This window comes from Seriola dumerili, unplaced genomic scaffold (genome assembly GCF_002260705.1).
Source record: "Seriola dumerili isolate Sdu_G_001 unplaced genomic scaffold, Sdu_1.0 BDQW01000189.1, whole genome shotgun sequence".
Lineage (NCBI taxonomy): Eukaryota > Metazoa > Chordata > Actinopteri > Carangiformes > Carangidae > Seriola > Seriola dumerili.
In genome coordinates this window covers 2,618,118-2,721,850 of record NW_019174444.1, presented here as the reverse complement: position 1 = coordinate 2,721,850, position 103,733 = coordinate 2,618,118, and the positions used below count along the sequence as shown (strand labels likewise).

Here is a 103,733-nt window from a genome sequence, read left to right as displayed (position 1 = left end):
TGCCTGAAGTTTTATACAGTCCACCAGCCTTTATCAAAATGGAGACAGGGATTACAGGTCTGACCAAACAAATATTGATACTCAATAACTGGAATAAACTGGCAAACTAAAAACAAACAATGAAACTTATTCAAGAAGCACAAGAAGTTATGAGGTATCCTGGACACACAAACTTCAAACATGTCCCATCTTTATGTCCCTTCCAAGGCTCCGTACTACTCAGGCATCAATGGTTAGATTAAATAAAGACAACAAAGAGCAAGAATGAGGAAATACGGGCGCAGAAAAGCACAGAGAACAAAGCAGACATGCGTGAGGTGGTGAAAGCAGGTACTTACTGAGCACGTAGAGGGAGAGAGCGAGGCCCGCCAAGCAGAAACCCTCAAAGAAGCGCAAGGTGCTGAACATGGTGACGTTTACAGAGAAGGCAACACTCAGACCAAACACCAGCATGAAAAGCACCGAGAGAATCAACACTGGGTGTCGACCAAACCTTAGGAACAGGAGGGAAAAGACAGAAAGAGAAAGATGCAGCACAGTGTTTAGAAACTGTCACAAACTGTAGAAAAGAAGCTTTTGATGTGCAGTCGGGTGAAAGGGATCATTCCACTCATTGTTTCCCTCAGACTCTGTGGACTGTGAACTTCCTGGTTTAAGGGGGGTCAGTAGATCAGTGGGTCAGGTCAGAGCTGAGGCCTCTGTGCCCTGCACATTTCTTTACATTGTTTCCATGGTCACTGATCCCAAACACAATGCTGGGACTTTTTTTCCCACGAGGCAGCTCAGGTGGTTCGCAGGCTACAGACGTGACCACAATGAATTCAATGGACAACAGCGTGGTTTAAAGGGTCATTTCACCAAATTACAAAAAGACATTTTCTCACTTAGCAGATAATTTTGGTTTGAATTGTCCATAATTTGAGAATTAAGTTTTTTGAGTTAAGTTTTAAAAAAACTTAAAGAAAAGAATTTATGAGCAACATTGGATAACTCACAAACTGAAATAATACTGAAGAAATTATCTGTACTAAAACTGCTAACAGTGTGATCTGTGGATTATAAGGGAGTGACGGGGACATTGTTTCTAGAAGAGGATGTTATTGCTGAATTTTTAGCAATGCTAGCACAGGGCTCTGTCCAGTAGCTCAGTATAGACTCAAATATTTTAGAAAGTATCAGCTGGATTGCCTTGAGATTTGGTACAGATATGTATGATTCCTACAGGATGAATCTTAATGATTTTGGCGATACTCTGACATTTAATCTAGCACCACCAGCAGGTTGAAGCTCTCACTTATCTTGTGAAATACCTCATTATCTACTAGATGGATTGGCAGAGTGAAATATCTCGACAAATACTGGGTTGATTTCCATGAAATTTGGTTCAGACATTCATTCATAAAAGTCAGCGGGTCACTAACAATCCCTACTGGTCAAAGCTGAAGCAGGAAATAATTCTTTGAACTGTGGTGAACATGTACAATGGATAGTTCAGGGAATAATTCTACTGTTTGCCTTTGTTTTCTCTTCCAGATGTGTTTGGCTGTCCTGGAGGTTTGTTTTCAATCTGATCATCTGACTTCTTGTGTTTCTTGCCACATTGGACGTCTTTGTAGCAATGCTGAAAGATCTCGGCTATTGGTTTGGTGAGTACGACATCATCATATCCTTTTTTGATTATAGATCAGGTCTAGGTTCTATATTAATACTGTGAAAGTATCAAAGCGCTCAGTCCACAGAGAAATGCACACATCTTGTATTCAGAAACTGAGCCTTAAAACCAGCCGTCAGGACTTCTGTAACTTTGTGATGTCACAACAAAGCAGTCACCGCTCTCAGCCATGCCTCATGCCCACCTGGACCCACCATCCAACCTTGCAGGATTTGGTTTCTCTTAGTGTTTTTACCTGAAATCTGCTATATTTTTATTGGATCGCTCAGAAAACAGTCAGCCAATCAGAAGGGAGGCTCGGAGCCTCCTCTCTTCTGATTGGCTCACCAACCTGTTGTTACTAGAGCTCCAGAGGGAAGCCTGAGAGAGGAGATGTAAAACTACATTGAGATGGTTTTTGGTTCTTAGAACCACAAATATATCTTCTAATGGATCAACACTTCAAATAAAACACAGGAGAAGAGGAAAATATGGAGCTTTAAACTAACACACTCTAGAAAGGCACAAAACAGAAATGAAGGAGGCAGCATACCAGTCGGCCATGACACCCATCACTAGGTAGCCAAATATGGAGCCCACCAGCAAAGAGAACTTGGCAATGTGCACCTTCCAGGCAGAATCGCACACCAGGTTCCACTGAAACAAGGACAAAGAGAAACAGAAGAACATTAGCCAACTTCTCACAGAGAACCACCCACAACAAGATAAAAGGGAATTAAACATCAGCAGACGAGCAGTTTTTTAATCTGAAAGCTGCACAGAAACAAAAAAAAATGTGGGCTTCTCTCATCACAAGTCTGTCAAACTCTTTTCACTCTCTGACTCACTGTTTTGATAATTCATGAAGGCTGATGAGTGAGCAAACATGCTGCGGACGCTTTTGAAATATTCAAATGTGTGTCTTAAAAGGAAAAGAGAAAAAACACAAGCACGTATATATGTACATGTGTGTGAGAGAGAGAGAAAAGCAAGCGTGTGTGTGTGTGTGTGTGTGAATGTGGGCGCGTGTCTATAATAACAGCAATCAATAGTTTTCCACTCTTTCCTCTGAGCTCATGGGTCAGTGCACACAACGCTGCAGCTCTCAGCATCTGAAACTCAGCCAAGGACACGTGGAAGCACGATGTGTACTCTTATATTTGTGCACGACCCTGAAAGTATCTGCAGGAGCCTGGTGGACCGATTCAGCTGTGTGTGAAAGTAGTGTTGGTCTTTAACAATGATTTACAGAACTCCCCGCTGTGCAGAGGAGCAGAGAGGAGAGGGCTGAAGGAGATGATCATCGGTTATGAATGATGATTTTGGTTGTGAAATGGCGGGTGATGGTGAAGGAACACAGTCAGTATGGGTTTATTATGTACAGGCTATTAGCACCAGTGTTGAGAGAAAACATATGACACACACACACAGAGCTGGGTGGTAATGCAAAATTCCAAAGAATATTTTTGACTATCAGTGCAATTGTATCAAGATAATATGATCAGATCATGTCCTTGTTTTATAAGGTTCTGCATCCAAATTAGATTCCAAGCAAATTGCAATGAAAAACGAACAATTTAGTTGTTGAAATTGAAAACTGCATTGCTTTATTAACCTATCAGGTGGCCCCCATAGGCAAAAACAAGTAGCTGGACCCCTATACCTATTGATATTGAAGGATCTACACCTTATGACTAATCCACTTTAGATACAGTTCCTTCATCAAAGTCATTATGACATTCTGAGTTTCTGTCATGCCTGGTCCCTGAATTACATCTTAGCATCACCGCAATCTGTGAAGCTTACAGATTTAGTTTGGAAAAAAGAGAGTTAAGCCTCCTGGTGTTGGATTGGATTAATTTGAATCAACATAGGCCGACACACTGAGCTGAGATATCAGGATCAATATCCGGAGGTAAAACGGTGCATCAGTGCATCCCTAGTTCTCTGGCTTTAGGGCTGTTTCCCACTTTGACCAGTTGGGAATCCAGAAGTGTGTATGCATAACAATGGGACAATTTATTGAATTGAACATTTGATTATTTGTTTGCCATATTGTGGTAGACTGTAGAAAAAGTGTTATTAATATTGCAGTATTGATTTCAACCTTATCACCCAGTCCCAACACATATACACACACACACACACACACACACACACACACACACACACACACACACACACATACTGTACATGCTACAGTAGCCTACTGTCAGCTGCTGCATTCTCTGAGCTCAACACACGCGCGCGTGCACACACACACACACACACACACACACACACACACACACACACACACACACACACACACACATCCTGTCATATTGAGGTCAGTGGGTAACTTGTTAGTCAGCTGTGTCGGAGCAGCTTTAAACTGAGGCAGCGATGATGAAGACACGGGGTGGTGAGGATGAGGATGATGATGGTGAACAGAGTGATTTTTTTTTCTGTCACGGAGATAACACTGTGGGTCTATCTGGTTCTCACTCGTTACCTTGGTAACCACATTCTGACTAAGTCCTGTCTGCAGCTCCAGCCTCCACTCCTTGCAGGCGCACAGTAGCACACCGCTGCCGTCGCCGTATCCCTCCCCGGTGCCGTTGCCTTTGAGTTGCAGCGCTGGCGATCCCCCAGTGACGGTGACCGGCGGGGACGCCACGGTCCAGTTACTCCCGTTCGTGAGGGGTTGCACGCACGTGCCATTGGGTTGCGCCAGGAGGAAATAATCCGAAAACTGGCTAAAGCCGATGAACAATGCTGGTATCCAGGTCAGGACCACGAGCTGTTTCTGGTGTTTCCCGAAGCCCCCCAGAGACGGCAGAACCGAGCCGTCGATGTGCGGTAGCAGCCGGGGCGCCGGGTGCTCCAGCGGAGTGAAGCCGTTCTCGGGCGGGTGGTCCTGCGCCTCCGGCCGGCCGGCTGCCATCACGGCCCGGCCACAAAAGAGAGCAGCTGGGCGCAACAGCGGGCGATGCAAAGCCCCCGCTCTGTTGCCGTACGCGCACTCTGCGTTAAGCCCTTTGACACAAAGAAAGCCCACGGCGCAGCGCAGATAAATCCTGTGTACAACCAGCAAAAGCCCCGATCCAAAAAAAAGGTGGTCTCCGATCCGTTCAGACGTGCAGAGGCACCGAATCACCGAACAGTCGCCCTCATGGCGAGGGGGTTCCAAGCGACCAGGGGATGTCCGAGTGGAGTGGCTGTGTCAGGGGGAGAGGGCTGTGGAGAAGCTCCCGGAGAGGAGTGCACTCGGCATGCTCATACGCACGGGCTTCATATTCCATAAGTACGGCTCCTACAGCGGGATCCATCCATGTGGGGCTGAACTGGGCCAGGCCTGCTGGTTGTGTAGAAGTGGAACAGGGAGCTACATCCAGACTAGGATCCACTAAACATCTGCTGGTCCTTCATCCATGAGCGCCACAGGTCTCATACCTGCCCAGGCTGTGACCTCCTGGAGGTGCGCATCACTTAGTTCCTCAAGTCCGCAACAGCCGAGCTCCCAGTCATCAGCGGTCCACTTTGACGTTGTTGAGTTCAGGGACGCTCAGGGTGGAATATGCTCCTCGGTTTGTCGCCGTCTAGTCAATGGGACACGGTGCCAAAGCGGGGCTTGGAGCAAAAGATTGGGGAGGAGGGAGGAGGAAAAAAAAAGGGGGGGGGGGGCAAACCCCGCCCTCCCTCGGTCGCGCTATGAGCTGCGATTGGAGAGCCTTCAAAGGGCGACTGCACCACTGACGGGCATCTGCAGGCAACAATGATCCCCTTTGTGCAGCTTCTACCTTCTCCACTCAATATAAAGCTTGTTAGAATCACTCATCATTCACGTCTCCATCGATTCCACATGATTTATGATGTGAGGATCAAGTGGAGATGTTGCTCCAGTTTTTTTTTTCTTGTGGGTGGTTTGTGTTGATGCGTTTGCTGAACGTCCTACGGAGACTGTTTTGCGTCATATGATTTTTTTTCGTAACCGCCATATAAATAGGCAGCGTTAGTTACTGGTTTGGGGGAGACAATGGAAGGATGGAAGGGTTTCTTGGATGATGTGCTGCCGCGAGGGGGCGTCAAACGATCACGGTGCGCGTCCATGCATCAGTTTTTCTCGTTTAATTGGACTCTCAGCAAAATATGCAGACAGAAAATAAAACATAGCTCACACTGCTGGGCTGTCAAAGGTCTAATAAAGCAAAGATTTGAATGTCCTTAAACGGATGCACATGTGGGTGTTGATGAGGCTGCAGCTGCTCCCACATGACTCTGTGAGAGTGACCTTGAGATTTAAGTGAGTGACAGATTTTCCCTCTGCATCGGAGGAGCCTGCAGAACGTGCGTGTGTGTGTGTGTGTGTGTGTGTGTGTGTGTGCGCGCGCGCGCGCGCGCGTGTATTAACCTGATAGCAAACACTTCATTCCTGATGTCTCTGAATGATATGGAGCTGGTATTCAGGGCGAGGCTGACAGTGTAGCAGGGAGGTGACAACTTGTGCTCAGCTTTCACTCATCTCTCACCTCCTCCCACCTTTCTCCTCCTCCTCCTCCTCCTCCTCCTCCTCCTCCTCAGAGACTTATTAAGGTTTGAGATGGAGGAGGAGGCTGAGAACAAGATGAGGAGTTATGTGTGTGTGTGTGCGTGTGTGTGTGTGTGTGTGTGTGTGTGTGTGTGTGTGTGTGTGTGTGTGTGCGTGTGTGTGTGTGTGTGTGTGTGTCATCTGTTACATTTTGCCAACCACACCCGTACTATGACACATACCAGAGCTGATTCAGACCCCCCCACATGCACATACTTATTCAAGAAAATAGCTCAAATTACATAAGGCGAAATGAACCAAATGTCACTGTCAGCAATCGTTTGATTTGCATATGGTAATTTTACTGATATATCCAAATGAACATAATGATTTATTGGTGTTGCTACACACAGCAGCCGAGAGGCTGTTAGCTTAGCTTTGCGTAAAGGCTGTAAACATTTATTCTGGATCTGGTCAGAGTTAAAAAACACACTAACCAGCACCTTCATACATTAACATGTTGCATCTTGTTTGTTTAATCCAAACTCAAACCAAAATGCAAAAGAGACAATTTCTGGGTTTTCGGTGAGTCAGCTGCTAAGAAAGTTCAGCTGTCACTGACTTGTGTTGTGCTTCAGTTCCACCTGCTGGACATTTGTGACAGGCAGGGTTGCTGCACTCAATCCAGACCTATTTAATACACACCATATGTGCAATATCCCTTATCTGCTGCTATTTTTTGTTATACTGAAGTATTGTATGTAGTATAATGTTACAGTAGATTATTATCTATTATTTATCTTTTTTTAAGTATTGATATTGACATTTTGCAGCTTTCTTATCTCTGTAATGTCACTTTGCTGCTGTGACACTGCGAATTTCCCCACTGTAGGACTAATAATGGACTATCTTATCTTATTTTATCTCATCTTATCTTAACTGATCCATTCAGTTAATAGGGTGCTGCAGTTTAACTTCCTATTCTTGTTGTCTATTTCTGTCTGTGTGTACAGCTAACTGTAAGTAAAATGGTAACACATTTCTGTTTATGTATTGGCTATACCTGTTTCCCCATTTCCAGTCGTTATGCTAATCTAGGCTAACCATTTTACAGCTCCACCTCCACAGACACATACAGGGATATTGATCTTCTCATGCAGCCTAACTCTTGGCAAGAAAGCGAATAAGCTTATTTCCCAAAATGTTGTACTATCCCTTTAATATCCCTTTAATGCTAAAGGATTATTTCGCTGTTTGTGCTTTTGTAGACACAAAAATATATATTTTACATTACTGCTGATCAAGGTAGACAATAGGGTTTTAGATTTTTTTGAATGTATTTACCCATCCACTGGTTTTCATTAATGTCACCATTACATCTTCTCTTCTTCTAATGACAATATGAATTTAAGAAAACTCAGTCTCTGCTAAATGATTTTCATACTGTAGTGAAATAAATGAAAATTAATGCAAGGTTTGTCATGCAGAATCAACAATTTAAACCACTACACCATGCTTTGACTAGCAGACATGTAACATATACTGTACATGAACATGTAGCTAAAGGGTTCGAACAAGGAAAGATTTCGACCACAAATCGTCTTCCTTAGGTAAAGGTGAGGGGATGAGATAATTTGTGATGACATGTCACACATCATCTATAAATTAGGTAACTGATAATCTCCATGTGACAACAATGTACCCATCCAGTCATTCAATTTCAGTGGAGTGATCACATGATACTCAAGTAAATGTCACATCAACATTTTTAGATAACAAACATGTAAAAAAAAAAAAAACATGTAGCAAAACAGAAAGAAAGAAAAGTGTCGTGTCCTTGATAATATTAAAAAAACAATTAAAATCTTGAATGTTAAATCGATATATAAATTAGCAGGCTACTTAAAATGACTGGAAGTCACTATGTAATATATATAACGCCGCCATGGTCCTTTAGGTCTCCCAAATAAAGTTACAGTTCATCTGTCTCTACTGTCAGGCCTGGAGTGAAAGACTTCCTCTGTATATGAGGAGGTGGAGCAGCATCATTTGTCTCCATGAGACCATTGACCCAGATTGGTTCAGGTGTAATGTGACAGCTCTCTAATGGCCCCTCCCTCCCATTCACCCCCTCCCTGGCTCTGTCTCCAAAACCCCAGGGGACATATCCATGTCACCCTGCTGCACAGGTAAACCACTGTCACAAGATCAGTGAGCTACAGCAGCCTGCGGTCTGCCTGTTCTCCTGTCTTATACTGCCTTAAACCAGACAGCAAGATACACAGCGAACCCATATTAATATTCATGACAGCTCCTGTGGGTTTACAGGATCTTTACACATACTGTCTGTGTGCAATTTCATCACTAATATCGCATAAACAGAAACATGGGAGATACAGGCAGCCATGTTGAAACTGAGCACGGGTTCTCACCAATTCCCTGCACAGTCATCTCTTTTGATGCAAACCGCCTCAGGCAATGAATGAGTCTTGTCTTTGTCTTATCCTCTCTAACATGCTCACCTGCACAGGTGCAAAGTCATTACAGGAAGAAGAGCCTTTTCTTTCTTTCTCCTAACTCCCCACGATTCAGCGAGCTGTATTAATAATTTACAGCCCTCAAAGCCTCCAGAATAAATGTCCCTACTCTTCCCTTTATATGACTGTGTGTGTGTGTGTGTGTGTGTGTGTGTGTGTGTGTGTGTGTGTGTGTGTGTGTGTGTGTGTGTGTGTGTGTGTGTGTGGGTGTGTGTGTGTGTGTCTTTTGGTATGTGGTTGCTACGTACGCAGCTCCACCCTATCCTCCACCACAGAGTCAGTATCAGAACATTTAAAGCGTGTGCAAATAGTGCCTGTGTATACGAAACAAATATAATGACACAGGCAAATTCAGAAAGAAATTCACAAGCTCTCCAAATATAAAAAACATAAATGACTCACATACTCATTAGCTTCTCTCATTTTTTCCTCTTTATCATCTAAATGAAGACAGTGTATCGTTTATATTGGATCTGGTGTATCAAGTTGATTTTCATTGAGCTGAAAGTCTAACCAATCTATTTTAAGGATCATGCTTTGACTTTTTTTCAGTGGTCAGAATTAGAGAGAGACAAATAAACATGGAGAGAGAGGCAGGTTGAACAAAGGTAACCATCCAGATTAGCTTAATATAAAGTTGAGGCCCTGTGCTTTATGTGCACCTGGGACACTTCATCTAACAAATCTCCTAGAATCTTTTTTCTCCTCTCTCTTTTTATATTTAGCAACAAGTAATGTCTAAAAGATTCAGGTAGTCAATAACCTATAATAATTAATAGTAAAAACACATTTCTCACACACTATTCAAATGGTTTTACATAAAAAAGAAAAAAATTAGATTCAATAAACAGATTGGCTACTGTTTCAAATTCAGTAAATTGCAGTACCACCCTGTGTGTTGCTGCACCTTTGTACAGTATGTTCGGTCATCTGAACAACTGAATCTCAGCTGCGGACTGACTCCAAACTTGTTCTGCAAATGAAAGTGCTCTCACCACCTGGCCTGTAACTCACCAAATCCAAGCTTACCAGGATCTGTATAGGTGTGTCATGGGTGTGAGAGCTGTGAGAGCGGCAAGTACAGAAGCTCTTTCACTTGCAGAGATTGTTTAAATAAATACCAAATATTTTAAAGAAATAGTACGTATGTTTTTGGAAATGCAATTACTGGAGAAAAAGTAGCCATAAAATGTTAATTAGCTTAAGAGGTGCTAGTGGATTTTTTTACCTTAACTCTTGGCAAGAAAGAAAATAAGTGTATTTTCCAAAATGTAAAAGTTTTCAAAGGTTAAGTTCGTCCAGAGTTCATTCATTCATTCATTCATTGGTTCTTTGCTAGTCCCCTTTTCATTTCTTGTTCTTCTTCATTTGCCTGTTCTTGACCAGCAACCATCTGAATTACTGCATACTGACTTTCTCATTTATGACAATTAGTCTGTGTCAAACATTTAAACACTTCTTAGGAAAAGGAAAGAAAGTGCTGTTTTCTACTCCTTATTTAAGGACATCTTCCCTTTTGGCCTTGCATCTGTCTTCTCTGCAACACCTGCTTATACAGGTGCAGCCATGGATGTTAACCTTGATATGCCATTAGTCTTGGGCAGAGAAAAGACACCCGAGGGCCCCACCCAACACACAAGTGCATAACCTGTTCTGTTCTTTCGTCTTCATGTGAACGCTTACATCAACCATGTAGTAATGAGCTTGGAAGATATTTGACCTTCATTTAGTTATAGGTGTGTGAACTGTCTGTCTTTTATCTGAATCACTAATTCGTATCGCAGGAGTCAAACCTTTGACGTCTGAAAGCATCGATTTGATGATTGGCAGATAAAAATATCTCTAGTTGAATATTGGGCTGAATTAAATTATATTTCAGTGTGTAGCAGGTGCTAAACTAAACAATGAAATCTAGTGATACAGAGGATTTTGTCATGTTCTACATTTCCATTTATAGGCTTGAATGCTGAGAACAATGTTGGACAATCAGCCACGCCTTGAACACCAGGAATTATCTTTGTTCATCATCAACACTTAATCTTGTGGCTGAATAACAGAACTTTCCCTTGACACACACATGCAGTGAAGATGCCAAGTACCTGACAAGATGAGACAGCCCCTCAGACGGTAAAGAAAACAAAACAAAACTATTAAAACACTCCTACTCTTACATGACTGTCAGAGTGAAAAGCAGTGAGCTGTCTGTACATGCAGCGACGCGGTCTGAGTCAGCACAGCACTATTAACATGACCAGATACTGCAGCTCTGTCTGTGTCTATGTGTGTGTGTTTGTTTTTGTACATTAGGGGGTTTCACTCGATAGTAGGATTAATAAACAGCACTCCTCCCTTGATTCCTACTACTCATGGGTGTGTCTGTGGGTGTGGAGCCTGTATTTGCCCAGGAGCGTCACTCAACTCACCTTTGGACGGAAGCCAAGCTGGAGATGATCACAGGGCGTTGAAAATATTAATATGATTTTGAAAAGTTCTAACGGCTCAAGTACAGGTGTTTCATTTTGAATATGCTTCACCCTTTTTGCATTAAAAATGCACAAAACTCTGACCTTAACTGACTCCAGTAATGACAGTTTAATTGTTTTACAGTAGAGCCTCCAAAGCTTTTTCACTTGTGACCCTTTACAATGAAGAAACAGCTGTTTATGACCCCACATGTGGGCAAAATTAATTAATTAATTAATTAATATTATATTTAATTCCAAGGATTTTTAGGGATCCAAAGAGATAAAAGTAACCAATATTTCAGCAAAAAAAAGCAAAAGATTATTCCAAAATTTTTAAGAGCAATAGTTTTTTTTTCTTCTTGTTGTGAACCCTCATTTTATCTTGGGACCCATTGGGGGCCCTAACCCCCAAGTTGGGTATTACAGCTTGACAGAATAGTGATGAGCAGAGCAGACATATAAATACACAGGGTGGAAAACAAAGAAACAACAAGGTAAAAAAAAAAAAACACCCCAAATACCTTTTACATTTAACATTCACTTTTTTTTAGCTCTGGTTTGGCCTCCACCACCTATATAGGTAGTGCACAGTGGGTTTATCAGAGTGTAGTGGTGATTGTAAGACATTATAACTGCACATAAAGGAGGGAGAATTCCTTATATTTAGTGAAGCAACTGAGAAAACTCTAAATATAACTGAAAGCCAGTGAAGAGAGGCAGCAACAGCTGTCTATCATGATTTAATTAATCTCTCTGCAGTATTCAGTTCCTGAGCGATACCAAACAACAGAAAGTAGTCGAGGCATTCAGATATTATGGAATAAATGACGTTCACAGATCTCAGATCTAGAGGAAGAGTTGGATCTTGGAAATCATCTGAATTCAAACAACCTCATTTACTTTTTTAAAATGGATTTTAGTGCTGGATCAATTTTCACTTGAAGATTTTTAATGCTAATACTCCACCTTATTTTCATTTCCTGTCCCTGATCCTTACAAATAAGAGCGCTTCTGCACATACAGACACACACACACACGCACGCACACGCACGCACATGCACGCACGCGCACGCACGCACACACACACACACACACACACACACACACACACACACACACACACACACACAGACACACTGTCATGTCAGGCAGCCTTAGAAACCCATTAAAGCATGCAAGCCTTATCCTGTCTCCAGAAATCAGGAATGAAAGGAGATGGGAGAGGGTGGGAACAGATGGGACTACGCCTCAGATATACACCCTAAAATGATTTAAGTTATTCAACCAGAGGAAAAAAACGACTCATACACTCATACACTCATACAGTAAATGTGGTGAACTCAGGGGTTCATTTTACAGTTATGTAAGGCTTCTGTGCAGCAGGTTATGCACATAACAATCTCTGTGCTCTACCAGCGGCAAAAGTTCACCCACTAAAACATGCTCATGTAGACAAAGGGTTCAAGTTCAATGCTTTATCATAGTATGTGACACCGGAGCTTTCAGAGCTGCAGATTAAGATGTAGAGCGTGGCTTTTAAAAATGCTGTTTTGGCAAAAGGTGTGTAGCTGTGCAAGTATATGTACAGGCAAAGGCGTGTTCTTGAATGTCATTGCCACAGGGAACAACATGAAGGCGAGGTGGGACTTTTTTTTTTCCTCTGAGAAAAATGCTAGAGCAGTTTATTACCTGAGTGAATGACTCATATAAAGGCAAGCACACATGAGCTCAAAGACTGAGTCGATACTAATAAAAGAGAATCTGTGAGCAGAGCTGCTGGATTTATCACCATATCCCCAAAATATGAAAATTCCTCTGCACTCCCCCATCCACACCAAGTCTGCAATTATCCTGGAATTACTGGAAAACAACTGTTTGCAATAAATCACAAACAGAAAACATTCCATAATCAACCCGTTCCCAGTTCTCCCTTTAGTAGTAGTAGTTTCACTCGTGCATGCTCATACAAATAACTTGCAATTCTACACACAAACAGACACACACAAGCATGCTACATTCCTCAGTAGCTGCAGAGTTTTTGGGTGGCAGGGTGGTGTAGGGAGACTGTCCGTGAACTGTCCGTCTGTAGGGTCTGGGCTCAAACATATGTTATCATTTCTACTATCATTAAAAAAATTTATGCTTGTGGTCTGTATTGGATCTAAGTCACAGGTAAAAAACAGCCAACAGGTGAGCTGCCTCTGTGCACAGGCATGCTTGTTATGTAAGACATGATCAGTCTTGAAAAACATCAAAAACGCAAACTGGTCGTTGTTGAGGTTTGATTTGTGTACTCTGTTTCAGTGTGCTGCTGTTTTGACCATGACTCTCCATAAAAAGAGGTTTTGGTCTCATGACAACGTCCTGATCAAATGTGGGTCAAATGCAAGTGTCTCTGTGAGGCTACTGAGGAACATAGATCCTTTGAGCCAAGTGCATTAGAATGCTAACATGCTGATGTTGAGCAAATAAAATGTTTACCATGTTCATCATCTGAGGCCTTGTTGTTCAGACCTGGTTTTAACATCCGTCTTGGATGATCCAATCCCAAGTGGACAGCTCTAAGTTCAGGTGTGAACGCACCCAAGACGCATTGAGGAGGCATTTGAGATCCGATCACTCAGACCACATTCCGAGGTTGTGTGGACCACATGTGGCCACATTCTTTGAGCAGTGTGAACATAGATGTGTCCAAGACCACACTGAAGGATCGCCTACTCTACTGATGTCCTCTGCCAAAGCCTGATCAGTCCCACCACAGTTTCATAATGAACCAAAAATATTTTACTATTTTAAATGGATAAAACCTCACATACACACAAACACAACGGACTCGTCTGTCATAGTCGGACTGACTAAAAACAACAATGCATCCATGTGTATTTGCATACAGAGCGAGGAAGTGAGATCCATTCACAAGTGGTCACTCGAGACACATGGAGATGGATTTTGATGCCAAGACACATTTTAATGCCAGGTTTGAACAGGTTCTTAGTGTAGCATATTAGCATGGTAGATTTGCTAGTTATCACTAAACACAAAGGGTAGCTGAAATTATGGGATTGTCATTAGTTTTTTTCAGGTATTTGGTCATAAACCAAAATACTGAACAAATTACAATTTTGACCTGATGATGAAATATCAGAGGATCACCAAAGTTGTTACAGTTCATCCTGAAGGGAACATGAATGGATGTACAAAATTTCTCAGCAATGCATCCAATAGTTTTTGAGATATTTCAGCCTGTGTAAGAAGGTCACATCACCAGCAGATAGACACAGACTGTAGATCAAACAAAGCTAAAAGAAATTGAACAGTCTAATGAAGGACTTGCACCTGTGAAAGTAACAAAACACACAGAATGAGACCGGATGTGTGGATGGAGCATCAATGAATGCAGGGGTGGAACTGCATTAATGCTCACACTCCGCTGTGTGCATTCTCAAAGTAAAAATATTCATATGAGGCCATTATTTAAGGATGATACGTCACATGTGAAAAAGTGACTTTGCACACAGTAATCGCTTTATAACAGTAGGTCAAGCCAAGTCAATTTAATTTATATAGCAAAATCATCACAGAAATGACTTCAGGCATTTTTCATAAACAGAAGGTTTAGACCAAACTCTTTATGATATTATTTACAGAGACCCAACGTTCCTCATGAGCAAACACTAGGCAAAGGTGGCACAAAATAAAAATATTAAACGAATAATAGAGACATGTCTGAATAAAGCATGAATCTGTTTGCATGAGTTTATCTTTTTCCATTGATCATGTGTGACAGTCTTCTAACTGTGTTTTTCATTCACCTCAGAAAGTAATAATAAAATTCAACCATAGTTAGTGCCATTCAGACAGTCGTCAAACTTGTTTTTCCTGTGAGTTCCACCCATTGGCTGCAGGCGAGTGTTTAAGTAGTCTATGTGTGAGTGTGTGTGTGTGTGTGTGTGTGTGTGTGTGTGTGTGTGTGTGTGTGTGTGTGTTCGCTGTTGACAAGACAAAAAGGTCAGTGGATGATAAGGGTGTGTAGGGAAAGGTTGAAGTTTTGAAAAAACCTAAGGAGGAGATAACTGAGATGCATCTTGGTGGTTGTTTCCAACTGAAATTCTACTGCAGGTGGATGTGTCACCTACCCTTCTAGCTGTTTGCCTTGAAGCTCCTTCACAGCTGTCATCGGCTGTCAGCTGAGAATCTGCTTTACATTGCAGATGTTAAATTTTGTTACAAAATATCAAAACATCTAAAAAGAAACAGCAATGCATTTGTGCATGCACGTTCAATTTTAAAACGTTTTCAAGTTATAAGATGTTTGAAGGAAAAAAATGTTTTATAATCTAAACATTACATATATTTTCATTAAGTTATCTTTGTGCATTTTGTGGTGTATACATGTTGCATATAGACTTTATTTATTTATATTTTGAATCATCAATACATATATTTTATCTATACTGGCAAATAAAGGTTGTGCATCCTAGGAACTTTCACTGACATTATGCATCCCAGCTCTCAACCCAAAATGTATAAATCATAAATACATTACATAATTACATAATGTAAACCTAATTCTAAACTTAAACCTAAAACCTAAAAAGTCTTCACTTGACAAAAATGTCCTCTATATGCAAAATACATTTTTTTATCAATTTTTTTTTTTTTTTTTTTTTTTTTTTTTACAATTTAGGATTTCCAAAATGACAGTCTTCACTTACAAAGGATACCCCTTTCTGTAACATCCTCAATTTCTAAAATGTCCTCACTTTTAAATATGGCCCCCACGTCCCAAAAGGTTTCACCTTTCAAAAATGTCCTCACTTTCCAGACTGTCTTAACTTTTACAAAATATCTTACCTTACCTTACCTTACCTCCAGAAATATCCTAACTTTTCCAAATAATTCTAATTCTCTAAAAATGTCCTAATTTTATAAAGTGTCCTCCTTTTTCTAAATAGCCCTCATAATCAACAAATTTGACTAAATTTCCAAAATGTCCTGACTTTACCAAATATTTGTAGCTTTTGAAAACTGTTCTCACTGATCTGAAAATTATTATAGTCCCCACAAAGATAGAAATGCAATATTTTACACACACTTTGGCTGCAACTGAGCTTGGAGGGGAGAGTGGGGAGTGGTTTTTTGGCTCAGCAGGTTTGGGAGAGACAGAGAGGTGTGGTCACCAGCCTCCAAAAACGATCCTCCCTTTGTCGTTCGTTGCAGTCTGCACCGGAGGGCCCGAAGGACCGGGTCGGACAGGTGGAGAGAGCCCTCTGACTTTCCCCCTGTAGTTTCCACACAGTCGCTTCTGCTGCCGCTTGCTAGACTTCAGAATGAGTTACTACGGGTCTCAGCAGGCCCTCAGCATGAGCCGCAGGGCCGGGTCCAAAAGCGACTTGACCGCCGGAGGGGGCTTCCAGTACGCACGGAGCGAGGTAGTACATGGAGGTGGTAATGGATACGAACCGTACATGGAGGGATACAAAACCGTCACTTATACAAAGTCCTCCAAAGGCGGAATGTCGGGCGGAATGTCGGGCGGAATGTCGGGCAGCATGGGAGGCGGAATCAGGTATAAATTAATTTTTTGGTTAGTTTTGTTTGTGCTTTCCTCGCTGCCACCTGTTGCCCCTCTCTGTGTTTTCTTGTTGCTCTCACTGCAGGGCGGATTCATGTCAGTCTAAACAGCTGATTGGTATAAAATATTTATGAGGGAAGCCAGTTTGATCCTGATGTTCATTTTGGCCCTGCAGACCCCGGGTAGACACAAATGCCCCTAAGCCCAAAAAAAAAAAAAACTCTGGCATTTGCAGCATTAACGCTTGATATACCAAACAAGTGCATGATCAACATAATTACAGGGAAATGTTTTTCTTCTGCAAATTTCACAGCACTGATGTCTGCTGTAGCAGCACATTTACATCAGTTTGACTGAGTTTACAGAGGATTGGACCAGTGTGCACTCATAATTTGTTTGTGTAAGGAGTTACCACATTACCTTACCCTTAAACTAAATAAGTGATAATACAAAGTTACAATGAAACAAGGCTGCACTGTAATTAATGTCTTAATCATGACTTATATATACTGTGCTTTGCAGATTTAAAAAAGATCATAAATTAGGGTCTTCTCTGCACAGCAGCTTCCCTCCCTGCAGAGAAACACTCACTTTGATTTATAGCTCACGGCGAACTGTGAAGTTCCCTCTGCTGCAACAGCTTAACACTCACTCTTAATGCCAGGGACCTTCCACACAGATGAAATATGTCACTGTGGTAGTTACGGAAAGGGCAGAGAGACGTGATCTCAGGTTGTTTGACATGAAGACTTTTATTTCTCCTTTAAGTTGAATCATGTTGATGCAGGAAAGAAAGTAAAGACAGAGGAAGAGTAAAAGATACGTTTCGATTCTTCGCTTTTGTCCTTTATTTGCTAAATGTTCTCACTGTTTAGATATGTCCTTGTTTTCCAAGATTGCCTTTGGATTGGTCTTCACAAACAAATGATACCCCTTTCTGCAATGTCCTACTTTCCAAAATATCCTTCCTAAATGTTTCACCTTTCAAAAATGACTTGTCTTAACTTTTCCAGAATGCCCTAAATTTCCTAAATGTCCCCACCTTATTAAAATAACCTTATGTTCCAAAAATATCCTCATTTTCCCAGAGTATCTCAAATTTTACAAAATGGCTGCACATTTCCAAATAATTCTCACTCTCCAAAAGTGAGAATTATTCACTAAATTTGAAAAAAGAAAATAGAGAGGCAGTGGAGTTGTTGCTGAGTTTTTAAAAGAAAAATCCCTTCAGTTACCTAGTACCTACTAGAGCTGGATTAATGGACTGGGCCAATATATCATCCTCATACTGTGAGGAAAGTCAAAGGAAAGGAAGTAAGTCTGGATGTTTTCATTGCAGTTTTTAGCAAATAAAAAAAAAACATATATATTTATATCACTTTCTATTAACTCTCAAATATCAAGAACCAGTACCGGTTATACTGTATTTGATGAGGAAGTTTATATTATTGTGTCATGCATTAACTATTCCCAGTGTATATGGGCCCACATGTACACCATGCCACAAATGAACATAAACCAGCTGCGGAATGCAGTGCCATATTAATGATTGGTAAGCTGTTTTAGTATTTATTTAATAGCATAATAGTAAAAATGTCCAAATGCTCCTTTAGTGATGTTACTAGTTACATCATAGCCAACAGATCTCAGTTGTTAGTTAATTAGTCTGTGGAGAAAGATAAAAAAGAAGCCACTTTAAGCGTCCGACGGTGACATTGAGAACAACTGGTCTAAATTGTGATATTGCGTTGGTGATGTGTTTGATACTAATGAATCAACTGAAGATTTTTTATGGTGATGATCTCATGGGTGATGAGTTTAATCTGCTGTCCCCTGCAGTGGCTCCGGTCTCAGTGGCATCCACCAGAGGGCCATGGCCCTGCAGGCCCAGTGCCAGGAGTACCTGAAGAAAGCTGAATACGCCCTACAGACTGTGAGTCATGATTTATTTTCTGGTGCTGTCACTTATTGCCTCTCTTCCTTCTGTGGTGCAAGTAAAAGCCTGTAAGGGCCACGGCTCACCCATGAGGTTTTTATTCCACAAGAAGAAGGAAAAGGATCGTGTTGCAGCAGCTTCTCCTCTGTTGGCAAAAAAGATGCAGAAAGAATGAGAGAAATGTTGCTTGGTTGTAAATTGAGTTGCTGGATGAGTGAGGATTTAACACCAAACAGAAACCAGGCTGATAGTTAAAGCATTTTCTTTATCTCTCTATTCAATTCAGTTTCTCTCCGGTGACTTTTAACGTTTTATGACTAATTCAGTGTAAAGTAAAAATGTTGCATCTGCTAAAGGAGGCAAAGATAACTGACTTTACTCTCTGGACTCAACAGGAAAAAATGTCAACAGAGTTTTTGCACACCGTAAAATTTTAATGAATAATAAAACAGAAACTAGGAACCAGAAATGCCGCATACTGCCACAATAATCATCTTACCTTCTCATGATTGTGCAGGACAGTTGGTTTCTTTGTCAAATTATGAAACTCGAAAACACACATATATATATATATACATATTGCATATTTAAACATAGAAATATTCCTTGAGAAAACCAGATGCTTACTTTGCTTTTCTCCCTTATGTGCAGCTCTTTACCTTCAATCTATTCATTGAGGCTCTAAGAATTAGAAATCCGCATGTGTTAGTTAAAAATATTTAATCTTAATCAATTTAACAAACCACACAACCTGTCTCAACCAAAAGAATAAAACCAAACAAAGAAAGAGAAAAAGAAACAAGGTTTGACTTTTCTTTACCATAATCAAGTTATTAAAGTTACTAAAGGATGTTGGTTAATTTACTTATAACAATCTTCCTGTGCAGCACTTTACATGTCGTGTTTATGTCTTGCAGGGTGGTGCTCCCGGTGACGCAGAGCGCTACATGATGATGGCCAAAGAGACGATCGAGCAGCTGAAGATCTGCGCAATCGACCTGAAACAAGTGGGACAGCCGAACGACAACGTAGTCAGGAAGTAGGGAAACCTTCCCCTCACTCCTCTCTACCTGTCACTGAATTTATAGTATACAGTACGTACAAGTGAAAATTGCCAATTGTCCTGTCTTTCTTCTCAACATGTAGTGTGGAGATTTTTAAAGACCAGCTGAGGGGGGTCCACATGGCCATCTCAGGCACCATGCAGAGGAGGAGGAGCAACAGAGGGAGCTCTGGAGGCTGGGAGGAGCCTGGAAGGAACTTTCAAGATGCTCTCGCCTGGATTGCACAGCAAAAGGTGTGTGCACAGACATATACACACCCCACACACACACACACACACACACACACACACACACACACACACACACACACACACACACACACACACACACACACAGACAAACACACAAACACACATTAGTAAGTAATGCAAAGTAAAATAATGTAGACATTAATGCATTTTTATTTATAATCCAATAATATAATATACATTATTCTGACAGGGACCATTCTGCTTAACAAGTACTTTTACCTTTGGTACTTGAAGTATATTTTGATGCTAATGCTTTTGTACTTTTACTAAGTAAAAAACTGAACTCAGGACTTGTAACAGAGTATTTCCACACTGTGGTTTTATAAAATACATTTTAAATTCAAGGCCTTAAATCTTGAACTTGGTTAAAGACCCTACATATATGAAACTACACATTAAAACATCTGAAAAGGAAATTGTTAATTCTAGGTTTTGATTCTTTGGTGGTGGAACAAGTATTTCTTGAACATTTCAACTGGACATTGTTCCTTTAAACAAAGTGTTTGGCATCTTAATTTTAGTCTCAAATATCTGAACAATGTTGTGGTCTCTTGACGACCTTCTTTTCCCAGTCAGACATTAAACCAGCTCCAGAGTATCTGTCAGTGTGTGTGTGTGTGTGTGTGTGTGTGTGTGTGTGTGTGTGTGGGTGTTATTTTCACATTTTACGATATTTTTAATAGATTAAATCAGTCTCTTTTTCTGTTGGCATCAAAAAGTGAAAATGTGGATGTCACAGAAAGGATGATGTGAAGTAGCTCGATGTGTGAGAGGGTTCATTCATACCCTACAGCTGGATTTTCAGTGGTGTGTCAGTGAACTGACAGATCTCATTAAATCAGAGTACTGTGTAGACATGAAAGCATTCCTCTGCTCTGCGTTGTTACAGACACCAATGATACATTTATAAAAAAAACTGACATATCTTTAGGCAGCACTGCAGAGCAATTGAATTTAACAGAAGGTTTTGATTTCTTGTAATACTTAAAACCAAATTGTCCCAAATTGACCAAATTGGTAGATTCACATGTTTGTCCTAAAGTAATTCATAAAGAGAAGACTTCCTGTTTCTCTGCCTCCACCTGCTGGTGTTTTTAGTCTATATCAGGCAGAAAACTGCCAATTTTTATCTGCACCAATTTGTTCAGTGTGACTTTCCTGTGTGCTGATATAAAACATTTTTGTGTTATTTGTTTTTGTGTGTTTCAGCGTCTGATTGAAACTGCTTCCTGGGGGGACGATCCTGCAGCCATTGAGCAGCAGTTATACAGCCACCAGAAGTTTCACAGCTCCATCCAGAGGAGCCTGGAGGTGGACCGAGCCAAGGACGACCTGGTGGGTTCAGTCAGCTCACAGCAGACACTGTGGGCCACAGCAGTGTTCACATTATCATCACTGCTGTGATGGAAAAATGAAGGTTTTGTTGCTGTAACAAGCAGATCTCTTTAATCCTTTCCATGCTCTCATTTGTTTTAATTTGATTCAAATACATTTTCTATTAGACAACTAGAAATGACTAGTTGACAACACATACTGCACTTCTGTAAGGCTGCGCAATCCTTTGAATAAGTTAATGATGCTTTAGAATGTGTTAATCACATATTTAGTGGTCTGCACCTGGATCTTCTTCTGCATCTAAATGCACATAGACAGACAATCATGAGACGTATGTGTCAGCAATCCTATGAAAATATGTCAGATCTGCACCAAAAACTAATCAAGTGTTCCTTCAAATTTCACTAAAAGCTGTCAACAGGAGCTCCTGTTAACGTACATAAAAATAGACTAAGCATAAATTAAACATGATTACCTTGGAGACAGTAATAAGTTGTTGTATCATCTCACTTTAACACAACTCTATCCAAAGTCCAGGCTCAAGGTTCTGGATTTAATTTCATTTAAATCTGGTCGCAAATTAACAAAAACTTCACCTCTTTGAATGAGGGAATTACTGCAAGATTTCATAGAATATGTTGATTATAAAAAACAACGAAGCTAGACCATGGAATGGAACCAGTGTTTAATATTTTAACTAATTTTACTTTGATATAATGTGATATGATGTGGAAATCTGCTTAATTCATTACTTAAGGGCTTTTGAAATTAGGGGTTTAGTTTGTGACACGTTTTCTCCCTCAACATTAAAACCTTAAATTGATCATTATATTCATATATTAACATATTTAAATGAATGGGAAAGTTATGCAGCCTTTAAATTCTACTTTTTGTTTTTAAAAATTAAGACGTGTTTTAAGAAGCATCTATAAAAATCTTAAGGATCTCTGACTGCCATACAAATTCACCTTGACTTAGATTGTTATATTTTTGAGGGTGATAAATTAAGGAATAAGGAATTTTTGTTTCATAGCGGCACTGTATTTTTAAGATAACATGTTAAGATCAGTACGATTCGCTTCCCACAGATTAAGAAAGGAGACAAAGGAAACCTTCACGCTCTGGAGCAGGAATGGGACAGTCTGCAGGTGAAGGGAAATAAACACTCATCACTACCTGCTCTGTAGTTTCAGGTAAACTGTTGGCATTGTATTTAAACTTGATTTCTTTTCCAGCAAATGTCATTTGGTCGGACTCAGCAGCTGCAGGACCTCAAGGAGATCATTCAGGATATATCTAAAGAGATCATGTGGGTGAACGACAGGGAGGAGGAGGAGCTGGTGTTCGACTGGGGAGACAAGAACATTGAGCAGTACATCCCTAAGAAGCAGGAGAGCTACTCGGTTAGTAAAACACACACAACACAAGATGACTGGGAATTAGGTCCATGTTCTAATTTAAAATTTTTTTTTATTTAAGTCAATTAACATTCTTGGAAAAATCCTTTGAGCCTAAATGGCACTAATGCCTTTTTATGAAGATAATCTGCATCTCATAAATGAGCAATCATCTGTGCTAGATTAGATTTTGGCAGCTGCAGTCAGTCATCCACTCAGAGCGAAGCCGCAGAGTGCTCCTCCAGCTGCATCCCCATGATTGCTAAACCTCTTCTTACACAACAGAAGCTGATGAGTGCCCTGGAGGACAAAGAGAAGGCACTGAACAAACTGAAAGCCAAAGTGGATACACTCCTGAAGAATGACCACCCGGCCTCAGACAAGATCGAGGTGTGGACTGAGCTCATGTTGATCGATGGAGAAAACAATACACTGTGATTACATGCATTTATAATATAAGTAGGAGCAATGTTCTTTTATATAATTTCCGTTTTCTTTTTTCCAGGCTTATCAGGACACCCTGCAGACTCAGTGGAGCTGGCTCCTTCAGATTACAAAATGCATCGATATTCATCTGAAGGAAAACGCAGCTTACAACCAGGTAACATGACAAAACACACGACTTAAAGCTGCTCTGGTTGATATTTTTTGGTTAACAACAGGTGGAGTTATTATAGTTAGTTATTGTAGTAAGTTATAGTTATTATAGTTATATGTGTAATGTAAAGGGTGTTAATCGTAGTGACAAACCCAGAGATAATTACCAAGGGACCTCGGCTCCGTGAAGCGTTGTTTTGGTTTCACGGCCCATAACTTTTCTGTGTTGATTCACTTTCACGGATCAGTTTCCAGTCCGTATTTACCACAGTATTGTTTTCTGCATTATGGTAAAACCCCTCAGTATTTGGCTTCACAACGCAAGCGACATCCACAATACTACACTTTAGTTTTAAAATGCATCTCTTTTGCTAGTCCTTGCTAGTTTCTAGTCCTTAAAACTGAGACTTTTGTAAACACTGCTGGACGCAGCTGCAGGATTTTCTCAGGAGGTAGTGAGTTCTCTTTTGGAAAACCACACAGAGAGGAAGAGCTTTGGCTCCATCACCGATGCAAATGAACAGAACAGAACAGAAAGCCTTTATTGTCATTGCAATGAAAATGCAACGAAATTAGGAATGCTACTCCTGATGAATGCATGCAAGTTAAAAAGAACACATTGTACTTGATATATTACACTGTACAAAAAACAACCTAGTATAAAGAAAAGAAAACAATAAATAAAAAGAGCCAGTCTTCAGATTGCACAGTCCACAGGAGTTATTGCACCTTCCATTGCATTTCATTTCAACATGCTGACATTAAATGGGTCCAGTAGGTCTATATCTAACTTTAAACTAACATCAAATTGATGCTTTATATCAAAAACAAATGTTCTTATCTCACATAACCACAACTATCAAATAAAGGGAGAAAAGCTTCTCTTTTTTTGTATAATTGTATTTCATTTTTTCAGTTTTTTGTGTCCCTGTAGTGTTGGTGTCAAAAAGACACTTTAGCAGAACGCACTAGATGCTGCTAAACCTCACATTAAAATTCTACACACTGTGGTGCTAATTGATGGAAAAGGAACTCATGATGTGATCAATCAGTCACTGTCACCTTGTGATGAATTAATTTACATTATGGTTGTCTAACAGTAGCCCCACTCATTAAATATATGGGTTTTTTTTGTTTTGTGTGATATATCACCTGCTTGTTTCCCTCAAAGTTCTTATTATATTTCATGAAAGTTAGTCAAGTTAGAGTCGATCTTAATTTCAGAGGAGGAGAGGAGGGCTCTGGTATAAAACACTGTGGGAAAAACCCAGTAATAAATACTGAATAATCTATATATTTTTCTATGCGTTCTATTTTTTAATAGTTCTTCAAAGAGGCCAATGAAACGTTCAGCACTCTGCAGAAGGAACATGAGGGCGTTCGTAAGAAGTTCACCTGTGACAAGAACACGTCTCTGGACAACCTCCTGGAGCTCCTCAAGGGTCTGGAGGTACGACAACAGATCAGCTGGGCTTTAGAAAAGACTGTGACATAGTGACAAAGTATTGAAATGAGGGACCTTCACACCTGCTGAGGCCTAAGTTGTCTGACCTTAGACCTTTAGCGTAGAAAAAGAAACATAATTGGTTATTTTTTATTGTGTTTCGTGTAGAATGAGCCGTTAGTCATGGCTGGAAGAGAGGTCACACACAGCTTTGGTCTCTAACAATCAGGAATTTTAAGAGCTGATTCTGCATGACTGCATTCATTTACAAAGAGACTCTAATACTGGAAAACTTGTTATACATATCTAATAGATTATTCAAAGATGATTACAGTTGACTCAGAACATTTTGAGGATTTTTAGGACAACTATATGAAGATAAAGGGGACTGTGAATCTTGTCACATAATGTCGGTGACTGTGAAGCTGTTTTGTCCAGTTTCAGCCTTCTTCATTCATATTTTTATATATTTTATTTTTATTGGATTATTCCTTGTATTGTTTCTTTTTTTTGTCTTAATGAACTACAGAACAGCTATAGTTTGATAATATTACTGATTTGTAAACTGTTTTTTTTAAATGTGTCACCAGAGAGAGAAGGAGAAGATTATGGAAAACAAGAGGCAGGTTCAACATCTGGTCAGCAAGTCAAAGAGCATCGTGAGACTGAAACCCAGAAACCCAGAGGAGAAGAGCAGCAGCCCTGTCATCGTCAAGGCTCTGTGTGACTTCAAACAAGACCAGGTGAGTTTCCTAATGTTCATGTTGGAAGCCACGAGGGTTAAGTCTGCAGGGAAACGTAATCCTGTCAGATCAAGATATTTTAAAATTCCTCAAAAGTATCTGAGACCAGTCGTTTAGTGCCAGATGCAACTCTGCATGTTTCTGCTTTACAGAAAGTGATCTACAAGGGCAATGAGGCCATCCTGAAGGACAACAGTCAGCGCAGTAAGTGGGAGGTCACTGGCCCAGGAGGACTCGATATGTTGGTGCCGTCTGTGTGTCTGATCATACCACCACCCAACCCGCTCAGTGTCAGCCTCGCAAGCAAGTAAGTGTTGTTTGCTCTTGAAACTCATTCACACTCAGTTCTTGGCTGAAAAGAAAATCTTTTTGCAGTGAGTAAAGGTTTTTAATTTCATCTGAAGGAACGAGCAGTACTATGAGTCCATCCTGTCCATCTGGAGTCAGCTCTACATCAATGTGAAGAGTCTCATCGCCTGGCAGTACTGTCTCCTGGACATCAACCACATCAACTCCCTCACCATCTCCATGGTGAGCGATGAACAAACTCTCAGTCCCTGTTATCTTAGATGAAAGTATTCATGCAATATGAGAATCCACTGAGGTAAGAAAATCACACTTAAAACAAAGCAGTGAGGGAGTTAGGTTTCAGGTTATCATGCCCCCATGGACATAAACACAATCCAGTCTAAACCAGCTCTATACTGTTATTTCTCAGGACAGTTCAGCATCATCTCACCTTCAGGGCAACACACTCACTTACCTCAGCAAGTCTTAAAAATTATAAACAAAAGCGGCTGAACTGGTAACAAAACCCTTAGAGTTGAAGCTGCTCAAATCAGCCGCAGTGCAACATTCAAGACAAATACAGACGGCTTCCAAGAGACACTATGACTATGTCCGGGAACGTCCAGCCTTAAACTATTACACCAGTATTACAGCATAATTGCACCACTCAAATTACAAGCCAATATATACTATACCACCTAAAATGCAAAATTAAAAATTAACTGAACCTTTTCCAAAGCGATACATACATATTATTATTATTATTATTATTATTATTATTATTATTATTGTTGTTGTGCTTTTACTTATGGTGAAACAAGATAGTTATGTGCCTGCTGTACTGTAAGTGCAGATGGCATATATTGTAATCCATCATACTTCCTCTTCCATAAAAATTTTGGTACGTATCTTGTCCTGCAGCTTTGAGAAAACCCAGACAAATTATATATCATAATGTGCAGGTCAATCAGGAATGGTATGCTATGAATTTTCTTCGCAGTTGGAGTAACCATGGCAATGTAAATGGCCAAAAACTAAGAAAAATTTCCCTTTCAAAATGAATGGAGAGATGTCATAAAAATGACCAAACCCACCCTTTCTTGGAGCCCTACTGCTTTGTCATACTTCTACGTAGAAACATGGTTGAAACTTTAAACAGATCACAAGACTTTTATGGGTTAAATCGGTATTTTGATAGCTATTACGGTTTTCACAAAATCACAGTTTTAAGTGATGGGTACGCACCAAGCAGCAGGCACATTCAAAAATTCTTCAGGAATTTTCTAGTTTCTAATATTGTTTAAGACCTAAGTCAAACATAATATTTGTGTGTGTGTTCAGCTGTCCAAGATGCGTCCTGAAGAGTATCGCCAACTTATCAAGAACCTGGAGACTCACTACGAGGAGTTCAAGCTGGTCTGCCAAAACTCCCAGATGTTTGCTGATGATGACAAGAGAAGCATTGAGAACCAATACAGCGGGGCCCAGACCCACTATGACCAGCTGGTGGTGCAGCTGCCCGCTTACAGTTAGTATTACAAAATACTGTGTAAAAAATAAACTGTATGTGGAGTTGCATCAGAAGAGTGATGAAATATTTGGTTAGAAAATGCCCCATTTTTTTGACAATTTTTGTAGCATCTGAAACCAGCAGTCTGTTCAAAGTCTCTTCATGCCCCCACCTATAGGTGTTTTCCTTTACCAGATCTAAAAACGTATCTTGTGCCTTCCCTCAGTTGCACATCTGAAACAAATGGAACAGCAGCAACAACAACAGCAGATTATTATAATACAGCAGCAGGAACAGGTAGCTGCTGCCGACGCAGAGGCCATGAGGCTCGAGGAAGAACGACGGCAAGCGGAGCTGAAAAAACAGGCGGAGAGGAAAACGGAGGTGAAGAAGAAGGAAGTGAAAGGGACCAAGACGGATCAGGGGAAGAAAAAAGTGACATCTCGCAGCCTATCGGAGCTGTACGCGCTCAGACTGAGGCTGGAGAGCGCTGAGAGCTTGCTCAGTCAGCACGTCTGCCTCATCTGCCTCGGAGAAGATGAGGTGCACAACTGTGGCCTCAGGATCACAGAGTTACAGGTAGACACACAAACTCAGAAATACAAGCAGGGAGCATTGAAAACACGTCCTATTCACCATATTCATTACAGTAACTGTATTTGTGTGTATGTTCTCTTTTAGACGGTGCAGTGTGATGTTGAATTGATGCGTAAGGACTACTTGTGTCTGAAGGAGAGTATCCTTAAGGAGCTGGAGGGCATGAATGATGCAGATAAAGCCAATTTCCTCCGCAGTGAGATTGAAGTCATCGACCAAAGACTGAGCAGTCTGGATAGCAGCTCTTCATCTTCCTTAGAGAGGTACAGCACACAAACTCAGGCTTAGTAAGCTGTAGACATCTTGAGATCAAGTAATTTAAACAACAAACAAAAAGTTCACACACATATCAAGTTGTCTCTTAGAATAGAAGTTTATGAGCAAGATGTATATTAGATGACCATTTTGGGAATGTATGAGAGCAACAGTTTAGAACAACTTTCTAATGAGACACACTGTAACCAGCAGAGGGCCTGGTTGGCAGCGGAGCTGAAGACGTACAACATGATATCATCTGCATAAAGATACACACAAAAGTGCTGAGCAGGTGTTTGGAAATATTTTTTGTATTTATTTTGTGTGTCTAAAGTAAAGCAAGGGACCAAGTATTGATCACAGTGTGACACATTTAACACCATTTTAGGGGCTGGACTGCAAACCTATGGAAGAAACACTTTGAGCTCTACAAAGATATAAGTTAAACCAGCTGTCAACAGATCAATCAAATTTGGGGAATGCTGTTCATCGAACAAAGTGTAATCAACAATATTTAAAGACTGGGGCAGATTCAGAGAGTGCAGCACAGTGTTGCTTTTCATCAAGCTTGGTAATACCATTATTACCCTCCAGGGGAGGCTATAGTTGTGAGTTGACCAGTGATTTTAGGAGTTTAAACAGACAGTAAAGCTTAGATACAGGCAGATCGTTATTTATGAAAAAAAATTAAATAAACTAACAAAAGTTACAAATAGTTACAAAGTGTATAAAGGTCATGCTCTAATTATAGGAGCACTGCAGTTTTAACACCTTAGATCAAAGTTGTCTTTTCCAGCAGACTTTATTGATTCAAGTTTTGTTGTTTGTAAAGTACCCCTGATTTACACCCACAAATTACCAGGGAGATGCTCATACTTACAGCTCACCCACATCATCTAGAAGATAAATGTACCTCAATCTTTCTGTAATGACTTTCTACACCTATCAAACATCTCTTCATCTTTCTCAGGCTGCAGGCTCTAAGGGACATGCTGGAGAGTGTGGCACTAGCTGAGGACATAGTGAAAGTTCATGAAGCGAGACTGACGGAGAAGGAGACCACTTCTCTGTCACCCAGTGAAGTGGAGGATTATATATTGACCCTGGAGGTATTTTATAAGACATGTTGCATTTTCATACACAAATTTCATCAATCTGTAGCGAAGATATTGGAGTTATTATCTATTGTAGAGAATTGGTTCAAAGAAAACTGCCCTCCTCTAGCTATTTCTGCTTTGCCACTGAGCTTTGTAGCTGGCAAGCTGCAGCTCAGACAGAATACCAGTGCATATTAGTGCATGGCTCAGTGGTCACCCATCAGGTTGACTTAGCAAAAAATGTGAGGAGGCTGGGGAGTTCCTTTCTCTTGTTGTGTCTAGTATATCCTATGATTCTTTTATGTCACTTCTGACTGTTGTTTCCTGTGTTGTTGATGTGTAGAGTGTTAAAGCAGAGCTGGAACAGAAAAAGGATGCTTTGGCCTCCATGGAGGCAGAGTTTGCCAAAGTGAGCCACTGCAGCAGCCACGTGGGCGGAGCCTTCCACAGGTGTCCCATTATGCTGTCAAAACACACAGAGCAGGTGGGGCTGCTGTCAGACCGCTGGAGACGGATCCTGGGACAGATTGATGTCAGGTATGTCTCTCTCTCTCTCTCACTCCCTCATACCCATTTTATACCAAGAACTATGCATGTGTCCAGGTTACTGACTGTAACACCAACATGAAGAGCTGCAACACCTCTAAGCTGGTAAACAAGGTGCAGGAATGGACCAGTGGTCAGGCAGTGTGTCATATTGTTGCCAGTTAATCACTCGTCCGATGTCATGAGTATTTACTGTTAAACTGTTTGCCGCATATGGATCGGGGCCATTTTCACAAAAACAATTTTGAAGCTCTGTTTACACACAAATTGCAAATTGCAAATTGCAAATTGCAAATTGCAAATAAACAACGCTCTGGCATCCCATGTATGGATCACAAGTATGGTGATTTTTTTTTTATTAATGAAACATGTCAAAATTAATGGAGAGAAAATGATCTTATGCTGCAAAATTTTATTCTTCCGTGTCGGTGACAGCCAGAACCAGAGGCCTATTGTTTTTGGGTTGTCTGTCCGTCCTGTTCTCATGGTCACAATATCTCAGTAACGCCTTGACGGAACTTATTCAAATTTGGCACAAACATTCACTTGGACTCAAAGGTCACTGATTCGATTTGGCGGTCAAAAGTCAAAGTTCAAGGTCATGGTGACCTCAGGAATGCCCAATGCAAAAACACTTTTGGACATTAATGTTGTAGCTCAGGAGGGCAGATTGTGACCATATTTCCTGCAACTTGGCTGGTTGGTGGAGGCATAGTTCTAGTTTGAAACAAGCTCCAAACCCTGATGTCACAGTGGTCATCATCTATATGGATTGCTGGACACAGCTATTGCTGAAACATTGTAAATTCATTGATAAGACAATCATCTGAAAAATGAATAACTGTTGATAAAGCTAAACAAATTATTTTTAAATGGCAACTTGAGCCTTCGGATGTTGAGACAGACATTTTATAGATTCAACCTGCATCGGATCAGAGATTTGTGTAAAAGGCAAATCGCTCTCTCAGCCTTCCTCTGTATATTTCCCAAGTGGGAACTGTTGTAAAAGTGTCTCTTGATAAACACGCTGATGTTATGCTGTTCTCTTTTGAATTTCCCCCTTTTCATTTCCTGTCCAGGCTCCGGGATCTGCAGCTGTATCTGCCTCAGCTGCAACACTACAAGCAAACCAGCTCCTCCCTTTCTGAATGGATCGATGCAACACGGAAAAGACAGGACGTCTTGCAGGCCACCAAGATTGAGAGCGTCCAAGCGCTAAAGGACCATATTAACACCCAGAAGGTCTTCTGCTTCATTCACTTGCTCACTGTGTGTAGGGTCTGTATCCATGTCTGTTATGTCATCAGACATCTGACAGCTTTATATTGTTGTTTTTTCAAGGACCTGAATGCAGAAATCAAAGCAAAGAGGGAGACAGTAGAGAGTGTGCTTAGGGACAATGTGGCCTGTGTGAACTCCATCAAGGTAAGGAAGCCTATATAAACTATATACTGTACTGTATACTGTACTGTATATATATATGTATATATTTCATTGTATTTTCCTACTTTTATGACTGTGTTTCTTTACAGGACTATGAAACAGACCTCGCCTCATACACATCTGGGTTAGAGACTTTGTTCAACATCCCTGTGAAGAGGACAATGCTGAACTCCCCATCAGTGGATCTTCATCAGGAGGTAGCTGCACTCAAGCTGCTTGTTGTGACCCACCTGTAACAGAAAAAAAATGTTTTCTGTTTTAGTCTTGTGGGTTGAAGGAGGGGTTTGAGGGGAGGTATGTATCTGTGAAATTCACTGAGATGATACATGAATTAATCCTTGAGTGTCTGTGTTCCAGGCTATACAGCTACAGACCCGTTACATGGAGTTGTTTACCCTGTCTGGTGACTACTACAAATTCCTGGGAGAGTTGCTCATAAAAATGGAGGAGCTCAAGGTACTGTTCTTCTTCCTATACTTTTTAATAACATTTGTGGTTGTGCTGTACCTTAGTGAATATTTAATTTTTTTTTCTTTTTATGTTTGGTTTTGACATTTTAGCGTTTTTTCACTTTGCGTTTTTCCCGTTCACCTCACCATGGCAGCACGATCCTACAGTTGGTAGACATGTCTACAATGCTGTTGGAATAAAGAGACCGTAAACAGGCAACAAACATTTGCTACTAGGTAGCAGTCTTGGCCACAGCAAAGAAGCTCAACGGTGAGGGCTGCTGCTTTCAGGAGCAGTGGAAAGTTGAATACTTTTTCACTGTTTGTCTCATTTGCCAAGAGACTGTCGCTGGTAAAAAAAAAAAAGAAAAAAAAAAAGAAAAAAAGTGAAACATCTTAGAGCTAGCTTAGCCTCCCAGCAGTGGCTTTTCACACAGCATGGCCCCCAGGTATTTTCACATGATCAAATCTTGCCCCTGTTCAAAAAAGTTTGGACACCTCTGCTTTAAGTGAAGTGTTGTGTTACAGTCACATCTGTCAGTGTTGGAAATTCAACCTTTTAAAAAAACTTGAAAGCTGCACTAATGACTGTTGTTATATTATCAACGGGAAAATATTTTAATTGCTCGTTGTGACAAATTTTTACCAGTTCTCGTTTCCAGAACTAAATGGCAGACTATCAAAGTTTGAGACTAGATGATGAAACATATTGGAAAATTAAAGATAGCAAAAGATATTTTTCCTCAGAACTCGATTGAGACCAAAACGGAGCTAAAAGGAAAGCTGATTGGAACATTGTTGGTTGGTGTGTAAGTCAGAAAATGTTTGTTAACACTTTATCAACTTGGTGTCGCTGAGGTGATAATATGTCACTGTTGTGTTTACAGCCTGTTGTGGCCAAAAAAATCAATGATGCAGGTTTAAAGAAACCATGGATAGGCTAATCTTTGTTCGATGGGTGATTTCATGACGAAGTTAAATCCATTCCAACCAATTACTTAAATACAATTCGGTGAAGTGTTGTGTTTTCATTACATAACTACATCAAAATATAATTAATACCTCTGCATTCGTCTTTGCTTTGTCTTGCTTCCAGATTTGTAACACCAGGAACGACTTGTTGGAAGAGGAACTTCGCCAGCTGAGGGAGAAAATCCAAGATCGCGACGCCAAGAACAAATCCCTGGAAGACGAACTCGCCAGCTACCAGCTGCAGGTGACCACGTGCCAGGAAAAGATGCTGTCGATTGAGGAGGTGGAGCGCACCACGGCGATGCAGTGCAATGCCACCAAGGAAAGCCTGGACACCACTCAGAGCCAGCTGACAGACCTCAACGATCAGGTGACACGACTCACCTACCTGCTTGAGGAGGAAAAGAGAAAGAAGAGGCTGGCAGAGGAGCGCTACACTCAGCAGCAGGAGGAGTATGAGTCTGTGCTGAGGAAGAGGCAGAAGGAGCTGGAGACAGTCAGCTGGTCCAAGGTGGAGTATGAGAAGAGTGTGGCCACTAAGGATCACGAGCTGGAACTGCTGCGGCGGCAGCTGGATGATGCAACAGCGAGGGTGAAGGAGCTGCAGAAGGAGATATCAAAGGTAAGGAGCCAATGCAGTGAGGAGATCAGTAACTTAAAGCTGAGCTACGAATCCCAGATCCACATCAGTCGCACAGACGTCCAGAGGCTGGCGGCACAGAGGGAGGAGGATACAACTGAGCTCCAGCTGCAGTATGACAGGATGGAGGCAGAGAGGAGGAATCTGGAGGAGGAGCTCAGAAGGCTCAGGGTGTCTATCAGCCAGACTGAGGAACAAAAAAAGAGGACAGAGGAGGAAGTTCACAGTCAGCGTGCTGTCATCACAGAGGAAGGGCGCAGGAGGAGAGAGCTGGAAAGTCAGGTGGAGGTGCTGATGAGGCAGAGAGACCAGGAGAGCAGTAAGTATAGAGAAGAGCTGGCTGAGGCCATGAACGAGCTGCAGGAGAAGAGTGAGCAGCTGGCCTACGTCACACATAGTCTAGAGGAGGAAACCCGCAGGAGGAAAACCACAGAGGAAGGTCAGGGTGTGCTGGAACAGACTGTGGCCCAGCTGCAGGTGAAGCTAACTAATTCATCAATGGCTGCGACCCAGCTGAGAAAGTGCGAGGAGGAGCTTCAGAAGATACGTGTGGAGCTGGAGAGGGAGAGCAGGGAGCGAAGCAGAGTAGAACAAAACTTGAGCAGGTTACAGGTACGCATCAAGGATGTCCAGACTGTGAGAGACGGGCTGGAGAGCCAGGTGGAGAATCTGAGGAAGGCTAGCCAAGAGGAAGTGGCCAGAAGACGGCAGTTAGAAACAGAGCTGGAAAAGTCCACCATGACCATGACAGAGTACACAAACACCATCGCTTCGCTTCGCCAGAGCCTAGAGCAAACCAACACATCAGGAAAGAGAGGCGAAGAAGAGCGTCTAAGGTTGCAGGAGGAGCTGGAGAGAAGCTTGAGACAAAATAAGACCTCTTCGGAAAACACGACACAGCTGAGCACAGAGCTGAAGGCTTTGCAGCAACAACTACTCCAGGAGCAGGCCCGGGTCAAAGAGGCCAACCTCAGGAATGAGAGTCTTTACAGAACTATCGAGGAGAAGAGTAAAGCACTGAATGAGAACTCCACTGAGCTTCAAAGGCTGAGGGAGATGACAGAAACCCAGACCAAAGAGAGGCTGAGGCTGGAAGAAGAGCTAAGGACGGCAAGACACGATAAAGAGGAACTCTTGAGATCCAAACAGGGAAGCGATGATGAGCTCTCCTCCCAGATAACGGCCCTGCAGCTGCAGCTACAGGCCACTGAGCGCAGCAATGTAGAATACCGCAACCTGGTGTCAGAGCTCTCCTCTGAGAGGGAGAAACTCAAGCTGGAGACTGAGAGAATACAAAAGCAGGTCACCGAGGTACATGGCAGTTTGGCACTTAATCCTGGACTGTTCTCGGCTTTCCAAATCAGAGTCCTACTTTGGAATGATCCAGTAGCTCTCACTTTCTGTAACCAAACTCTTGCTTGCATACTAGAACGCCTGTAGATGCCCTATAGATGTCTCTCCCTTGGTAACTCTGATTTGAACACATGCAGCTGTATGTGTTTGAATAAACTTGCATGTGAATCACTTGCATGCAAACCCTCAACCCTCTGTGTCCCTCCGTACCAACGCTGAGCTAAAATGGCTGCATGCTTTTTTGCCTTTTCTTCTTTTTCCCAGAATGATCAACATTGTCAGTGACATCACTACCGCCGATCCTCTGGTCTACTACAGTTTCAATGTTGTTGTTGCATCTTAATGGTGTTAATGGACACATTGTGCAAATTTGTAAAAATAGCACTAATATAAACCTAAAATATCCAGAATTTCTAAAACTATTTGAGGCACATCCTCTTACAGTTTGAGACCAGTCAATCAATCCTGGCTCCTGTATATGTATTTGTGCTGTTTGTAGATTTGCAGAATGTAGACTGAACAAAGTCATAGTTAAAGTAGTTGGTCTGCTTATTTTGTTGCTTTAAACGAGTCAGTATATTTTGTTTCTCTGCAGGATTGGGAAGGTTGATTTCACAATAAAAAGCAGTAGATTTAGAGAATTTGGATAATTTTTAATTTTTCTTTAAAAAGTGATGACTGTAATGTCATTGCTTATATACTATTACTTCCCAGTCATGTAAGACATTGTCTTGTTTTCATCTTTTCCTGAAGGGAATTAGCAGTTTTCATAATACAGTGCTAGCTTAACAAAGCAAATGATAATTTGGCACCGTGCACACAGACTATTTATATGTTTTGATCATCATTAAATTTGAGTTATTTGGTAGTTTTACTTTTAACACCATGTCATCGTTTCACAGTTTAAATGAATACAAATGCAGTTAGAAAAAATCTGTGTGCTGTCCACCTCCAGTGTCATTGATTATGTAAAATGCAAAAACAGTAAATAACACAATGTAAATTTATCAATGTATTTCTGAGTTGACCTTTTCTCTGTCTGCTTTTTCCCCTTTGTCTTCCTGCAGATAACAGCCACGATGCAATCCACTCAGTCCCAGTACAGTGAGATTGTAGAGGATAGAGATGCTCTGTTGCTGAAATTGCAATTGTCAGGAAAAGACAAAGATCGCCTCCAAACGGTTGAGGAGGAACTCAGTCGCATTAAACTGTCCCTAGATTCTGAGCTTCGCAACAAACAACGTCTCCAGGAGGAAATTGAGAGGTTGAAGAGGGATGTGAGTTACTGGAAGGACCAACATGAAAGCCAGCAGAGCCTGATTAGGCAATTTGACACAGACAAGGAGTGTCTGGAGAGGGAAAAGAACAATTTGAAGAGTGAGATAGATAGACTGATGAGGGAACTCAGGGAGCTCGAGGAGATGTATAAAGGTAGGCTGTCGGCCATCCAGAAAGAACTGCGAGAGATGACCAATGTCAGACAAACCATGGAGACTGAGCTGAAGAAACTTAGAGAGCCCCCACCCTTGGATGCCTCCTCTGTGATTTTTGATGGAGTCCGCAAACCAGTCACAGCAGACCAGTTGCTTGATTGTGGTGTATTGGACAAACCAACATTCAGCCAGCTTGCAAAGGGACATAAAAGTGTCCCTGAAGTGTCTGCCGACAAAAAAGTCAGTCTAAAAGGGACAGGCCCAATTGCTGGAGTGGTAATTGAAGGTCCAGAAGGCCCTGAGTCCATGACTGGACTCCTGCTTAAACAGTCTTTCACCGAAGCCAAGAAAGAGAATCTCCTGCCAAGAGATTGCATTGACCTGCTGCTGGACGCTCAGGCTGCCACAGGCCACATCATTGACCCAAGAACCAATCAGAAGTTGACAGTTGATGAGGCATATCATCAAGGCGTAATTGATGCACAGGATAGAGAGAGGTTGCTTGCAGCAGAAGCTGCAGCTGTAGGATATAATAGTCCTCGCACAAGCAAACCTCTTTCAGCATTTCAGGCCATGAAGAAAGGACTGATTGACAAGAACACAACACTGCGTCTGCTACAAGCACAGGAGTCTGTGGGGGGAATTCTAGATCCAGCACTCAGTGTGTTCCTCCCCAAAGACACAGCCATTGAGCGTGATCTAATTGATGATGACATATATCGTGCTTTGAATAAGAAGCCTGAGCTCTACATGGACCCAGAAAGTGAGGAGGGTGCAACTTATATGTCATTGAAGAGGAGATGTAAGGTTGAGCTACACACAGGCCTCCTGCTTCTTCCTGTCTCTGAGAAGACAGACGCCTCCAAACTTGTCTTCGATGGTGTTCGGAAACCTGTCACAGCACAGCAGCTGCTTGACGTTGGGGTCCTGGACAAAGCAACATTCAAGCAACTAATGAAGGGGGAGAAAACTGTCGCAGAGGTGTCTGTTGATAAGAAAGTCTTTCTGAAGGGGACCGGGTCAATTGCTGGTGTTGCAGCTGGACCTTCAAAGAAAATGTCCTTCACAGAGGCAAAGAAACAGAAGATTATGCCTTCTAACTGCGCTGACATGCTGCTTGATGCTCAGGCAGCTACAGGACACATCATTGACCCCAGAACTAATCAGAAACTGACAGTACAAGAAGCATGTGCCAGAGGAGTGGTGGATAAAGAGGATGAATCAAAGCTGTTTGCAGCTGAGGCCGCAGCTGTAGGTTACAGAGATCCAAGTTCTGCCAAGCTTCTATCAGCGGGCCAGGCCATGAAGAGGGGATTGATTGACAGGGACACAACTTTACGTATACTTCAGGCTCAAGAGTCTGTAGGGGGGATTTTGGACCCTGTCCTCAGTGTATTTCTACCCAGAGACATTGCTATGAATCGGGGTCTCATCGATGAAGAACTATACCGGGCCCTGAATCAATCTCCTGAGTGTTATCTGGACCCAGACACCCAACAAGCAACTACCTATGTGTCTCTGAAAAAAAAATGCAAAAATGATCCAAGCACAGGTCTTCTGCTTCTCCCTGAACCTAAAAAGCCATTAACCGTCCAGGGGATCAGGGACCAGGTGTCAGTCATAGATCTGGTGGATGCAAACCTTCTGGAACGGCATGATATGGACCAGCTGAGCAATGGTAGACTAACGAAACAGGACATTGAAGAACGACTGCGCCCCTACCTGAGAGGTTCCACCTGTATCGCAGGAGTTTATGATGAGGCCAACGAGAAGGTGATGACCATCTATCAGGCCATGAAAGAGGGACTGTTGCGACCAGGCACCACTCTGGAGCTGCTTGAGGCCCAGGCTGCTTCAGGTTTTATAGTGGATCCTGTCAACAAGGTATATTTAAGTGTTAATGATGCCTATAATAGAAAACTGTTTGGGCCAGAGTTAAAGGACAACCTACTCGCAGCAGAGAGGGCTGTGACTGGTTACACACTGCCTGGTACAGACAAGACAATCTCCCTCTTTCAGGCCATAGAGAGAGGTCTGGTGGAGAGGGGTCATGGCATCCGTCTCCTAGAGGCCCAAATTGCCAGCGGTGGCATCATTGATCCTGAACACAGCCATCGTATTGACATCAATGTCGCCTACAAGAGAGGTTACTTTGATGAAAAAATGAACAGGATCCTGACCAGTCAGGGTGTTGAAACGAAAGGTTTCTTTGACCCCAACACAGAGGAAAACCTAACATATCAGGAGCTCAAGAAACGCTGTATGACAGATAAGAAGACTGGCCTAATCCTTTTGACCATCATTGACAAGACAAAGTCAGAGTCGACTCTGAGAAAGAGGAGGGTGCTAATTGTTGTTCCAGAAATTAACAAAGAGATGACGGTGCGTGAAGCATACGACAAAGGATACATTGACCACGACACGTACCTGGAGCTGTCCCAGCAGGAGTGTGAGTGGGAAGAGATCACCATCACAGCTCCAGATGGTTCTACTCAGTTTCTTATCAATGACAAGATGACTGGAAGACAGTATGACATCACTGAACTGCTTGAAAAGCGATTAATTGATCAGTCGGATCTAGATCGGTACCGCTCACAAGCTATCAGCTTGAATCAATTTGCAGATATCATCACTAAAAAGACAAAACATCATGGATCATTATCAGTATCATCATCATCATCATCATCATCATCAAGGCCATCAGCAGCCTCAGCTACATCTTTAATGACAACATCATCATCATCATCATCTGTCATGTCAAGACCCTTATCACCTACTCTTGCCAAGATGACAACAAGAAGAACCACCACTGTCACAAAGCAAGCAGGCACATTCAGCAGTGGTTCTCAAGACTCACTTGACTCTTTTCAGCACTTATCCAGCATGTCCGTCACTCTGGCCTCTCCTGTTGACACAGTGGTTGAACAGGAACCAGTGGGTGCCATCTTTGACACAGAGACTCTGGAGAAAATATCCATCACAGAGGCTCTAAATCGTGGTCTGGTGGATTCCATCACTGCCCAGAGACTTCTGGAGGCCCAAGCCTGCACTGGAGGGATCGTCAATCCCACAAATGGCCGTCGGCTTGGCATCCAAGAGGCCTCTCGCCTTGGCATAATAAATGATGACATGGCCTCTAAGTTGAAGCCTGCACAGAAAGCCTATGTTGGCTTTGAGGATGTAAAAACCAGGAAGAAGATGTCTGTTGCTGAGGCCATGAAGGAAATGTGGCTGCCATATGAGGCAGGACAGAGGTTCATGGAGTTCCAGTATGTAACAGGGGGGCTTCATGACCCAGAATTGGGCTGTAGAAGATCAATAGAAGATGCTTTGAAAATGGGCTGGCTGGATGGGAGATCACCCCAGAAGCTCCAGGACATAAAACACCACACAAAGAATCTGACCTGCCCCAAGAGCAAGCTTAAGATCTCTTACAAGGATGCTCTGGATAACTGCCTGGTGGAGGAAAGCACCGGGGTGAAGATGCTACAGGCATCGTCTATGTCTTCCAGAGGGATTAGCAGTCCATACAATGTCTCCTCTACCCCAGGATCCACCACAGGCTCTAGGAGTGGCTCACGACGAAGCTCCCGCAGAAGCAGTGTGGACCTAGGCTCCCCTGCCATATTAAGTACTCGCTACAGTCATACTAGCTTCAACTAGCTTCATACTAGCTTGTGCTATGCACTTATCAGGTCCTGTGCATGCATGCTCTTTTCTTGCAAATTAATCAGATTTTGTTTGAACATTTTCAGTGTTCAACTGTGTTAAAGAAAAAAAAAAGTGTCTTGTGTATGAGGAGAAAATTCAAGGTTTAACATTTTAAATTCTTAAACTTTTTGCAGAGTTTTAGGTTTTAGCTTTGGTGTTGCTATGCTTTTAAAATACTACTTGAATTGATCATGAGAATGAACACCACCAAGATATGTTTTGTGAAAATTGACTATAGTATTAATGGATGCCATCTTAAGGTATTTGGATTGAAAATTAAGCGTATGTTAATATAATTGTTGGTGACCATAAAATGAGCTTAAAAATGATGGCCAAACTTTTGCATACACATATTTCAAATATATTTTTTAGAATCTTCATAAAATGTAATTTCTTTTTAAGCTTTGTATTGGTAACTTAAGGGTGGTATAAAAAAACTGCTTCACTAAAGAGCACCTGTCGGCTCAGCTGGAGCCATGCAGCGCTTCCTTCCTCCTTTGTAAACTATAAGGGTGGTATATTTACACGTATTTGACACCATAATATCCTGTGTGCCTACATTGTACGGGGTGGGATGAATGGTTGGGTTGCATACATTAGCTCATTATCACTTATTAACCATTGGTTCCTTGCAATTTAGTGCTTCCAGTTTTGTAACTGTTTCTCAGTATCTCACAATAAAAAGTAACCTTTTACTCATAATGATTCATGACTTTTCTTATTCATGGTCAGTTTCATGCTGATATTTATAACCACAACTTGAAGGGGACCTTTATTCTGTTACAGTATAAAACAGCACTCATTAAAGATACAACACTTAGCCTAAGTACTTTATAAGAATATTTATTCTATGAATATTTATAATGACCTTTTTATACATCTATTTTCTTATTCATCTCTGTAGATGTTTTTATGCTACTATAAGGAGTGGATAGCTGCCAAACTCAGTTTTGTTGTAGTATCTATGTATATCAATAATCATACACAAGGATACTGTTGTGTAAATAGCTACATAGTAATTTTCCAGTTGGGCCAAATTGCTTGAAATTTATTTAACATTCCACATCATGTTTTAGTGATTTGTGTTTCTTCAGGTAATTTAGAAATCTTTCAGTCAGTGATGCGTCTAGGTTTTGTAAGCAGTGCATACATGTTAAATTGTTATATGTGTGCATTTTGGACATCCCTATGCCCATAATATGAGATTTCCTTGTGGACAAATGACAAAGCATAGTAATAATGTATGTATTTATTTAAAAGCAGATATTCAAGCTGGAAAAGCTGTTTCTGCAGAAAGCAGATGCTACTCTGGTTAATTTGATCCTTCAAAATAAAAGCGTATTTATATAGATCGATACATAAGCTACTCGTCCATAGAAAAAACCTAGCTACAAGAAATTCATTAAATGATATAAAATTTTTAAAAAAAGAAGCAAGATTACATACTTATATAAATACATGCATTAGTATATGAAACGTAATAAAACAAAACAAGATGCAGCATAAGTTTGTTCTTATAATCAGTTGTGGAGCAGCTTACACACTGTAATTGATTTTCATAAAACAATATAGAACAATATTGTCCCCATTATAGTCTTCAGGTTATTTATGACTCTCATTCAGGGACTCTCAATAAATGATGGTAAATAACTTCACTGAATAGTCGCTGAATAACTGTTATTCCTCGTTGCGAAAAGGCAATTTGGGGCCTTTATGATTTGTTTCATATGTGTATATCAGTTTTACAGTAGCCACTGAGAAAAACATTTCAGGGGTGGAATATTATGGCTAACCCTAACCCCACACATTTGTAAACATCTAATTTAAGAACTTTTCAAGGACTTTCCAGGCCCAATTCCCTCAAATTCAAGGACCCAACATCATAGTTTGAGACACAGATCAAGTTTAATTACTGTTTACAGATGCTCACAGAAAAACAAATAAAAAAAAGAGAGGCTTGAATGTGTGAACACTTCTCAACTGTTAAAGTGATGACAGACTGTAGTCTCTTGCACACATGCAGACAGTGACACCTTGCCTATTTACTAACGTTATGTAATAATTAAAAAAAAAAAAACATAAAAACGTTTATTCGTCCATTTTCAAAAACTTTCAGTACCTTGTTTTTGTTTTCTCAAATTCATAATCTTTACAGAATATCAAGGCCCCGCGGGAACCATGAAACATTTGAGTACTGTATAGAATCTCTCAAGGATTTTATTTTGATAGTTCCACCCGGAAGTGTTTGCTAACAACAACAGTAGCTGTAGCTACCATACAGCAGACCGCACCATCAATTTATCTTTGGAAATGTTGCATCAGCACTGCTACAATGGCGTCCAGCTAAATGTCCTGTCGTCGTCTCGTAGTTTAAGTCAAACGTTACATCACAGAAAGTTTGGAGGTGTTCGGTTTGTGTGTCTAAACTAACATTAGCTTGTTGTCTGGAGTTATGTAGCAGCTAGCTTGAAGCTGTAGGTTGACACCGACTACAGGCAGGAGACGTGAGAGAACACCAAGGTAGGAGCCAACATTTGTGACTCCAGTCTACTAACACACATGTATTATAATTTATTTCCATTAAAGTCAGCCATGCCCTGCAAAGTAAAGATGTAAAATATTATCTATGACTCAAAAAAGTAAGTAAAGCTTCACGCTGAAGGATTTTGGGGATGATGTGCAGGTGTCGCTGACCAGGTCTCACCATGGCTGACGACCCTCAGAGAAACTTCCGTTCTGCGTATTATGAGAAGGTGGGCTTCAGGGGAGTGGAGGAGAAGAAATCACTGGAGATACTGCTCAAGGATAATCCTCTGGGTAGGTAACAGTTCATATTCACCAGCACACAGATGAAGGCTGAGTGTAAACTTGGCATTAATGCTGAAATTGGTGGTTAAATAAGAAAATGTGGCTCTCAAATGTGATATTTTCTGGTTTCCAATGATCTCCTGTGATAGTCACAGCTGTATGTTTGGGTTCTGAACTATTTATTAGACAATAAGACATTTAAAGACATCAGCTTTGGCTTCAGGAGAGTTTGAATGGATATTTTCAGGCATTTGACAGATCAAATGACTAATCAATAAATCAACAAAATAAATGATAAAGTAACCAATGATAAAAACAATCATTAGTGGCTGCCCTTAATCACATGTGAACATTAGGAACATACAGAAATGGACAATAAAGGCATAATAATTAATTTTTACAGCATCACTCTTTCTCAAAATGCAGACAGACGTCTAGTAGGATTTACTAGAAGAATTTATTATTCTATTTTCTGTCTTATCCCATCTGCATAAACACTGTTTACTTATTTTTGCATCAAAACAAGAACATAATACTTAGTTTTCTCATCACATGCAACACATATCACACCAGGAACATACAGACATACATGATAAATGTATCAAAATTAGAAAATATCAATAAATAAAGAAACTGTGTGTGTGTGCAGCTTTTAATAGGAATTGCTATGTTTTCTAGTTTATCCTATTAGCATGCTCATTTAAATATGAGATTACTGCCTCGTGTGGGAACACATGGCTACCATAGTATTTGTATACTGTATATACTGTTTACACTTTAATTATGTTATCACATTACATTGTTCCACCACTTGTGTGTCCATGATTTCTTCATCATTGAGTTGTGGTTGAGTTAATAGACATGTTTTACTCTCTAACAGACCTAGAAAAGCTGAGCACCTTCAGTCAGAGGTTCCCCCTCCCCTCCATGTATAGGATCCATGTGTGGAAGGTGCTGTTGGGTAAGAAACACACATGACCAGTAAACACACAGCATCACAAGTCCTGCTCCAGGAGCTGTGCAAATAGGACGAGGTGATGTGGGTAAAATCTACAGTAGAACATGAACAAAGTTGTTTTCTTTTTATTATGTAAGCTACCTTGAACAGGATGATGAAAACCCTGTTTAGCTTCATTCAAATGAATCACTTTTATCCATTTTATTTAGTGAAAATTCTCCTTGGCTCTGACCCCTGTTCTCCTGCTCCTGCAGGCATTCTGCCACCCCACAGTGACTCTCACACTCTGGTTGGATGCTACAGAAAGGGGCAGTACCAGGACATCCTGGAGGCTCTGGAGGTCATGAGATACATCAACTCCTTCACACCCTCCACCCATGTCTACCTACGCATGTTCCAGCTGGAGAGCCAGGTACTCCCACGATGCTCCGAGACCATGCCCCCGGTAAGAATAACAATCAGAGTATTACTGTCATATCTGAAACACATTATAAGATGATGTTTGGTGACATTGATCACAGTTTAAGGTTGGGTTGAACTGTTCAGGATGTGATAGGACAGATGTGTTTTAGATGCTCGACTGACGGTCTTAAGCAGTACTCATTAGAAAACAAGTATGAGTTGTATGAGTATGGGCACATACTGTGGCCTGCTGAAGTTACTGTAATTAATGGATGCCTCACTGTTGAAACAGCTGCAGATATTTGAGGTTAGCTCTGAGCTTTTCATTATGAGTTATTATTCATAACAGGAGAGTGTGAAATTAGCGGTTAACACATAGCTGATTATACTGAAAGCCTGCCATACCAAGAGTTAAAACATCACTCACAGTCATTACCACAAAAACAAACCCTTTGTATTTTTACTACCACATCAGCAACTGGTTAATTAAATGTATTTGGGTTCATAATTAAACAGGGAAACTACTCAGAGTTACATGGTAGTGAAGATGTGTTCAAATCCCACTCAATAGGTCTCTCTCACCAACTGGGTCACATTTGTGAAATCTTCAAGTCAGAAATTGTGTAGATCTGTGAATCACAGACATTACTCTTTTTTTTTTGTTGCATTTTTTGATAATATAAAAATAACAGTATTCCTCTGTATTTTTACATCTGAGTGCTACAGTTTTTTGTTATTTTGAAAAATGATATGTTGATATGATATTCTGCAAGTCTATTTGTTTATGTTGTGATAGACAAACACTGTCACTGTTCTTCATAGGCTGCTGATACTTGAGTTCCTTCCTTCCTTAATTCTCTGGTGCTGTAACGTGTGATGTTGTGTTGTTGTTTTTTTTTTCAGGATGAAGAAAACGAGGACTTCCTCTCCATCAGCAGAGCCATGGAGGAGATCGTAGATGATCCCGTCGACTGCTACTGGCTGATCAAGTGTTTCGTCAATCAGTTCCACACAAAGTTTGGAGACTCAATACCTCATCTTGTAAGGACATTTGACATCGGCAAATATTAAGTTTCAAAGCAACTTTACTCTGAAAATAGTAACAAATAGTAGTAGATAAAAAAGATTCTCAGAACAATAACTTTAAGCTACATCTTGTGACCTGCATCAGTGGATGAAATATGCTTCAAACTATCAGAGATTTCTAGTAAGTAAACCTTATGCTAAGAATCATTGCTCAAAAGCAAATTGATTATCAGAAAAAAATACAATAAAAATCTGAATTTATCATAGATTAAAAAAAACAACATATCGAGTTGCTGCTTCCGACAAAGATTATACTGTTTTCTAAGGCAGCAGCTGCAAATTCGAGTGTTGACTGGTTTTAAAATTCACAACACTGGTGTCATTGTTCACTGAATGAGACGGTCTATATTTATAAAGCCAAATGAATTGAAGGCCTTGTATTAGGAGGTCAGGTTTTCAGGAGTTACTCTTCATTCAAACTGAAGTATTTCCTTTATAGTCCTGCTGTAATTTTGACTGTGCGTCACGGCGCTCAGAGACACAAAGCGAACGAGGAATCATGGTGTAAATTTTGTTTATGAAACGCCAGAACTGATGCGACGACATTCTCATGACTCAGGAGTTTGGATCACATTATTTTTTTATGTGCGTCACCATGAATTAGGACTTTGTTGTTTCCCTCCTGTTCTGGTCTATTCTGGTGCAGCCGAAGAGCCTGGAACATTATCTGAGTCAGGAGGAGCCTCGACTGCTCAACCATCTGAAGAACACCGGTGCTCTGGCTCAGCTGCCCCACGGCCTCTGGTTCAGACGCTGCTTCGCTGGCTGCCTGCCCGAGTCCAGCCTGCAGAGGTCAGTTCACTGTTGGCTGGGAAAACCTGGTTTCCTTTGTAGCATGTGTTAACTCAACGAAGATAAAAATATTTTTTATAGCAACCTAGGATGTTGCTATAATAGATTATACAATAAGCTTCATGCCTGGATCTGTGCTGCTAGCAAACTACAAAGAGACAAAAAAACAGCAGATGTCAGAAATTTTTACCCCCAGGCCTCTTCACACATTCAGATTCAGAATGGCGTTTTTTTTCTTTAGCCTCTCATGAACCTTAAGGTTCTTCTCCAGACATGTTTTAAACTCTGTAAAAATCCTCTGCTATGATTAATATTTAGTTTAACATGGTTTTCACACATAAAAAGTAAAAAACAAAATTGGAAAACTGGGTCTGAAGCCTGCCCACCTGCTTGCTCCAGGTGAAAGAGCAGAGAGTATCAAGATGGAACATCAGAGACTCAGCCACATGTTTGAGCCTCAGTCAGACCCAGACTCAGATGAGGAGTCTGTTGAGACCAGAACCAGAGACTAGCAGATGTATCGGAACGGTTAGCGCAGTTAGCATCTTTAATTTGTTTATTAGGTTTACTAGCTTGTAACTGGCAGCGGCTGACACAGTGTTAGCGGTTTTGCTAATGCTAAATCTTGCTCACTGTACTGACAAGGTTTCAGGTTTATTTAGCCCTGCTCCCCCTCCCTACAAGTTGACAGGATTGGTTCCTTAGGTTTATGTCTACACCTGCATGATATGAGGAAAATTTGCGATGACACTGTTCAATATTGCAATGACGATGTGACTTGCGATAAATAAACAAATATTGAAGTGTGCATATACAGTTTAGCTGAGCGAAGCTGAATGGAGAACACAGACAAAGGTCACTATCGGTCATCTCCTCCCCAAAAGTTTGTGGCAAATGAAATGAATGTAGGTTTTGTACATGTTTAAATCATGTTGAACAGGTGGTGTGATGAAGGACCCTGATTGCTTTCGTACTGGCAAAGGTTGTGATGACACTCACAGAGCTACGACTGTAGTTGTTGTCAGCTCCTCAGTGTGTGGGAGGCTGTAGCCCGACACGCGGTAGTTTTTTTTCCGGTTCATTTGGCTCAGGCGCTGTGCCTTGAAAAATCTAATCTACATACCCCAAGGTTTTAATTCAGATGTGGAAGCAATTTGTATATGTGATAGTATAGTAAGGTGTAAAAAATGTTATGTCATATTAAGGCATAAAATGTCATATGTATTTTTATATATCTGTGTAAACACGTCTGAAAGCTGCAGACTCAGAAAGAGTCTGTCTTTTTAATCTGTTGAAATATTACCCACTTCCAGGCTCCCAAACATTCAACCTTCACACCTTCTGAAAGTTAAGATGTCACTTCCACAGTCCTGTTATACACTGAAGACAGTTGTTATGCCCTCCTAACCTTAGATTGGTCAATATAACCAAATCCTTTATATTTTTTTAGGGTTTGGGACAAAGTGATCAGCGGCTCCTGTAAGATTCTGGTGTTTGTTGCCTTGGAGATTCTGCTGAGCTACAAGATTATGTTGATGGGCATCAACAGACCTGAAGGCATGGTGAAGTTCTTGTGCAATGTGAGTAAATGAGAATACAACACTATTATGTATGTGTTCCTCTCGGTAGGTGCGTTTGTATAACCTCTGTAACGTTTTCCTTCCAGATTCCACAGGAAAATACGGACGCCATCGTGACTAAAGCCATCGACTTGTGGCATAAATACTGCGGCACCCCGATGCACGCCGTGTAGCTTCACAGACTTCCAGACAGAAGTGAGAAGCTTTCCCAGAACCCCTTCAGGACTCCTTAACTCCACTGAGACAGACTGTGGCGTTCACTGTCCGTGGGGCTTTGTCTCTGCTTGACTGAACTGAAAACTCATCATGGGCTTCTTTTGATAAGCCCATGAACTGTGGAACCACTTGCCATACTTGACCAGTCGATTTCCAGCTTTCCCCAAAGACTATGACAAACTGCACAGGGGAAGGTCAGAGTTGGCAGATACGGACACAAAGGAGATCACTGAAGCATGACGTTTGATGATAACCTGATTGTAAAAAGACAAAGAGGCGTAAACTTATTATTTTTTAATAAGTTTCTTTCTTTAAGAAACTGCATACATCATAGAAGACTCACAATAAATTAATACCCACATGCAGTTTTTCTGCTTTACAAAAAAACATTTGAAAAGTCTTGCTTACTTTCTTTGCTATGTACACGTCTTAGATTTCTGAGAATATTCCTCTCTCAAAACATTTTAATGTACAAGCGACAGTGATATTACTGACTCTTGTACACACACACACACACACACACACACTCTCAGTCATAACACACACAACAGAGCAACAAGTTCTCCCAATAATATTGTCAAAACTGCCAATTCATGGACTGAATATATACTGTAAACAATAAAAAAACAAAAAGTAAGGTGGCAGGGTTTCCATATCTTGTACCGCACAATGACGTATAAAAAAAAAAAGAGGTTTTATTCAGCAGAGAGTTCGGCAACATTTTACTGTGTCTACAGATAATATTCTGTATCAAATGAATTGAGTGAATTTGGCAACTTTTAAATCCCTGTAAACAAAACTGTAGGCACAGCGAGACGGTGGATTACTGAACTCTCAACAGCAGTCGCTCTGGGATGCATTCAAGGTCATGACTTCTACAGCAAGTCAAGTTGCTTTGGTTTAAACCAGGGATTTGAAGTCTGAATCCAGGAACTCTTGAATGCAGCCCATCAACAGATGCACAAATAAGGAGAAAATCTGAAATTATTGCTCAGTTGACTGATGTGAATGCATTAGGAGCTCATCATTTTCTTTATTGTTACTGGCTTTTAAGAAGCATTATGGGATGTTGATTAGGATTTTAGGAGATTTTGGCTTCAGGTTCAGCTGCCTACAACAGCATAAGCTGTGGTAAATATTTTCATTCCTGTGGCTAAATGAGATAAACGGTCATTGAGATGTCATCTGTAGAATAAAACTGTGCCAATACAAGCACGCCCCCAAGGAAAGATAGAGTCCGGTTGAGAGAGGAGAGTGAGAACATGGTGAAAGGCAAGAAAACAATCCCTGTGTAAGAAAAAGAAAAGTCCCATCTTCACCTTCTACCGTTCCTGTCCTTGTAATTGGCAGATTCTGTGTTTGACGTCCAGAATCTTTATTCAAAAACAAAAGTGCTGCAAAGGAAACGTGTCGCCGCCTCCTCATCATAAAAAAAACGACAATTAAAAGCTTTTGAATATCAAGAAGCCTCTAAAATCTCCACTGAGCGGAGACGCCAGCCGAGAGGGTTCAATCCACCCGAAAGTTCCTGTAATGGTTCAAACTCTCGTTGTGTCGAGTCCGGTCTGTCAGACTGAAGTCGACGCTTGGGGGTGGGGGGGGCTAGTAGCAGTCTGAACGCTTGAGGCTTCAGTGGGAGGAGTACAAAACCATGGCTGAGGTCTGACTGAGCCACTTTATGGCCGATGGAACCTGCGAGGAGAAAACAACGACAAAGAGAACGTGAGCAACATTTGAGAAGCAGGTAGGTTTGGAAACCAGATGAATCGTCTTTCAAATCTACACGAATCTCCTGCCTTTTCATGAAGAGCACAGGTGAAAATATTAAATATGCCTAAAACTAATGACCAAATTCCAATCAGTCTCTGCTGCTTTTGGGGTTGATGCTAGTGTGCTATACTAGTGCAAAAGTCAGCATTGGTGGCTCTGCTGTTTTTGCCAAGTGGGAGATACTGTAGCTGACAGAAATTCTCCAACTTCTCAGACTAAACCATGTGGCTGATTTCAGCAGTTTCACACAGACAAACTGCAGCTTTGACTGATACAGGTTAAACCAGTTACAATGTAATCTGAGATTCGTAAACCCTTTGAATTTAATTACATGACCTTTCCTCTAGCGCCACCCCCAGGACAAACTTTACAATTTTGCCCCACTTGTGATAATGACCTAAGGCTATGTCCACACTAATGTGTTTCCATTTTAAATCAGTGTTTTATAAATGAAAACTATCTCCGTCCAGACAAGCTGAATTCGCATACATACATGAGCAGTCACGTGCACTGGGCATGTGCGAGCCGGTGTAAAAGGGAAGCAGATTGTCGACTCTGCAGTTGATAAGTTGCACAAAATACTCTGAACAAGGAACAGCAAAGACAGCTGTAGCGTTAAAATACTAAAATTAAGTGAACAACAGCTGCCATCAATGACAACAAGTTCAGTAACGCTTGTAATAGCCATGTTGCATTCACTGGTAGTCTTGAGCCAATCAGGGAGCACGCACGGGGGTTTCTGTCATCGTTTCCAAAAGTCTCTGTCCAGACTAAAATGCCACCCCGGAGCTTTCAAACTAAATCGGGTTCAGCAGGGTTTCCACAACTCTCCGTTTTAACGGCTTGAAAACTCCAGAGTTGCTTGGATGACAGACATAAAAGTAGCTAAAGAGATGTGTTTTAAAACTAAAACTATCAGTGTGAATGTAGCCCAAGACATGCTAACTCTATAACGTGTATCACACAGTTAGCTCTCTGAATGTGTTGGTGGTGTGGTTGTAGTCCTCGAGTCTTCTCACCTGGTCAGATGGCGACTCGACTCATGCACTTCCATCTCTGTGCTTTTGAACTCGTTTAACTCCTTTCTTATGGCGGCCTGAGCGACACACAAAAACACACACATATTTACATAGAGTCCATGCTGTGTGTTCAAACAACTTGAATCCAGAGTGAACCACGTCTTTAAGCTAACCTTATCAGCAGCTGTTAGCCGAGTCCACGGCTTGTCCGCTCTCCTGTCGTAGTCCTGAGCCTCGGCCACCTCCACGTAGTCGCTGAAGCGGATCAGGATCTTCGCTTCCCTTAGCTCCTCCACTGTCGGCCTCTGGCTGAGCTGCAGGAGGTGGAGGAAGAGAAGAGTGTTACATCCAGCCATTATTAAAATGGATACTAGGGAAGATGAGTCTGTGCAGAAAAGGAAAGGATAAAACTACAAACATTACGACTGTGACAAATTATTCTTTGCTTGAAGGCTCTGATTCAATCTGCACAGCGGCTTAGGATCCTCATATCACTCCCACAGCTGCTGACACAAAACGGGTTCAAGTGTTTTTTCCTACTTAGGTCTTATGTTCCTTCATTCATTCATTCATTCATGAATGAATATTCCCTTTTATCCACCCCGTTTGTGCCTGTAACTTTGGTTAAGTATCTCTTCTACTTATTCTGAGTTATCTTTCAATGGAGGTCAGAGTTATGACTGAAAGAACAGAAGAATTTTGGGTACATTATTTTTTTGGAAAACAAAATGATAATTCTCTTGTCTGGTTAAAAATATGGTTTTAAAATCAAAAAATGTATATTTTAAAAACATTTTAATGATAGAAACTTTAATGTTGAAAATCTGCCTCTGGAGATGGATCAACTTTGAAGAACATATATTTACTGGGCTATATATTATGATTGTCTGTTATTATCTGAAATTTAGCACATTCACCCCACGATTTGTTTTTAATACAAACAGAAGAGTGAAAATGTCCAAAAATACTTTTCACAGTCTTTCCATTTTACCTAATTGATCCCTTTTTGAGAAATTGACTCAGAGACAAAACTAGAAAAGCAAATTATTTTCAAATTACATTACATTTACATATTACACAATTTCTAAAACAATAAAAATGAAAGAAATCCAGATATTGATCGGCAGTGGAACAATGGTTTTAGCTTTACTTGGGTTTTACTCTATATAAATTCAGATAATCACATATCATTCATTATTGCTGTGGCAGCTGTTGTGAACCCCTTATCCTAACCTTTTTTCTTTAATTAACAATTTACTTATTGAATTTCCCTAAATACAGAGCAGCCTACAAGAGAAAACACAGTGGTAAAGCATCAAAGATAAGGAAAAAGAGAAAAAAAAATATATAAAAAAAAATTAAAAATTAATGTGATCCCTTAAGTCCATTCACCCCAACCCATACAAAAGGTACAAAAACATAAGTACCAGAGGACTGAAAAAAAAGGGGGAACGTTTAGTGAAGTTAATACCAATTCCATACACCAAGTTTCAACTATACATACATCCACTGATGCCTGTGTGTGTGTCAAGTATATCTCATTGTTAGCCCACAGCAGACTGTGAAATATTACCCATATAGCTACTAAAATCGGTACCACTTTACAATAAGATGACCCTTATTAAGGATTTATGAATGGTTTATAATTACTTCATTAATTAGCTTGTTAACACAGTTATAAATAATAGTCACTCATTAGTAAGAGTAATGAGTATGAAGCATGAACTTGATCTTGCCAAATAGACAGTCTGCATCAATGTATGAAAACTGTGTTATAACTTGTTTTTCATTGTTTATTTATGATTTATAAAGTGTTAACAACCCAATTATAGACCATTTATAAATCCTGTATAAGGCTCGTCTTATTGTAAAGTGGTGCCCTGAAATCAGCTCAGCATTGATCATAGAGATGTGGCTTTCTTTTGAGGTTAAACATGATTTTTTTATGATGCCACGTGCATGAGGAAATGTCTTGAAACCACACCCTTACCTTAACCATCACAACTGAATCCCCAATCCTAACCTAAACCTAAACTCTAACCCTAAAACCAAGTCTTAGCCCTCAAACAGCCCTTTAAACTGGTCGGGTCCACCAGTGTATTAAAACAAGCCTATGCACACACATAGAGAGTAAGAGGATGATGTAACAGATAATTCTATCATTTTTTCAAAAGGGGGGCTGCAATATGAAGGATGGCAGTTCGGTCACCACGGCAACCATGCTCATATCTCCATCTCTCCTCTGATCAAAGACTCTCAGACCGTCTCTCCTCCATCTTACCTTTCTGGACAAATGTCTCTTGATCTCCCTTTTTTCCTCCTGCTCCTCCAGATCATTTCGAGCTGCAGGGGAAAAAAAAAACCATGATCTCACACACTGATGATTGATGTTGGTCGTTTTCTCTCTCTGTCTCTCTCTCTCTCTCTCTCTCTCTCATGCTATGCAAAGTGACTTACGTTTGAGAATGTTCCTCTGCTCCAGCTCCTCTGCTGTCGGCCTTTGACTCAACCGCCTGGAAAATAAAACATATCTATTTCAGGAAACCTATTTTTATATGATTTTAATGTTCGTGTGCTTTCAGATGTTCACCGTGCTCAAACAAAATCTTATACGAGGCGGAGATTTTACTCTTGCAGACAGAGCTGACTGTGCATGTAATATCATTTTTTATGAGGCTGTGATGTTGTGAATTTACAACAGTGGGGTGGGGGCGGGGGTTGAAGTGATTCAGACAGCTGAGCAGAGATTGATGGTGAGTGAGGACAGAAGGAGCTAAAGGACAGAGCTCTTCAAAGATGGCTGACAACAAACTCGCAGTGTATTTTGTTTTTCAGAGTAAATGGCACCGATGTGATCAGGATTTACATTCCATTGGAAGAGTTCAAATCAAAATCAAATCATTTCCAAGTGATAAAACGTGATGTGATGTATTGAAATAATGGATGGAATGGATAAAGGGAACATCATAAATTCAACCGAGGTGTCGGTTTAACCACTTTATGTAAAACTTGTATACAGTATGTGACATCAAGTGGTGACATAAGGTCAAAGATGAACTTAATGTCTCCAGAAAATATCTCAATTAAATCATGTTCTACACGTAAAATTCAGTTGGTGCTGAAACAGTTTAGTGGCTTGTTAAACGTCCTCTGGTTCCACCTTCTTAACTGTGAGGATTTGTTGTTTTTTTTCTGTTTTGTATCATTGAATCTTAAATATCTTTTTGTGTGTGACTGTTGGCAAAACAAAAAGAATCTGAGCACGTCCATCAGGCATCTGACCAGGAAACGAATCTTGCAACTGACAACCTCAACACTGTGTATTTAGTGTTGAAAATGAATTACAACTGAATTTATTCTATTGGACGAACATATATGACTTTGAAAACCGTCTTTCTGAATGAATGTGGTCTTCATTTTCAGTTTACTTCCAATATATATATTTTTTTGAGTTCTCAAATTCAGATTGAAAATAAATGTGCCTAATAATCAAACGATATATTCAAGTAGCTCAGTCTCAAAAAGCTCAATTCATCCCAAAACAATATATTTTGTTACATAAATTCATTTTTTGAAGTAGTTTCAACTGATAGTTGGAGTTATTTTATGTGGGGTCGTGTGAGGTATTTATCTATTGTCAGTATAGATTCAGATCAGTGTTTTCCCAGCTTTGAGAGGCAGCAGGAGCACTGGTACAGAAGCGGACTGCAAAAACATGTTTTAGACACTTTAAAAAAAATCCCCACAGAAAAAAAGCCAACATCAGTTGAAGTGTATGCTTTATTTTGAGGCTAAAACACATTTTTGCACTCAGCTTCTGTACCAGTGCTCCTGCTGCTTCTCTAAACTGGCAGCGTGCTGATCTGAACCTGCTGTAGATAATACACTGAGCATAGATAAGTACCGCACACAACCCCACGTCTAATAACCATGAACTATCACTTTTAATGGTTCTACATTGGGGATGATTTATGATTGAGATGTTATATGACCGCACGTTAACTGTACATCCACTGTCTTGATCCTACATCTTTAATCCCTCCCCTCCTCTCAGCTCTTCCTCCTCCCTCCATTAAGACTCATCATCCATCATCTGCTCCCTTCAGCAGCCAGGTCACATCTACCATAGCTCACGTGGGTTAAAGCTCTTTGCAGGTGACTGGGTGGGCCTGTGTGTGGAGGTGTGTGTGTGTGTGTGCATGTGTGTGTGTGTGTGGAGGTGTGTGTGTGTCCATGTGTGTGTTTCAGGCGGCTCACCTGGTCAGTTTGGTGGCCGTCTGTTGCCGGGACTCGAGTCTCTCCTGGTCCGACTGCAGCGGCAGGATGTTCTTCTCCTCCAGCTCCCTCTTCGATGGACGGTTACTCAGCTTGATGGCCAGAGAGTCCTTCCGTAAGACCTTCATGGCCAGTGTGCCTGCAGTCATCACACAAAGAGGGGAAGACATGTGTTGTGTTGATATAAAGTGTCATCTTAGCTATGCAGATCCAGACTAGTGAACTCTCACTTCATAAAAAGAGCATAGTTTTGCTTGGGTTATTTATGACTGTTGTCCTAATTTTGTTGCATTTCATTGGTTTTATTTCAGGGTTTCAGAAGCTAAACAGGCAGAATCAGATCCAGATCCATCTTGTCTTAAGTAACTTATCTTCAGTATCTTAATTGTCTCCATGAGCTCCAACCACTGACTGTGTTGGTAACAGGGCGAAATACAGTAACTAACATGGGTATGCATCTGTCTCTTTGACCTCACACAGGAACTTTGCCTCATGTACGGTATCTCCCTCCACACCCCCACCTCGCTGCTTTCCCTCACACTTCTGGTCTAAACTGTTGTCTCACTCTTGTGTTTTTTGAATAGTTTTTTGTGCCTTTATCGAGCCGTCATCTTCACCAATCAATATGTATTTTTTAGGAAGAATTAATGAAATGACTGGAAAGTGAAGGGAGTCACAAACCACAGAGAATTATCTCCATCTTCAGCCTTTCTAAGCTCATTGCTCCCAAATAAAATTAATTACTGCAGCTTTAATTTTTCTTTTGCTTATTGTTCCACCTTTTTTCTTCTTCTGTTTTTTTCTGGTAAAATGTGAATATAACCACATCAGCTGTTACAATCCATTTTCCCTCTTTTCTTATGCATTATTTATTATATGTATATTGCTGGTGCAAAAATATAGTAAATAAATACACTGTATACATAATGCTGAGATGAATAATTCACATCTCTGATTACAACCTGCAGCCCTGAGTGCTGCACACCACGTGATGCCTGCACTTGTGCAACCATATGGAGACACACATATGTTCACGCACATAAAAAAACGGCATGTGCATATATATATATATATATATATATATATATATACACTTCATGAATATGTATTATGATTTACAGCAACAGGTGACTGATTGATGGAAAAGACACCTACTTGTAAACAGTGTGTCATCTTCATCTTCCTCCTCGTCTTCATCTTCCTCCTCCTCGTCGTCTTCTTCCTCATCCTCGTCGTCCTCCTCCTCCTCTTCCTCCTCGTCCTTGTACATCCCCGGCAGGTCCTCGTAGTCCGCCTCGCTGGGGAGGTTCTCTTTGTCATCGTCGCACTCGATCATCACCGTGGGAACGCCGTGCATCATGGAGCTGCAGGTTGGTGGGAAAGTGTAAGAGGTCAGAGGCGTTTTACAAGATCTAACATTAGAAACTGAAGTGTCTAAACTTCACAGCTCTGTGTTTGGGACGAGTCCAGTGATGGGAACCAAGAGAAGTTACTTATAAGGACATGTGATGGGCTGAATGTTAATTGGTTGCATTGGGAAATTAATTCTGCAACAGTTTATGTATTTGATTGATCGTTTAAAATACCAAACAAATGTGAGGATTTGCTGCTTTTCTGTTTTATATTAGTATATCACAAGTTTTGATTATGTGGGTTGGACAAAACAAAGACGACACCTTGGGCCCATGAGAACTCGTGGTCGCTCTTTTGACTGAATCTGTGGTTTCCAACCTTTTCAACATGTGACCACTCAAAACAAAGTTATGACCAGTTCAACCAGAGTGACTTTCTTCTCCTCGTTTGAGTCATTTTTAGAGGCAGAAATATATTTTTTTTCTTCATTCCTGTCTTATTTAGCTCACGGCGACTCTCCAGATTTGTCTTGTGACGCCTTGTGGAGTTTCAGAGCACTGGATTAAAAGATTAACTGCAAAAATAATTCATTATTAGATATAAAATAACAGTTAGATGAAGCCTTTTGAATTCTACAGGAATGCTAAGTGTTTAAGATGAGGTCTGTGCAGAACATTTTAGGCCAGGCTCAGATTTCAGGTCGTTTTAAGATGTTTCAGATCAGTCACAGCTGCCAGCCTTTGACGACCTGCTGGACGTGCAGAGCTGAATCAGCAGAAACAAACACAAAGAGTCATTTGGGAATAAAACCTGAAGTGCCACTGAACATTACAGATGTTGTAAAACTAGATGAGAAAAGGTGAAAAACTGGTTGTCTTCCTCTATGACACATCACACAGGATAAATTCTGAATGCTTATTTTCATTCTGAACAACACATGTCAGATCAGACCATTACCGGCTAACAGAGTGTAGTCTGGTTCTGCCAATCTGGATGAATTTATCAAATAAGATCTGTCAATGTCAATTTTGAATTTTTCAGCTGAACTGAAGGATCAGATTTTCCTTTACATGTTGAAAACCCAGGCAGAAAAACGAATCGTGAGCTTTTTTCTCAGCTCGTGAGAAGCTGACGTTCAGCCGCTGTGACCCTCACCTCTCAAACCTCTGCATGGTGAGGGCCAGGGTCTTGTTGAGCTCCTCGATGATCCTGCTGGGCGGGTGGAGGGGCATCGTCCCGTACTGCAACGAGTGCCCGCCCATTGGAGCATGGCCGGGAGGGGCGGGGCACTTCTGGAAGGCGAGCGGAGAGGGCTCCATGCTCCCTGCAGGCACGGAGATCATGAGCTTCTTTGGAGGTAGAGGAGGAGATAACTTCACCGACATGCACGGCAGCTTCACCGGGGCTCCGTCTGCACCGAGGAGGTGAAAGGTTAGACGTGTGTGTGTGTGTGTGTGTGTGTGCAGAGAGTCAGAAACACACTTGCGTGAATGAAGCTGAACGCACCTGTAATGTGGTTGGGTAGCCTGGTGAAGGGTTTGGGCGGCAGCGCAGGAGGTTGTTTGTGTAGCGTTGGAGGTCTGGACAGTGTTGATTCAGCGCCGTCAGCCAGATACACAGTGGACTTCTTCGTGGGCGGAGCCTGGCTGGATTTCTGGGCGTGGTCCTGTTGGCATGCACCATCACTGGCCATCTGAAACTCCAGGGAACCTGAAAAGAAAAACAAGTCAAAGAAATAAAACAGTCGAACGCAACAATGCGAGATGAGAGGCGAGAGACGACGACGGTGCTGCGGCTCTGCTGCCTACCTACACCTGCAGCTGCTCCCTCCATCATTTCAGCACCATCAGACTCTGACAGGCCGGAGCCGAGCACTGGGGAGCGTCCGTTCTCCATCTTCACCTCCTCCCGTAGAGATGGAGACGATCCGTCTGCAGAGGAAGACAGAGCAGAAGAGGGGGGGGGGGGGGGGGGGGGGAGAGAGAGAGAGAGAGAAGGGGAAAACTGTGGATCTGGCAACAAGTTACTACAGTTTAGAGCTACTAGTGCTAAAGCAATTACTCAATTAACCAGGTTTGCTAATCAATTAATCGCTTAGGTCAATTATCAAGCAAACATACCAAACACTCACTGACTCCATCTTCTCAAATGTGACTTTTTGTTTCTTTTCTCTAGTTTTTTTCATTGTAACTGAAATTATTTGGCTTCAGTTGGACAAACAGATTGTGAGAACTCAGGATGATCACTTCCTTCCATTTTCTGACATTAAAAACTTAAATGATTAATAAAAAAATCTCTCACCTAATCAATGACTGATTTTGTTCATAAAATGTCAAAAATAATGATAAATGCCTATCACAAGCTGCACATGTGAAAAGCAACAACCTCTGTCACCTTGAAATAATAATTGGAATAATTCAACACCACAATTTTGTCAGTCAAGTAACACACTATAACATCATCATGATCCCACTGAAAACTAAATAAATATTGGATTACTTCCCAACGACCAAGTCTGAAAACCACAAGATGTTCCAACGATGAAAGCTGATGCTATTCAACTTAGAAAAGGATCAAATCTTCACATTTGAGAAGCTGGAACCGGCAAAAAAAAGTTATTAATCAACTATCAAAATAGCTGCCAATTAGTTTTCTGTCGATCCTCTAATGAATTCATTGACTAATCATTGCAGATCCAAAAAAAAAAAAAAAAACACTTTCAAAAACGACCCAAAAAAGATGAATAATTTAATTTAAATCCTGTCTAATCAGTTAATTAATTAATCAAGTGGTCATTTCAGCACTTTATTTCAGATTTGATTGATCAGCTGTTTCCTGTTACCTTTCTCATACACCTCCTTCAGCACTCCTTTCTTGATGAGCTCCTCTCGGCTCTGACGCGTGGACATCTTCCTCTCCAGCACTGAGGATCACAGAGGACATGAGACTGTGAGGCTGTGAGACTGATTGTGCCGCAGACACTGAGGATGTGATCAGTGCAGAGGAATGTATGAGCTGAAGCAGACGTTTGTTAGGACCTGTGCCTCCATCGCTGCTGCTGCTGCTGCTCAGTAACGATCTTGTGACTGAACATCTGAGCTGCGCGCGCGCGCACACACACACACACACACACACACACACACACACACACACTTCACCTCCAGCTGGATGTTTCTCTGATGGAGAGAGCAGCAGTGCTTTGGTGCTGAACTCATGCTGTTGATGTTGGAACATGGCCGTCCTTTCAAAATTAAAGCTCGACTACTATATTAAAAGACTAAAGCCACATTTCAGTCTGTTCTAAAATCTGTTTTGCTAAATGATCAAACTGACTTTTCACTTCATCTGCTGTTTGAATATTCTGTACAATCTGCACATTCAGTAGCTGCGTTCAATTCATATCTGTATCTAATCCTGGTAAATATGAGTGCTGCATTTTTGACACACATATTCTTGAACATCTTGCATTAATAACCTTTATTTAATCAGGTGATCTCACTGAGATTAAGATATTTTTGGCCAAAGATTTTTACATTACTTCCCACTTCTTCTTCTATCTATCTATCCATCTATCTATTTTTAATCCCTGTTTAGTAATCAACCAAAATGCCTGATCAGATAAACAATCAAGGAAACTAATTAAAAGGAAATGTGTTTTTACTCTTTTTTTCCAGAATGCATAAAAACAAAATGGAGAATTTCTGTTTTTATCCAACAAAAGGTTTGTGAGTTTCATCTATTCAGTCATATGTTTTGTGGGAACCCTGTACACACCCCTGTCCTGATAAAAAAAAAAAAAGAATTATTCTTCAGGAAAAGCCTGGTTGCTTTCTTGGTGTCCAAACAAAACGAGCCTGGACGCCCACATAATTGAATGCACCATGGCTGAATGATGGCAAGAGTCCAGTAATAACACATGGTGAACACAACATGTGCGCCCTGTGCGGTCAACAGTGTACAGTAAGATGTACAGTGTGTTTTGTTTGGAGGGAGGTCTGAGCAGAAAACGCCGGTCGTGCCGTGACAGCTGGGAGAACAGCTTGGCTGTAGGAAGCCTCTCGTCACCTTCGGCTCTGCGTCCGTGTCTCTCACTGAGAACAGGAAGTGGAACGACTGAGCCAGCGGAGAAACAACAACAACAACAACAACAACAACAGCTTCCATTTCTCCATCCGTGTCAAACTCTCTCTTCTGTTTCACAGTTTACTGCTCGGTGCATATTGTCACTCTGAACCAGACACGTCCACGTTCCCTCAGATACCGAGTTGATTCACTGTTACAGAGGCAGCGCAGTGGAGCGCTGACAATCACCACTTAAAGCTAATTTGTTGCTGCAGTGAACATTAATTATCGACTCCTCCTCTTCTGGCGTGTTTACATCTCTGATGAAGACGGTAATTAACAGCTTTTCGCCTCTATGCTTGAACTAAGTTAAATAAATCTGCTTTATTTTCACACAGGATCTTTTTCTCTGTGACGACATGAATGTTCACATTTTTGTTTTCCAGCGATCTGTGAATATGTTCTTGTTTTTGTACGTTTATCTGTAATTGTTTATTTTCCTTTCTTCTTTTTTGAAATGATTTTAGTGTCTTTATTATCATTATTATTATAATCCACAGACCTTTATTAAAACATCTCACCTTCCAAACACACTACCCACACCATACCCTACCAACTCCAATTACGTCAGCTGTTGAAAAGTTAATCCTCCAGACCGTTGAGTGGCACCCAGGCTCAGCAAGGCTGACGTTGTGGTTGACAGAGCAGCAGCAGGAGCTGACCTGAGGTCTGCCACTGCTTTACCAGCCTTACATAACCATAATTATACACAGTAGATCTTCGCTGCTGCTACTATATCACCATACATCACCCCCCCCCTCGCAGCACGGCACCTCTGTGCTCACATTCATCATTGCCACTGTTGCTGGGTGTAGCAGGGAGACGTTTATCTGCTGTGGGTGCAGCAAATTACTACAGGGGGGGGGGTGGGAGCCGGGGTGCGGGGGTGGGGTTGGTTCTCACCTGCAGACGTCTGCTTGAACTTCTCACTCTTCTTCTTCCTCCACTTCCAGGGTTTGAACAGACGTCCCAAGGTGGCGAATTTGCTGCGGCGGCGGATAGGAGGCGTGTGTGTGCCGGGGACCAGCGAATCAGAGCGCATCGCTGCCAACCTCTCCACCTCCTCAGCTGGAGAACAGAGTGAGGACAGCAGGGTCGTTAACGAGAAGGTGAAAAGCACTGTCACTAATACGTTTCTCTCCTTTTACCTGGTGCACAGTAACAGTGCAATTTAAATATCTGATCAGTAGATATATTTATATATGATTGGGCAATTAACCAATGAGCAGCAGAAACTTCATTAACTTAATCAATCGTTTTTTTTAAGGAAAAATACCAAACACTGTCTGGTTGCGGCTCCTAAGACTTGACTTGAGGTTTGATGCTGGGAGGGACACGATTCACTGTTTTTACAAACCAAACCTTTAATGGAAAAATATTCTGCAGATTCATCAATATTGAAAATAACCAGCAGTTAAAGTCAGTGCCCCCCCCCCCCCCACCCACCACCCACCACCCCCGCCCAGTGACCCCTCGTTTGTCACATGAAATCAATCCATCACCCGAAAATCAATTCTGATTTAAACTGATTTAATTTTTTGATATTATTCATTTCTATATTTAGAGGTTATATGAAAATAAAATAACACCAGTGTTGACATAAACGTGAGGGAGAAAAGCTTTTTTGCATTTATTAATATGTTATTTGTCGTTGCTTTGTCTGGTGATTTCAACAAATGATTCCATTATCATGCTGCATATTTCCTTCAATAACAGGTTTCTGAAATCCACATAGAGGCAAATAGATGATTGTTTGTCTCTGATTCAAATGTCTCCTAGGGGGCTTTGCATTATCAAGTCAGGTAAAGCTCATTTGGATCGCTCTTCAACATGGTGAGAGAGAGAGAGAGAGAGTGTGTCAGGTGGCTGCAACAAAACCTCCCACAGAGAAGAAGAAGCTCAGGAGGAAGTGAATATGTGCAAGAAAACAAAACAAAACTGACCGTAAACATCCATGACACACTTCTACTCCTCCTCCACCTTTTCCATTCAGTGACCCTGAGCTGCTCCCGCAGGGAGGGGTTTGAAGCCGGAGGCCGTTCGGTACAGCGTGCATTTAAATTGACACTTTTCCCATTACACACACCATCCTGCTCTATGAAGCAGACTCTAATGCCAGCGGCGATGGATGAGGGAGAAACACAGGAAGCCAGCAGACAGCAGTGGATGTAAACACACACACGCAGACACACACGCACACACACACACGTTTACAAACAGAGGAAAAATACAAGTGGACGGATCAGAGTTGGCGTCTGTCTGGCAGATGATACAGGAACATTGGCTGCACGCACCACCAGAGCCAGGGGCAATGACTTATACTTATGTGTATCATACACACGTTTTTTTTATTTTTTTATTCTATTATTTTTCATTTATAGTATGCTAGTTTTTATTGCCGAGTTGACCGGATTCTTGTCACACATTTCATTATACTGTTAACCTTGTGTAAACCTAAATAAGACAAATAAAGTTAAACTTGAACTCATGTAACAGAGAAGTTGCAGGTTCAATCACCTCAGTTAACAGCGACTACCCTAACCAACAGTGACCTGCACCCTGCCTCAATGATACTGCAGGCAGAATATTTAACAGACAAAATACAGCGGTGTGTGTTCAGATGACTGACATGGATCATAACACGTTCATACATTGTCAAAGTTGGTCTAAAGTGAAATCTGGAAAGGCGTTTGTGAGGCGTCCGGCAAACTAACAGGCCAATAAACGAACAGCAACAACCAGGACCAAAGCATGACCGCAGACTGACTCTCAACACAACCGTAGCTCCGTCTGTCAGATTTATGATCCTTGATTCTTTGATCAAACAGCTCCTGACTCACATTAAAATTTTTGATAGTTTTAGACTCTTTTGTTTGGACCAGAACCGACAGCTGAAAATAAAACCTGAAAACAACGTCAGAGAAAAAAAACAAACGGTGAGACTGGAAACCAGCGAGCAGCTGCAGCCAGGAGGAGACCTTGTTACAGGGGGGTTATCAGTTTAAATCTGTTACAGCTCAGCAGCCACAACTGAGAAACCTTTTCAACAACGGCCCCTCAACCACGCTATCCTCACCCCTAAACCCCACCACCTCCCCTCGCCAAAACCTCCACCTCCCCTCACAGCTGCTGCAGTGGGCAAGAGTCTGACTGACGTTGTTGGGTGTAACACTCAGGTGTGAAAGTCACAGCTACACAGAAAACGTCTCTGCACCAGTAACAGAAGAGTTTCTCTCCATGTCTTTTCAGCAGCTGCACAACATTTATACAAATCTGAAGCACTGCTACTTTACTGCTCTCCTCATGCCTCCTTAATACTTTTACTCACTTTACTTTACTGGTTACAATTTTACTTATAAAACATATGATGGATTTATAAAATATGTTGCTTTACTATAAACTAAACAACTTAACTGCATAAACAAGTAGACCTCAAAGAATTAGTCCATTAACAACAATTATTTCAGAATTAACTGGCTACTATTTTTCAGGTTTTGAATAATTTTTCATGTAAAAATGCAAAAACTTTTAATTGATCCAGCTGCTTTTCCTTCCAGTCATTTAAATCTAATCAAATTCATTTATTTCAAGTAATTTTCAGGTTTGGACAACCAATCAATTTATTCCATCAATTAGGCAAATAATCAGCATTAGATCCACCTCAACCAACTACAAAGGTGCAAGCTGCTGCTGACATATTAATGCATGAGTGTTAAAAATCTAATGACAGACTCATATAAGGTCATTTTACTGTACAAGTTCCTGATTATACTTGTATACTTTTACTTGAGTATCATTATGCAGCATTAGTGGATTTGGATTCAGGGAGGTGAAGAGTAATCTTCCCTCTCGGCTCATCTTTGTCCCTGTCAAAATAAAAACACCCCCACCCCCCAGCAGTGCCGTGTGAGTCAGAGGGCTCAGGCTCACTCACACTGTAGGGCCACATTCTTTCAGCCTGACCCCGGGTCTGTTATCTGACTACAGCCTCAAAACACTGACTCACTCAACAACAGCAGCCAAACAACTGTGAGAGGTTCTCAAGCTTCTCAACAGTCGACTTGATCCAGGTTCTTGGTCCATTCATGGAGTCTGGTTCAGAAATATGTCTTGGGTTTACTCAGAATGATTGACTGAAAATTAATGGAAAACAATTTTGATGATTGATTCGTTTAAGTTGTTTATCGAGTTCAAACTCCAAACATCATCTGGTTCCAGCTTCTTAAATGTGAACATCTATTACTTTTCTCTGCATCGCCGTAAACTGATTCTCTTTGGCCGGAAAAAACAAGCTGCATATTTGAATTTCTTTCATTGAATAAATAATTAATCAAATTAAAAAAAAATCAACAATAAAACTAAATAGGGCTGCAACTAACTACATTTTCTCTTAAAAAATGACTAAAATTATCCCTAATGGATTAATTGACTGATCAATGCAGATCTAAACTTAAGCATTAAGATCTTGGAAGACATTTAAATCAATTTATTGTACTTTTTCTTAATTCAAAAATCAGCTTTAGTAAAATAACAGTCACATCTGACACTCAGAAAGATACTTGGGTCTTATTGAAACAGTGTATTACTATAATCAATCTTTTGCATGATTGTATTGATCTGTGGACAGGAAGGAATGCTGGAGAGAGATTTTCAAATTAAAATCAGCTGGTTGATGAACTGTACAAAATGTATGACAAGCTCTCAGTCTAACTGTGTTATTTAAGTCAAGGCAAAGATAAGCCAAAGATAAGCCAAAGATGCTGAGAGTGTGATGACTCTGTTGTAAGTGCTTTAACAGAGAGTCAATACAATGATTAGTCAGTTGACAGAAAATTAATCAGTAGAGATGTTAGTAATTGATTGATAGTTTGAGTCATTTTTCAAGCACTAATGTGGCACATGCTCTGTTCCAGCATCTCTACTGTGAGATTTACTGATTTTGTTTGTTTCGTATCTTCGAGGTTTGGACTGAAGACACCTCGAGCTCACCTGAACCTCAGGACATCTTTTAAACTGAACGGATAATAATTGATTTTAAAAAGACAAGAGATGAATGAACGGTGAACATGATCATTAGCTGCAGCTCTGATTAAGGTCTTGGTCGATAAAGTCATTTAAAGCGACAGGTTATTAAATACTCTTCAGGTAAAAGTCCTGCACTCAAACATTTACACACACATATATATATATATATATATATATATATATATATAAATGTTTTCCTTCCTCCTTTCCTTAAATGTTTTCCTTGTTTGTTTTTTTGTTTTTAGGATTTCCCTGTTTTAACTCCCTTTCTCTTTTACATTTGTCAAAGTACTTTGAGCTGCATCCTGTGTATGAAAAGTGCTATATAAATTAAGTTTATAATATAATAACAATTATTATTATTATTATTACTAATATTATTAAAGCTGTCAGAAATGGATGCATGCAGCATGAAATGGAAATAATTCAAGCACAATACAAGTGACTTTCCACACACTGCAGTTTAAATGATCTAAGAGAACAGGTTTTTAAACCAGTTAATTAATAAAGAAAGTATGACCTGCATTTCAGCCAGATTTTTCATATGAAGAGAAGCAGCTCAGACTGGCGGAGGATAACGACAGTATTTCTACAAAGTGAAGAAGGAACCAAAACGCAAACAGGGAAGCTAAAGTGACCCACATAAAAACTGGATGTGAAATCACGCAATTCCACTTTATCTAGGCTACATCACAAAGAGACGATGAAGACATGAAGCCACCAGCAGCTTCTTTAAAAGACACTGTGATTTATGTTAATGTTATTGAGCATTAAGGGCTCATGAGAGAAGCACAGATTCCCCCCGGCAGGCAGGGAGCGGCCACCGACAGCTGACACTAATCATCTAATGCAAACAGAGGAGAAGAACCTCCACCTCCTCCTGAACTGAACCGTGTGCTCTCACCGTCCAGCGGCTCGGCTCCGCGGCAGTTGCTGCAGATGTGTTTGATCTCTTTGCCGATCTGGCAGTGGATCATGAACGGCATGTTGTTGTTGTGCGCGGCGGGTTGCTGCTGCTGCTGCTGCTGCTGCTGCTGCTGCTGCTCCCCGGAGCCGCTGTGGAGCTTCATCCTGGTCAGGCAGAAGGCTCTCCTCCTCTTCCTCGGTTTACGCTCCTCGGACGCGGGCACCGCTAAAGATAAAGAGTCTTTGGCAGACCCAAACCCAGACCCGGACCCGGACACGGACCCAGACCCGGACCATGAACATATCACTTCGCCTCCGTGGCCCGCCATGTTTGAACTGCTCTGCAGAGCTGGACCCTCTTGCCCTCCGCTGTGGTATAGGGGGTTCCAAACGGTTTGCAGCTCGGTCCACTACTGACTAAGCAGCCATACAAAACCGCTAACTTCCGTTCTTAACTTACAAAATAAAAGCATCTTAAACGAGCGATATGTAGAAAAACAAACTCTGGCCTTTTGTTTGTTTTGTTTACCGCAGTGTCCCCTTCACGACATCACCCATTCATATATTCATACAAATACATACTTAAGAAGATAAATCATCAGATTGGAAAATAAATCCACCCCACACTTGGGCAACAAGTTTCTTTTCTTCTAGCCCAGTATACGCTCGGTTCCACGGCCATAATCTGGCCCATATACAGCGTGATTGTCAGATGTTACTTCCACATGTGGAACAACTCTGGTGCACACACAGAAAATCTTGTGGCTGCCATATATTACTAGAGGATAACAGCTGGAATCTGCCTAGATGTTAAAGCTAAAACCACCACACACACTCACATTAAATACAACAAACATCAATCTTTAAGTTAGAAACCATAGAAATGTGTTAGTGGAATATATCTGACTCAGGAGGGGAAAGAAGTTTTAAAAATTATTTAGAAAAGTTCAATTACCAATTAGCAGTTAGTAAAGTAATGCCATGTCAAAGAACATCTTCTTCTGCATATTTTCATTGATAGATTATATTAAAAAAACAAACAAAAACACAGCAGAAAAAATGATAGCCGTGTTTAATTTAAGGATCTATACAAGGATCCTACAATATAAAAGTTAGACAGTGGGAATTGCCCACTACATTACCTGTAACAAACTGCGCAGTTAAAAGTTTTTAGACTAAATACCATGGAGGTCTTGTGCAGACACAGACATTTTTTTTGGCAAGTTTTTGCACCTAAACAAAATGTATTTATTTACATCACACCTGGAAACATTGCCACCATCAAACGTGGTGTAACAAACCAGCATGTTGCATTTCTGAAATGTAAACTTGTAATGTAACATGTAAAATGACTCAAATTAAATTCTGCCTATATGTCCTCGTTATATATAGTTATATAAATTAGCTATAGACAATATGCCATGCTCCTGTGTACAGGTAACACTATTAATGACTTGACAGCATGTCATTAGTCTTATTTATTTTGAAAAGGAATTCGACTTCCGGCCAGGGTCTGTTTTTTCGACATAACCTTAACGTCTCTCGGCTCCTCCACAAATTCAGCCTATCCTAGTTCTCTGTTGCGGATTGGGACTCGCGGCGGTAGCCAATCAGATTGAAGCGCCGGGAGATTTAGAATTTAGAAAAATATTTAAATGACCGAGGGACAGACGATTTAAATATCCACGGTTAAAAACTAAAAATAAACCTACATCAGAGTTTTTACGTACAGAAATAAGCCAACAGCTGGTTACATAGAAATTAAAAGAAAGGCCGTATGTCTGTATGTATGCACACACACACACACACACACACACACATATATATATATATATATATATATATATATATATATGTATGGATGAATGTAAAACAGACACTGTGCTACATTCTAATTGGTTATTTTAAGTTCCCACCATAATTTATTTTCAAAACAAAGTTAGAAAGTACTGCATGTACTTAGACAAATTTGGGGTCAGAAGCTAAGTAATATAAGCCCATATTGAGTCTTGAAAGTAATCAATAGGATCTCAAAATCAATCCTGAACTTTAATGAAGCCAGTGGAGCGACGCCAAGAGAGGAGTAGTGTATCTGACAGCTCTGTCTCATACTCACTATCATGTGGAAACAAGGAGCGGAGATAGAGACGACAAGAAAAGAAGCTCCAAAAGATAAAAACAGGCTAAATTCGGAAAGTCTCAGAAACAGGAAAAGGCGAGACTCAATAACTGTGAGAGCGGGGGAGGGAGAGAGAGACTTGGTTATGTTGTGTGGAAGCCAACGAAGGGTCATAACCTGCAGTTACAAACCTCCACCAGCAGGTGGGGCTCGCTTACAAGAGATGCGGGTGAAATGAATTCATCTGTGTCAAAACAGTGACAGACTCTGAGCTGCAGGGTGCAGACTGCTGAGGAGGAGTCGACTATAATCACAACCACCCCTCACTGTCATCGCCTCCGTGTTACAGCACCGAGCTGAGCTGCACAGTCATAGCCTACAAAGATTCAGAGGTGTGTGTTTCAGTGACCAGACTTGCGTTGTCATTTTCCTCATGTACACAGTGTGTGTGTGCGTGCGTGCGTGCGTGCGTGTGTGTATGTGTTGATGTTCATGTATTTCATGTAATGCTAAGATCAAAAGCACACGGCTGCATTTTCCACACGATGACTCATGGAGGCTTTTCAGATTCATAGTACAAGGTTGTGCATCACAAGATGAAAGGAGAACAGTTTAGTGAACAAGCCTCCTGTCTGGAACGAACTGTGCTCCTTCAATAAAGTATCAGGCAGAATACATCCTCAAACGTCAGAGATTTGCTTCATTCAGTCGCACAACTTAAGACAGTTAAAATCAACAATGCTTGAATGATGTGGAGAGTAAGGACCTTGTAAGAAGAACTGTCTTTGTTCCTTATCTTAAGTATCACACAGGTTTCAACTTCATATTTCGATGATTCACTGTTTGACTGCTTCCTCTAATTAGAAGGAGATCAGCAGCTGATCAATAAATCCATGGTCTCACTCTCTCACACATAAGCTGGGACTTACAATAAGTCTCATGTGACTGGAAGACAAGACTGGTAGGACCGGCAGGTGTGAGTCACATTAGAGGTGACACAGCAGAGCACGGATTGGTCTGCTCTTGCACTCATAACAGATAGTTTACAGAAGCACTTTTATGTGTTTCTGTACTGAAATATCTCAGCAACCACAGGATGGAATGGCATGAAATCTGGTGCGGGCATTCGTGGTTCCCTGAGGATGAACCCCGATTACTCTGGTGAGCCTCTGACGTTTCCTCTGGAGCCATCAGCAGGTCAACCTTTGACTCTGTCCAGAACTTTGGTTGACAACAAAATTCTATAAAAACTAATGACATGTCCCTCAGCATCAATTGTACTTTCAGCAAATATTAACATGCTAAGACACTAAAATAAGACAGTGAAGACAGAAAATGATATACCTGCTAAACATCAGCATGTCATCAGCATCAGCAGATACAGATACAGCATCCGTACTTTTATTTCAATCTGATAAAACTGCATTTACAATACTGCAGCATCTTTTTGCATCAGACTTCCTGAGTCTGGTTAAACACCCATACATCCTGTCTCCAAAACCCAGACTGGGACAACATCACCAGGGGTGAATTTCTTCAGACTTGACAAAGATTCTCCAGGGCCACAGAACACATTACACGTGTCTTTAAAACAAGCCCACACATCGTTTAGGCAGCCGGTTGTTAGATAGATAGGTAGATAGATAGATAGATAGATAGATACTTTCTTTATCCCCTAGGGGAAATTTATGACCCATAGTTCCGTTTTGTTGCTAGGCCACATCTAATGGTCGTAGTAATTATGACAGGCGCAAAGGGAAACGTGCAGTGATGTAATATAAAGAGAGACATAGTCAACGTCAGGAGGAGGTTGTGGTGGATGGATAAATATGACACAGGAGAGAGGTGTTCAATTCCCGTGTGAAAGTAGCTGTTTATGTTGTTTCTATTACCCAAGACCGCAGGACAAAGTTAACCACGTTGTTATTATTGTAACCATGACAACAAAGATCATCTAATGTTGAGGAAGTACTTATTTTAGCCCAAATCACAATATTTTCCTAAGCCTAACCAAGCCAGGACTGTTATTATAGTAACCATGAAAACTAAGATCTTATCTTAAGGAAGTACTTATTTTAACCAAAACCACAACCTTTTCCTAAACCTAACCCAGTAGCTTTTGTGCCTTATCCTTACCAAGCCAGGACCGTTATTATAGTAACCACGGTGACGAAGATAGGTACAGCACTCTCTGCAGAGTCAGTGTTTTTATTATTGTTACCGTGACAACCATGTCCGGTACACCTGCTGCTGTAGGGGCGCCATCTCAGGACATGACTATAGGTCGTATCAGAGGGTTGATAAAAACGACCTATATGGTTGTTCAGGTTAGAGGAGTGGTTGGTCATTGTACACTGTACACTGTACACTGTACACATGTACACTCTTCATAACTATTAAAATGACCTTTATGTGTAAAATCAGCGATGCCTTTTCACTTTTTTTTTGTTATTTCTTGGGGCATTTTTGTGCCTTTACTTGCTTTATTGTTGTTATTATTTCTTGGCTATTGGGTCGCTCCCTGCCCCTTCATATTTAAAGTAACTGGAGACTACAACTGTAAGAATATAATGTATAAAAAACTACAATATGTTCTTAAATGTAGTGCAGTTGAATTGCACTTCAGTACAGCCTTTAAACAAGGACGTAGTTACTAAAGTTACTTATAGTTACTCGTAAATGGTTGTATTTATACTGTGCTTTCATCCAGAGGGTTTTACAGCACACACACACACACACACACACACACACACACACACACACACACACACACACACACACTGATAGTAACATAACTACAGCTATCAGGATATGAGGTTCAGTGTAAAAAAGGAGCCAGGGATTCAACCACCAACCCTGCCATTAGTGGATGACCCAGCTCAGTCACCTTGATTACAACTTGTGCCTCATGAAGCAATAACGTGTTATATACTGTCTGTGGTTGTTTATAAAGTAGCACTCAGTCTGATTCATTTAAATGCTGGAGCTGCACTCGGTGCAGTCTTTACTGAGGAAACATCCAGCTTGTTTACCTGCAACCTGACAAAATCAATACACCAGTTACTTCCAGCTACAACCTTATCTAAAATAAAAACGCCCACAGTGAAGTGCCGTCTAATTAGATGAATATATATTTTACTACTGCTTCATCCAGAGCGCTGTACCTCATCAGTCCACACTCAAACCTGTTTATCTGAATTTAGATGAAAAGGAAAACCAGAAGAAACAGAATTGGTGGGGTGGGTGTGATTTTGTTTCTGGCCTCAGATACACAGGCTTCCTCTACCCTGCGCAGATGAGGGACTCAGTGGGGCACAAAGGCTTGGCAGGTTACAGCTCAATGTGCTGCTGACAGTAATGGACTTCATGCCTCAGTGTATCTGACAAGGCGCAGCACTTTCAGCTCCACGACAAGCTCTGAAACATACCACCACACACACACACACACACACACACACACACACACACACACACACACACCTACTCAAAACACATAAGATAGATGAACAGGTGTTCTTGTCACATCAGCGATGGCAGCGTATCCTCTGTGAGACAGCCTGTGGTCCGTACAGCTGTCAGATTATTTTCTATTTGTGAGACACTGAGCTTTTTACATCTGTCTCGCCATAAACCGGCCTGTCCAACAGCATCTATTTTATCCAAACATGTATTTCTCATGAACGATTCCACACTCCTCAGCTCACGATCCAGCCATCACTCACAACCGCGTCACAGAAACCCACACAGACCTATAGAGTTCCTTATCTCTGCGCCTTTGCGCTGTGATGGAGATCCGCACGTGCCTCGGCTGAATCGATCTCACCTTGACCTGCCTGAGCCGTGATTCACATCTCCGTGGTGCAGAGTCTGCCTGACGACTCTAATGAGACTTCAGCTGTGAGCTGACACACACTGACTCTGAGAGCTTGTTAACGAACTCCTGGAGCATTAGAAAGATGTTAAAATGAAACACAGAGTTGTTGAACTTCAGTGTTTACGGTAAATGTTACTACAGCTCAGGAGCAGACATATTATTGTATGTGATTTGCCATTTAGTGGCTCTTCAGGGGACACTTATTATCTCTCACTGCTGTTAGTGCTGTTGTTTTTACCTTATTTACCTTAAATATGTAACTTCTGCCTCTAGGGGGTCTCTGAATCAAAACAAAAGATGCTGTTTGGTGACATCATGAAGTAGCGTGGGATCATGGCAGTTGGTGTCTTCACCACTATTGCCACCAACTTTTCCCAGTTTGTTTGTTTTAGAAGCTGAAGTATCCACAGAGGTCTCCTCCTCTCCAAAACAAACAGACCAGGTATTTTATAACAGTTAAAAACGCTGAATAAAACAGTTTCACATTTAAAGTCAGTGTTTCATCGATGCTGCACATCAAGGAGAGGCTGGGAGCTGAGACTGCTAAACTTTGTTTGGCTTGTTTCTCTGATAACTTATGATTCATTTATGATTTTCCTCCTCTCCGTAACAAACAGACAAGGAGATTAAAACCTGTAGAAACACTGAATAAAGCAGTTTCACTTAAAAAAAAATCAGCGATTCGCTGATGCAGTTCAGTGGAGACAGGATGCCTCGGAGTGGCTGTAGCTGAGCTGTCTAACATTTACTCAACGAATATGAAGTTGAAAACCAAAGATCTTGAAAGGCTATCTTAAAAATGTGACTTGAAACTAGATAAAAGTCAGTTTTGCTTCTGTCAGGCAAACACAACACTGACACATGTACATAAAGGATATGATCTCACTGACAGGCGACCAAATGAAACAGAGCGTTACCGTGATTAAATCACAGCTTTCTCTGTTTTGAGAATCGATGGAAACAATTGGGAAAATGTAAGAACACAACATATAGAACATAGATCTAGTTGTTTTTAGACATTTTAATGTGAAAAAGTTACAGATTATAACTTTAATCTGAAAAACACAACCCATTTGTTTTCTCAGTTTCTCCCTCTGATTTTATACACTTTATTAGATGGATTATACACTAAAATGATCTTTGTCTCTTTTATCTTCCTCTTTCCCCCTTTTCTCTTCCTGTAAAGTGTTTTGTAACTTCTATTTAGCCTTTTTAAAAGTGAAAATAGGTAAAATATATGAAACTGTTTATTGATCGGGGTCCAGAGGTCATGTGTCTGGGTCTCCACAGCGCTGCACTAACTGCTAAATGAAAATGCCACAATCAATAGCAGCACTGTGGCTGATGCCCAGACTGACGCTGACCCACTGTTAACAGGTCAAACTTGCTTTTAAACCATGCCTTTAAGCTAAATGCTGCTGACTTTTACTAACAGATAAAGCCATTGTTGTTCTGCCACTCCATTTCTAGGAAGTGTTTGGAAAGTGTAGAGGAGAACAATCACTGCTGCTGCACTCATCACCAGTAGACTGGTTTAATGTGCTGATGTTTGAATCTTTTAAACTTACATGAAGCTTCACGAATTATTATTTTATTAACGATGGATTGAGTGTGTAATTTGAAAGATGTTGCTCATTGTGACAAACCTATAATAATAACAATCATCTTTACTGAACAATAATTAACTGAATATTAATTCTGCTGCAACTTGTATTGCCTTGTCTCTACGTCTTGGAGGAGGGATGTTGTTCTTTCTGACTTTTTTTCAGTTTTTCCCGATTCAGATCAGCAGGTCAAAGGATAAAACCTGTTGTGATCTATGTAGATAATAAAACCCTCACAAGCTTGTGACTTTTCAGAAACAAAAGCTGTGTCCTTCAGAGTCTGCATCTGCGTCTGCATCCTTCAGAGGCTGCATTTGAAGGCGCGACTCATTTCAAAGGCTCCTTCGAATGCGGCGGAGAAATAAAATATAATAATGAAAATAGGAGCCTGAGGCTTACATTTGCAAATGTATGTATTGGTTTCGAGCTCAGTTCAACAGCTAACGGTACAACTGTTCAAACCAAGGGCCTTAAAACCTCAAATCTTGGTGAAAAAAAGTTACGTTGTCAAGGTTTCTAGGCAACAGGAGCCGCAATTTGTGTCGCAAAGTGAAAATACTCCATAGACCAGCCCGTGTCATTCCTGTTCAGCCCCTCATGTCCTCCGAAGGATGTGGCCCCTGAATTGGGACACAGCTTAAGTCTCGGTCTCTGCACTGGAGTTTTTCAGAAGTAAACTGTCAATGCTTTGAGCTCGACATTCACCTCCACTGTGTTGGACTGAAGTTTCATTAGTGGAGATCTCACAACAAAAGCCTAAGTATGTTTGTATGGCTGTCAAGTGACGTGATAAAATGTTTCTTTATTATTTGGGTGAACTGACCCTTTAATTGAGCCACTCATGCTCATTACTGTCTTCATGATTTATCTCTTCCTAGAAAAACAAATAACCTTCCCTCCCTTCCACTGACCTCTTGTCTATTTCTGATGTCTATCCATTACCCCACAGATCATCTCCTCACCCCATCTGGTCTTCTGTCTCGGTCAGGCTCAAAAATATTAATCATCCTCTGGCCTTTGATGATGCTAATTTGGGAACTACTGAACTACGATCCATCCTGACAGAGATTTAGTTCACAAAATGAATGTGCCACTCTGCCACTGAGACGGTAAGGTGGAGACCTGGAGTCTAAAAACTGACTCCGTCTGCCATTTAATCTCCACCACTCTGCTCCTTTTCCCTCCATTTTCCCACCGGTTCATCTCTGTGCATCTCTGATTAAGATGCTGACTGGCTGCAGAGCTGCTGAGGAATCACCTTGTCAAGTCACACACTCTAAGCTCTGGGTGACAGAAGTTAAATGTTTTTATTTGGGAGCTTCCTATGTGGAGGACTAAACATGCAGTGTTTTGTAGATAATTAGCTGCACAGCAGGAGCACTCCCCAGTCCACTGTTCTCCTCGACTTCCCAGCATCGCGCTGCAGGAGGCCGACAGAGTCAGCTGGGGCAAGGAGACGTCGCATCCTCCAGTGGATAAATCATACAAACACTGCGCTCCAGGACGGGTTACAGAGACATCTGAACACTGATGTACCGTCTGTCTGAGGGATGATGACCACACTGTCAAACTGAGATATAATGGGTCACAGTTTTCATGCCTGAATGAATGATGGATGAGACTGGACCATCATTCACTCACTGGACCTTGTAGTTTTTAAACAAACATTATACAAACAGGAGGAAATAGTGCATTTGTTGCGGACTATTTTAAGCGGCGGATGAATCCACATTTGGTGCTCTAGTGAGTATTTGGGGCAGCAGGATGGTGTGTGTGGGACGGAGTCAACATAAAAGTGTGTGTTCATGGTGATGAACGAAAATGTCACCCATTAAAACACTGGGGCTTTTAATAGATAGTGGAAACAGTGGAGCTCTGTGGCTCAGAGGTTAAAGATCATCGAGCTTTGGCTACACAGATAATACTTGTTAGTCAATTTTGGTTTTGGTTTTTTTCAGGGTATTTTCTGATAAACAACACTTTTATAAATGAAAGTTACTATGAAAGTCTGTCCTGCTTTTTCTAAAATCTCTAATTGTGCACACAGCAAGATGCAGCACAATGTGAGCTGCAATATAAATTCACTGAAGGTAAACTAGTCACACTTTTACACTATGCCGCTGCTCTGTTCCCCATATATTCTGGCTTTTCTGCCCTCCTCTGAAGTACTTTGAAAAATACTAATATATATATTTCTCTTGCAAAGTCACATGACTAGGGTTAGGGATGGTGGAGAGAGCAGAGAGCAGACACAACTATGATACCTGATCTGATAAGGAGGATAGCCAGAAACATTTGGTGAATAAAACATGGTAGATTAGTGAAAAGATGTCTGATTTTGACTTGTTCAATCCTGATTAGCTTTTCTAAAACTAACCCAAAACTGAAATTACATGGTTTCATCCTGACAACATGAGCTACTGTATTTGGTTTCTAGGAATGTGTTGGTATCAATGCAGCATCAAACGGGTGTGATGTGACGACAAAGGAAGTGTTACGAGCTCAGAGGCAACACAAAGTTCAGTGTTTTTTCTTCGTTCTACAGTTTCTTTATCTCCATCTCTCTCACTGACACTCACTGTTCAAACCCCCCCCCCCCGACCCTCGACCCCACCCTCACTCTCTCTTCTGGCTGGACCCGCTGTGTGCTGAATTAATACAAAGTGACAGTACAGCAGAGTCTGTGGGAGAGTGTGTGTGTGTGTGTGTGTGTGTGTGTGTGTGTGTGTGTGTGTGTGTGTGTGTGTGACTGTGTGTGTACTTCACTGTGAATGTGTGAATGTGAGACTTCACATCACAGGGATATGAGTCACCCCTCTCCCTCTCTGTCTCCTGTATGCAGCTCATCTGTTTTGATAGGTGGCCTTCACCAATACAGGAAGCATACTTTAAAAAAAAATAAAACACTGTTAAAGAAACAGCTTCTAGTTGGTGATGTGTCTTGGATGTCTGACTGCATTTTGTGGTTTTTCTTTGCTAAAGGATAACTCAGGCAACAACCCCCCCCCACCCCACCCCCCCCACCCCAACCCCCACCCTGGCTGAAGTGCCCAGGGATGAACCACCAGGGGGCACACTTAAAACAACCACAGGGGGTGACGAATATCAAAGAGAGGCTCACAGACAGGCTACAGTACGAGGAGGAGAACAACACAGCACGCAACCAACAGTAAAGGCTTAAGAACCAGAAATGACATAACAACACACCTGCACAATAACAAGAAATATAAACCCACAAAAAAATGGATTTGTAAAGGTTCTACATCTATTAATATATGTAAGTGATAAAAAAGTGATAAAGATAATCGTTTTTTGTTTGTTTTGTACATAAATACATGACATTAATTTCTAAGGCTGCAACTAACTCCGCTGTGGTTCCTGACACATCTACCTCAGTTTCACAGGTTTACCTCCGACAAAGGTGGTGGTGACAGAAACAGATCTTATGGTACTCCATGGCAGCACTTCCCCTCTCACTGCAATATTGTTACACTGCAGAATAGAGGAAAACAATACCCCATCAACACTTTGTGCATTCCTCTAACAATCACCCTGGGAGCAATCCATCTGCAGAGTGAGAGACAGAAATCCTCCAGTGACAGTTTAACGCAAAGCAATGCAGCCACACACGCTGCAGTTTGAGTAACCTCCGCTTGATCTCAACTGGACATATGTCCTCTCTTGGTATCACCTTTGCCCTCCTTGACATATGGGTGTTGAATGCAACAAGTTCAGTAAGACATTCTGGGAAACAAAAGTCACTGAGATTATCCCAGTTCCAGCCTACACACTAATCCTGGGAAGGTTTTGAACATGTATGAAAAAAAGTCAAGTAAGATGTTGTTATTAATGATTTTTAAAACGTTAATAAATTCCACAACCATTGTTAAAGCCAACAATGACAACTTTTATAAACTCTTTGTAAAGAGTTAGTAGTTTAAAGAAAGTGGCACTAACATTAAAAAAGTCAGAATACCTATTAAAGATTCTTGATGTTTTGTCCCACAGTGACATGAATCAAAATGGTGGTGAGACAGCACCAGGAAGATCAATGAAAGTAAGCATCAAATGTTTGAAAAAACCTTTAACTTTCTCTTTGTGGCATTTTGTCTTAGTATAAAACCATTACTGTGTAAAAGTACACAGACGATACAGTACACATTGCCTGAAGCATAGATTTAGCAGAGCACTGTGCAGGTGATTGGCATCAGCTCCTTTATTCATGCTTTACCATCAACTGTTTGGCTACTAGCTAACTAATGATGTCCAATCATATTCATTCAGGACATTATAATCTGATTCCTCTCACTACCTCTCTGCTCAAACCAGCCAGTGCTGTTTAGAGCCACAGCTTCCTCCAGGATCCCAACCTCTTCCTTATGAACCAAGTCTCTGGTATTGTTGATTGAACTAAGCTCTTTAATGACCATTTATGTGTTTATTAGGGAGAATGAGTCCTTTCTGCCAAATCTAAATGTTTGACCATTTGCTGTAAATGGCCAATTTCTTGACATGTGTCTCTGAAAGGAAAAGCTATTAGTCCAGTGTGTAGAATGGGATTTGTTGACAACTTGAGAAGCAGAGGTCGACAAAGCAGGTTGAGGGAAAGTGGATACAACCAAAGGATAAATGACAACACTTCCTAAGGACTTCAGGCTGGACAACACACCAAACTGATCAAATTACCAACATTGTACCAACTAAACAAGTAACCAAGTAGTTTGGATCCCATACAATTAAACTGAGAATATCTACGGTCTATGACATCAGCCAACCGCTCAGCCAAAAGTCCAGTCCAAATGCAGATTTTATTATTTATTTTTCATTTTCAAATTACTTGAATTGATTATTTTTCAATTAATCATTTGGTCAATACATGATCAGAAAATAGTTATAAATGTTCACCATTATTTGCTAAATCCCATGGTGGCATCTCCAGTTCACTTGAACAACCAATTCATGACAATATTAAACAAAGACAAGGGGCAAATCTTCACAGATGAGAAGCTGCAACAAGGGAATGTTTGGTATTTTTACTTGAAAGATGATTAAAACAATTGATTGGATATCAAAAAGTGTTTCAGTCAGTTAACTAAACGATTTATCTACCAATCGTTTCAGCTCTTTACTGTAATTGGTGGTCCAGACAAAAATACAAAGTGCTCAACCCTCACACGCCCACAACGGCGTACAAATACCCAAGGGTTAGGTTTGGGTTAGGTCATCACAACAGCTGAGAGACCTTCCCACTATCTTGATTGTCAGCTTAAGTCTGAGTCATACGCCTTTCTTGGCTCAGCTTTTCTCTCGCTGCACAATGGCTAGCTTGTCCGGGCTGAACGGATGAACCCACGTGCCAGCGGATGAAGAGTGAGGGGTTTTTGTGTGTTCAGTGGGAGACAGCAAGGCAGTGGAAGTACTTCTCTGCATTTAAAGCCCTCACACTTCCTCCCCTGTGTTTTTGTATTCTGCCCAGGTAGTCGTGGCACTCCGCTGTTCAAGGCCTGGCTAATGTATGCAGATGGCAGCGTTGACGTATGCGCCCGAGACAGAGACGCAGCAGACGAGGGAGACTAAAGAGTATTACTCAGATAGTGGGAGGTAGTTTGTGTGAGCACCGTTCCCACCATATTCTGTGGACGACAGCCAACCCTGTTTCTTTTTCGCTGTGCCAGTCTTCATGGTGCTACAATTTAAAAGCCTCCATCCTGCCATCCTGTCCTCCTCCTCCTCCTCCTCCTTCGACTCTTCCTGCTCCTCCACCTCCTCCTCTCATTTAAGCCCTCTCTGTCTCTGTCTTTCATTCAGGTCTGTATTAGTGCTCTCTCTCTTTGAATGAGAGCGTGGTAATGCCTGCATCTTGGTCTTTGTGAGAGGGGCTAAGCTCTAACCAAGCTGACCTGGATTTACATTTCTGGAGCAGAGCAGTGCTGCCTGGGATCTGGATGGGCTCAAGACGATGAAGCACAACAGAAATGCCAAAAAACAGACTTTGAAACGAATCTTGTCTAATAAGTGGGCATATAAATAGACTGATAAATCTTTAAATTCTCCTCCAGACTGAATGACTAAATAAGTCATTTGTCATTGTTTTCTGTAACAACAAACAATGTTTACTGATCTGACACTGACACTGAGCTGTGACTGGTTTAGTTTGGTAAAGACTCCTGTGCAACGACTATGTGGGTAAAGTAAGGGTTATTGTTGGAGTACAAAAACATGTACAAAACATCCTGATGAAAACATGGTACATGGTTGAGAGAAAACGCTGACTGCAGGTAGGAAACAGGAAGTGAACCGTGGTCGCCCATGTCTAAGTCAAACTATCTGTCGACTCATTTATTCGCCCCTGACTTCTTTCCTCTGCTTTATTCATGCCTCACAATCAGCTACCTGGCTGCCAGCTGACGAGTATCACCCAATAATGTCTAACCAGGTGTACAGCGCAGCAATCACAAACTAATACTTCTCACAGTTACTTTGCTCATACCTTATAAAACCTATAATGTGGAATATTGTTTCTAACTATAAAATCCCTTTTAAAGACAAAATCTGGGTTCAAGAGGGTAATGACAGAAACTTTTAGCAGTTTTTCTACATATTAGATTCAGCTAATTTCAAAATCTGTTCATACATACCTTGTTTAAAATTGTTACCCATTCTCTCTAAATCAAATTAAATGAGGTGAGGGTGAAGAAAGGCCTAGGCCAGGGGTTTTCAAAGTCTGAGACTGTGAGCCTCCCCTCAGACAAACCTTGAAAAAAGATCCCACGTCGCCACACCTTTGTTCTTTGTTCTTTGCTTTGTTTTGCTCAATTCCTGGATGCCTATGGGATCATGATTATGTTATTTGATCCCACAGACACTCAACATTTGAGCCAAGATAGCCTAATACTGCTGTTTGGCTTGAGACTAAACCAAATACATAAAAAAAAAGGTTTCTGACTCTGGGAAAGTGGGAAAAATAGTAAAATTCCCCAAAACTATTGTTTCTCTGAACTATCTCTTTAACCAAATCAAACACATTTAGGCTCATTCACGTGATTTCCTTTTAATATCTAATGTAATAACTTTAGTTAATATTTTTTCCTTTCTAGTCACTGATCCTCCCATGAAACTGTTTGGAGCCCCCCTGGTGAGGCCTGCCTCCCACTTTGAAAACCTCTGGCATACCAAGACATCCAGTAGTAGAGTGATGATTTTGCACTGATAGCATTAGTGGACAATAGAGAAACGTGACGCACTGTAGTGAAATCATGTGAGCCTGAGTTCAGTTGCTGGAGAAGGACAACAAGCTGTCTGGCAAAAGCCTTGGTGATAAACTCTTGTTTACTACACCCAAAACTCATGTGCAGCCAGCCTCCCACACACATATGTACCAGGCAAGCGTGCACATTAACACACATGCACACTGATCCATGGCATGGTTATTTGTCACATGTGAATGGTGACACATATCAAAGACAGGAGTGGGCTGGATTTATGCAAAACAGTAGAGGCCAAACACACAAACATGAAATGTAAATGGAAATTGAGGAGTGGGTGGGTGGCTTCAGTGGTGACAGAAAAAATTAGATTATACCGAATCGGGAAGGAAAGAAAACAGGAATTGAAGAGAGAGAGTGAAAGAAAATATCCCTCTCCTGATATAGCTGGCAGTGCCCGCTGGATTCTGTATGATGCCACGCCAGCCTCATGCAGCTACAGCATGCCCGCTCTGTTTTCAGCTAATAGCCAGCAGCAGCAGCAGCAGCAACAGCAGTACAGTTAGCAAGACACCGCATCCCTCCTTCAACACCTCCTCCTTCAGATTCCTCCTCCTGCCACACAGCTCCGAGAAAGAAAGAAAGAAAGAAAGAAAGAAAGAAAGAACAGTGCTGCTCATACTGGGGAGGCTCGGCTAATCTGACTGAGAGAAGGAGGGGGAGGAGGAGGAGGAGGAGGAGGCGCTGCGTTGTTTTAATAGGAGACAAAATGGAGAGGAAGATTGTTGAGGGCCAGGGAGAGGGCAGCTGAGAGAAATTATGAGTAGGTGGGTCTGAGCACCATGAGTCATAAAGGTCTAAGCAGGCTAAAAGGGGGAGATATCACAGAGCAGGCATGTGAGTAATTCCTGATCTCTTTAAGATTTATGTAAGGCTGGTTTGTCACATGCATTTGTCAACTCAGCCTCAGGCAAATAATAAGGATAGCTTCACATTAAAAACAGATTGTAATATAGCCTTTATATCAAGATTTTAGTTGACTGTCTATGCATATTTGATTACTCATTGCAAGCTTCATGTCAGAGCAGAAGAGGGGTGGAAAATTAAGACAAAGCAGAACAATAGCCAGGCAGGGGAATTTTCTAGAGTTGGCATCTGTCCGAAATGGAAAATATAGGCTTGAGTCTAGCCTAGACTGCCGGGGCTGTAGCCTACAAAACCATGTGACTGGGATTTGTCACATCGGTGCTATTTATGTGGGAGGGTCGAACACAAGCTATTTTAGATGCAGCAGCTCATTTAAAACAGAAAGCCCTCTCCATATATGTAGCTACTAATGTGGATGTGGTCATCATCATCATCTTTGGTGGAGATGATGCCGATTCCGTGCAAATCCTTCGGGCTGTGTTCGCCTATTCTGCTCGGTGGCATTTTCAGCACCGGGGGGCAGTGGACAGCTCCGCACTGATGTGGTATTAAAGCAGCCTTCCTTCGGGGATGTGGAGAAAGTGCCTCTTTTCTAAACATCTAAAAAGATGCGTTAAAAAATAAATGAGCACAAAATCAAGATGCTTCTGATCGAGGCTTCGTGACAGTGTAACATCGTGACCATGGCAACAAAGGAAACAATAACTTATCTACCCGCAGACAGACCAGGCTTTAAGCCCCTCACACATCTCACATGCCGGAGCATCAATTCCTCACTCCCTCTCCAAATGCTATAATAACAAGTGCATTTTAAATGAGCAGCCTGAGGCGGCCAAGTTCACACAACATTTCACTGCAGCCGACAATCAAGGCGGAGTCTGAGCCGGAGCAATAGCAATCAATCGTCTAACGGGGGGGGGGGAATTAGGTTTTCTCCCATACCTAACCGTTGCCCTGCAGAGTAGACCACATATCACATGGATAATTGGAATAAAAGCCAGTCTATGTGAGAAATGCGTCCCAGTGCATGAGTCACTGTGTGGTTACCATCCACCAAGGTGCAGCTGAGCACCATGGGTACCGTCAGACCTGCACAATGAAAGCCCAAAGTCATGCTGATGCGTGGGAACTGTCACTGAACCGATGAAGCAATTTCTCTCCCAGCGAGAACCGATTCACTACAATATCCCCCCCGTGGAGGGAGCTAACATGCACCCAGACATGAAGGAGCTGCCGTGTTGCTGCCTGGCTGCCCTACCTGTCTCCAGGTGCAGAGAGATCCTCGCTTCGTTGATGTAAGGCGTGTCACTCTTGGACCGGACCCTCCGGATCGGTCTACGGTCTACCTCCTCCTCCGGGGCCGCCGCCATGTTCGGCCAGCCGGGCAGAGTCCACTAGCGACCGGCGGGACTGCGAGAGACTCGGCGCCGCAGCAGCAGCCACTCGTGCACCCGCCCGGGCAGACGGTTTGGGAGGGGGGCGGGCTATTGTACTGGTGATGGAGGGGAGAGAGAGAGAGAGAGAGAGAGAGAGAGAGCCTTGAAAGGCGACTGATCCTTTCTTTTCCTGCAAGTCAGCTCCACCTGCTCAGGTTCCAGCTCCACGTTAAGAACCGGCCAATGAGAAAAAACAGGCTCTCTGCTGCCCATATCTACAGGAGAGTTAAAATGATTAGCTAATGACTTATTTTATATAATTGACAAATAATCAACAACAATTTTGAGAATTGATTAAAATCCAAAAATGCTTCTCAAATTGGGATTTTTTGCTTTTCTCTGTTGTAAATTTAACATCTTTGGGTGTCAGACAGTTGGTGGAAGTGACTTTGGACTGTGGGAACCTGTCAATTTATAGACATTTTATCAACTAAACAACTTAATTGTGTAAACTAAACAACTTTATATATATATATATATATATATATATATATGTGTGTGTGTGTGTGTGTGTGTGTGTACAGTAAAGAGATGGATCCAGATAGATTTTTTTATAAATCTATATTAGAAGTTATAAAGCATGTTATTTTAATAAATACATTAATTTCATATCGTTAAAGTTTTAATGTATTAAAACATTTCACTATGGGTATTTCCTATATGTTATAAACGTATATCTTCATATATCCAGATGATTTCTATATGTGATAATAATATATCTTATAGGTGACTTATACAACAACATCTTACTTATTTACTTACTACAAACCTTTGCACATATCAATTACTAGCTTGATTTTCTTTATTTCTTTCTTTCTTAATCCATGAAATGAAAAGCTGGGGTTGTACTTCAAAAATATACAAATATGTATTAACTTTTGCATACATCTCCACTGCAAACAGCCTAGTGTGGTACAAATGCTCCCTCTGCTGGTTCACCATGTTTGAAGGTGTGGTTGTTATTTAACTCGATGTTCCTCTTGATAGGCTTATCTCTGGTCAATAATAAAAAAACACTTCCTGGTTCCTACAGCTGATGGTCCTGCTGGCTTCGGGTCTGACAGGTAATTACAGCCAATAAAAAACACATCTTACAGAAGGACCCAGCTCTTCCCCTGGAGATATGTCCAGCTGAGGGCTCGAGACGCTGTAACATGACGCTACTGACGCCGCTTCATTGGCTGTTTCCTTGGGTACCGGCGACAGTTAGCTTGTTAGCTTTTTAGCTTATTGCTAGCATACCTAACGACAGGTGTAGGAAGGAAAGTCCATACTTAGCTTGTTAGTGCGCAGGAAAAAAACTATATTAAAATTATTGTTTTACTGAAGGAATCACACTTAATCCCCTGGTTCATGTTATAATTAGCAACCAGGCTGGCTTTGTGCTAACTGACACGACCTCTGAGCTTAATATTAGCCACAGTGACCTTTCTGCCTCTCAGCTAATCATGGCTGCCACTTTTGAAACCTAATTTAAAGCAGTTAAAGTTGTGGAAAAGATAAATACCTGAGTTTTCAAGGCATTTCCCGTTTCACTGACGCCTCTTTTTTTAACTTATTGGAGTCTGTCTGTTATTAGGGAATACAATGAACATGTTTTATATACATGTGAAGCACAAACTGAATTGAAAATCAGCTCTTGTTTCTATTGTGAATAGTGTATTTTTCTTCCCCAGTTGCCAGAGCTTGATGATTGTGCGGCAGTTCACCTGTAGAGCCATAATAAACCCTCACCTGCATGCCCACCTGAGGAAACCCTGGGGCTGTCGAGACATGGCCAGACCCAGTTCAGGTAGACCGACTTTTACTCTTTACATTCACATCCTCTTCCTGTAAAAGAAAAGACAACAAAGCTTTCATTGTTGTCACTTCAATTTATATGTTTGTGTTTTAATGTACAGACTTGGCAGCTTTCAGGGAGATTTTCTCCAGAGCCAAGAAAATAGCCATCATCACCGGAGCTGGGGTGAGTGCTGAGAGTGGAGTCCCCACCTTCAGAGGAGCAGGAGGCTACTGGAGGAAATGGCAAGCACAAGTAAGCACCTATCTGTCCCGTTTACCAGCTGTCAAAATGAATTTGATGCAGAATTGTTGCACTGCATTTATATAGAGTAAAGTAGCGTAGTGTATCTAACTTTTAAGGTCAGTTGCTGTGAAGATGGAAGCATATGTCATTTTTATGTTCCCATTTTTGTCATATTTTTCATCATTGTAACTACTCAGTTGTGTATAAGTAACTAGAGTTGCTTTTATGTGTTTGACCCTCAACTTAACCACTGAGGAAAACCTGCAAGACAACATATAAATAATTTCATTGTATGATTTTGAGAGTCGTAAAACAGCAATAATCTTTCACTGGGGAAAAATTTTTGCAGAGAGTGCTCATAGGAAATTTAACAATGACTTCTCTCTGCTCTTGTCTGATGTATGAGTTTGTACTTCAAACAAATATAAAATCAATCATGGGACGTGCACATAAAGTTTAAAAATAGTCCTGACAGAGAAGAAAACAACAAGCCTAATTCCTTGGAAACTTTCCTGCATTTGTGAAGATGAATGAACACAGAGTGCTGCAGACAACTCTGTGCTCAGTTGTCTAAATTGCCACCAAGCAAAACTCTCATGAAAAAGAAGAATATGTAGCAATAATTTTCATTTAATTCACTGAGTTACTGTACAAACATGTGATCATCCTGTTCCTGTTCTTTTGTGTTAGGAACTTGCCGCTCCGGAGGCCTTCTCCAGGAACCCCTCTCGTGTTTGGGAGTTTTATCACTACCGCCGCGAGGTCATGCTCACAAAGATTCCCAACCCCGCCCACCTAGCCATCGCTGAGTGCGAGGATCGGCTCTCCAAACAGGGGCGCCAGGTCACCGTCATCACTCAGAACATCGATGAGCTCCATCGCCGCGCTGGATCCAAAAACATCCTGGAAATCCACGGTAAGCAGAATACAGTGAAGACACCTGATGTTGGTACCGATGGAATATTTGCACTAATCTGTTCTTAACTTTTCTTGTAATCAAAGATTCTCAAAGTGCAGCTTCTGAACTTTAAAAGATTTGCTGCTTTTTCACTTTTTTGCCATTTTTCACTATATTCTGAATTCTATAGATCCTGGTAGTGGCTATTTATCTTTCAGATTAATTTAAGTCCAACATAAAAATCAAAAGGCCACTGATGCACCATGGGTATGTGGTTTACGCAGGCAAAAGAATATATTGTCCAAACAAAGCCATTTTCTTTTTGATTTATTCATTCAAACAAGCAGCGATCCAAGGAACAAAGGGAACATGTTTCCTGCTGCCTCTCCTGCTCTGGTAAAAAACTATCCAGGTGCATGCTGGTCCTAAACCAGCCTACCTACCTAAATAACCTCATGTGCCCATAGTATTACCCAAAATAAACAAAATACTAGTTAACCAAAACTAACTATGCTAGATAAGCAAAAAATATAAAGAAACTAATGACTAACTAAAGAGAATATTATCAAAAAAAATAAAACATTGATTAAAGCAATGCAAACTCAAAACAGACAAATAAATAATAATAACAAGCAACCGACAAACTAGTAAATAGCTCCTACAGATTACTTGAGAAAATAAATGGCAGATTAAACCCAAAATAAAAATGATCATTAGCCTGATTATTCTCATTTCATTCTCATGATTGTGCCAATGATATTTTTTTAATTGTGGACCAATGGTTTAGTCCATAAAACGTCATAAAATTAGGAACTGGAATCTTTATAAATGAAAAGGTTTGAAGAAATATCTAATCCTCCAGATCAAATTCAACGATTCTAAAAAAGAAAAGAAAGGAAGTTGTTGATTTATTTTCTTTCTTTCAACTCTAATCTTTTTCTTCTGTCTGTTCTGTCTTTTTTGTTAAACCAGGAAGTCTGTTTAGAACTCGCTGCATGAGCTGTGGTCATGAAGCAGCCAATTACAACAGCCCAATATGTGCTGCTCTGGAGGGTAAAGGGTAAGAGCTTCGTCTGTCGGTGTGTTTGTGGCGTATTCCTCTATTTCCCTGAACAATATGAAAATGTGTCACGAGAGATATCGATCATATTCATTTGAGCTCAAAATGCCAGAGATGCAGTCTGTTAGATGTCAGGGAGCTAAATAACACCTGGTGAAAAATAAAATGTCAGTTTAAAAGCCACTTTGTCATTTATCTGACATTTAAAATTGATGTTTTGATAACTGACAAATGTTCCACTTTTAAACTGCATCTCACCTGCAGGAGTAAAATGAAGGAAATCGTAAGATGAATTTGAAAATGAATATCAAAACTCATCATGTCAGGGAATACAGCGAGTTCACACAGGTCACTGTCAGAGGATACATTCAAAAGATGAGAAATCACAAATAAGTATAGAAATGAATATATAAATGAAAATACTCACAAGGAGAAACAGTCTTATAAAAAACAAGCCCATAGGTCACCTCATAAAGCAACTCGTTATATTTTATTGTTACTTGATGTCTAATGGCCGCTGTAATAATGAAAGGAGGAAGTCAGGTGATGTAAAAAGAGGAGGAGGAGGAGGAAGTTGGGGTGGTCAGGTAACCATGACGACAAAGGTACGGTACGCTCCTATGAGTCGTATCTGAAGGTATGGACAAATTGTCTTTATTGTTTGTTGGAAAAGGAAATATCACTTCTCAGGATCAGTTTTCAGGATCCATCTTTTTTGTCAGTGTTTATATGTTTTTATGATATTTTTTATAGTTTGATTAATTTTCTTTTTGTGTCAAAAACATGATGAAAATGATCAAAAGACAAGTGTAAGGCTGGGAATGTTCTCATAATGAAACTGTAACATTAACATGGTTTGGATTTACTAACTTTATTGGATTGAAGCTGTTATGATATCAGTCAGGAACATCAGTATTATATTAAATCCCTGCTGCATCTATCTCTTCTTTTAACATAGTTTGGGAATGTAGAGAGTATTTGTGTGTAATTGCCCTTTTTCCCCCTATAACCTCTTCATCAAACTCCCTCCTCAGAGCTCCAGACCCAGACACGCATGACGCCCAGATCCCTGTTCAGCAGCTGCCCAGGTAAAAATCAATTAATGCTCTGCTCTTTTCTAACTAGACTATTTGTTTTGACAAAGAGTGTTTCTCTTTCTCTCTCTCTCTCTCTCTCTCTCTCTCTCTCTGTGTGTTTCAGGTGTGAGCAGACGAGCTGCCACGGGCTCCTGAGACCAGCTGTGGTTTGGTTTGGAGAGACTCTGGACTCCGACATCCTCACCAACGCAGAGAAAGTGCTGGACAGCTGTGACCTCTGCCTTGTGGTGAGTGAGTGTGTTTGTGTGTGTGCATAAAGGGTATTAATTAGGGCTAAATATGACCATTTTTTTCTTCAATCAATTAAATCTGCAGATTATACTTCATTAAAGATGTACTCCATGTTAAAAAAACAAAGGTCAAACTAGATGCGGCAGAGTCTCATGTTTTGTGGCATTTTGCTTAAAAAAGTCATTTAAACCATCAATCAAAATATACTGATTGATTATTGACTATATTGACTTCTGTACTTATGGTGAAGTAGTTGTACGCTAAATCTACTACAGTGAAAATCCATGTCAGTGTCACTTCTGGAGAACATTCAGGCTTAGGCAGCTGATGAAAGGACTGAGAGGCATTGTTCCATTGGATATTAAAAATTTTAAATTAAATGTGAAATGTAGAAAAGTCATGACAGCATCAGCCTGTCGTTTTATATGTTGAAATAAAAAATGTTATCTTTGAAAACTTTATCTGCTCTCTTGCATCGTTTTTCAAAGATACTTTTTCTCTGACTTCTTTATTGTGATTAAAGTTTACTAAATAATTTACTAAATAATTCTCCCTCTGCAGGTTGGTACGTCATCAGTTGTGTATCCAGCCGCCATGTTTGCTCCTCAGGTGGCAGCGAGAGGCGTACCTGTGGCCGAATTCAACATGGAGGACACTCCGGCCACCATGCGCTTCAAGTACGTTTCATTCGTTTCATTCACACCACATACATGTGACATTTTCACTCATTCATTTCACATTATTACAGCATCAACAGCAGAGACGATGTTTCTTTCTGGGTTTGTGTTTCAGGTTCCACTTCCATGGCCCCTGTGGGACCACGTTACCAGCCGCACTGGCTCGCCACGACACCGAACAAAACATAGAATGAGTGGAACTGTACACAGAGAAGAGTGTGTAACACTGGAGGATTTCACTGCTACAAATACCATAAATAACGGGTTAAATATAATGAGAACACAACATGGATGACGTGGAGATGGACAAAGGGGTTCATGAAAAATAAGACGAGGTCAAAAAAGGGAAACTTTGATTTAAGAGGTACAATGAAGAACAGATATGATTATATCATAGTTACATATACAGAAGTTTCACAGAAGTTTCAAGTTGATGGCGTGGCTTCTGCATCTCCATAGTTTCTTTTTTCTTCAGGGTATGATGAGAAAAACTAATTTAATCGCTGTTAAAGGGTTTTTTTCTTTATTTTAAAAAATACTACATTGCAGCAAACATTGTTTTACTAAAGTGCCAAATCACACTAATCATGTATACTCTGGATTTGTAAGAGCTGTAACTGTTAAATTTAATTGTTAAATGATTACCTGAAGCAGCTGAAAAAGACACTAAAGCAGCTGAAAAGCCTCTAATAAAACACCACAGGCTTAAGACTGAACTCTATCACTCCTTTTGCACTAAATGAATACTGAATGTCAGACAGTAGGGGGCAGTGTTGAGCTGCTGCTGCTACCTTCCAGTTCAGAGGGAAAAAAAACAAAGATCCTTTCCAGAGGACGTGTGGGCTCTGCCTGGGATGTGTGGTGTGTTTGTGTCAATTCAGTGTTTGTCTGACTTTATGGGCCGTGATGAATACTGAGGGATGATGCCTTCCAGTGGCCACGAGTCCGCTCCAGTTAAACCAGTTAAACCAGTGACTGTGCATGCTCTCGGCCAGTCATGGGGAAAGGTTTTGTCACATGTATGCTAACGTGATTGTAACATCTTATTAACATGACATAAATGAATCATATAAACTGAACTGTGTCTCATACATGTGGTGTATCTAAAATACAGCGTACGGTTCAAATGAGTGTGAATGAGAAATGATGTGTGTGTTACTGCAGTGCGATGTGCCGATGACAGTGGAGTGTGTGTAGCTTCTCTGTTACAGACGATGTTCTGCTTTGGCTGGAGACAGGATTGTGCCTGACACTTCCCTGCTTGGCCACAATCCCACCCCCCCCACCCCACCCTCAACTTCCATCACCTCAGCGTAAACACACTGTGCACAGGTTCAGTCCAGTGCTGCTGTATTTGCATGTAACACTACGGTTTAATGCTCAAAGACTGAGCTGGCTGTTCACATATGAAACACTTAAATTAGCCAGTTACTTGGAGATTAGAAAAAAGTCTTCATCAGGACTAACTGTGAACTTGCTTCAGTTCTTTTTGGTGTACACTACAGCTCATCTGGACTTCTTACACATAAATATGATTTGAAAGACTTTAGTGTTTTTATGCCTCTGTGCTGGCATACAGATGTCCATATGTACGTATGGACATCCGTCCCATTCTCATGGACACAATAACTCAGTCACACCTGGACAGAACGTCTTCAGATTTGGCACAAACATTCACTTGGACTCAAGGATGACCTATGATGGTCATAGGTCAAAGGTTGCATAGCTGGGGTATCCAAAGTATATCCAAAGGGTATACAAAGAAGGAAATTAAACAGTAGGATTACAAAAATGTATTAACAATGTCACAATAAACAATAACTTACCAGCTAAGATAGCCTGACTGCACAGGACACCAATAACCTGAGTCAGTTGTAACACCTGAACACCACATGCTGCTAAAACAGGAAGCTGATAAATGGTTCACAGAGTCGGCTTCTACCACTCTTACTGATAGAAGAATGAAAGGATGGATTCATTCTTAAAACAATAATCATCAGTGTGTAAACTGAAGAAGTTATTGGTATATTGTATATAAATCCTTTCTTGCAGAAAATCCAATGTAAGTGATGTGGGACAAAAATCTGCAGTCGTCATTCTCCGCAAACTCCTAAGGTCAGTCAATGATTATTTTGTGTGTATGTAAGTGTTTATTGAATATTTCCTCTTTGTGGTACTATCTCTTTATGTAACTTGGCAAGGTAGCAGTAGGCTATCTGAGGAGGCAAAAAAAGGTAATTTAGCAGTCACTGTGTCTCACCCTGAGCCTTAGCTAGCTGGTTGGAAGCTTAGCAGGTTGAAGTCAGTGCCTGAATCTTCCAAGTTGTAGTTTTTGTTGTTTTCATCCAGATAACTGCTGTAATCTGCTTTGGTATTTCTCCCCTGGTCGTTGGCCATTGTCCAAACCACAACTTTTTTGTGGCTAAAACTACCAAAAAAATAAAAAAACAAAATACATTTCCCATAATGGATTTTGCCTTCCTGACCTGAGTTTCAGTAAATCACAATAAATTTTGCATGTCTTAAAAATGACAAAATTATATATTATGTGTGTTCATCTCATCTGGTCTTAAAGGGAGAAGCACGTAGATGTTTCATCTGGTCTTAATGAGTTAAGACAGACTTGTGGAAGTGTAAACCTTTCCTCTAACTTCACTTCTTATGTGACTAAAGGGGGGGGGCTGGAAATCGCTGATCTACAGACGATGCTCTGCTTTGGCTGAAGAGAGGATTGTGCCTGACACTTCCCTGCTTGGCTACAACCAAATCACCCCCCCCCCCCAACTTCCATCACCTCAGCATAAACACACACTGTGCACAGGCCAAGTCCAGCTCTGTTGACGCTCATTTGCAGGAGTGGAGGATGTCAACAAAGATTATTTGTCTAATCTGATGGTGATATTCAGATTAGCTTCAAGAAACTGCACTGACTCTTTCCCTCTTTTCTCTCTCTGCTTCCTCTGTCGCTGCTGTTTTCCCTCTCAGCTCTCATCTGTACATCTGCCATGTGTGTCGTGTTTGAGACACCATGCATCCCTCCCTCCCCGGCTACGCCTCCATCACCTGCTCATTAGAGAGAGGATGATGGTCCGACGGTCCCCCATGACTCTGCTCCAAAAATAACAGAGCCAATTTCCCGCCTGTTAGGCGGCGATTTCACACCAATCTGAGTTGTACTGCCCAGCTAGGTCTGTCAAAGAGAGAGAAAGAGAGAGAGAGGGTATGAGAGAGGTTGAAATAAGGTGGAAAAGAAAAGCGAAACAAGGAAAGGAAAAATGTAGGTCAGAGTGTAATGTGCCTGAAAATACAAGTTCTTTATCCTGTAAACACACTGCCCTCATCACTCAGCAGATATAGAAAGTGAGGAAGTATATTCCCTCATCAACTGAACACAAATAGTATTCTGAGCTGTTTAAAGAGACATTTTGCATTTTAAAGAAAAACTAGAATTACTGCCTCTTGGTTGTATGCCTCCGTTACATCCCTGTTTATCCAGAGTCATATAAAATATTCACCATTTGTGTGAAATTTTGTCATAAATACTGAGTGAAATCTTGAGTTATGGCTAAAAAGTGTTTTGTGAGGTCACCGTGACCTTGACCTTTGAACTTTTGACCAACAAAATCTAATCAGTTCGTCCTTGAGTCCTAGGGAATGTTTCTGCCAAAGTTCCATCAAAGCATTTCTGAGATATTGTGTCCACGAGTATGAGACGGACGGACGGACGGACGGATGGATGTTCGTATGGCCGTACATACGGACAACCCGAAAACAATAAATAAATATGTTTATTAACTCTCTGGTGGAGAATTAGATTAGAAGATAGCACAGAGACTGGAAACAAGTAGGAACAGGAAGCATGGCTCTGTTCAAAGTAATAAATGTCCAAATTGGTAAATGGACTGCGCTTATTTATCGCTTTTCTAGTCTTATCGACTGTTCAAAGCACTTTACAATACTTGCTACATTCACCCACTCACACATTCATACACTTATGGGTGAACAACCGTCCTTCTATTTAGTGGACGACCTGCTCCTCCTCCTGAGACAAAGGTACAAAATCTGCCAAAATTCGAAAAGGTTATGTGATGGATGGATTTTGTTACATTCGGACAGAGCTAGGCTAGCTATGCTATGCTAAGCTGTGACTGTAGTTTCATATAAGAGTGGTATCTTCCATCCAACAGAATATAAAGTACCTCCACCTTCACCAGCCACAATATCTTTACTTATGTATGTATTTATGTATCTGTCTCTCTCCCCCTCCACTGACATACCCCATATAAAGATAATATCTATCTGTACACAAGCCTCTTCCAGGTCATGAGTTAGACATTCACTGGAGGGCTGTTCAGAATCAAATTACTGTTTACAATTTCATCACATCTTTATGCATCAATAACACTTTAATAACATTTCTAACTACAAGACAAGGCAGTTATTGTGCTCCATAAACCTGCTTTTTTGCTCGTAATACAAATAATATTCTATTTAATTTAAAGGTGCCATGAACTGACATCACTGCTTTTTTAATGTAGTGTATTTGCTGGTAAAACATGAAAAATCAGGTGGGGGTAGGAAAGGGTAAACCAGTGGAAATGCATAATGGTTTTCTGGGCTGCAGGACCAGAATTTCAGAAATAGAGTTCAGGAATCCTCATCCCCACCCCAGACACCAAAAATAAAGTTTCTAAATGTTCTTAATTATCAGAATTTGTCAAGTTATTTATTCAGTCAACCATTTAATTGTAGTTGCTGTAAATAGTCTTTTCCAACATTGAGGTCTGAATGCTGTTTCAAAGCCGTCTCTGCACTGCCAGGAATTGAGACATACTGAATTATCTCTTTCTTTGCCTACAAGTCGTCGTCACATCACATACTGGAATCAGCCACTCAAATCCTCTTGTGTAATTATTTTGATTATATAAAATCAAATTCCCTAAAAAAAAAAAAAAAAAAAATTTGCCACCATAAGATAATTGGGAAAACTATTAATTGGTATATGAATGTAATTCTTGAAGACAGGGTTGTAAATGCAGGACTTTGACATTAAATTCAATATACTTTACGTCATGGTATTTATACATTTTCTTGAGGCCCTTCTCTGTAGGATTCAGAAATGTCTGACCTCGGTGACCCCTAGTGGTAGAATCAGAAAAGACACTATGATTGACAATGAAAGGCTACAACAATTATCACCACAATTATTTAATTTTTCTAAAATCACAAGCTTCTGCCATCAGAAACATTTTAGATAACCCCCCCTCCCCCCCGTCTGTCTGTCAGTCAGTGAACCAGAGTGACTTCCTTTATAAAATCATGGCTGCTCAGACTCAAACAAGTGTTGCAATGAAAAGAGGAATTACAGCATCGTCTCCTGTTCAGCCAAGGCCGGAGCGAGGTTACGGTAAATATCTCCGTCAATGTCACTGTGTCACCGAGACCCACGTCAGTACGGTTATAACCCCCCACCCACCCTTGCTGCAGCCCCCCTCGCCACCACTTTTATGAGCTGTGCACCCACATGTGACCTCTAATGGACAGGGGCTTGTGTTTGTCTGTGTGTCTGCCAGTGGCTGCGTGACTTGGGGGATGGGAGCGGTGTCGGTGATTTCCCAGAAGTTTGTCGGCTTTATTTTATACAAACATTTTAAAATATTTAATGAGTATTTGTTCAGAATTATCGCCTCGGGCCACATGTTTGACTTTCTGTATTTCTGTAGCCGTGAGGGTCGTTAAAAGGAGAGAAAAAAAGATGCACAGTAACAGTGGATCATGAATAAAGTTGTGGAAATTAGTATATATAGAGTAATATTTAAAAAGCAAATGACTGCACAGGAGCATTTTTGTCCTATTTTTCATCAGTGTAGATGTTCAGGTTCCCACATCCCTGAGGACGCAGCTCATGCCAACACTTTGGGTTACCTAATGGACCAACTGATTAAATGTACAGCATGTGTGTGTATATGTGTGTGTTTGTGTGTGTGTATGAATAATTTGTCTCCCCACAACTTCTCGTTCAGCCGACACAAGTTCCAATTAGAGAATACACCCCCCCACCCCCACTCCCACCCCCACCCGCTCCTCCCTTTGCAAACTGGAGCATCATATTTTATTCATTCCTTTGGCAAAACGTGAAAGTGAATTAACTTCCACAGACGCCGACCACCATCGTACCTGCAGCTCTCAGAGCCATCGATTTTTAATTCACACTCAGGAAAACGTTATAGTTTATTCATTCTGGAGAGAAAAACTGTAGCCCGAGGATCCACAGTACAAGTGTGTGGGAAATGTGCAGGATGTGTGTGATACTTGTGTTTTCCTAGATTTTTCTTTCTGTGAGGACCTCATGTGTCCACAAATACAGATTTTGTTGTTCCTCACTTTGAAAACTTTTTTAAAATTTTTTTTTATAGTTTATAGTTAGGACTTTCACTAACTTTCTAATTCTTAACCTCCACCAAACAGCACTTTTTGCTGAAATGTTGAGTTGAGGACCAGACAACATGTCCTCACTTACCAAAACTTGTTTTCATTTTACAGAAATATCCTTGCCATTTAAAAATTCATTCCAAAATTGTCCTTCATTTCCAAAAATCTCATCATGTTCAAAAAACTCCATCCTTCGCAACATGTCTTTACTTTGTCCAAACGTCTTCGATTTCTAAACAATGTCCTCATGTTCCAGAATTGATACCAGTTTTCAAAAATGTCATTACAGTTCAATACTATCCTAGGTTTTAAAGTTTTTAAAAATGTTATCACTTTCCAAACATATCCTCAAGTTCTACAACTGTCCTCAATTTCCAAAAATGTCCCCACTTTTTAAAATGTCCTCAAGTTTGTGACTTCCACTAATGTACTGTCACAACTTCAATTCAAGTTCAAAAAATTTCAAGAAAATGTCCTTAATTTGCAAAATATCTTTACTTTACCTGCTCAACCCTCCCCAGTTCCCACATTGTCCTCTCGTTCAAGGTCTAATAATCAAATTGGTCCCCATGAATATAGAAGTTCAGGAGCACACACACACACACACACACACACACACACATGCACACACACACACACACACACTTTGTTTACTGGCTCCACCATGGTAGAGTTGAGTGCTAATGTGTTGCTGTGGGAACTAAGATGTGTGCAGCGCCTCAGCAGAAGGAAGCCTGCAGCGCTGCTACTGTACACACACACTCACTCCCTCATGGGGGCACATGGGCCTCTGCACGTACACTGGAGTACGTAGACATTTATTTTCAAAATGTCAACTTTTCATCTACATAAACAGAAGACTTAACTAAAGACTGAACTAGTTTTTATCAGCAATTCTAAGACAGAGAATTTCTTGACTTGAGTTTTTTAGCCTCTTATAGTTCATCGTTTTGGCTTTGTGCTTTTTTTTTTTTTTTACTCTATGGTTCAGTGTGAGAGTCTCCAGCAGCAGCAGGGAACTGTTTTCTGACAAGCACCAAACAGCAGACAGACACAGTCAGACACCGGCTGGTGAAGAAAACCAAACATATAGCAGCTGGCAGGAGCAGGTGGAGACCAAAACAGGAGCAAATGTTGGACTAATATTCATCAGGTGGACAGAAATATGACTCTAAATGAGATTAAGATGTTGCTCTGTGTCTGTTGAATGGATAACTGTTTGCTAATAGATTGGCCAAACCAACTATTCAGATTCAGCCTAAACAGAGACAACCATAGTGTCAGTTTTGTGTAAAGTCGCTGATGTGATGTGAATATGACATCAGCAGGTCTTTCCTCTGTCTATTTTTGCTGCGAGACAAGCGAGTCGTGTGGAAAATAGGTGAGACCCTGAATCTCTACATCACCTGATGCAGCCGTGAGGCGTGAGACGCGCTTCAGTGTGATCACTCTAACCTGTTAACATGTGCGCCGAAATGAAAACCAAAGTGTTCCATAGCCGCGACGCACATGCCACGCATCCAGTGTGTTCCTGGCCTCAGGCAAAGATTCAGTCTCAGTCTAGAGATATGAGAGACAAGGCAGAGGTCACATTCGCCACCTTTCAAGACTTGCAGGACACAGGATACATATATGATCTGACTGTCTGTGCAAATGACCACCTTCACTTTTCCACTTGACAAAATCAACAAGAATTTACTATGGAAATAAATTAGTTTAAATTTTAGAATTGGTTATGCTTCAATAATATGTTGTTTACAGTTTGTTGCATTTTGTGTTTCTGTACATCTGTGAATCTGTGTCTTTTTGTTGGGTTGTTTGCTTGGTGAGTATTTGAACGAGTGTGTTATGAGGTTGTTTCATGATGGAATTAAATCAAATCAAACCAAGTTGTAATTGGAAGAGAGGGCGCTTCACACAATAAAATGAGCAATTTCCACAAGCGACATGCATCGTTGTTCGCTGTGCCTTTTGTCTATTGGGTCGGGCAATTATTGGGCGGATCTCCAAGTCCAATATATGGTGATGTATCTGTCACCTTATTGTGACGTATTTCTGACTCTTAGTGGCCAAAAAACTATTAACAGAAGTTTAAAAGTGTCTGAATATCTGAATGTCATCCTGCTTCACCTTCTGTGTTTATATTTACTCTGTCTCTCTGTATGTATTTGTATTTGCATATGAGCATGTTTGCGTCTATGTTCTATCTGTGTTGGGCCGGGTTTAACTGAATTAAGATGACTAAGGCTGGTGCTCTTCCCAATCGCCCCAGATTGGGTTTTTGGAGTGAAAATCCTCCAGGGAAGCACTAATCCCTGACTGTCGGGAGCAATTTTTATTCCGTAAGCAAAGCTTTCTCCCTCTATCTCTCCTCTGCTTGCTCCCTCTCTTGCTCTATCGCTCTATTTATAGCCCTCTTAAGCTGCTCTGTGTGCCACTGTTTACATTTAGATCCCCCACTCTTTAGATTTAGACGCCCCCCCCCCCCTTGCTCCCGGTCGTCCCTTGGTTCCCAAGCAGGAGAATTAAAAGCAGGAAATCTCTATTGACTAATATCCTCGCATAAAGCAGGGGGCGAGATGGATGGATAGAGAGATTATGAGGAAGAGAGCTAGACACAGAGAGAGGTGGAGAGAAGAGGAGGGAAGACAAAGACGAGGGAGATGTGAAGTGACAAGCAGATCCGAATGTGTATTCCAGGCGGTCAGGCAAGCTGTCTGTGTTTGAGAAGACAGATTGTGATAGGGAGGAGGAGGACGAGGAGGAAGAGGCAGTGTTTTGAAAGGAAAGGGAGTCAGAGAATTTGTGTCTTGTTTAGAGGAACAAAGAAATGGAGATGGAATAGAGATGAGATGATGCAGATTTTTCAAACTGGAAGCTGCTGAGGACATATAAACGCCCCTTGTGATTTTACTGAGAGTTTGGAGTGTTTTAAGGAGTGAGATTTAGATGTGAAGATCGATGCTACTTTTGTGTCTGTACGGTACATACAGTGGTTGCAGCCAGTTAGCTTAACTTATACCTTGCTTTTTTCTGCCCAGGAGCCATCCTTATCAGATGCCCGAACTACCTCAACTGGCTACTTTCGACGTGAAAGAGCAGTGACTTTACTCTGAGCTCCTCACCCTATCTCTAAGACTGAGCCCAGACACCCTGCGGAGGAAACTCATTTCAGTTGCTTGTATCCATGATCTCATTCTTTTGGTCACTGCCCAGAGCTCATGACCATCGGTGAGGGTCGGAGCGAAGATCAACTGGTAAATTGAGGGGCTTTGCTTTTCAGCTCAGCTCCATCTTTACCACAACAGTCCGGTATCCGGTACAAATCCCAAGAAAAGACCAAAACCAACAATGTGTTAGTCTGTCTCAGTACTTCTTCTCAGGTCTTCTTTTGACTCTCTGTGAAACTCCACTCCGAGCCCATTGGCTTCTACTGAAGCCGTACAGAAACTCTTTAGAACACTTCACATAATATACAGTTTCATATTTACATACTTCCTAGAACAGCTGGTCTCTTTAGTTTTTAACAAACAGGAGGAAATAGTGCATTTGTCAGGGACTATTTTCAGCTGCAGATTAATCCACATTTGGTGCTCTAATGAGCATTTGGGGCAGCAGGACGATTTACTACAGTAAACCATAAACTTACAGTATGTGTGTTCATGGTAAGAGGAGTAAGATATATCAGGCTTTTGATACTTGATACCTGATGGTAAGATGTATTGTTAGATTTATTTTCATGGGTTTTGTTGAGAGGAAGAAAAACATTGAATATCAATCACTATCTTTTCAAAAGGCTTCCTAAAAATAGATTATACTTCAGTGCATCCACAGTTTTGAACCTCAAAATTGGTCTACCTCATTTCTCTTTGTCCCAGCTCCTTCCCAAAGCCTTCCTGTTTGTTTCTGTTGAGGTCATCTTGCCCCCTTCAGCTGCGAAGTAGCAGTTTAAGGCAGCAGCTAACATTTAGCTCATTATGTAAATGCTAATCATCAGTTGTAGCACAGACCCTGGGGGATTCAGAGACACTCAGACACAACTAAGGCTGGCAAACCGGCACGCTGCATTAACAGTTCTAGTACATAAACAAACCGATTTATGGATCGCGAGGCTCCGCTGTGCTAATCTGTCAGTTTGGCTCCTCACTCGCAGTAAAGCAGCATCGATGTAAACTAGTTATGTAATATAATGTGATGGAGCAGCGTCGTCCTCTGTGTATTTTACTCTCAGATGAGGCACGCTTCCACTTGTATTTCCTGCCCAGTGTCAATAACGTAATCAGATGTGGGGCTCACAGCTGCTCTACCTATGAGTGTGTGTGTGTGTGCGTGTGTGTGTGTGTGCGTGTGTGCGTGCGTACGTGCGTGCGTGTGTGTGTGTGTGTTGAGGAAAAGCAGACAGAGGAATACAGTGCAGTATTTGGACAATGACACATTTCGGTTGTGCCGGCTCTGTCTTCTAGCTCATTGGGTTTGAAATAAAACAGTCACTAAGAGATGAAGCTGCTGACTCTCAGGGTTTTTTGGAGGCTTGTCTGATCAGACTGGATAAACAGTGTAGACTTGACTGCACTTTCAAAATGTAAGGAGGTTACTGTTGTTCCAGTATGGATACAAACCCTTACAGCTCTATGATTTTGCATGTTTTAGCCTACTTACTACAAATACATACTTTACATCACAGCGAAACATGAAGTTAAAGATTTGTTCAGTGATCTAATGTTTGTCCAGTTTTTGTGCTGTTTTAGTAGCTAAATGTGGTGACCGTGGACATTAATATACTGTAGATACCTGCTAGTTTGTGCAGTTAATGTGTTTTGCCCTTTACAGGGTCTATACGGTAACTTAAGTAATAATAATGATAATAATAATAAACTTTATTTGTATAGCACCTTTCATACAAAAAATGTAGCAAAAAGTGCTTTACAACAAATAAATGACATGCACTCAGTCCTCCACATGAAAAGACATCAAATGAACATAAAAACATGTTAAAATCATTGATGTAAAATGAAAATAATAAAAAACATTAACGTAAAATGAGATGGAATAATAATGACGTAACATACTGTAGAAATAATGGATGAAATAAATAAATAAGTTAAAAAAAATGTATTAGTATTAATATTTCCTACTATGCTGTATAGTGCTTTCAATAAGCTCAATAAACCAAAGAGTTAGTTTTTTTGTAGTAAATTAGAGATCAGTTTTGGAAAGTCAGACAAGCTATGTGTGAACGATGCATAACCTGGGTACAAGCTCCGTCTGAGAGGAAAACGTGAGGGAAAAAGTTCTTCAGTGTACTTTCAACTGAGTTTGTTTGCTGAGATTGATGCTGGATTATTCTTTGATTTCGGCTCGTCAGAGTTTGGCTCTAATAGTGTGGAAGATTGTGAAACTGACTTATTTCTTACAGTTTGAATATTTTTTAGGATTTAAAAAAATGCAAGCTCTTGGCTGATTTTAGATTAATTCTTGCAATCTGAAAATCAATAAATCACGGACTACACATAGTACATGAAGTAAATCTGCTGCTCATCCTGTAAAATATGAGCACCTTCAACCTCGATGATCATCGAGGTTGCTAAAGGTGTTTCGACAACTGTGCAGCAGCAGTGTATCTGGGGCTCGACAGTGCTGCTCATCAGGTCCATTTAGCCCCCCACTCATTAGCTCCAACTCTGCCAGCTGAGAGCTCTGATCTGCTAACATTGATTGAAATCAATAATTCACACCACTGCTTTAATATTTGATGTGAGGAGCTATAATCTATTGGGGATAAGTGCCAGTGTTAAGTGTGAAAGACACACACACACAGACACACAGACACAGACACAGACACACAGACAGACACACACACACACACACACACACACACACACACACACACACACACACACAGGGCTCCTGGTGATAATGAGTATTTGTGATTATGTCTGCGGTTCTCCCTGCTCTCTGTCTCCGGTGCGAGTCGTTTCAGAGCATAACTGAGCCGCTGCTGAATATTTGATGTGTCAGGTTGATTGTGGAGTCGACCCCAGGTCGCTTTCACCGAGGGTTTCTCTGTCTCTCGGCCAGGCTCCTGCATTGATCAGACCGGCCACCTGCTACTCCTTCATCTGAAAATAATGTACAGTAGGTAGTATGAGAGGAAGTACGTTAAACTCACATTAACAGCAGGACTGTGAGAGCTGAACGCCTGTTACAGTGTTCTGTTTGATAGTTTTATTAATTTCTCATAGTCTGGGTGCAGTTAGAAGTATAATGACAAATGTATTCTGTCAACATCTCTATGAAGACTCTCAGTCATCCAGGTTGGAGGATATGAGGAGAAACTATCATCAGCTGTTGGTTTGTGGGTTGTTGAGCCTTTGATGCAGAGTGAACTGTACGACTCTGAGGTCTGATTTGAGAATCTTCACATCCACGTCGGTTTAACTTTTGATACCCAATCCCTCAGTTTTAGGTGACTGAATGTTGTTGGACTAGTTAATATAAACTAATTTAGTTTGACTCCCTGAAGACATCAGTAACCGCTTATAGTTTGAAGGTACTTTAAAGACTTGCTTCGATCAAAATCAAGTGTTTAACATATGATGTTTTTATATAATACAAGACATGATGAGTGAAATAACAGTCAACCTGGAGCAAGCAGGTGGTGGGCGGGGCTCAAGGCCTGATCTAGATTTCTAATGTGCTTCCAGCCCCAGTTTTCCATTTCCACAGGAAAAGCATGTTAAACAAAATATTAATCATAGCAGAGGATTTTACAGAGTTAAAAACATGTCTGGAACTTTGATATTTAGCTGACTGTTATGAACCCATAGAAAGCCCTAAGCCATTGTGGGCTAAACAACATGGCACGTTATGATCGTCAACGCAATATGCTTTCGTGCGCACACCAAATGACGGGCACAAATGGATGCATGGAGCCTCGGAGCTGCGCTGATAATCAAGAGAAGCTTGAAAACATCATATGTCTAGCGTGTAGATGTCTGTATGACTTTAGAATGAGCAGTCAAACAAAAACAGAAATATTAAGATCCTGAACCCAGAGTGAATCCGCTTCACTTCCCATGCTGTGGGTGGCCACAGAAACTGAGTGCACACCCTTCAGCACCACGCATGGTTGAGACAATTGTTTTTTTTCCACAAGCTGCACTGAGAATAGGAGTGTGAGCAAAAATCCATTTACCTTTTTACTTGAGAGAAATCCTGCGCCGTATTCCACCAGGATGACCCTAATCCTTACTTTGCAGTCCACGGTGACTTTCTGCGCTCCTCCTAAAAGCAGGCATGGAAGAAAGTCATTAGGTCGACGACAGCCGCCCTACAGGGAATTATAATTGTCATCATCTGCTGTGTGGTGAAGTATTATTGAGTTGTGGCTTGGGAGGTGTCACCGCAATTAAACGCTTCCCTTTTTCTTTCAAACTAAAACACCACAAGTTGTTGCTTCTTTCTTCTGAGCAGTTTAATCTTTTATCACCTTCAGTATCAGACTGCTTTTTTTCCTTTTTTGTGGCTTGACAGGCAGATTTTATCACTCATTTAGATTCATGTGGAATTGTATCCATTCAGGATCACATTCATATTTTAATCGTGTTCATGTAAAATTCCCTCACAAGCAACTCTGAGGGAAAGTCATAAAAAAACACTGACAATCTGGTGCGTTTTTTTTTAACTTTCAAAGACGCAACTGGTGCCATATGAAAGAGTCCTGAAACTGTATGTGTTTGCACAAGTGTGTGTGTGTGTGTGTGTGTGTGTGTGTGTGCATGTGTGTGTGTGTTTAAACGGCAGTTGCATTGGAAATGTTTTTCAGCTTCCCTCCGACGTCTCTTGCTGAGGGAGATGAGAGGAGCTGACACACAGAATTAAAAATATCTCTCAATAACACTCCCACACACACACTGCAACCCAAGAGGGGCCACACACACATTTACACACACTTTAACACACAGCCTACTGCTGAACACTCTTTTTTGTGTCCCTCATCTTTTTCATTTCCCCCTCTTGCACATATGGATGAATAC

The 103,733-nt window shown here is 41.0% G+C and overlaps 5 protein-coding genes across 6 annotated transcripts in view; 3 read left to right on the top strand and 2 right to left on the bottom strand.

The window, feature by feature from the left end:
- The window catches only part of slc22a23 (solute carrier family 22 member 23), a 20,505-nt gene extending 15,881 nt beyond the window's left edge, over positions 1-4,624 (bottom strand). Inside the window, exons 1-3 of the mRNA XM_022753125.1 lie at positions 4,146-4,624; positions 2,205-2,308; positions 339-493 (exon numbers count right to left, since the gene is read on the bottom strand). Of these exons, the coding sequence (XP_022608846.1) occupies positions 339-493; positions 2,205-2,308; positions 4,146-4,577 (691 nt within the window). The 5' untranslated portion in view covers positions 4,578-4,624. The remainder of the gene's footprint in view (positions 1-338; positions 494-2,204; positions 2,309-4,145) is intronic.
- An 11,771-nt stretch (positions 4,625-16,395) lies between these two features.
- LOC111227479 (desmoplakin-like) lies at positions 16,396-40,494 on the top strand. 2 transcript variants are annotated; one of them, XM_022752995.1, is made up of 24 exons: positions 16,396-16,732; positions 18,578-18,671; positions 19,592-19,713; positions 19,821-19,971; positions 21,199-21,324; positions 22,413-22,472; positions 22,560-22,727; positions 23,007-23,111; positions 23,227-23,322; positions 24,643-24,768; positions 25,353-25,505; positions 25,658-25,812; positions 25,910-26,036; positions 27,135-27,321; positions 27,530-27,882; positions 27,985-28,163; positions 29,126-29,264; positions 29,596-29,789; positions 30,878-31,040; positions 31,140-31,223; positions 31,331-31,438; positions 31,599-31,697; positions 32,787-33,284; positions 35,723-40,494. In XM_022752995.1, the coding sequence occupies exons 1-24, from the start codon at positions 16,494-16,496 to the stop codon at positions 39,749-39,751; spliced, it is 7,755 nt and encodes a 2,584-aa protein (XP_022608716.1). In that variant the 5' UTR covers positions 16,396-16,493; the 3' UTR covers positions 39,752-40,494. The 2 variants fall into 2 exon arrangements, with proteins under 2 accessions (XP_022608716.1, XP_022608715.1); XM_022752994.1 differs by having other exon boundaries at positions 32,787-34,613.
- A 1,566-nt stretch (positions 40,495-42,060) lies between these two features.
- On the top strand, positions 42,061-48,242 carry LOC111227574 (TBC1 domain family member 7-like). Its single transcript, XM_022753124.1, has 8 exons — positions 42,061-42,319; positions 42,483-42,616; positions 43,488-43,568; positions 43,820-44,010; positions 44,871-45,008; positions 45,700-45,845; positions 47,296-47,425; positions 47,512-48,242. The coding sequence occupies exons 2-8, from the start codon at positions 42,505-42,507 to the stop codon at positions 47,596-47,598; spliced, it is 885 nt and encodes a 294-aa protein (XP_022608845.1). The 5' UTR covers positions 42,061-42,319; positions 42,483-42,504; the 3' UTR covers positions 47,599-48,242.
- Positions 48,243-48,438: 196 nt separating this feature from the next.
- LOC111227573 (phosphatase and actin regulator 1-like) lies at positions 48,439-83,263 on the bottom strand. Its single transcript, XM_022753123.1, has 13 exons — positions 83,099-83,263; positions 61,084-61,248; positions 58,901-58,981; positions 57,867-57,989; positions 57,565-57,768; positions 57,214-57,469; positions 55,861-56,069; positions 54,688-54,844; positions 52,888-52,943; positions 52,712-52,773; positions 50,604-50,744; positions 50,431-50,507; positions 48,439-49,333 (listed from the first exon to the last, which is right to left on the bottom strand). The coding sequence occupies exons 1-13, from the start codon at positions 83,208-83,210 to the stop codon at positions 49,318-49,320; spliced, it is 1,659 nt and encodes a 552-aa protein (XP_022608844.1). The 5' UTR covers positions 83,211-83,263; the 3' UTR covers positions 48,439-49,317.
- A 992-nt stretch (positions 83,264-84,255) lies between these two features.
- sirt5 (sirtuin 5) lies at positions 84,256-90,344 on the top strand. Its single transcript, XM_022753062.1, has 9 exons — positions 84,256-84,340; positions 84,953-85,068; positions 85,178-85,311; positions 85,993-86,218; positions 87,173-87,260; positions 88,295-88,348; positions 88,461-88,584; positions 89,150-89,265; positions 89,381-90,344. Exons 2-9 carry the CDS (start codon positions 84,966-84,968, stop codon positions 89,457-89,459), a joined length of 924 nt encoding a protein of 307 aa, XP_022608783.1. The 5' UTR covers positions 84,256-84,340; positions 84,953-84,965; the 3' UTR covers positions 89,460-90,344.
- Positions 90,345-103,733: the final 13,389 nt, after the last annotated feature.

Excerpts from the sequence above, each read along its gene's own strand:
- LOC111227479 (XM_022752994.1), top strand. The coding sequence starts at position 16,494 with ATGAGTTACTACGGGTCTCAGCAGGCCCTCAGCATGAGCCGCAGGGCC. Across the intron at positions 24,769-25,352 it reads AGCTCCTCAAGGGTCTGGAG|AGAGAGAAGGAGAAGATTAT; the intron begins GTACGACAACAG and ends ATGTGTCACCAG. Across the intron at positions 27,322-27,529 it reads GGTGCAGCTGCCCGCTTACA|TTGCACATCTGAAACAAATG; the intron begins GTTAGTATTACA and ends GCCTTCCCTCAG.
- LOC111227574 (XM_022753124.1), top strand. The coding sequence starts at position 42,505 with ATGGCTGACGACCCTCAGAGAAACTTCCGTTCTGCGTATTATGAGAAG. Across the intron at positions 43,569-43,819 it reads TGTGTGGAAGGTGCTGTTGG|GCATTCTGCCACCCCACAGT; the intron begins GTAAGAAACACA and ends CTGCTCCTGCAG. Across the intron at positions 45,846-47,295 it reads CCCGAGTCCAGCCTGCAGAG|GGTTTGGGACAAAGTGATCA; the intron begins GTCAGTTCACTG and ends ATATTTTTTTAG.
- LOC111227573 (XM_022753123.1), bottom strand. The coding sequence starts at position 83,210 with ATGGCGGCGGCCCCGGAGGAGGAGGTAGACCGTAGACCGATCCGGAGG. Across the intron at positions 56,070-57,213 it reads ACCATGCAGAGGTTTGAGAG|CTCCATGATGCACGGCGTTC; the intron begins GTGAGGGTCACA and ends ACCAACCTGCAG. Across the intron at positions 52,944-54,687 it reads ACGGCCACCAAACTGACCAG|GCGGTTGAGTCAAAGGCCGA; the intron begins GTGAGCCGCCTG and ends TTTATTTTCCAG.
- sirt5 (XM_022753062.1), top strand. The coding sequence starts at position 84,966 with ATGATTGTGCGGCAGTTCACCTGTAGAGCCATAATAAACCCTCACCTG. Across the intron at positions 86,219-87,172 it reads AAACATCCTGGAAATCCACG|GAAGTCTGTTTAGAACTCGC; the intron begins GTAAGCAGAATA and ends TTGTTAAACCAG. Across the intron at positions 89,266-89,380 it reads CCGGCCACCATGCGCTTCAA|GTTCCACTTCCATGGCCCCT; the intron begins GTACGTTTCATT and ends TTTGTGTTTCAG.